Source organism: Chrysoperla carnea, chromosome 5 (assembly GCF_905475395.1).
Source record: "Chrysoperla carnea chromosome 5, inChrCarn1.1, whole genome shotgun sequence".
In the NCBI taxonomy this organism is placed as follows: Eukaryota; Metazoa; Arthropoda; class Insecta; order Neuroptera; family Chrysopidae; genus Chrysoperla; species Chrysoperla carnea.
In genome coordinates this window covers 64,643,821-64,787,999 of record NC_058341.1, presented here as the reverse complement: position 1 = coordinate 64,787,999, position 144,179 = coordinate 64,643,821, and the positions used below count along the sequence as shown (strand labels likewise).

The window sequence follows — 144,179 nt, the reverse complement described above, 5'->3', positions numbered from 1 at the left end:
ACAATCAATTATTGTTTTATGATAGTCCACCTCTATATTCTAAAGTGAATCTAATAATTTAATTAATTTGTTAGGTTTGTGAATTCATAAATCTTTCTATTTTAACCTATACCCACATCTCCCGAATCAGGTCTAAGTTCGAAGTTTGGTAAAGAGCTTTTCCATTTGTCTTGATAAGTTTAATTTACTGGTACCATTTTCTGCTATCAATAACAAAACGCCCTATTTACAACTCCGATCGATGTTATAAACCATCATCTTCTTGATGACATATTTAAAGGTTTTGGGGACGGAAAGTAGGATGAAAATTTATTGGAATTCAAGCTCCCAAGAAGCAATATTTATAAGGTCACCCTTTTTAAACAATATTAATAGCCGCATTAACGAGCGTTTTTACTCGAAAGTCTTCAATAACAGTTCCGATTTTGATGATAAAAAAAAATTATTTAAAATAAGAAAGATACTTTTATAAATATTTAATGACAGAAGTATGAAATTTCGAGAGAATATTGATTTTATGCTGTAGGTATTATTTAGGGTAGGATTTTTCGAAATTCATCTCCTAAAGAGGTGAAATAGCTGATGGAAGTTTGTATGAAAATACATACAAACCGTCATTTTTGAGTTCATTACTTAGAATACCACATTATCAGCAAATAGTATGGGCAGTATATTATTTTCAAAAAAATTATTGTTCCGCACCAAATTTTAAAGTCCATTTAATAGTGAACAAGAGAGGATTTAAGTGAAGGTAAGGGAATTAAAGTCAATATTGTGGATAACGGCTAGTTATTTAAGTTAGTTATCAGTTATTACAGAAAATTTATTACCCCAAAAACTATTTTCCCCTGAGCTTGGTTTTTAAATAAATTTATGCTTTACATGAGAATTCTTTATTTATTTGTATGTAACTATTAACAAAATTAATTAATTAATTATATAATATGTATAAACAAAATAAAAATAAATAGATTGTTTTCTTAATATCAGTCGATTGATTAGTTTTTACAAAAATTATTGTCTAAAATTATTATTAAAATAATAATAAAAATACTTTTTGATAATAATAATTATATCTACTTAAATATTATAAATGCAGCTTATTAATAAATTATTAAATTTAATACTAAAAAATTACTTTACTAATCTAATATTCTATTGTTACACATTTAGTTTTTAAGTATTCATTTAACGCTTCCATACCTGAAAATAAAATTTTAAATTGCAATAAAAGCAAAACATGTCATTCTATAAATAAAAATAAATTTTTTCTGAAATTGTTTAACAATGGCTTCAAGTAGCTTTTTGATATCAGATCACCTTTTTTTTGCTGGTATATTAAATGGTATAAACAACTTCTTTAGGTTCGCTTGACTTGGGGAGTGAACTGGAGAATGTATGATGTTACGATGTTAAATGTGTGATCAAGCTTGTTAGGAAAAGTGTGATCAAGTTGAGAGGAAGATATAAGTTAGTGAAGATAGAGGAGGAGTTACGTTTCAACAACATAGCAAGATCTATGTCATACTACTTATAAGTATATAAAATATTACACACTCAGTAGCTTAGTGGCAGAACACTGGAATCGGAGACCAGCGTTCAAAACCAGCTCATGTATATTTAAAAAAAAGACGGAGCTAAACAAGTATTACTTGAGTCGTGTGGTCTAAAGCACACTCGTTTTTTTTTTTAAATATCTATCCGAAGTTGCTCATATACACAGCTTAACCCAGGATATCAAAGGATTACAAAAATATTGATCTTTAAAGTACATCATTCATTGGCGAACTCGCTCGGCGGGAGGCCGAGCCCACACATTGGCGGCCCCGCTCGGCAAACGAGCCTGCAAACCCGCTTGTCGAACTCGGTCTGACTATTATATTTGGATGGATGAATGTTTGATACCAATAACGCCAGAACGGCTGAACAGATCTGGATGAAATTTGGTTCTCGTGGGATAGATTTGTTTTAATTTTTCATAGAGCAAAGGATGGGCATGATTTTTTTTGCATAGATAGTGGTAGTTTAGGAATCAGAAAATGATACAGGCTAATTTATTTATCCCGGAAAATGCACGGTTCCTATGGGATAGCATACAGGATTCATATTTTTTAAAGGATTTTGTAAAAGTTCGTGAAATAGATTTTTAGAGCATTTTTCTCAAGAAGGCTTGATTAATGTACACAGTAACGATAAAAACTCTCAAAATCTTTTTTTAATTGCGGGTAACACGACTCTCTTTTAATCGCGGGGCGCAGTTAGTTATACATATTAGTCAGTCCCTGCAGCTATGAGCAAAAGATAGTGTAGATATGTATATGTATGTGCACTAAAATCTACACTCTCTCTTTTTATCGGTACCACTTTGGTTTAAACGACCTATAACAACAACAATGTTGTATCTAACGAACACAGTCATTACTGTTTATTATTATGAGACAGAGAGACATTTAAAATATAATTAAAAGTTAATTTGTATATGCAACCAGCATTACGGTTCGCCAGACAAATCGCGGTTGGCTACACATTGGCGAGCAGGCTTTTTTAACTGCTAAATTCTAAGATTTTAGTGCATTACACGATTATCATAGAGGAACACCCATAAAGCATCAAAAGAAATTCATTACACATTTTAATTTAAAAAGAATTTTGGACCCGTCCTATTATCTACATAATAGTGGCGCATTTGACGTGTTTAAGATTACTTATTATTAGATATAATGTTTTATTTACCTAAATCTTTTCCAAAACCAGATTGTTTAAAACCACCAAAAGGTGCAGCAACATCTGTTTTGTTGTATGTATTAACAAATACTGTACCAGCTTCAATAGCATCTGCAAATCTTAAAGCTTTTGACATATCAGATGTGAATACTCCAGAAGCTAAACCATACTCTGTATTATTAGCACGTTTTATTACACCATCCACATCACTAGAGTAACAAATATATACATATACATTAACAAATATAAATAACAACTAACTGAATTAATTGTTTAATTAAATACACTGTATACTCAAAACTGTACTAAAAGCCTATCAGCTCTGTTGGCTCAAATTTTAAATCTTTTTGTAACATGGACAAATTTTAATGAAATTTAAAAAATTTTAGAAACTCACCCATCCTTAAATTTAGAAATAATCATAATTGGTCCAAATGATTCTTCTTTTGCAATAAACATGTCATCAGTCACGTTGGTAAATACGGTAGGTTCAAAGAAGAATCCTGGACGAGGTAATCTTCGGCCTCCATATTTTAAAGTTGCACCATCTTTCACCCCAATTTCACAATATTCAATTAACTTTTTAAGATGAGCTAAGTGATTTTGAGGTCCATGCGACGTTGCACGATTTAACGGATCTCCAATTTTAATTTTTCTAGTTTCTGAAACTACTTTTCGTACAAATTTATCATGGATACTTTCTTCGACGAAAATCCTTCCTGCTGCGATACAATTTTCACCTTTATTGAAAAATACACTTTGCATACCCTAAAAAGAAATTTTTATTATTATTAATTTTAGACCTTGTTTTCTGGAATAAATTTACATACCAAGCGAACAGCTTTATCTAAATCACAATCAGCAAAAACTACCAATGGTGATTTTCCACCAAGTTCAAGTGAAACTTTCTTCAAATTTGAATCTGCACAAGATTTCATTATCACTTTTCCAATTTCGGTACTTCCTGTAAACCCTAATTTGCGAACATCAGGATGTGAGGCTAATGCTTGACCAGCTCCCGAACCAGTACCACTTAAAACGTTTATAACACCGGGAGGTATCCCGGCTTTTGCGGATAATTCAGCGAATTTTAAAGCTGTTAATGGGCAAACTTGTGCTGGTTTTATTATGACAGTATTACCAGCCGCTAAACAAGCTGCCATTTTCCAGGACAACATCATTAAAGGATAATTCCATGGTGTTATTAATGCACAAACACCAATAGGCTCTTTTTTTGTAAAACTTAAGTTTTTATTAGGTCTAGCATTAGCAATTGGAATTGTATTTCCTTGAATTTTATCTGCCCATCCAGCAAAGTATTTCCAGGTGTTAATACTCATGCCTACGTGAGTTTTTAAGGCAAGCGTGTACACAGCGCCGGAGTCAATTGATTCTAATGTTGCTAATTCTTCACAATGTTCTTCCATAAGGTTAGCTAATTTCATTAGTAATTCCCCACGTTCTCTGGCACTTATTTTTGACCATTCGCCTTCCTTAAAGGCATGAAGAGCAGCTGCAACTGCTGCGTTGACATCTTTTTCTGATGCACACTCAACTTCACATATAATGCTTTCATCTGCAGGGTTGATTACTGGTGTTTTCTTGCCACTTTCAGAATTTACAAATTTGCCATTAATGAACAATTGTCGAGGGAATTTTAAATGTTTTTTGTTTATGTTTAATTCAACAGCATCATAAACAATTTCTTCTTCAACTTTTCCTCCACTACGTTTAAGAAGAATCACTGCATTACAAAATTCAGAAAATGTAGTTGCCAAGAAAACGACATCTTTTTCTATTTCAACTTGTACTTCATCTTTAACTTCTTCAACTAATCTAAAAATTAGATACAGTTTTTATTAAATAAATACCTTCGCCAGCAAGAATTGCCTGGTCTCCTAATACTCAAGCGGGTGTCAATAGAAAACTATAAAATTTAGGCATAAAAATTTCATTACTTACCGAACTACATCCATGGATCCAGCACCAGAGGCAAAGAAGTCTGTATCTTCATCAACTTCGATATTCAATATTGATGACCAAATATTGTTGATCGTATTAATAATCTTCTCCTCTTCAGGAGTTAGTACCAAATTATTTTGTACATCACTTTTTTGGCCTAATTTATTTGCAGTTATCATTTTTGTACCAACTTTGACTCTTTGGATATTTATCTATAAATATATCGATACTTATTATTATGAATATTAAAATATTGGATCAATAGTAACAGTGGATCCCACGTTCGAATTTACAAGAAAATTTAGAGGTCAAGTAGTTTTCGAACAAATGTTTCAAACAACAATTGTTATTATTGAAGTTATATTTTTTTAGCAAGTTATGAAAAAAGGAGTAGAGTGAATTTTTATGAGGTAGAGAAAAATACAGGCAAAACTTCAGAGCAAATATCGAGTGCTTCGAGTGAATTTTTGACGTCCGGTTCGGCAATTTGTTTTCTCTACAGTTGAACTTCGTCGACCCATTTATCACGGGAATCATCGTGCAAAATTGAAAAGTATGACTCAAAAAGTTGAGCGAAAGAGACTTCAAAACAATTTTCATTTTGTTGGTAAGGGGACAAACCAACTGTTTGTTCGCTATATTGTTAGTTCAAATTTATGAGGAAAGATGTTCAATGGAGGTGGAGTTGACCCTCCAAAGATCCCCTTGTGCACGGGTCTGCTCGTTTCAATTACGTTTTTTTCAGGTATAATGTAGGTATAATGGACAAGATACCACTAAAATCTTAAACTAGATGATAACATCAACATCATAAATACACACGTCATAAATTCGTACATAGAGGGGGGGGTTATTTTATTGGTACAACATGTGTAAAATTAAGTAAAACTTACAGCAACGCCATCACTTCCAAATACAATAAGCCCATTTTCATGGACAATACCAGTTCCACACATTTCTAAAACATGTATTTCTTTGCCTTTTATAAACTTTGTATCGACATCGTAACTTGCACCAAACAATCGGACTTCTTCTATTACTTTTTCATTATCATTTTCAATTTCAATTTGAGACCATGCACCTGGTACAGAATCCATCCCACGAATAAAATTATAGATTTCTAGACCAGACTTTGACCAATCAATCTGTAATATTAATTATAAATAAAATAAAATTCTATTTAAGTTGAGAAATAGTTTTTATAAAATACCTTTTGCAATTCTTTTTTATTTAGCATTGGATCATAAGTTGCCCCAACTTCTGTTTGGGGAATTTTTGGAGCGGATCCATCTGCCACCATATCAACAGCTCTGGCCACTCCATCAATTCCAGACGGATACAAGAATCTAAAAGAAATAAAAGTTTAAATAAAAATAATTTTTTAACATACCAAATTTAGAAAACGGACCAAATAGCGTAACCAATTTCGTTCGGGTATGTCTAAGGTAACAGGTTCGATTCTCGCCGTCACACAAAAAATTAATAGTTGTGATGGGCTGGTGTTGTGCATAGTATGAATGACGAAGGTGCACTCAGCCTCTCAAAATAAATAAGTAGCTGATAAATGTAATTATCAGCGGAAAGGTGACAAAACACATATATGGTATCACAATGGGCTCTATAGCCTAAGTGTGTCCTTCGTGGACAGCCAATATAACCTAACCTAACCTAAATAGTAAGGTGTTTACTTTTAATTCGATTCACTAAAATTCGAAAATTTCAACAGTAAGACGGATTTGAATGTGGTTTTCGATTCGTTAGAGTGTCAGGAAATTTTGTGACCTAAATTGTTTTATAAGAAATTAAAAATATGCAGTTTATATAAATAATATGCATTTTAAATTATGACCGTAAATATATTAAATTCACAATTGGGTTAATAGTGATGAAAATGATTCGAAACTTGTTACTCGTGGATTTGTGGGGTCGCTGAACACAAATATCGTGACAGAACTGGTCTACGAGGTATCTGGTGCCCAGGGTGAATAAGGAATACCATTCACTAGGTCTCTTCTTTGGGTCTAGGGCGCCATTACCATTTAATCCGTGACTGCTTGTGGGGGACTCATTGATTTTTATACAGTTCTGCAATGAAACAGGAAGATTCTAAAAGTCAAAAGTGTATTTACCGATTGTATAACGTGTCGACTGTATCTGTTGGTAAGACTTTGCATGATTCTTGTAATAAAATTGGGCCAGTATCTAAGCCATCATCAGCCCAAAATATGGTATAGCCGGCCTCTTTATCTCCACACATAAGCGTCCTATAATAACAAAAAAAAAGTATTAAAATTAAAGGAACTGCAAATTGTTGAGTTGACATATGCTTGTTTTTTAAGTTGACATATGCTTGAAACTCGAAAAATAAATTTAATCGAGGAAAATGCTTCAAAAGAAAGATGTTAGTTTCAAAGGCATATAACTTATACTGGCATCGAATCCGACCTAAGGTTTCAGGTTCAATTAAAACCACACTCTGATTCATAGACTTATCAACTAACAAACATTAGATGAAAGCTTTAAATTAGAAAGTTGTTCTTTATAAATAGTCAAGTAAATTTTGTTTGAAATATTTTTTTGTAAACTGAATAGTTTAGGCAGTAATTGATAGCAAAAATATAGCTTTTTGTGCGTTTGTTTATTCAATTTAAACAAAAATGGTCTTTATAGAAAAGTAAACCACTCTTACTGGTTTTATTGAAAAAGTTTTTCGAAGAGTGCCTAGATTTCCCAGAAACAATTATACGAAATAACAATTTTGATACGAAAAATCAATTTAGGGTAAACATTTTTTACCCGTTTTTGCCAAAACTGTACGGTTTCGAACAAAAAAATGTTACCTTTTCAATCATATCTTTCTAATTTATAGTATTCATCTGTCTGTTACCAGTTATGAAGTATAATTAGCTCTTTATTGAGCTTGAAAACTTTAATATCTGTGAAAGATGTGCGCCAACATTTTTCGCTTGAAGCATTTTTATCGATAAAACTTATTTTTCGAGTTTCCAGTATGTGTCAAATTAAAAAAGACATCCTGTAAAGTAAGGAATATAGATAATATTTACCAATTAATAGCACTGGCTCCTCGATGCCGTGGTAAAATAGACGGATGATAACAAATACTTCTTAATGGTGGATAATCAATAACTTCCATTGGAATAAATTGTGAACAATATGGTAAAACGTTTAAATCAGCATTCACCGATTGATACTGTTCTAATATTTCGGGAATTGGTTTACCAGCTTTACGCCATGCTGCCACTTTGAATACAGGTACATTGTATTCCTTTCCAGTAATAGCTAGAGGATCTTCACGATTTCCTTTATCTTTAATTGTAAATACACCAACAATTTCATGACCACCGTCTACAAGTTGTTTAAATACTTCTGCTGCGAAGACACTTTGTCCAATAATGGCAATACGTAACGATCTCTGAAAATATTCGATAATATAGAAATTTAACAAATGTTTTCCATGTTCGACAATCCTACTAAGGAAGACTCTATCTACCGATTTTAATTGGAACCTTTTTATAGCTCACTTTATAGATATAGAATGTTATACAGATGTAATGTCTCGTTGTAATTCAGAAAATGTTATTTTATATGAAATTCTTGAAGGAGGACAAAAAGTAAAAAAAGAATGAGAAATAAATATACGAATACATTAAATTTGGATGGCTGAACTGGGAATTTCGGCAACAATGTACATCAAGAATGAGAGTCTGTTCAATTCATCATTCTCATTCTCATTTATCTCATTCATCAAGAATGAGAGTCTGTTCCATTTTACAAGAAAAAAATAACACGATAAAGTACAAAATTTACAATAAAAACACCATATTAAAAAAAACCAATGACAAAAAAAAAACCGGCTTCAAAAAAATGTACTAAAAAGTAAAATATAATGTGGTTACAATTTTCTGCTATTTTTGGAGTCGGTGTCAGCCAAGGAAACAACTGTGACAGAACAGTTTGCTACATTAACTTGGCTGACACCGAGCCAAAAATAAGCATAATTGTAACTACATTATGTTATCGTTATTTTTTTACATTTTAGTTCATATTAATTTGTTTTGGAATAGTTTTATTATTTTTTATTTGTTAAAAGCTTTTTTCTTTGTGATTTTCTCATGGATGCTATTGTTAGAACTGGACCAAATTGAAATAGTAGCTCTAGCTCTCAAATAAAAAAAGAATAATCAAAATTGATTCACCCAGTCAAATTAAGTTCTGAGGTAACAAACATTAAAAAATACAGCCAAATTGATAACCTTCTCCTTTTTTGAAGTCGGTTAAAAATTACAAATATCAACAACACAGGAGAGCACTCTTTTTAAATAAATAAGGGAATCAGCTGTCAAAAGCACGCTTTAAACACAATAAAATATATCAACGCATTCTATAATCGCCAAAAATCGTAAAAAAAGTCAAAGGACCTTAACTTAATATTAGGAGAACATGTTTTAAAAATAGTAATTATATGTCTAGATGTATTAGTGGAGCATCTGTAAAAACTAACATGTTTGTCTAATAAACTTATTATTTAAATTTATAATATTTTTTCGTTAAAATTATTTATTTGGCGTATTTCATTTTTAGACCGAAGATAAGGGTAGTACAGAAAAAAAACTTGCTAGGGTAATCTCTTCTCTATTTCTATCTCTATCTCTATATACTATAAATGCGAAAGTAAGCATGTTTGTTTGTTTGTTTGTTACGCTTTCACGTTAAAACTAGCGAATGGTTTTTAATGAAACTGTACAGCAATATAGCTGATATATCAGAATAACACATGAGATATAATTTATAATTTATATAAGACATATTAATAAAAAAATTAAAAAAATTTAAAAATTAGTTTAGTTTGACATTATCATAAATTACAGCTTTCTGTAAAAGTAGTCATTTGACATTACCATAAATTACATTTCTGTAAAAATAGTCAATATAAAATATTTCACGACCATCTTCTCTGATATACTCAATGAATAATTACTATTATATATTTAAAAAAATAGAAAACCATACATATATTTTATCTGTGTAAAACAATCCTTACCATTTTTTTCGAGTGTTATAGAAAGGGGATATGCGAGAGCAATCTTCATCAATCTTCACTTTTAAACCCAGCGAAGCGGGTGGGTATCACTCTCGTAATATTGTATAAGTTTTAAAAAAATATTGTAAATTCTACTTACGTTTGACATTGTTGATGAAACCAAAAAAAAAATACACAAAAAATATTTATTATTGATGAACAGTAAGTAATAAATAAAAATAAGAAACAAAATGTTATATGAACTGATCTGATTTAATAAATATTTCTAATTAATTTGAAACATGACTTGGGTGTTGCTTTTATATGATTTATAATCAAATGTATTATTATATAAATATTATAAACAAATATTATTTTATAAAAGATTTATTATTTATTTTATCAAATAACATGAGTGACATGTAAAGATCATTTAGTTCACGTGGGGCAACAATCATACCAGTAAATTCTAGTTTATTAAAACTTTAAAACTTGATTCCATATATATTTTGACAAAATTATCGCAAATTAATTAAACTTTTTTTTTTTTTTAATGAATATGAATGCGTGTCCGCTCGCTATCTTTAAAGATTACTTGACTTATTTTTTTTTTATAATTTTATTGTTAAAACGAAAAATTAAAAATATCAGTTTTAATTCACTTGTAGCAGAGTAGCTGGTCTGGTTGGTACTCAGCAGTTGATTAGTTTTAAACAAACTGAAGTAATAATAATAAATAAAGTATTATTGATGTGTTTATCGACTCTAGTAAAAGTAAAAGATGCAATGTGGGTCATCAAATTAATTTTAATATTTAACGGTACATTCTAAAATGCATTTGATTTCTATTGTTATTAATTATTATACCATGCATATAAGTAATATGCAAGGTATAATAAGTTTAGTCCCAAGTTTGTAACGTTTAAAAATATTGATACTATGAACAAAATTTTGGTATAGGTGTTCATAGAATCACCTAATGAGTCCATTTTCGGTTGTCTGTCCGTCTGTCTGTCAACAGACGTGTCCGTAGGACCCATCTTGTAAACCGTTAGAGATAGAACAAAAGTTTAAATGTAAAAAATATTCTTTATAATAAAATAACCAACTTTTGTTTGAAACATTTTTTTCGTAAACATCACTGTTTACCCGCGAGGGCGCAAATTAGACGTAAATTATATAGTATGTATTATATGGGAATATCAGTTATGTATGTGTGACATGTATGTGTGATGTGGCAGAGTAATCAACACTGTGTATGCATGGTATTTCAACAATTAACTCAGTCAATTGTTTGTTTTCACTTGTTATTATTAAGTTTTAGTCAGTGAAAGGCTGGCGCTTGGAAGAAATTCGCTCCCAATGAGAAAATGGTTGCCGGCGATTGCCGAGCTGTTCGCACTACAGCATTCAATAAGCAATGTTTTTTACTTAGACCCGGCAAAATCCAATCCATTAAACATGAATAATTTTCAGGTTGCCGGTGGGTAGGTAACCCGATTGATTAGATATTGTTTAAAGTATTTTTTTTAAACTACAAAACAATATTAACCGAATCGCTTCCAAAAAATTTTTATCATATAATTGGGGTCAAAATTAACAAAAAATGTTCTTAGATATTTGTCTCTAAACCCTCCAGTTTTCGAATAAAAAATTTGTAAAATTTTGCGATTTTTATCCCTCAAAAAGCGTATGAAAAAATCAGATTTTTAACATGTATAAAATTTTTATTTGTGTAAAGCTTACTCAACAACTTCCCGCAAAAATTTTTGGTCTTATTGTATTTTAAGTGCTTAATTGTTAATTGTTAAGAGACCGCGTGAAAAACATCCAAAATAAAGATTTGCTGTTCTTTACGTACTAGAAAGAAGAGAGTTTCACCAACCGACTGGAAATAAAGTCAAATTAAAAAAAAAATTCGAAAAATTTCATTTTGATAGACTTTTATGAGGGATTAAAATTGTAAAAATCGCATATTTTCAAATTTAACGAATTTTTTATTCGAAAACTGGAGGGATTAAAGAAAAATATATAATGGCATTGATTATTTGAGAAGATACGGAATTTTAAATCTATATGTGTTAATTTTGCTTGGTCCAAAATGGCCTGGTCCTAAAAGCTCATATGGAAATTTTTTATAGCTCATTTTAAAGAAAAATAGACAAGCTTTTGAGTGGTTTTAGAAATTTTTCGTAAACTAATCTTTAAATTTTTTATTCACTTCTTAACTCCTATAAAATTTAGAGATCTAACATTTCTCACTCTTTTAAACCTCCGTGCAAACCGTATTCAACTCCCCGGAATGCAATTTTAGCATCCCTTGCAAAGGGGTGCTTTTTGAGCAATGATTATTTGAGAATCTACGGGATTTTAAATCTAGAAGTGTTAAGTTTGCTTGGAAAACGAATGGTTTGGTACGACACTTTTTCGTCTAGTGCGTACACGAATAAGTCAAACGGTTTCCCGACACGTAAGTAATCCACAGAGCATACAGTTGCCTATTTGGAAATTTTAATTGAATAGTTTTTGACTTTTTATTTTTCAATGAGTACGCGTGTATGATAAACTCGAATGTAGACTTTTTTTTATACAGCGCGTCTACTTAAGTTTGCTCCATATGAAAAACTTTTTTATTATAAGGTTTATGAAAAAAAGTTACCTGTATAAAATGTCTGCTTTTGAAAATATTAACATTTAGCTATTCACTTTTGTCATCAGTTTGAATGTATACAGGATATGTCCACAAAGTGAAAAAATTCGAAAGGAATTTTTATGGTCGTTTTGATATGTATACATATCAAAACGACCAGACCATTTAAAACAGATAATAAGGACAACGTTTCAAGAAATTCTCGAGATATGTAGGAGAGAATATTAAAAAAATTTTATGAAAGAACAATTACATGTATGGAACGAAAAGGTGGATACGTAGATGCAAAAACGAAGTGAAGATAACTGTTTAGCAATGAATTGCGAACGATGGGAATGTTTTGACCACTTCAATTTAAAATTAAATTTTGCAAATCCTATTTATAAAACACGTTATCTGTTATCCAAATTAACCAGTTATCGTACTTCAAATATTTATTTGCTGATTTGAAAAAAATTTATAACAAAATAATTAATACAAAACATTTATTTTTCATTTATTACGTTACAATTATTATTGCTGACGTAAGTCACAACACTTATCATCAGTTCGTTTTTGCCTTAGACCATATGTTTTTGCCTTAACATATCCACCTTCGTGTTTAATACATGAATTGTTCTTCTCTCTTGAACCGATTCCCTTATTATTTGTTCTAAATGGTCAACGTCACTCACTTTTAAATGGTTGTGGATACTCTGTTCATTCGATGTCAAAAATGAATAGCCGAATGCTAATATTTTCGAAAGCAAAGATTTTTATAAAGAATAACTTTTCTTCGTAAACCTTATAATAAAAAATTTGCTACATGGAGCCAAATTAAGTAGACACGCTGTATAGATTTTTGCCTAGAAACCCCTTTTGACGACCTGAGAACATTCTAAAGAATTTATTATCGTTGGAAATTTATTAAGTTAATTTTTCAACAAGTTAGACAACTGTGTATTCAGAGTATTTTCTGGAATTTTCGTTTTCATTGTAAACTAAAAGAAAATGTTTAAATAATTGGTGTAAAGCTTTTTGGCTTCGTGGAGCCCTTCTTATATGTATACTTAACAAGATAACGTCAAAAGAGTTAAAAAAATTTAATACTTTGTTTAAAATAATTAGGTTAACAAAAAATTCATAAAAAATTCTGAATAAACAATTGTCTAACTTGTTAAAAACAATAATTAAACAATTAACTTTAAGATTTTCCAACGATAATAAATGCTATAAAGTGTTGGAATTCACCATAATTTAGAAAAATTTTTAAATTAATATTTAATACCTAAAAAAATTATTAAGTGTGAGATACTCGTTTTCGACGCTTTTACAATAATCAAAAAATGACACAAAAAGGGCTATTTTCAGCGTTAAATTAAAATCATAAATAATGGAAATAAAGTTTCGGGAGTGAGGATTTTTTATTGGAAATTTCCTTCTCTTTAAGAACATTAAAATTGTTTGAAATAGTGGCGAAAATACCTTTTTTCCATATTTAATTGTTTATTATAACTTTTGCAATTTTTATGTGCTGAAAAATGCTTTTGGTACATTTTTCTAGACATTACATCGATTACAACAAACTGTCACACGTATTTTTTCGACCATTATTTCTATAATTTGAACTTGTTAACTAGACTAAGTGTGTAGTTTGTTCTTCATTTCAAATGGAGTATAATAATTAGATTGATCAAGAAGTTGTTGGTTTGGCTACTAAAAGCCATCTCCACACGTCTTATTTAAATTTTATATTAATACTAGCTGATTCCCACCCGCTTCGCTCGGCACATTAACCATTTAGATGTGAATGTATACTTCTTTTATTAACGAAATGTTTGATTTCGATTTGATATTTTTTGTAAATTTTTCAAATTTAAAATAAAAATATATAGTGCCAGTCAGTGAATACACAGATTTCCACATCACTCATGAGGTACTGTGTATTGGGATGCGTTCCCGTTATTTATTGTGGCGGGATCCCCAGTAGGCCTACACTACGAAAAAATTGGCACCATAAAACTAAGTACAAATTTTGAATTTTTTTTTTTTAAATATTTTTTAATTTTTTAAATCTATTAAATTAATTTTTGTAATCAATTATATTTTTACGTCCTTTATTTTATATGTATGACAATTTTTATAAATAACAACTACATTTCCATTTTTCATTAAATTAATTTATTTCTCTTAATTTTAACATGTAATAACATTTCATGTACATGAAACTCATAATAATGGATAAATATACCATGTGTGTTCGTACCATCTAGGCATATACATATCTGTAGTATGACAGTATACATCCGTTTAGTAATGCATCTAAGCGAGAGGTATTATATACATGTATTTAACATTAGTTGGGAGACGCTTGGAGAGTGGAAGTTTTTTAGCTAATTAAAAATACTTGTATGCAACAAAACTCCCACTCTCTGCATGCATACAACAAAAGTCTTGTGTATCGTATCTGTAGCCTTACAATATATGTATGCAATACCTCTCGCTTAGATGCATTACTAAACAGATGTATTCAGTCCTACTACAGACATGTTTATGCCTAGATGGTACAAAAACACTTGGTATATAAACCTGTAAAATACTTTATTCACATTTACAAAACTTCTCTGTAAACAATTACATTCTTCGTACGTTTATCTGGTTGGAGAGCGATGAGATCCTCAGGTGAACACACTCTTAAACACGCCACATAAAATTTACCATGAGAAAAACAGTCACTTCGTAAGTCTACACCGGCTAATTTTAAACTCAGACCTTGTGCCTTATTGATAGTCATCGCAAAGCAACATTTTACTGGAAACTACAAAAGCTGAAATTCAAAATGATAGTCCGATGAAATCAGAGGGATTCTCGGAATGAATACACTTTCCCCTCCTACTTTCCTGTAAAAATTGTTGCTTCGATAACGTTTCTTTGCATGGTTTTTACTCGTAGTCTGGTGTCATAACACAATTTTGGGGGATTTAAATTACGCAACAACATTATTGGTGCACCAATTTTTAGATGAAGAATATGAGGTGGTATTCCCGGTGGGTTGAGTGTGTGTAGAAACTCGACAGTAAAGTGAACAGTATCTTCTACCTTTATGACTGTATCTAAAGACTTATAAAATACAGAAAATCCCTTGGGATAGGAATTTCGTAAAATCCGATCTTAGTGAGCGTCTATGTCACGAAAGAGGTAAGTAGGCGATATTTGAAGTTAATCGGGCCGATAGTTTCGGAGATTTCGTGATGAGTCAGTCAGTGGTAAATCGCTTATTTATATATAGATATGGATGATTTACAAAACCTACATTCAATAAGTCATTGAACGAATGAATCGGATGTTATTATTTAATTTTATTATTATAAAATAATAATTTAAATTTATTATTTATTTTGATTAATAAAAACACAGTAAATGATTCTACACAAACTTCTATTTCCATTTTGCATCTCCTCTTTTTAAGAAAAAAAAATTTTTTTTTTTGGTTCTTTTCTAAATTTTTTGAAATCAAATTTTTGGTTTTTTACAGTAAAATTTTGGACTTGATTAAAAATTGCACAATTTCGGTTTTCGACCAAAATAGGTAAATGCCAAAAATCATTTTAAAGCATGCATATTGGAAAAGACACATTCACAAATAAACTATTTGTCGATTTTCCGCTCTTAAAGAATTTATTTGGGTCTGATTTCGGTTTTCGTTTAAAATGGGTAAGTATATGCCAGAATTGGTCACAAAGCACGTACATACCAAAAAATATACGCACGAATTAACCTTTTTTTCACAATAAAATTTTGGACAGCAAAAAATATTTTTGTTCGGTTTCAATTTTCTACCAAAATACGTTTATGACACATTTCGTTTCAAGGCATGTATATATTCCAAAAAACATATCCAACACTTAACCATTTTTTTGTTATTACCAGCATGCAAGCCCTTGTCGACAGATTTGGCCTATTTTTTCACAGGCTCAGGATACTGTTAATTGTGAGATCCCGAATTTGACGAATTTTCAGTCATTTAGATTGCGAAATAATCAGCTGAAAAGTTTGTGATTTCTCATTCAAAGTATGTAAAACTCAATATGCTACCAGCTATTTTTTTTTCGATATTAAAAAATTCTCTCGGTAGAATTAAAAAAAAAGTAAAAGAGTTGAAAGTTAAAAAATTTTAGATATTAACTTTCGTTTTCGAGATATTAATTTTGACGTAAATTGGACAAAATTGGGAACGTAGCCATTATTATCTCGTGATTTACACGGTTATAAGTTTTGGATTTAAGTTCTTTTAAGTAAGTAAGCACTTTTAAGTTCTTTTTAATTTGTCGTTTTTGTAAATTCTAGCGAAAAAAAATCTGTCCATAGATTTAGCAAAGGAATGAAAATACCATATTATGATCAAGAAACCTACTATTAGAAGCTCCTTACAAATTTGTAACCTTCTTTCTCTTGTAGTTTCCGAAACCTTCTTTCTTTAGTTTTCTTCTGTAGTTTTGTAGTCGAAACTTATCTTGTGAAAATCACATCCTATTGACTAAAACCTCGAAGCTACATACCCATTGATAGCCATCTAGCTTTCAGAGTGTCGGAGAAAAGAACGGGAATCGAAAATAATCCAGGTTTAAGACCGTTAACTTTTGCGGAAAACTTAAAATTTTTTTTCACTGTTTCGATTACAATAATTTCTATTTGTCCCTTTATGCAAAAACGAGAATAGAAGTTAATAAAATATAACAATTAATTTATCGGTAATAAAATATTAATGTTATTGCTCTGTAAAATAATATTGGGTTTTCCGTTTTATTTATGAAAGAAACATACTGTTTTTAAACCGTCACAGAGATACTGGAAAGCTATTAGTAGGTAATAGAGCTGCATTAGCAGAAATGGCAAAGAGTGCTTCTCGGCGGACTGGACATTTCTAGGGGAACATGGGGTGTTGACGGCCTGTGGGTAATGGGAGCGAGTTTAAAATGGACTGCCCTAACGCCCGTAATTAAGTAAATTAAGTTCGAATGTCTTGTTTATGTTTGATAGAGCTAGCCTAAAGCGCACAATGACTTAGTTGCACTCATTCTATTGTACGAGACTTTTGTATTTTTTTGCTGCAATATATGCATAATAAATACAAAAGAATAACGTTCCAGCTCAGCATTAAAATACATACTTTTGATATTGTATTTATCTTAATTATATCTCTAAACCTCTCTAATTTAAGGTATGACTTTTGAAATTTTAGTAGTTTACGAAATGTAATTTTGAAATTTTATTTTTTCGATTGAAGGTTAAGCGGGTAATGAGAGCTGTATGGCTCTCATTATCCATCGTAAGATTTTTTATTCCTCGTACCTACAATAATTTGAACTCGTGAGAAATATGACGGTAATATGTGCCATGAGTGCTCCAAGAATGTTCATTCCACTTCTTTTTATTTTTCCACGTCAATGCCACTCGCTTCAGCTTGAAAAAGATGGACCACCGGGAACAATCTACACCTGCTCCCATAATGGTTGGACAAACGAGACCATGTTGTCACCAAATGTTCCTTTTTTTATTTAATTCTTTGATATATAAGATTAGATTTATTTGAGACTGACTGAAATCAAAGATGAGACTACTCTAGATTGATTAAAATTTAATGGCTCCCATTCGACCAATGGGATATTTATTGGCTCCTATTTCCAGAATGTTCGGGTAATTGGAGCGAAAGACATAATCCAGAATTTTTTTAATTTTCGCCAAACTTTACTTAGGCTTAAGATTTTTCTATGATTTTCTGGTAACCAGATAAGTACAACTTACGTTCTTGCTAAATAAAAATTTAAATTAAAAAAATTATGAGTTTTATTAACAATATTCCATAGATTGTGCCAATTACCCCATGCTCCCCTACTAAAACAGCATTATGCACTTCTATTCTATGAAGCCCATGATAAAAGGAACTTAACAATTTATGTTAAAAATTTTTTTTTAAAGAAACGTTAGCTTTTCGGAGGAATTGCGACTTAAAAATATATCATTATTGAATTTAATCGAAAGAAAACAAGCTTAAAGTTGGTAAATAACTCTAGGTCCCTTGAAAACTTTTGGCTGAACTCTCTAATGTAAAGTGTTATTCTATCTTTTACCGTTTAGAATTTAAATTGGCTTAAAAGAAACCAGAAGAACTAGGTCCAATCTGATGTCAGAATATGTTGTCCATCAAACTTTTCTTTAAGTTATTTTTTGATTGGTTAACTACAAAACGAGATATTTAGGTGTATAGAATAAAATGGCCCATCTTGTACTTGGTATAAAAAGTGTTCCTTATGTCCTTTATTTATACTCCTGTCATTTGACAAAACTCTATTCGCACCATGCGTGAGTTTTATTGGAGGCGTTTCCATGGTAACGATACACTACTATAATTATAGAATTGTATGGATGCATATATAATTGTATGGATTGCAATTTAATATTATTGTCTCACAAATTTAAATAAATAATTACTATAAGTTACATTTGAAAAATAATATTTGTGCAATTTTATTTCTTATTTTCACAATTTTTAATACATTATGTTTAATTAATTCGTGTTTTACAATTATTTTAATTTGACATTTTTTATAACATTAACATGTAAAGACTTGAAAATTAGTTATAACAGCCTCCTTTATCCCTAAAATTTTCACTAGAAACGCTGGCATCGTTTTTATTGTCAATACCATGACTACGCACACAACGAATAGATACTAATTATTTTATTGAATAGGTAATAAGTACTAATTAATTTTGATATTCTTAAAATATTTCTTATAATTAAGTGTAAATTGTTAATTACATAATATGATAAAAATATTTCATTTATTATCTATATCGCATACTTCCTTTAAATTCATTCTTTTTAAGTTTGATAAATTGTATCAATTGTCTTAAGATAAAATTCAATAGAGGTAGATATTCATTCTAAAATATTAATTAATATTGTAAATAAGCACTGGTATTTTCTAGTATTATTAATCTTAAAATATAAAATTGATTTAATTGAAACAATATCCGGTATTTAATAAGTATTTATTAAATAGGATTAATGTAACAAATGTACTACGTAACGAAATTCTAAATACATGATTTATAAGTGGTGTTTCCTTTATACGGCTTTTTTTTCAAATTATCAGTCACAAATTTAATCAGGCCGTGCGTTCACACTATGACGCATATCAAAGAATATCCAGCTTTGTCACGCAGAAATTGAACTTGAAAAAAGTCAGGTTTTTTTTTATCTTATTGAACTACAAACTAGATAATGGATCGCCTTTACGAACCCTGCGTTGAGGAACCCTGCTTTATTTTTAGGGGAATGTTTGACACTGTCAAAAGTCTTATAATAGTCGAAAAACAAAAGATAAATTGTGCCATTGTATTCTTTGTATTTTTCAATGACTTGACTAACGGTTTGAAAATGGTGGTTAGTTGTAAAGTATTCTTTCCTAAAACCTGCCTTTTCTATTCTCTGTAAAACTATTTTGGCAAATGATGGCCTTAATCCTTTCATAGGATTAAAAAACACACATTTAGAAAAAAAAAACTGACTAATTCATTTCAACCCCACCTATACACAAATATACCGTCATTTTAACATTGGGTTTTAACAGTGACAAAGTCAGTGTATATTTTATAACTTGTGAATGTAAATTAATTAAGGTTGTTCTATACGCATTTTTTATTGGCGTGAAACCATTCTTTCATTGGCATGAAACTTTATAATTTTTGTAAGAATCCTCTTAAAATAAATAAATATTCATTAGGATGGAAAAGAAATTTATAAAGAAAGGGGTTTTCCAGATAAGAATGGTTAAAGTTACGATTGAATTTCAAGCATTGTGATTATACCCATTACTTTATCGATTTGAAATTTTCATATATTATAGGTATTCATGTTCGGACTGCCCTGGGTACGTTTATTTTTCGAAAATAATTTTCATTGTTCACTAGAATATGTATAGGTACCAATAACATATCTAAATTTCAAATCGATAGAGCAAAGGGTTTAATCGCAGTGCTTGAAATTCAATCGTACCTTTAACCATTTTTATCTGGAAAACCGCTTTTTTAGAAATATTTTTTCCCACCAATGAATATTTAAGAGGATTTTTTTAAAAATTATAAAACTTCACGCCAATCAAAGAATGATTTCACGCCAATTAAAAATGTGTATAATAAAACAGTATTAAAGAAAACAAGCTAAAATATAGTTAAAATTATTTTGTTCTAAGCATTACATTTTCATACCAAAACGTTTGGACATTGAATGGCAGCAAAGTTTCTGTTTTTAATTTAATAATTAACTTTTTACTCAGACCTTCTTAAGATTATAAATATGGTATCTGCTTGCCCTGCAAGCAATCAAATATGGCCCACAAAATACTATGACTGAAAATAAGTGACTGATTAAACTATAGTACAACAAAATAAAAAACAAATCATGGTAATAAAGAAAAGAGTATTGCATTTTTGAAATTTGCCACAGTTATTTATTAGGTTGTAAAAACTTCGTACCACTGTTGCAAAGCATTTGGGAGTTTAAAAAAATCATTTTTTTTTTTTAATTACAAAAGAAACGATGCATCAAATAAAAAAAGTTCAAATAAAAGTTGTGACCATTTTTGTTTATTTTTCGACTTTCTAGTTTGAAAATTGACCGAGATATGCAAATTTTAAAGTGCATGGTGCGTCTTTTGCTCATTCAATCAAATGAAAAAGAATCCATCGTAACCGTAACATCGTAAACCGTTAGAGATTGACAAAAAGTTTAAATGTGGAAGTAATTTCTTGAAACATTTTTTCGTAAACATCACTGTTTACCCGTGATTCAATTTTGGAACTAGAGAGCCGAAAAAAAAACAAAAATGTTCACAATTACTTCAGCTAGAGCCTTTATTTGAACTTTTTTTTTATTCGATGCACAGTTTATGATGCAAATTTCAAAGATGCAACACCTTTTTTCTTTTAGATATTTAGTTTAATTGTACTATTACTTATTGTTGTTGTTTACATTTAATCATGCACACGATATTTACATCATGGTCTATTCGACTATATTTTGATATAATATGTTACATACAGGCGTAAACTAAATATTGACAAATATCTTGTCTAGTAATCTTAATTAAAGAGAATTGAAAAAAATACACTCGAACCAGGACTCGAACCCGGACTTCTTAAAAAAAAAAATCATCATGACCGACTGAAATTCGGCTTTTACTGACTTGAAATAATGAATTAATTTTTAATCCCAACATTGAGATCCAAAAAAAATTATATTTTACAAATTTGAGTTTTTAAAATTATAGTGTAGGCACATAAGAACTCTTCACTGTATGCACATAAGAACTCTTCATAACTCTAAGGGGTAAACATACTAACTGTATACCATACAGATTGAAAACAATTTCACAAAGAATAAGTAATGTAAAATTTCAAACACTCTTTGTTCAGGTGATTTGGAAAATAGTTTTTATTATAAATGTTGATAAGAAATAAATAAAACCAAAAATAAATATCCCCGATGAATATAATAAATGATAATGATGCAATTTAATTAGGTCTCTTATTTTGTATTTTTTTATTTACATGTTAAGGGTTATCAAATAACTACTTCAATAACCGCTTTTAATAACTAGTTTTATTTAAATTTTATTATTATATTTATTTCTCTTACTAGTTCTATTAGTCGTGTCAATGAAATATTTTCCTTGCAAGTCTTCAAGAACAGCTCCGATTTGGATGATTCTATATTATTTTAACTAACAGTTACGCACCCGCTTTCAGGCCCTTGGCTTCACTTAAATTTTTGATGCGGAACCTAAATTTTTTTTAAATAAAATACACTTCCTATGTTACTTGTTGATAGTCAACTCTTGTATCTTAGATGGTTATGCGTAACCAATTCCGTACGCGCAACCGTAAGCGTAACCAAGTCGCTCGAAATAATCGAGGAGCTGATAAATGAAATTATCAACGGAAAAGGTGGTAAAACACGTGTCTAAGGCCAAAATGTGTCTCTCGGGGATAGCCAATAGAACCTAATCTACTTGCTGATAATTTAGCATTCTATAGGTGAAAGCATTTTTAAAATCGGTTGAGTAGAGTATTCAAAAATAACGGATTTTCATATAAACTTTCATGCCTCTTTTCATCATTTTATTAGATATACAAAAATCCGTTCTTATTGAGTGTCTCGCGTATCTCGAAATTATTAAGTGTGCTAAATTTCAAGTCCATCGGGTGTATAGTTTTAGAGATCTCGTGATGAGTCAGTCAGTCATATTTATACACATTTAGATTGTAAGTTGCCAAAATTTCAACTGACCAGATAGACTTATAATTTAAGCATTTTAAGGAGAAATTTTTTGTGCCTAGACCTAGGGCCAATTTTTTATTTTTTTTATTTTTAGGAAGGTTTATATATCAAAATCTACATCTTACTTGGTGCCATTTGAAAATTTGGCCATTGCTATGGGCCAAATAGGCCAATTATTAGAATCCACTTCTGAGGTGATTTTCGAAAATTTTAAAACTTACTCTTGTAGAAAATATTATACGGGGATTTTCAAGGTTTCTGATTACTATTCGAACGTCAGAACTTCGATACACTGCCCCCCTCTTCGGGTAATTTACTCCGTTGGTCCAAAGTAACAATATTCTGTAAATATTCAACAAAATAGACAAAAAAAGTATACTCGGGAGTTTTTGGTGTCGCTGATCAGAATTCCGTATTTAAAATGAGGATGTACTCCACTCTGCTGGGGTAATTCACCCCTCGCTAGCCTAACACAACAATATTCTGTAAATAGTCAATAGAATGGGCAAAAAATATGTATCCTTGGGTTTTTGGATTTTGGCAAATAACCCCAAAAGGGAGAGTATTTCCACATTTTAACTTCAGAATCGTGATCAGTGGACCACTGGGGCGAATTATCCCAGGGGGGGGGGAAGTATATCGAAATTCTGACGTCGGAATAGTAATCAAGAATCCCAAAAACTCCCGTGTATATGTTTCTGGCCCATTTTGTTAAATATTTTCCAAGTTTTAAAATTTTCAAAAATCACCTCAGAAATCGTTTTTAATAATTGTCTTGTTTGACCCAAAGCAATCAACTTTCTAGCGGCACCAAGTTTGATGCAGATTTTGATATATAGATCTTCCTGAACAATTTAAAAAAAAATTGGCCCGATAGGTAGAGGTACAAAAAAATTCTTAAATTACACTTTTTTCGTTTAAAATGATTCGTCTAAGACAATATAACAGACATTAATGAAATTCATGAAAATAGAGGGTGGTCCTTCGGTCGTGGAGCAACACCATGTGCTGTTTTCAAATGGATAAAAGGAACGTTATTTACAAAGGACATTGTAAACGGAATGGAGTAATATTGTGAACTTCCTGTAATTCATTATATTAGCATATTGATACTAGTGAATAAACAAGCCGTGAGGTGGGTCTGGTGCGACCCTTGAGGTTCACACGAATTTCTTCCCAGTATAGTAAAGAATTATAAAAAAATAAAAAATAAAAAACACGAACAACTCAAAACGACTCGTCTATCGGATTGAATATCGGCTCATACTTAGAGACAAATCAAAATCTCACAACCAGCAGCACCCATCAATATAAAAAATCATATTGTGTATCAGCATGTATCCACAGAAAAAATAGCTTTCATTGTTCACTTGCCTACATTTTAACCCCCACCACTCGAAGAAGATGAGATATTTGATACATTAATTATGGTTGAAGATAAGATTTTAATTTGATGTAAAGATTAGATTTTTTATAAATCGGAATCAAACTGAAATTTTGGTATAAATATATAAAACAATATAAATAACTAGCTTGATAACCGGCAGCTTCGCTGGGTTTAAAAGTAAAGACTGGTAAATACCTCCCTTGTTCTCAGTTATTCCCGTTCCATAATACAGGATGTACATTTTTTAATATTTTGAAATTAAATGTAAAATAGTCATAATTCATTGATTAATTATATCATATTTTTACAATTACTACATTTTTACGTTTACCAATTTTACAGAAATCTTAAAATTATGGTTCAAAATGGTATTAATATTATTTTTTTCAATATATCTTTATAAATTATAGATCATGTGTTAATTTGATGTATGAGCTATATTATTGGATGGTTTCAATCAAATCCATTCAGTAATTTTTGCAAGAAAGCGTCACAAAGATACAAAGAACCTTACTTTCACATTTATAAGATGTGGGGATGTCGTCTCCTCGTGTAGGTCGCGTAGGTTTCTGCTTTCAAATAATAGAAAAAAACAAATTTTTTTATTGCTTTGTTATGTATTCATTGACGCGACTAAATGTAATAAAATACAAAACATTCTTTGAATTAAACTAAATACTGAGAAATTTGATAAACTTTAAAAAATGTAGTAAACATTACTTGCAAATAACACAAATCATTCACAATACTAGTACCGGAGCTGTATTATGAGAAGCGATTATGACTCTTTTCCGGAAGATATACACTGAAATGTGTGATTATCCATACCCATCAAAGTTTCTTCAAAAAGCAAAAAAAAAACAAGTGAAAACAAACAATTGACTGAGTTAATTGTTGAAATACCATGTATAGGCAGTGTTGATAACTCTGCCACATTTCACATACGTACATATCTGACATATTTAACTGATATTCTCATATAATGCGCAAGTGTTGGTGCGCAGTCGTTTGTTTTTTTGACGTCACGTAAATAACAAAAGATATTCACTTTGATATTCCTATATTAATACATACTATAAAATTTGCACCTAATTAACGCCCTCGTGGGTAAACAGTGATGTTTACAAAAAAATGTTTCAAACAAAAGTTTTTTATTTTTTTATAAGCAACATTTTTTACATTTAAACTTTTGTTCTATCTCTAACAGTTTACAAGATGGGTCCTGCGGACCCGAGACCCAATTGACCTATGATGCTCATTTACGAACTTGACCTCACTTTTTACGTCCTGAGTACGCTGTAAAAATTTCAGATCGATATCTTTTTTCGTTTTTGAGTTATCGTGTCCACAGACGGACGGACGGACGGACGGACGGACAACCGGAAATGGATTAATTAGGTGATTCTATGAACACCTATACCAAAATTTTGTTCGTAGCATCAATATTTTTAAGCGTTACAAATTTGGGACGAAACTTAAAATACTATGTATATTTCATATATACATGGTATAAAAATGGTTATTAATAAGTGGTGAAACTACTAGTGTATGAAATAACGCATATTGATCCCAAGAATTTTGTTTTCCGTTTGAATCAATATAACAAAATCATATTCAACAGCGTTCATGTTTCATAAATTTACTGAAGTTATCGGAACCGGAAGATTATTTTGGGGTGTCAACAATAAATTTGATAAAAAATTTGTCGAATCTTATCGTTTGAAATAAAACTCGAACAAGTGATATTTACAAAATTTAAAAAACATTCGACTAATTTTTCGGGTACAGAATCCCAAACTGGCCGTTAAAACATATCTAAGAACACTCTGCATTAAATTACCCCTTCCCATAGAGCCTTCTCTAAACTGATCCTATTTTGAAGATCGATGCCTATTTTTTATATGTTTTAGTTTATTCGGTTGCGGGATCCTAAACTTGCATTTTGAACATAGCTAAGAACAATCTTCATTAAATTACCTTTCAAACAAACAAACAAAAATCAAAATCGGTTCAATCGTTTGAGAGCTTCGATGCCACAGATAGACAGACTGACAAATAAATAAATGTTTTATTTTTGTGCTTCTTATTTTATTAAAAATTTGAATCTATGTTCAGAGCTGCCACTTAGTATATGTGAATCACCGCTAAGTATATGTGAATCATCTTGAATATTCGAAGATTCGAACACTTTTTAAATGATGCATTATCAAAGTCAAGTACATCACACTTTTTACCACACAGAAAAAACGCCTTAATTTCTTTCAATTTAGTTCTAAGTGTTACACAGTTTTTTATTAAGTTGTAAAAACATAGTACCAAAAAGTCGACCTCTCAGGGGCGTGTCTAATCCCCTTTTTTGGGGGTTGTTGTGGGTTTTAACCAGTTTTTTTTACAAATTACAAAAATAATATGTATAAAATATAAAAAATTCCACTAAAGGTTCTAGCTGATTTAATTTTGCATATTTCTGTTTTTTTTTTTTCGATTTTCTAGCTTCAAAATTGATTGAGATATGCATTATAAAATGGAATTTTTTTGCTCATACAATCAAAGGAAAAAGTATCCATCTTTTAAACCGTTAGAACAAAAGTTTAAATGTAAAAGTTATTCCTTATAAAAAAAATTAACAACTTTTATTTGAATCATTCTTTCGTAAACATACGAAAATTTTTGGAAGTATTTTCTAGAATTAAAGGAAAAAAAAAACCATATTGTAAAAAAAGGAGACAGAACCAAACTTTAAATGTAATCTTTATAAAAAATGTGCGACTGTATTGTTTAAAACTTACTTAGGGATGTTCCCTCGCCAGTAATAGAAAAAAATAAATTAGAAGATAAGGATCCGAATTTTTAGTATGTTGTTGTTAACAATACATATTATTAAATTGAAAAAAAATTTGGGTATCTTATCGATCAATTAAGAGAGTTTTTATTAATTAAAAATACACTAAATAACATACTCTCTCTTAATTGATCGATAAGATACCCAAATTTTTTTTTGATTTAATAATATGTATCGTTAACTACAACATACTAAAAAATTGGATCATTTTCTACTAATTAATTTTTTTCTATTACTGGTGAGGGAACTTCCTTAAAGAAGTTAAAAACAAAAATTTTTGCAATCTTGTCCAGGGGGTGGGAGCCACCCCTTCTTGTTAGTGGAAAAATTTAAGTTGAAAATGACAACGGGAATCGATATAGGAATATTGTGTGCAAAAAGTGTCATTGAAACATATTTCGAAAAGTCAATACTTTCGAATTTTTGGCGATTGAAATTCGAAGTATTTAACGTCAAATAATAGAAAATCTGACGTTTTTTGATATCGTACCACTTTTTAAATTATCGTACACTTTGAATATCGTACCCTTTGATATCTTTTTAAAGTCGCTATGTAAACTGCTGGACTTATTTTTTTCTTTTCAGTTTATATTTCACTCATTCGGGTTTTTTTAATTTTTGAAGCCTAAATGGCCGAGATTGCGGGTTCGAAACCAGGCAGTGTGACGGTGTGAGCAATTAAAATAAAAAATTAATGGGGGCAGTAGAATTGATCACATTGTCGTCGCTTGGATAAGAACGAAGTAACCGAATCCACCCACATCAAAATGTAATTGTAAACATGTATGTAGTTAAATAAATAAATAAAGATTAACAAATAATGATGTGGGTGGCCTCTGTTATAGGCGCATATGTCAGAGAAACGGAAGTTAAACCCCATTATTATATATTATTATTATTTTTTAAATATTTTTTTTTAAAGGAATAGTCCTTAAGAATAACTAGGAAGTAACCTGTAAATATAAACAATTGAGTTGGAATGTGATCTATGGTTACTATCGTAAATTATTTATTATAAATATTAAATTATTGACAAAATTAGAAAATGATAGTATAATTGCTAAATTTAAAATTATAAAATAAATTAATTTTAGACGATTTAAAATCAAAATTATTGTAAGTTATATTATTATGTTTTTTTAACAAATCAATTAATTAATAAAAATGGCTTCAAATCAAGATTCTGTGGAATCAGTAGATATTGACAATACAAAACAAGTACGTAGAGCTTCAAATCAAAGTTCTGTGGAATCCGTAGACATTGCCAATAGAAAACATGTACGTAGAGGACCACGTTGTAATAATAATAATAATAATAAACGAAATAGAACTTGTGGATGCTCATCAAGAATAAGAAAACCATCCACAGATCATTATAATTATAGATCATCATCCAAGTTGAAAAGTAACCGTATTCACAATCATTTGAAATCAAAACGTTCTTCTGATCATAACTGCTACAATAATAACACGAATACTAATGAAGAAAGTACCAAAGGTAAAAAAAACCGACATCTTACAAAAGTGAAAAAACGAACTCAAAAAGCACAACAAAATAAAATGACAGCTGAAGAGGCTCGCGAAATTATTCAAGCGTTTACAGATAGTGCAGAAAGAATAGCAAATGATATGAATAGACAATTCTAAAATTTAAATTCGTGAATTTTTGGTTAATTTATTTTCATTTTATTTTTAAATGTTATGTGATTAATTTCGTTAATAAAGTTTTCCTCAAGAATTTCTTCAAATCATTTACTTTTAGGCCGCTCAAAATAACTGAAAAAAGCTATTTCATAAACTTATTCAAAGGCTAGAAAAAACTAAAATAAACGAAGGTTTCGACATCTAGTTTAATACTCGCGCAGTCTCAAAAGTGATGGAGTTGCGATAATTAACGCTATATATAGCCATGGCTAAAGATATCCAAATTGTTCACTCTACATTTTTTTGGGGAATGACAACTTTTGTGTGAAAAAAATTGTTATAAAATCAATTAGTTTCAAGATATTGTAATTAGCATATAAATATATATATTTGAAGGTTTTTCCCGATTTTCAATTTTCCCTATAGAAAAAATATTTCCGACAATATTTTGTTTGAAACTTTTTTTCATAAAGTTGATGGTTTCCGAGATATTGGCCAAAAATCCTTATTTTGTTATGTATATATAGCGTTAATTACCGTAAGCCCAGTACTTCCGAGACTGCGCGTTATTAGGGTCCTAAAACTACACTCTTCTTTTTTTGCCTTTGAACAAGTTCACGCAAAAACATTATTTTGAACGGATCATGTATATTAATAATTAAATTTTATTGGTTTTTATTCATTTTTTTTTGTTTGTAGGACTGATTTATGATTCAAAAAATGGTTTAATATTTTATTGTAAAAATGAAAAACTTGGCAAAGATAAACTAAAAGAGTGGCTCTTAGATGAGCTTGACAAGATAAAAAAATTCAAATGTTTTGAAGATTTAGTATAGATAGACAATTACCTAATTAATTAAAGTGTTATGTGTGTTCATTCATTAAGTTTTTGCTGTTTTATATAAAATGAGATTAATTATTAATTAATATTTAATTAAAATTATTATAGTTGAATAAAAATGTAAAATAAATATACAATATACATATTAGTTACAATAAAATTATTTAAAAATTTCGAAAGTTTGAGTTTAACCTTGGTAGAACTAGACAAGGTATGCTCGATGTAGGACGAGTTTTGGTTCAGTAGGTGCATGTACCCAGTCAATGCCATTTTACCATTTTAGCATTTTCCCGCTTCCTGATTCAAATGTTGTAAAAAACATGAATACGTTTGTGAACAATCCTTGAGTGAAAAATAGTTCCTGACAATGAATAAAAAATAAATCTGGCATTTTGACTGGAAAAAATTACAATAGTGGATCTGAGGTTATAGATCGTTAGGGGGGCATGTAAATAACTTAAAAAAAATTAAGAGAATTTTTCGTTCCGCTGTTTTTGAGAAAATCCAAAAAAATGGGGAAAAAAAAATTGGAATGCGTTTTTCTCGGAATCTATTGATTTAAGGGAAAAGTTTTTCAAATAAAAAATGTAGAAGACACTGTCAGCTACATTTTATGTCATTGGAGCAACGTCATACGAGTTAAATTACAAAAAGGAGGTGGCGTTAAAGTATCAAAAAAAGGGTTTTCCACGGTTTTCATTAAGAAAAAATGATTTTTTTGTAAAAGTGTAAATAAAAAAGTTGTTTGACTCAAAAATAGCTTCAACTTTTATTTAAACAGTTTTTTTGTAAAACTTACCGTTTTTGAAATACAGCTTGCTAAAAAATCTGAAAGTTAAGTTTTTTAAAATTTTGAAAAGGATGTACTTGATTTCCTTTTTATTTTCTTGGTTTATTTTAAACATACATTGTTTTATTATAGCTCGGAAACGGTAAGTTTTTCATAAAAATTGTTTAAATAAAAGTTGAAGCTAATTTTGAGTCAAACAACTTTCTCATTTACACTTTTACAAAAACATCATTTTTTCTTAATGAAAATCGTGAAAAACCCTTTTTTTGATACTTTAACGCCACCTACTTTTTGTAATTTAACTCGTATGACGTTGCTTTAATGACATAAAATGTAGCTGACAATGTCTTCTACATTTTTTATTTGAAAAACTTTCCCCTTAAACCAATAGATTCCGAGAAAAACGCATTCCAAATTTTTTTTCCCATTTTTTTGGATTTTCTCAAAAACAGCGGAACGAAAAATTCTCTTAATTTTTTTTAAAGTTATTTACATGCCCCCCTAACGATCTATAACCTCAGAGTCACTATTGTAATTTTTTCCAGGTCCGGCCTTTTTTTCGTCTATATTGACTGAATCATATGTAATAAAAATCATTGATCAATTTGACAGCTTATATGGAATAGTGAAGGCGCTGAGTGCCTACAAAAAGATTCTTAAACTAGAACAAATTTGCAATTTTCTCTTATATAATTATGTGGGATTTTCTTTCGCTAAAGGCTCGAAAAAATGATGACTTATTTTCTATCGACTTATAAACTAATAATGGGCCGGAAAAATGATGAAACTTAATACTTACAACCGTGCTAGTTTCGTTGCTATTTCATAAAACGTATTATTATGTGCATAACATTAAAATATAGACTCATTCATACCTTCAAAATGAGTACCCTAATAAAAATATTTTTAATTGGTCAATCTACGCCTGTTTCAAACCAAGCGCTTCGCGCTGATCTTATGCATTATCATTTTTGTTTACAATTTTAATCATTTCAACAATTAACTCAGTCAATTGTTTGCTTTCACTTGTTTACATTTGTTCTATCTCATATGGTTTACAAGAGAGATCCTACAAGACCCAATTGACCTATATTGCTCATTTACGAACTCGACCTCACTTTTTACGTCCTGAGTACGCTCTAAAAATTTCAGCTTGATATCTTTTTTCGTTTTTGAGTTATCGTGTTCACAGACGGACGGAAGGACAACCGAAAATGAACTAAATTGGGTGATTTTATGAACACCTATACCAAAATTTTGTGCGTAGCATCAATATTTTTAGCGTTACAAACTTGGGACTAAACTTAGTATACCTTGTATATTATATATATACATGGTATAAAAAAGTGCATTGAAAACTTTTTTATTAAGGTTCACAGATAAAAATATATTATAAAGGTAATATAGCATTTTAACAGATTTAAAAAAATCGAAATTCAAAATTCAATATGCAATAGATTTCTTGATATTTTTCCATAATATATTATTAAAAGATGATAGAAAAAGATATCGTGATGAATTATACTAATAGCGGATAAAGGAATACATAAAATGTAGCCACTCTTAGGGAGTCCTCAATGACAGCTCCGATTTTGCTGATTTTTTTTCAAAATGATTCTTTCTGTATATTATTTAAAATCAGAAACATTTCAGAAGGGAGAAATAATCTGGAGAGGAGATAGGCAATGTCGCGACTGATATATCGACGCTCAGCCTGAATCGCTCATGGTGGAAGTTTGAAATTTCGAGAAGATATTGATTTTATACTGTAGATGTGTGCAAATAATTTCTATTGGAATAGTTGGTTTTTTTTTTATGTCAGTTTTTTTTTATTGCAAAAAAACTTTTCAAAAATTGTTTCATAGGTATGAAAAAAATAGTAGTCATTGAAATGAATGTTTTTTTGTTTTTATCTAGTAAATAAAATTATTTGACAAATTATACATTCTATTTGTTTCTACATTCTGTTAAAATTTCTAAAATTTAATCATTATTCAAAATTAAAGTATTTATGGCTTCGCATACTTCATTAGATGCCCAAGTCTGTTCCTGTGGCTGTTGTAAGCCACGACGGAGAAGAATGCAGAGGAGTCGACGAAGACGTTCAAGATCTCCATATCGAAGGCGTAGAAGTTGTTCAAGACCACGCCGAAGAAGCCCATGCCCAACCAGAAGAAGGTCAATACGTAGAAGATCACGACGTCGAGTTAAATACTGTAAACCAGGAGTATGTGTGGTATGTGGCCAGAGTCCATGTGCAAAAAGCTGTAGTTGTGGTTGTAACAAATGTCGATGTGTAGAGTGTAATAAAGCAGCAATAACTCCCTCTGATTGTAATACATCTTCAAATGCATTCATGAACTTTTTAAGTGCGTATAAACGTAAATGTGGATGTAATAGGAATATTGTTAATATTGCTGCAGAAGCAGGACGTATCTGGAATGATATGAGTGACGAAGAACGTGAAGAATACAATTATAAGAGTCCTAGGTAAAGTGAAATATTTTTAATGATGTAATTATAGCCAACGGCCAGTCAGCCAGTAATTTTTGTGAAATTTGAGATATTGACTTTCACATTATAATCTATAATCCAATTAATCTACGGAGGGCCCAATGTTAAATTTGATAAAATTGCTATCAGAAAATAAAAAATAAATGTGTTATAGAAGAAAACAAGCCAAGAAACATAGTGTTTTTTATTTACGGTTAATCAATGCCTAAGTTAACAGAAAATTTGCTAAAGTCAAAAAAACATTTCTTGCGATTAAAAAAAATATGACTTCCAATGCACAAAAATTAAATGGGAAAGTTCTAGATCTCAAAAAAACCAATCGATTGACGTCTGGTAATTCCGATTTGGATACGTAGATGTCGAGAAAACGTGAAAAAATGAGCAATAGTTTTTACATTTGCTTATAGCTTTTTTCTTTTTTGATTTTAAAGTTGCTATTTAGTGAAGTTATGAGTAATAGTTACTGAGTAATTTTGAAATATTCTTCGAGCATAATGCTACTGAAATAGCAAGTAAAAATTTTCCATTTCTGGTGCCGAAATCGGGCCTCGAAAAAAGTGCATTTTTTGCGATGCAGAAACTCTCGATTTTAACGGGATCATGGCTGCCGTTACACGAACGATAACAATTGCAAATTTTTTTAAAAATATTTAGTAAGTTTTTATTAGTTAAGTGTGCAAGTTTCAGAGCTCTAGCAATTTTACTTTTTACCGAAAAACCCATCCCAAGAAATGCACTTTTTCGTTACTCGATTTCGGAATCAAAAATTAAAAACTTTCACTTGCTGCTAAAATATCATGCTCAAAAAAGTCCCTCTACCAACGGGAAATTGAAGATTTGTCAACCGTCGATTACTCATAGCTTCATTAAATAGCACTTTTAAAATCGAAAAAGAAAAAAAGATATAAGCAAATGTAAAAACGACTATTTTCGCTCATTTTTTTCTAGTTTTCTCGCATCTACTCATCCAAATCGGACTTACCAGACGTCAATCGATAAGTTTTTTTGAGATCTAGAACTTTCCCATTTAATTTTTGTGCATTGGACTTTAACTTGTTTTTAATCGCATGAAAACCGTTTTTTTTTTACTTTTGTGAATTTTCTCTGGTAACTTAGCCATTGATTAGCTGTGAACATAAAACGCTATATTTCTTGGCTTTTTTTCTTCTATAAAAACGTATTTTTTGTTTTCTGATAACAATTTTGTCATTCGTTTCGTAAATTAATTTTATCCATGATACGCCAATACTCGTTGAAATATACTGATCAAATCATTCCAATCCAAGATATTTCTATTCCATTTTCTAAGTTTTTTTAATTTATAATATTTCATTCATTGATAAATCATTTGATAAAAAGATTTCGAAAAACATATCTATAGTCATATTTATTTTCCGTGAACCAATGGTAAAATTAATTTTTATGTTAAATTTTCGGCAAGCTCCTGCAGAGGAATCATCCAGAAGGGGGGGAAGGGGGATGTTTCAAACTTTTGTTCGTCGTGTTTAAGTCATAAAGTCAATAAAGACTTTTTTTGAGCAAGAGAACATTTTATCATTATAATGTAGGCGCTGAGTGGATTTCGTGTGCTTTTTCAGGCCCTACTGAACAAGAAATGTATTTCAACGTATATTGACCCACCGAATCCACTGAAATAAAGAATTAATTTATGCGGCTATAACTCGTAAACTATTGAAAATTTACCAAAACAATTTTTTACGAAAAAAATTTTTTACATTGAAACTTTTTTCTATCCCTAACGGTTTACAAGATGAAATTTTGCGAAAAATCGTATAACTCCTATAAAAACCGGCTTGAATTTTAACAGTTTTGGTTACTTCCAGGTCAAAATCGGCAAAACCTGAAATAAAAGGTCTAAATTTTCGAGGTTTTTCTCATTTTTCGGCAAGATCCGGTCGTTTGCCGGGTTGAAAACTTCGATTTAACATTGCAAACAACATATCAAAAAAACAAACATACCTAATTTGATGCAACGTGAACCCCCTTTTCATGTATAATTTGATTGAACCAGAATTTATTAATTTGAAAATTGAGATATTTGAAAAAATAAAAAAGATTCTTAAACTATATAATTATGTGAGGTCTTCTTTCGCTAAGGGCTTGATTACTAATAGCGGGCCGGAAAAATGATAAAAATTAATAATTAGTATTTTTATGTGTATAACATTAAAATTTAGACCCACACGTTTAAAATGAGGACCTTAAAGTACAAAAATATTATTTATCATGGCCAATCTACGGGTACGTTTCAGTTCAAGCGTTGCGTGCCGCCTTGTGCAATATCGTTTTTGTTTACAGAAGAATAAAATGGTACCCATTTATTTTGATAAATTTTTAATAGTTTAGGAGCTACGGCCGTATAAACAATTAATTCCTGTTGACACCCAAATTCACTTCATTAAGGGCTTATTGTAAAAATAGATGGGAAAGTTTCATCCGCCTTTAATTTTTTACGTTATTTTTTTTAAGTTTCACATAAAATGTATTCTGCATTGATTTTTTATAATCAATTAGTTAAAAAAATTATTTAAATTTAATTTTTTGTTATTAGACAAAAAATACCGAAGAACATTTTTTGTTAATTTGAGCCTCAATTATATGATAAAATATATATTTCGAAGCAATTCAGTCAATATTTTTAATATGTTTAAAAAAAATTAGTTTAAGCAATATCCTACCGAGTTACCCCCGGCAACCTTCACTTTTACGTTCAGGAGCATGTTTTAAACGGGATTCTGCAAAAATTTTCCATGCGAAAATTATATTCATGCTCAATGACAAATTTTACCGGGTCTAATTTAATTTGATGAGTTGATTTACTTTAAATTTACGCTGTTTTTTTAATATGTTTGTATGGTTTTTAAGGAAAGGGAAACTTCAGATAAAGCATTACGATACATCAAACAAAGAAGGGCAACAGATAGGAAAAAACGTAGTGTTAAAATACATATATAATCCGAAAGAAAATAATTTAAAAAATGGAGAAATTATGAAATATTCTAATTATTTAAATAAATCAATTCATAAAATATCCAGATTGTTACTAGCAACACCATTTAATATCGGTGCAGATGAAGAAGCATCATTTACTTATTATTAGAATGTTAGTACCTAAACTAAAAAACTTTATTTATAATTTTTTGGAACTATGGCTTTACTTAAATTAATGAAAATTGTTGAAAAAAATGTATAATACAGTAGAGATTATCCAAAACTATTTTGAAAAACTATATTCAAAAAATGTCAATCATAATGTTTTATTTCGCATGTGTATTGTAATTTAAGCTATGCATAATAAATTCGCGCTCGCGTATTCATATTGACTTTTTTTTAATCAATTCTTTATACATATAATAGTCTATACAGTACAGAAGGGGGGGGGGGTGATTTCGTCATTTCGTGAATAATACTCTTACGAAACGTTGTGAGTAGCTTCATTTCAGTGTAACCTACAACGTTTACATTTATGAAAAATATTGGGCAAAAAATAAAAATTTTTTTAAGAAACTTCAAAATTTGAATTTTTATTATAAAAATCCTTTCTTGGAATCTGAAAAGACTCTGAAGTGACTCCCTCAATCAAGAGAGAGTTTGCAAGGAAAGACTAAGTCTTCAGAAACTTGAATGTTACTTGAAATTTATGTGTATTTAAATACATCGATAAAAAATATCTGAAAATCTGATATCAGTTTTGAGAAAATTATTTTAATTAAACTGTGCCCTCTTTGATGGACCTGGTTGGTCCAAGACGTCGCCTTTTGAGATGTCAGCCCAGTAAGTAATATGACGTCTTAGTGAGTGCTTAAAGAGCTCTTATTTACGATTTGAACGCCTCTAATTATCAAGGTACCCAAGGGGAAGGGGAAGATACACGCTAGGGACGTCATACTTGGGTATCGCCATAAAGATTACATATAAAGCTTTGTTTTGCTAAAAGGAGATGTGCAACCTTTGAATACAATCTTTGATTGCTTATTAAAACTTCTTTAAAAAACGTTTTTTAATCAATTTTAATATCATTTTCCAATTTTGTCATGGTATCAAGTCTAATTTTACATTTTTATGGGTAATCCTTATGGCCAATTCGACATAAGGATTATCCCCCATTATGTCCATTCATAAAATCATTACAAACAATAACAAATCTTTCCAACTTTTTGAATCGTTATATCTCAGAATCTCAGATATCAGGTTGCTGTTGGGAAAAAAGTAATGTGACATTTTTTATATTTATTTGATCTACAATTTTCGCCTGAACTAATTTTATGATAAAACATGTTTCGCTGAAAATCGTTAAAAACCGGTTTTTGTGGCCTTTGACCCCGCGTAAATTTTTTTCCATATCTCGGATCGATGAGCACTTTTTAGATTACATTTATGATGGTGTTTTGATCAATTTTTGTTTAAATTGACCGGATTTAATATTGAAGGTGATCGGTTAAAGATCATTTTTTTAGAAATAATAAACGGGGCAACAATTAGAGATAAAATAACTTTTATTCATCTTCTCCCTTCTGGTACATTTTTTCGACTAAAAACATGGGAATCTCTGTTCTAATATTAACACAAATAAGTCCTAAAAAATCGACTTGAACATTTGAACATTATCACACATTCGTGCCATTCTTAAAAAAATAGTCCCACATTGATCTTATTGGCTTAAGGAACATACAAATTATTCCAGTAGTAGAGGCTGTTGGAACATGCAATCTGAAATTTATTTCCCATTAATTAAATAGGTATTTCAGTAATGATTTGTGTTTTTATTAAAGTGATGACATTCAAATAACGGTAGGAGTTTCCCCAGAATTCAACGATGGCATAGTCGGGCTGGCGGGGGAGGATAATGTAGTGGAGTTGGGCTACCGTCCAGGGAATCGAGATGAAATTGATCCATCTATTCATGACGAATCAAGCAACGAACCAGATAATGTACAACGCGCATAAAATAAAATGTTTTAGTAAACAAATATTAGTAAAATATTTTGTATAAGAATTTTATATAAGGATTTCTGTAAAATTGTGGTGTTAAATTGTGTGATCTGTAAATTTTATTATTTTTTAACAATAAATTTTTTATTTTTGTAATAATATTTGTAATTTTAATTACGCAAGACAACATTTAAAGTAGTACGAGCACCAAATCAATTTTAGATTGAAATTATTTGTACCTTATTTTCAACTTTGATGATAAATTTTGTTATAACTTCATGGAATGTAGACGGAAAAATAAGAATAACATTTTTCGATACCTGCCTTGGTTTTCCGAAAATCGACAGCTAAATAATTTTAAAAAATTTTAATTTTCGGTATTTTGAAAATTACGCCAGCTATTGAAAATTTTTTTTCTTACTTTTCGTTGTATTGTGCGTACATCCTTAAAGTAATAAAAACTTTTTAATTTTTTTATAAACAGGCAACTATTATATTCAAACTTTTGTTCTATCTATTACGGTTTACAAGACGAATCCTACGAGCCCAAGACCCCATAGACCTATGTTGCTCATTTACGTACTCGAGTTCACTTTTTACGGCCTGATTACGTTATAAAAATCTCAACTCGATATCTCTTTTCGTTTTTGACTTACAAAAGGAAGTGGACTAATAAGCTGATTTTTATGAAAATATATACCAAAATTTTGTTTGTATCATAAATATTTCTAAACGGTACAAACTTGGGACTCGTTCAAGTTCAGTTTAGACACTTATATTTCTATAGACAAAAAATTAGTAATAAATATATTTCAGTCTAGGCAAAAAATTAGTAAATAGTGGAGAACCGTGGAATAATTTTCTAAAGAGTGGAGGAGAACCGTAAGATTTATACCTCGGAATTCAAGTACAGAGAATGAATCTTTATAAAAACTGTGCGACTGCAAGCTTATTTAAAGAAGTTAAAAACAAAAATTTGTGTGATCTAGCCTAGGGGCTCCCACCACCACTCCTCGGGGGTGGAAAAATGTATGCTGTAAATGACAACGGGAATCGATATAGGGATGAATTCTAAGCAAAAAGTGCCATTGAAACATATTTCGAAAAGTCAATACTCCGAGTTATTGACGATGGAAATTCGGAGATTTAACGTCAAATAATAGAAAAATTTGACGTTTTTGAAAAAAGTATATCGTACACTTTTTAAAGTACTATAAATAACCTTGAAAATGAAAAAAGTTTGAAGTCATTTGCATAAAAATTGACGATTAAGTTATGATGAAAACAAAGGTTATCGGAACTTTCCTTGTATTTTATATTAAGTACAAAAACTAATGAATTTACCACGGGAGCAAAAATTAATGCATGCCGTATTCTAATTAACTTTATTTAGGTACTGGCAACAAACTAAAACAGTTTTAACAGTTTCGGATAAATGCTTTTTGTAATATTGCAATTTAAATGCAAAAAACTTTTTCGAAAATACAAAAAATGTCTTTATCGTTAAATAACTCGAAAAATAATAAAGTTACAGAAAAAAGTTTCGGGGGAAAAAATTTAACTATTTCTCAGAAAAATATTTTACCTTCTAAAGTACTTTAAAAAGTGTATGATATACTTTTTTCAAAGTATATCGTAAAATTTTTCTATTATTTGACGTTAAATACATCGAATTTCGGAAAGTATTGACTTTTCGAAATATGTTTCAATGACACTTTTTGCTTAGAATTCATTCCTATATCGATTCCCGTTGCCCTTTAAGTAAGCTTTTAACAATGCAGTCGCACAGTTTTTATAAAGATTCATTCACTTTCCTGGATTCTGAATTTTTAAGATATTTATACCTTATGGCTCTCTGTTAAAAATAATGCAAACACTTACATCCAACACTTTTTATACAGGGTATTTCAACAATTAACTCAGTCAAGTAATTGTTTTCATTTATTAATAATCGATTTTAATTTTTGACTACCTGTCTGTTGATAGATAGTCAACGATATCAAGTAAACGACATTTTAAAGAAAAATTACATTCTTGTTTATTACTAAAAAATGTTTTATTTGTGCATTCAAATAAAAAGATTTCTATGCGTATGTACGTTTAATTCATTTTTGTGCGTAAAAACCAGAATAAAATAGGGAATAATAATATATTTTTTTTATATTTTTAATTCATTGTTTACACTGTTATAACAAAGTAAAAAATATAAATACTGTTTAAAAATGCTGTAATTAAGTGTAAAAAATATTTACATTATAAAGAGATATTTAAACGCAATTTTTTGGAGCTTTCTGTTGATGACGTATAAGTACGTGATCTGTCAATTGGTGACAGTTCAATGTACAATTTACACTTTAAAAAAATGAATTTACAACACAGAATTTACGCTCGTTATTATTAAGTTTTCTAATAAAAAGCCGTAGAATAATATAATTTAATGAAATACCATACAAAATGTAAGTAATTAATATCATACAGTATGTCAACAAATTTGACAAGTCCGTACTTTGATGCCACGACCGTATAAAAATTTGAATTTCCGTTTTAGAAATTTTTAAATGCCCTCACTGAATTTGTACTGCTATTAATTAATTTCAAGTAATTAAAAAGATATTAATTACTAAAATAATGGTTTAGTTGAAATGTCCAGTCATTAAAGTTACGGAAGAAAAATATTTGAACCAAATTTAAATTTCATGAATATTCCCTATTCTCGCATGCATACGGTGGTCCGTTATGTGTTATTATATGTTTCACTAAATTAATTCTTTTGCTAAATATTTTATTACAAATATCACAAAATATGGCACGCCATTTTACTATTTAATAGGCAAATTTTTATCGAGAAAAAAATTAATTAATTATTTTTTTTCAATCAGAAATTTTATATTTTATATTATATATTTTGTAAAATAAATCTTAGTAAAAGAGAGATTGATATAAGATAGGATGAGAAAAGAGAGATGAGAATTAAAATTATGATGATAACATAATAAAAATGTATTTTTATTATGTATCATCATAATAATAATGTATTATTATTATGATGATACATAATAATAATACATTTTTATTATGTTATCATCATAATAAAAATGTATTATTATTATGATGATACATAATAATAAATCAGTTAATTTTATTTGAATTAGATTTAAAAAAAATTATTGAATTAAAATTATGTACATAATGGAAATAGAGAATTAAAATTATGTACATAATAAAAATGATTGAATTAAAATTATGTACATAATGGAAATATATCGCACGCCGTTTTACTATTTAATATGAATTAAAATTATGTACATAATAAAAATGATTGAATTAAAATTATGTACATAATAAAAATGATTGAATTAAAATTATGTACATAATGAAAATGATTATTATTATGATGATAACATAATAATAATGTATTATTATTGCGATCATTTTTTTTCGGACATTAAATAGTAAAATGGCGTGCCATAACAAAAATAAAAGTTTTCCTCCAGTATGTGTCCGTTTGTGAAGAAATAAATAGATTTTTTGTGTAAATTTTTTATCACAGATATCGCAGGGAAAAGGTTTTTCAACAGTATGAAGTCGTTTATGTTGAACTAAATTAATCCGTTGGCTAAATGCTTTATCACACTCATCACATACATAAGGTTTTTCCCCAGCATGAAGTCGTTTGTGTCTAGTTTCAGTTTCTTCGAACATTTCATCATAATCCTCATCTTTAATTATGAGTTCTGAATGCAATTCTTTTTCAATTTTCATTTTATTAGTCTCGACATTGTTACATATTTCACTCACATTGTTAGATGAATAAAATTCCTCAAACATTTCATCATTTTCTACATATTTAATTTTTATTTCTAAGACATAATTTTTCAATTTTCACATTTTCATCTAAATCTTATTTACCATAAAAATAAATATTGTAAATAAATTATATATAAACCAATTGCAATTCAAAATTTAAAACTTCCTTACCATTCATTTTTTATAGACTGTGCTCCTTTTATTTCGTTTTATGATATCGAAAAAAAAAAAAAATAATATTTTTAACTTGACAAAACTAACCTCAACGTCCTCAACACAGCTATGTAAAAAAAAAAACCGACTTCAAAAGAAACAATTCAAAAACAAATTAATATTCACTAAAAAGTAAAAAATAACGAAAATATAATGCATTTACAATTATTTTTATTTTGGGAGTCGGTGTCAACCAAGGAAACAACTGTGACAGAACACTTTGCTACATTAACTTGGCTGACACCGACTCCAAATATAACAATTTGTAACTGCATTATATTTTTGTTATCTTTTACTTTTTAGTGCATATTAATTTGTTTTTGAATTTTTTTTTTTTTTTAAGTCGGTTTTTTTGACCTATATGATTTATTTTATGATTTTTAGTGAAGTAAACTAACTAATTTATCACTAAAAAAAGAATCATCGAAATCGGTTGTGGTGATACTGAGTTATTCGTCCATTTGTCGCCCACATACTTAATGCAAATTTAAGACTTATATGGTTTTCACATGGATAACATTGTCAGAAATGAACCAAATTGAAATACGATCACATGAGAAGCACGAGCTTTCAAATAGATAAAAAAATAATCAAAATCGGTTCACTCAGTCAAAAATTCTGAGGTAACAAACATAAAAAAAAAAATACAGACGAATTGAGAACCTCTTCCATTTTGTTTGAAGTCAGTTAACAAGAAAAAACTTTAATCAAGAACATATATATATATAAAAGGACGTGAAACTCGAGTGGAGAGAGTAGCAGGTTAAAAGGCGCCGGATAATTATTTTCGTTTGACAACGATGTCATAAAACGAGGTATCCGAGAACGAGAACAGTATACTGGGCTGCGTTTCGTTTTAACCAGCTGACTAAAAAGGATCGGCTTCTCAGTATACTGAATAAATGTCATATCTTACAGAAGTCTCAGTGTATATCGGAACATACCCACTTAGGCTGCGTTCCGATATACACTGCGAGCACAGCTCAGTGCTCTTACTGCAAAGAAAATCGTTCCGATATGGATTACCAGTTCACTGCAGCTCCGTATACTTAGCAGATAAAATTGTTATTGTTCACTCAAACTATTTCCATTCATTTGGGAATCGTTTCGGAGGATTTGGGACTGCGAAATTTTGATAACATGCAGGGCCGGATTTAAAATTTTGCCGCCCTTGGGCAGTCGAATAAATGCCGCCCCATCACTGAAATTTCACTCAAAGTTATATAGATTTGATATCTTATTTAAAAAAAATTAAAATATTTAATGAATTGCAAATAATTTATTATGCTTATTATATACTCAATATAATGTAAGAAAATATGTTTTTGTTCTTAGAACTACAAATTTTGCACTAAGCTTGACTCATAATTATATAACAATAATTTTTTTCACAGACAAACACGTCTGACTTTTTGATTTGCAAATTGGTCGATTAAATCATCACAATTCAAACGTTGAAGTACGTCCGATTCGATGCATAGAATAGCTAAGCTATTGAGTCTATTTGCACTCATTGTAGAACGCAAGTAGTTTTTAACTCTTTTTAAACAAGAAAAAGATCGTTCTGCGCTACAGTTTGTTACAGCTAAAGTAATGAAAATTCGATATGCAATTTCTACGTTCGGAAACTCAGTGTAAAGGTCGTTTGCTCGTAAATGTTTCAGAATATCAGAAGGTGAATTTCGTTCCACCTGTTTTTCAGTGCAATAAGCATGGAAGTGCACAAACTCATCATCTAATGAGGACTCAAGATCTGAAGAATAAATATTTTTTAAATGTTTAGCTCGTTTTCGAATCTCTCTATTATCCAGATTGCCAAATTCAATTAAAACTGAGAACGTTTTCTGAATCTTCTGAATGACATTAAAAGTATTGATTCTAAAGTGGTCTCGACCTGACAATTGTACATCTCCATCCCGCGATTCATCAGCATGTAATTTTCTCTTTCTTTTTCTAGACACTGTTGTTTTATACTCTTTCATCTCTTTTTTCCACTTTCCAAATTTTACCGCCCTAGAAAATTTGCCGCCCTGGGCACTAGCCCCGAAAGCCCCTAGTGTAAATCCACCACTGATTACATGCAATAATGATATATTTTTAAGTCGCATTACCTCCTAAAGCTAACCATTTTCGAAAAAATAATTAAATAAAAAAATGTTGGTTTTTTTATGAGGATCAACTTTCTAATTTAAACTGTTATTCTATCTCTTACCGTTTAGGATCTAAATTGATTGTTAAAGCTACTCGGAAATCTAGGTTCAATTAGATGACAGAACATAATGTCCCCATTAAACCATACAGGCAAAACTCTCAACCGGATAAAATACTTTTAACAGGCAAAATCAGTTAAAACTACTTTTGGCCGGAGGCTTTCGGTAATAGTATACTTTTGACTGAAATGACAAAACAGTCAAAAGTATTTTTGACCAATGAAGGTGTCCAAAAGTGGTTTTGACTAGCTGATTTTTGCTTAATTTTATTTCAATTATTATATCATGTATGTATGAAATAAATCAAAGCATATTAAGTTTAGTCCCAAGTTTGAACTGCTTAAAAATAAATTGATGCTACTAACAAAATTTTGGTATAGGTTTTATAAAATCGCCTTGGTAGAACATTTTCGGTTGTCAGTCTGTCTATCTGCCCGTCTGCATCTGCTTATGGACACGATAACTCAAAAACCAAAAGAGATATCAAGTTGAAATTTTTATAGCGTGCTCAGGACGTAAAAAGTGAGATTAAATCCTTATGAGCAATATAGGTCAATTGGGTCATGGGTTCGTAGGTCCCATCTTGTAAATCGTTAGAAGAAACAATAATTTAAATGTAGAAAATGTTCCTTATAAAACAAAATCTTTTGTTTGAACAACTGGCGAACGGAAATTATCTACCGTATATGCTATTTAGTGCATATAAACAAAGGAATGCTAAGTTTACGTTTTTCTGGCAAACATTGAGTTAAAATAAATACACAAGTTAATAATTTTTATAGAAAAATTTATTAAGACGTATTTTTAAGTAAATTCGATGTTGATTTATAAAAACAATTTAAGTATTTAGTTACAATAATAATTTAACGACATCCACAATCTAAAACAACCATTTCTTGATAAGCATATCTGTAGGTGAAAATTCCATTTGAATCCACATAAAGAACACTAATTGGACCCAATTTTGTAGGCACACAACATGTTCTTGGAGTTTTACGTGGATGTACACTATGCAATAATGCTTGTATTATCGCATGCTTTGTTGGAGATAAATGGTCAGCAACTGGATAAAAACATTTGCCAGAACATTGATATGCCTACAAAAGTAAATTATTCAATATTCAATTATTTCTCTCATAATGAAATCGGCAAAACCAATATATTTGATTTAGGTTTAATTCATGTACAGGGCTCTCGGAGCATTTCATCTCCGACATTTCATCCAAGAAAATCGTCCCATACATATGTTATTCGCCCCAGCTCATTATTCAATTATATTCCAACAAAATTTCCATTATTAATTGTTCTCATAATCAGTTTTTTGTTTGTTTGACCTCTCACGCCAAAACGGAACATCGGATCGATGTAGTTTTTGTGCAGAGAGATAGCTAGACGTTTGGAGAGTAACTTAATTTCTGGCTAATGTCTAAGGGTTAGCATCCATACGTATCAAAATTAAACATTAATAACATCAAAATTGTGATAAAAATTAGAATGGTAATTAGTTAGAGCGGCCTTATTGTCATCTGAATATTAGATAACATAAATCCCATGAGCAGGGTATTTTATAGACTACACAAGACTACACTTTACTTTCATCCCTACAAAACAGTTATTTATTTATCGTATGCGATATTTCCCGGATATACGGAAAATGACAGTTGATTTTAAATGCCTGATGAAATTCTAAGATAAATACTGAAATAATAATTGTGGTACAATAAGGAATATTCATGTATTTTTTTTATATTTCAATTCATTGCGTTTACACCGTTATACCATAGTAAAAATATAAAAACTGTTTAAAAATGCTGTAATTAAGTGTAAAAAAATGTTTAAAATACATAATAATTTTGAGATGTTTAAACGCATTTTTTTGGCACTCTCTTTTGATGACGCATTAATATGTGACCTGTCAATTGGTGACAGTTCAATGTATAATTTACACTTTAAAAAATGAATTTACAACACAGAATTTACACTTGTTATTATTAAGTTTTCTAATAAAACGTCGTAGAATAATATAACTCAATGTAATACCATATAAAATATAAGTAATTAATAATACCATACAGTATGTCAACGAATTTGACAAGCCAATACTATGACGTTATGTCCGTTTTAAAATTTGAATTTCCGTTTTAGAAATTTTGAATTTATCTCACTGAATTTGCACTTTTATTAATAAATTTTAGGTAATTAAAAAAATATTAATTACTAAAATAATGGTTTAGTTGAAATGTCCAGCCAATAAAGTTACGAAAAAAAAAAAATTTGAACCAAATTTAAATTTCATGAATATTCCCTATTTTTAAGCTCGGCCTTGAACTCTTTCCTGCGAATAAATTTATATTATTATAATAGTATGGACGCCAATAATGGCAGTGATCTTAATTGATATTTTTTGCATCCTCAATTTATATAAAAAATTCGTAGCGCAGGAGCTACGTTAGCTAAGCGAATTCGCTCAGAGATTTAAAAATAACAGCTTTTTCTTAAAATCGAATGTTATTGCATTTTTTGTTTTTCAAGAATTTTCATTTCGGAAGGCATTTTCGTGAGTACTTTTAAAACTGATCAATAATAAAAAGTACATATTTTTGGATTTTTTGATCAGTTTTAAGTAAAAAAGTACTTTTGTGATTTTTTCTCTAGACGCTTAGATTTCGAAATAAACATTCTTGAAAAACTAAAAATGCAATAATATTCGATTTTTATAAAATAAATTTCCAACGATAATAAATTCTTTAGAGTCTTCAGAATACCTACGCCATTATTTTTGTCAAATTTTTAAATTAATATTTACCTAATATTACTTTTTGTTGTTGTTTACTTATAATTATGCATACGATATTTACATCATGGTCTATTCGATTATATTTGATATAATATGCTTCATATGGGCGTAAACTAAATATTGACAAATATCTTGTCTAGTAATCTTAATTAAAGAGAATTTAAAAAAATACACTCGCGAATAGCCTAATTGGTATGACACTTGACATGAATCCAAGAAGTCCGGATTCGAGTCCTGATTCGAGTGTATTTTTTTCAATTCTCTTTAATATTTAATATCTTTAAAAAAATTATTTACTGTGAGATACTGGTTTTGACGATATAACAACACAATCTAAAAATGACGCAAAAAGACTTATTTTCAGCGGTAAATTATAAGTAATAGAGATAGAGACATCCGGGAGTGGAAGTTTTATCTTGGAAATTGCCTCCTCTTTAAGAATCATTTTTATAAATTTCTTAAATATTTATATTTAATAAAAAATTGGCGAAATACCTTTTTTTTCATCTTAAATTGTTGTATTTAATAAATATTTCTGGTTGCTAAATCGTAACTCTAAATTATCGCTCGAAAATAAGTTGTTAGTGTATAAGAGCATTTTGAAACCTATATGGACATACGGTATTCAATTGTGGGGCACTGCAAGTGTTAGTAACATTGAGACTTTCCAGGGTTTTCAGTCCAAAGTGCTGCGTACGATAAGTGATTCACCATGGTACGTACGAAACGATGACTTACATCGTAGTTTAAATGTGTCTACAGTGCGATTTAGTTAAAACTATGTGTATCGTTTAGAAATGCATTCAAATGTTTATGTGCTTAACCTTCTTGAAAATAGTGAAACCTTAACAGACTAAATAAACTTAATATTTTAGAGCTAAAATATACCTTGATTTATTTTACATTCTAGTGATAATTGTACTTAAATAATTTTAATATATAATTCTTTATTTTTGTGTCTTCCATTGGGCAGACAGAAATCACGATTTTTATCTAGTGATCATGATGTGCACTTTATTCATAGTTCTTATTAGAACTGATAATAGTTAAAATTAGCACGGTAAAAAAAAATTATTGATAACTTTTGCATTTTTTTATGTGTTGAAAAGTGCTTCTGGCACTTTTTTTCAAGACATCATTCCGAACCCAACAAGCTATCACACGTATTTTTGCGATTATGATTTCTATATTTTACCAATTTGAACTTGTTAACTAGACTAATAGGGAATATTCATAATATTTAAATTTTTTTTCCGTAACTTAATTGGCTGGACATTTTAACTAAACCATTATTTAAGTAATTAATATCTTTTTAATTACTTAAAATTAATTAATAAAAGTACAAATTCAGTGAGAGAAACTCGAAATTTCTAAAACGGATTGGCTTGTCAAATTCGTTGACATACTGTATGGTATTATTAATTACTTATATTTTGTATGATATTACATTGAGTTATATTATTCTACGACTTTTTATTAGAAAACTTAATAATAACAAGTGTAAATTCTGTGTTGTAAATTCATTTTTTTAAAGTGTAAATTCTATATTGAACTGTCACCAATTGACAGGTCGCATATTAATACGCCGTCAACAGATAGCGCCAAAAGACTGCGTTTAAACATCTCAAAATTATTCTGTATTTTAAATTTTTTTTTACACTTAATTACAGCATTTTTAAACAGTATTTATATTTTTTTACTATGTTATAACGGTGTAAACAATGAATTAAAAATATAAAAAAAATACATGATTATTCCCTATTCGCTCCGAGCGTGAATTTCGTTTCCATGACAACGATACACTACTTTAATTATAGAATTAATGGATGCATATATAATTGTGTGGATTGCATTGAAAACTTACATTTAAAATTTAATATTCTTGTTTCACAAATTTAAATAAATAATTACGATAATTAACATTTGAAAAATAATATTTGTACAATTTAATTTCTTATTTTCACAATTTTTAATGCATTAAGTTTAATTAATTAGTGTTTTTCAATCATTTTAATTTGACAGTTTCTATATCATTAACATGTAAATAATTGCAAATTAGTCATAACAGCCCACTTTATCTCCAAAATTTTTCACTTAAAGCGCTGGCATCGATTTTATTATCCCCACCATGACTACGCACACAACGAATTGGTAGGGTTTAAGCACCCAATATGATAACTTAAAACAAGCTCTTACTTCGTATCCTGTAGGTTGAATGATCCAACTATCATAATTGATATCAGCAAAGTTAATATACAATGATTGTCGTTTACATGTGTTACGTAAACGACGCATACGTTTGAATTGTGCTGGTTTCATACCACCACCACCACCACCACCATTATTTGATTGTTGATCATTCCATAAATGATTTGTTTCCTCTTCATATTCGTCTTCTATAAAATCAGTTTCACGTTTATCACGTTGTCGTTGATATTGATAACCACGTTTTTGTTGATCAGCATTAGTACTCGTATCAGTATGATGATGTGCTTTACTTGCATATGATAATACTAATAATGGATAATCATGTTCATCATAGTGATATTTATCAGCAGATGGTAATAATGATAAATTAAATGCTTCATTATTATTAATGTTTGCAGCTATTGATTCAATTGTTATAACAATACGTAATTGTTGGGTAGCAGTTGTATTATTGTAGTTTGTTATTAAAATATGACGAATAGCTTCAGTTAAATTAAATGATATCCATGTATTATTTGTGTGATAGATATGTTTCTTATCTAAATGAATGATATTTTCTTCAATAGAATCATAAAATGATACGTGAATCAAACGTTCAATACCTGAAATTTAATTCATTACTTTTTGAGAAAATTGGAAATTAAAAATGGTTTTTAAACAAGAAATGCATACGATATAAAAAAAATCACAATTTAAAAAAATAATTAAAATTTTTGAGACCGGACCCAAACAGCTCGTACGAGAATGTGTAAAAACACATTCCACAGGGAAATATGTAAGCTTTCGAATGTTTGTATTGGATTTCTTTCTACAAAGCAGCAAAAAGAAATTTCGCTTCATATTAAGAAACTATAAACTACAAGCAATAAAATAAGTTGTAGATGATCCCGGGAAGATCATTTTTCTTGGAGATAAAAATACATATTTGCAATTTGGTCCCCGCACGATTAGATAAGAAAATGGCTTTCTGTGCAATTTTATCAAATCGGCCCCAAAATGTTCGCCAGATCGTCCTGATCAAAAGCTCTCACAGCTACAAAATTTTTTAACGAGTAGTTTTCGAGCTAGCGGCGATCAAAGCTACTTATATATTATAGTTATAGTATATGACTAGGAAAATGGTGATGACGTTTTCACGATCACAAAATTTTTTTACAGATATTTTTTGAGTTAAGGGCGATCAAAGCTACACATAGTATATTAAAGTTATAGTATATGACTACCGTATGTGATATGTATATGTAGGTTTCTTTATGTTGTATTGTCTTATTATTAAGACGATAGTCTTATATACTATAAATATAATATACTAGCTAGACCCGTAACTCAGCTCCCGTAGTTACCGTAACCCGTGGCTACCCTGTACCAGTGGCTAAAAACAACAAACAACAAATTTCGTAGAAAAGTGATGAAAAAAATCAAAAGTTCTTAGATTAATATTAGGGGAACAGATATTAAAAATAGTAATTATGTCTAGAGTATTAGGAGAGAGCTTTGCGATCTTAGCACTTCATGTGTGAAACTTCGATTAACCAATTATACCATCCGAAAGATTACAAATAGGGTATTATCGTTAGTCATAAAATAAATTATGAAATTTGAAAAAAGTTAAAATTTATGTTAAATTTACTTAAATATTCTGATTTCGAGCCTTAAAAGCACATTTTCTTTTAAAATATTAAAATTAAAAATCGTAATTTTTATAAACTGTTTATCACGTGATCTAAAACGCGGGCAAGCCTTGCTGTGATGTCATATCGGTATGGGCCATAGACCTTCAATGAGTTCAGTGTAGACAGCTGGGTATAATATATCCATAGATAATAAGTATTTATATTTATTATAATCAGATGTCTATGAATATATCTGTCAAACTTATTTGTGTTATTTCGTGTAATGATACCGATATTACGTCATCAAATTGGATACCCGCGTTTTTGACAGTTTAAAAAAGGTTTATAATTTAAGTTTTTGGCAAGAAAGCGTGTGTATTTTTCCGAAATAAATTTTTGGTGGTTTTTTATTAGCAAAATCAACATTTTGAAGTACTTTTTCAAAAATAGTAGAAAAATAGTATTGATCATAAAAGATCAGTTGGTGTTATTAATTAGTCAGCGTTAGAAAATTTTTTGAACTGACCTTTTATGATCAATTTGTGACCTTTCAGATGGTATAATTGGTTAATTGAAATTTCGCACATGAGGTGCTAAGATCGCGGAGCTTTAGGAGAGTATCTGTAAAAACTAACATGTTTGCCTAGTAATGTTTTGATATTATATGTCTAGAGTATTAGGAGAGCATCTGTAAAAATTAACAAGTTTGCCTAATAATGTTTTGATTTAAAGCTTAGTAATCTATGAAATGAAGCCGGATCAAGACCAAAAGACCTGCTTCAAAATGTTCGTATGATTGTATAGAACAAAGTCATATTGATTAGAAAGTGTGCTTTTACCATACACGCGAGTGTGCTTAGATGTTCGTCCATGCTCATTCTGCTAGAAAACCACGAAGTTTAAGAAAATAACCATTGGATCTTATATAATGAGCTATTCTAACCATATTTTTGTCGCGTGGCATTTTTTCATAAAAGTCATTGTTTTTAAGATACGCCACTCAAATCCTACATTAAAATCGCAAAGTGCGATATAAAGCTGCTTTTTTGGTGTGTTATTTGGACCCCTTAGAGTAGTTTGCAACTACCAGGTGTCGAAAACACCAAAGTTTTGCCCTAATTTGCCCCAGCAAGAGAAAACAAAGATGTTTACGAAAAATGTTTAAAACAAAAGTTGTTTATTTTGGTATAAGAAATATTTTTTCCTTTAAACTTTTGTTCTATCACTAACGGTTTAGCATAAGCAAAACTCAAAATATTAGCATTTCTGAAATTTCCCAAGCATCATACCTCAAAAACTATTAGAAACTGTAGATCGGCTTAAATTGTTTCCAATTTTGTATACTTTCAAAATGATAATGGCAACTAATCTCAAAAAGCTCATAGTTTTTGAATTGAACTGCAAAAACTGAAAAAAGTCCGAAAATTTTTCAGTTTTTCGCGTATTATGCAGGAAGCACAACCTTTTTTTGCTTGCAAAATATGGTTTCACACTTCCCTAAAGGGTCCAAATAACATATCAAAAATGTAGCTTTACATCACGTTTTGTCATTTTAGCTGTTTTTATTGTAAAATTTTACTGGCGTAAGATACAAGTATTGAAAATAAACAAAATCTAATTTTGATGAAAATTTGATATTGTGGAAATTAACAATTATTGTGTGGTTTCTATTAAATATTTGATTTGTCTCTCATATTTTGGACGATTTTTAACAATTTTTGTCTCGTGACATTTTTCACCTCGTCTCACAGTTTTTGAAATATCAGCGTTATAAAAACAAATTCGTATTTTTAAGCTAAAGTTTTGTCATCAACAAAATTGACAATTGTCGTATAATTGCGGTCATATAAAAGCACTTTTTGTGTCTGGTCACCCAAATAATTTTTAACTTTGTAGTATTGTAAAAACTTTTACTTATATAATTAAGTTCTTTTATATATAACAGATAAAAAAAAAGTTTAATGGTACAAATTTTTTTCAATATATGAATAGGCTACGGTTCATCTAAAGATTAATAAATTTAAATCCTAATCCTACTTACCTAAAAACGAATTTGGATGATGTTGAATAATTGATAAGATTCTTAATTCAGCTGCTAAAAATATTTCATCAACATTGGTTACAGGAACATCAAATATTAATAAATGACTCTTTTCATTATTGAAATTTGGAAAGCTGATATTAGTAAAAGATACTAAAAAACAAAAAAAAAAAAAACAAGTGAAAATAAACAGTTGACTGAGTTAATTGTTGAAATTCCATGTATACATGGTTTGGATGACGCAATCGTTTGTTTTTTGACGTCGCGTAAGTAAAGAAAGATGTCCACTCTTAGACAGCCACACATTCATAACTGATATTCCCATATAATACATACTATAAAACTTGCGCCCTAGTGGGTAAACAGGAACATTTTTTACATTTAAAATTTTGTTCTATCTCTAACGGTTTACAGGATGCGTCATACGGACCTAAGACCCAATTGACCTTTGCTGCTCATTTACGAACTCGACCTCACTTTTTTCGTCTAGGTACGCTATAAAAATTTCAGCTTGATATCTCTTTTCGTTTTATTGTGCTTACGAACAGACAGGCAGAGAGACAGACGGACAGGCAACCGGAAATGGACTAATTAGGAGATTTTATGAATACCCATACCAAAATTTTGTTGGTAGCATCAATATTTTTAAGCGTTACAAACTTGGGACTAAACTTAATATACTATGATATATTTCATATATTTACATGGTATAATAAACACTCTTCACTTTTTCAAAAATAGTATTATTCAAATTTTGAAACATAATAGTATACCTAGTTTCTGTTATAGAATCACTCGGGGTAGCCGTACGCACTTTTCCCTTTCAAAAGTCAAAAGATGTCATGTTTTAAATATTAAAGCTAAATAAATCAAAACATATTCTTTAGATAGAACATTTATTTGTCTACTAGCTTGATACCCGCCCGCTTCGTTGTTTGTTTCTGTGGAGGAATGATGTACAAAAAATGGATTAATAGCGTTTCTGGCAACTTCCGAAATATTAATCTATAAGCTTTTGTGAACAAAAATCAATTATCAAAATGGAATTCCCGTTCATCAATTTTTTTTTTATTTGAAAGACTATTTTATGGAAATTTGTTTGATATATTATACTAGCCAACATCCTGGACACGAATTTTTCGGGTCGAAAAACCTTTTCTTTGTTATCAAGGAAAATTTGAAACATTGACAACAACTAAACGATAATCCAGAAAAAAATTACACCAAAAAAATCATGTGCAGGATGTTATACATGTGAAAAAATTTGTCTTAAGTTTTCGAAAGTATTTTCTAAAAATTATTTCGTTTTTTGAGAATCTTTTACAAAACTACTAGTGGAAGCTACCTGCAAATTTTCAACTGCCTATTTTTATCGTTTTGGAGAAAATTGACATCAAAATTTTGTCCTAATTTGCGATCCCACGGGTAAACAGTGATGCTTTAAAATTTCAACTTGATATATCTTTTCGTTTTTAAGCTTTAGTACCTACGGACGGGCAGAAGAACAGACAGACAATCGGAAATGGATTACTTAGGTGAGTAAATCTACTATGAATACCTGTACCAAAATTTTGTTCGCACCATCAATATTTTTAATCGTTACAAATTAGGGTCTAAACTAATTATACCTTGATATATCAAAGTATAAAATTTTTTTTCATGTAGGTATACAGGGTATAAAAAAATTTTAATAAAAAATATTTTTCAAGGTACAAGTTTTTATTGCACCAAAAAGTAGAAAATAATTTTATCTATGAGTCACTCATACCCGACTGTTTGTAAAAGCTTGAGGCGCTCAATTTAAAATATCAAAAATGAATCGGAACACCTCATCTACTCCACACACTTTATTATTTTCCGATTCATTCTTGATATTAAGCGCCTCAAGCTTTTACAAATAGTCGGGTATGAGTGACTCATAGATAAAATTATTTTCTACTTTTTAGTACAATAAAAGCTAGCCCCTTAAAAAGTAGTTTTTATTAAAATTTTTAATTTAAGACTTAAAAAAATGTATATATTTCAAATATGGTGAAAGCGATGGGAAAATCAGGACGGCACAACCTTACCATGTTTTGTCATCTAAACTAAATTTGCATGCAAAATTTCAGCTCAATCGGAAATCGGGAAGTAGATCAAATTTGACTTGCAAGATTTGATTACAGGCAGAACGGGATAGGTGAAACTAAATAAAAGCTTGGAAAGATTAGGTTAGTCTATCAAAATTGTTTAAAAGTGTTAACAGTTTGCCCGATTTTTATTTGAACAAAAGACAAAAAAATGGCCCAAAAATGTGAATTTTGGACTTTTATGATTTTGGAGAAAATCCACATCAAAGTTTTGTCATAATTTGCACTCTCACTGGTAAACAGTGATCTTTGATCACTGTTCATTTCTTTTCGAAGTTCATTTTAATATCTCTTTTCGTATTTGAGCCATCGTGTCCAGAAATGGACATACGGCCAGACACAACCGGAAATGAACAAACTAAGTAGTTTTATGAACACCTATACCAAAATTTTGTTCGTAGCATTACAAACTTGGGACTAAACTTAGAATAGCTTGATATTTACAGGGTATAAAAATTAGTAGTTTATCAAAATTTTATAAAAATGTAATCAAAGTTTATCCGAGTTTTATATGAACAAAACACCAAAAAAAAAATATTTTTGCTGTGAATTTTTGACGAATTTTAAATAAAAAAATATCTGCTGCGATGAACTTTTTGCCTGGCGCTTAGTTATCGTCGAGAGTCGTGATAGTGTTCAAACACTATTTGTAAATACCAATAACAATGACCTTTTTTTCCATTGTGATTTATCGTAGTTTGTGTATCTTGATTTCGACTTTTAAATTTCGCCAACAAAATTTAAAAATTTGCATATCAAAAAGCAATCAATTCATGTTTAAAAATAGTAAAATTTATTTTCCTTTTTTTAACTCCCGGATCAAAAAAAAAAAGTTTAGTTTTTAAGTAATAATAAGTTTGACCGCTATGTCTGTCTCTCTGTCTATGGCATCGTAGCGTATTTTGTTTGAAAGGTAAGTTAATGGAGAGTGTTCTTAGCTATGTGCGAGTTTAGGGTTTCGTACCCAGAACAACTAAAAAATTGACGATGATGCTCAAGATCGGTTTTGTTTGGCGAAGGCTCTAAGGAAAAAGGTAATTTAATGGAGAGTGTTCTTAGATATGTTTCAAGTGCGAGTTTAGGATTCCTTACCTGAAAAAGTTCTCGGGGGTTTGTTTAAATTTTGTAAATTGTTCTATCTCAAAGACTAAGGATTCGACAAAATGATGGAAGGGTATTTTTATACCATGCATATATAAAATATACATTAGTCCCAAGTTTGTAACGCCTAAAAATATTGATGCTACGAAAAAAATTTTGATATAGGTGTTCATAAAATCACCTAATTAGTCCATTTCCGGTTGTCTGTCCGTATGTCTGTTTGTCAACACGATAACTCAAAAACGTAAAAAGATGGTCGAGTTCGTAAATGAGCAACATGGGATGTTAAAAAGTGAGGTCGAGTTCGTAAATGAGCTACATGGGTCAATTGCGTCTTGGGTCCATAGGACCCATCTTTTAAACTGCTAGAGATAGAAGAAAAGTTTAAACGTAAAAAATGTTGCTTCTAAAAAAATAAACAACTTTTGTTTAAAACATTTTTTCGTAAACAACATTGTTTACCCGCGAGGGCTCAAATTAGATGCAAATTTTATAGTATATAGTAATATGGGAATATCAGTTATGTATGTGTGACATCTGTAGGTATATGTGTAATGTGATAGAGTCACCAACACTGTCGTCTATACATGGTATTTCAACAATAACCTCAGTTAATTGTTTGTTTTCACTTGTTTGGTTTAAAATTAATTTTGTATGAAAATAGTTCATATAAAAAAAAAAAAAAAACAAGTGTGTAGTTATTTGCGAGGTTTTTGTTAAAAATATTTTACAAAAATTAAATGTTTAAAAAGTCAAAAAGAAAAGAAACACGTGAAAACAAACAATTGACTGACTTAATTGTTGAAATACCTTGTGTAGAAAGTGCAGTTTTCTGTGCTTGCATTATTTTTTATAAATTAGAACAGTTTAAAAAAAAAACCAATTATGGCGGCCTGTCGGTATGACCTAACATGGTAAACAAAAGTTTAAACCCCTCCTAAAAATTCTTGCGCACTGTTTGCCTGTGATTGATTTTTTTTTCGCCTTTTAAAAATTATAAACAAACAAGTGAAAACAAACAATTGACTGAGTTAATTGTTGAAACAGCATGTATAGACAGTGTTGATTACTCTATCACATTACACATATACATTTACATTTCACACATACATAACTGATATACCCATATAATACATACTGTACAATTTGCGCATAATTTGCGCTCTCACGGGTAAACAGTGATGTTTACGAAAAAATGTTTCAAACAACATTTTTTACATTTGAACTTTTGTTCTATCTCTAACGGTTTATAAGATGGGTCCTACGGACCCATCTGACTGTCGCTCGTTTACGAACTTGACCTCACTTTTTATGTTCGCAGTACGCTATAAAAATTTCAGCATCTCTTTTCGTTTTTGTGTAATCGTGATGACAGACGTCAGACAGACAGACAACCGGAAATGGACTAATTAGGTGATTTTATGAACACCAAAATCAAAATTTTTTCATAGCATCAATATTTTTAAGCGTTACAAACTTGGGACTAAACTTAATATACTATGTATATTTCATATATACATGGTATAAAAAGTACATTTTTCAAGTGTATACAATTTTTCATGAAGTTTTCGTCAAAATTTTGATTTTTTAAACCATAAATTAATTGTATGTTTGCAAAAATGCGTCTCCAATATCCATGAAATTGACCCTTGAGAAGCTATTTGCGCCATTATTATACTTATTACCGATAGCGTATAGATTAAAAGGATAATTAAAAAAAATTACCTGCATTTGTTGGAATAATACTTTTTACAATATCTGGATGATTTTTCAATAGAATTTCATTTTGTGGTATAATTCTGGATTCTTCATACAAGTCCAACATATATTTTGGTATATAAAATTTTGGTTTAAGTTTTGTTGATATCATATTGATTTGATTATTATTTGGAAGAACCGTTGTTGCTGTTGATGAATTATTTTGTTCTTTATCGTTAACATTTATGTAATTTTGTATAAACTGAATATCCACTGCAGTTGATTTCCCATGGATTTTCATATCATTAGCTGCTGTTAATAACAATGAACGATTTATATACAAATAACACCAAAATACACTTATTATAGTTATTAATATTAATAATATCGATTGATTATTATTAATAATCATTTTTAACTAAGCTGTATGGTTTACTGAACTTTTTTACTTTTGAATCTAATTGAAAAAAATAGTTATTTTCAATCCAATTGAAAAAGATGCTCTGTATCAATGGTTGTGTTTCAAATCTTTTTATAACTCAACGATTTTAAACTTAACGAATTTAATTTGGATGTTATAAAATAAAAACGGTTACGATTTCATTCTTGAGTGGGGTGATTTGTTTGTTGAAACAATTTAACGGTTTTAATTTTATGTCAAAAAAATATCATTTTTTTATTTAAAAAAATTTAATGGCATTATCTGTTTTTAGAATACTCGAAACTAAATGAGAGTAGATGTTTAGCCCGTTTTAAAATTTGAACAGAATTAAATGTAGCCAAAATTAGAGTAAATTGTCAAAACTATCAAAAACAAAAAAATTCAAAACTTTTGTATGAGAGTAAAGGTTTTGAAATGTATCAACAAATGCAGGATTATGTGGTTGATGTTCAAAATCGTTTTTAATATCCAATTGGATGATTGAATCTTCGTATTTAAGGTCCGCTCATGTCAAAAGCGTTATTTTTATACCATGTATATTTGAAATATATTAAGATATACTAAGTTTAGTCCCAAGTTTGTAACGCTTTAAAAGTATTGATGCTACGAACAAAATTGTGGTATAGGTGTTCATAAAATCCATTTCCGGCTGTCCGACCGCATATTTTTCTGTCCGTATACCCGATAACTCAAAAACGAAAAGAGAAATTCCAAAAAGAAAAGCCAAAATTATGCAAAATATACAAAATTCACGCTTAGGGGAAGAATTTCGGAAAATGCTTTCTTATCGGATGCCTACATCATACAAATAACACAAACTCCAAGTTTCTGGTCTCTACGATCAGCGGTTTAGGTCGTGCGATGATACATCAGTCAGTCAGTCATTCATTTTCTTAGTGAAGCTCAATATTATTTATGAAAATTTAAATTTAAAATAACTTTTATGTACAAGCTGTTATTGTACTAAAAAATAGAAAATAATTTTTTTTAGCAGTCACTCAAAAATGAGTATTTGTTAGAGCTTGAGGCGCTCAATATGAAATATCAACAATGATTCGGAACACCTCAGTGTATGTATGTAGCTATGCTTGTTCTGGTAGAATCTTGCAACTCAATTTTTATATCGAGGGCCCCATGCTTTTATATATAGGGGAAAGTGGTCTATAATGACCCCTCGGGAGTAAAATGATATCTCGTTGTTTTAATTAAACCATTAAAGCGTTCTAGTATATTTATCGATAGATGGTTTCCGCACGATCAAATTAAGTGCTCAACAAAGACTTATGGTGATGTACAAGCTAATTAGTGTTTCGTAGCAAAAATATTAATTTTATTGCTTATGATGGTAAGACAAATTTCAAAGTAATATTTCTTTTTTTGTATTAGTTTTTGCCGGCTGGCTGTTTTTACTCTTGGCTTTTGTTGACTTTTAATAATATTATAACAATTTTCACAGGCGTAAAATAAATTTTAGGTCAGTTTTTATGACGAAATTCAATTTTATGTCGTTACGGGTAAAATGATCCCCTTTATATGGGCTAAAATGATTCCTATTTTGTGTGTAAACTTATAATAGATAAAATGAACCCTCTATCATGTAATGGGGCTTGGATTTGTTGATTTAGATGAATTTACCAGTGATTTTTGTTTTCATACTAATCGTTGATGCAATGTCAAAGAACAGTTAATATTTTATGTGAATTGTTTGGTAAAAAATGCAATGGGATCATTTTACCCACAAGGTCGGTCAAAACGATCCCTTTTAAGAAATATTGAATAGCTCTAAAAAAATGAACAGATCAAAAGAAATTTACATACCATTATTGTAACATTTGAATAAAGAATTCGAAAATATTTCGACGCGTTGTACATATGTCGAATAGTTTGGATATAAATTACATTTTTTCTTAGGGGGATCATTTTAGACCACTTTCCCCTAGTCATGTATGAGTGACTCCCAAAAAAAAAAAAATTGTTCTACTTTTTAGTACAATAAATACTTAAAAAGTATTAAAATATTTTTTATTATACCATGCATATATGAAATATATATAGTATATTAAGTTTAGTCCCAAGTTTGTAACGCTTAAAAATAATGATGCTAGGAAAAAAATTTTGTCATAGGTGTTCATAAAATCACCTAATTAGTCCATTTCCGGTTGTCCGTCCGTCCGTCTGTGGACACGATAACTCAAAAACGAAAAAAGATATCGAGCTGAAATTTTTACAACATACTCAGGACGTAAAAAGTGAAGTCAAGTTCGTAAATGAGCATCATAGGCCAATTGGGTCTTGGGTCCGTAGGACCCATCTTGTAAATCGTTAGAGATAGAACAAAAGTTTAAATATAAAAAATGTTCCTTATCAAAAATTAAACAACTTTTGTTTAAAACATTTTTTCGTAAACATAACTGTTTACCCGTGAGGGCGCCAATTAGGCGGTAATTTTGTAATATGTACTATACTTGAATATCAGTTATGTATGTGTAATGTGATAAAGAAATCAACACTGACTATGCATGGTATTTCAACAATTAACTCAGTCAATTGTTTCTTTTCACTTGTTTAAATTTTTAATTTAAGGCTAAAAATGGCATGTATATAAAATATGGTGGAAGCGATGAATTCAAGACACAACTTACCATGCATTGTCGTACAAACTAAACGTGTATACAAATTTCAGCTCAATCAAATATACATATCTGTGGTGATTTTCTATGGAGATAGTTGAAAACTAAAACAAAAGAGGAAGAAGAACCAAAACCTCCAAGTTTACTTTTCTTAAATTATGAATTTAATTAACAAGTGAAATCTACAAAATTTAAAAAACCCCGACATTTTTTTTAGTAGGGAACCCTAAACTCGGACTTGAAACATATCTAAGAACACTATCCATTCAATTATCTTTCAAACGAAACAAAAAAAATCGAAACCGGTTCATCCGTTTAGGCACTACATTGCCACAGACAGACAGACAGGCAGACACACATACATAGCGGCTAAACTTATAGCATCCATTTTTTGGATCGGGTGTTAAAAATAGCCAAGAAAACTTTTCGATAAAGAAGCTATCATAGACGTGCTTGTAAATCAATAAAATTTCATAAAAAATATGTCTCATCTTTCTCAATGCGAATCAGATTGGTGACGGTCGATTTTATACCGTTTTTAAGACCATCCATAAAATTCAATCAATGCCATAATGAAAAATATTTCCGCTAAGACTTAAAGAATTTTTTATGTTGGGAGGGGGGGGGAGAGTAAAGAGAAAATATAAATAAACAAAAAAAAGTCAAAAAAATAAAAAATTGCGTTGTGCCTATCTAAACAAATTCCAATTAATCTACGGAGGCTCAATTATAATTTGACAAAATTGCTATCAAAAAACAAGAAATACGTTGTTATAGAAGAAAACCAGTCAAGGAACATTGCGTTTTTTTGTTTATGGCTAATCAATGGCTAAGTTAACCTTAAAAAATTCGCAAAAGTAAAGAAAAGCGTAATATATAAATTTTATAAATAACGAAATCGAATTTTTTCCAAAAAAAAAAATATCTTGCTTAAAAACTAAAAGTTTGTTAACATATTACTCATAACTTCACCAAATATCAACTTTTAAATCGAAAAAATAAAAAAGTTAGAAACAAATTTAAAAACGACTATTTTTGCTCATTTTTTCAAGTTTTCTCGGAACTTATGCATCTTACTCAGACTTACCAGACGTCAATCGATAGGTTTTTTGAGATCAATAACTTTTCCATTTACTTTTTTTGAATTTGAACTTTTTTTTAAAGTAAGAAATCCGTTTTTTTTACGTTTGCGAATTTTTTAGGTTATCTTAGCCATTAATTAGCTGCAAACGCTAAAAAAACGCTATGTTTCTTGGCTTGTTTTCGTCTATAACATGATATTTTTTGTTTTCTGATAGGAATTTTGTCATCCGTTTCGCCTTGCGTAGATTAATTGGATTATACTACAGTAGAACTCCAATTATCCGAATTAATGGGGACCGGGACCCATTCGGATAATCGGAGTTTTTTAAAAAAAATTGCCATTGGAGAGAAAAAAAGCTACGTTTTGATATTGCACTATTTTTTTATTGAATTAAATGAAAGAAACATGATATTTTCACATGTTTTAAATATAAATAAAATGTACTTATGTACAAGTTTAGAAATAAAAATCATTGTTTTTTAAACATCTCCGTCAATGTAAGCTGTTTTGCGGTCTTCATCCGTTTTCGGGCAGCCAGGTCACGCATTCGCTTGACGGTGAGCAGCGAACGCGCAAACACTGGCTTCGCGGGGGGAAGAATAATAGCGCACTTAGACTTTTTTTGGACAAATTTTTTTCTTAAAGTGATTCGGATAATCGGCGATTCGGATAGTCGGAGTTCGGATAATTGGAGTTCTACTGTATTTTAATTTATTATATGTGTGTTTAATGATAAATAAGCAATAATATTCACATTTAAGTAATAGTAGTTGCATATATTTACATATTATTAAATGTTTTGGATTAGAAGGATAGGATTAGCAGATAAATTTCTGATTAAGTAGATTATTTAAATAAGTAAATCAAAAAGAAGGTTGTGTTAAAAAAAATTAAAATATAAAATCATTAAAATATACTAATTTTTAAAATACACGTGAAATTTACAAAATTTAAAGAAGCCCCAACAAATGAGATTTAATTCTTGTAAACCGATTTTTGGAAACGTAGCTATAAAATCTTCTCAATCAAATCGGTTCGACCGTTTATTGGCTACGATGCCACTCAGAAACATATAGACGCACAGATAAACACTTTAAACTCATAACACTCCTTCTTAAATCAATATCAAAGTGATGGTCAAGGACATCAGATGAGATGAAAAAGATACTTAGAGAGCTACCAATTTTTGGAAATATTTTAATTAAAATTGAAATATTGGGTCAAGTTACAACACCCCTCTATTCGAGTCGGATGTTAAAAAAATAGAATCTATTTAAAACAATTGACTGAATTAATTGTTGAAATATCAAGCATAGATGGTGTTGAATGCCAGTCCTTGCATTATTATACCATGTATATATGAAATATATCAAGGTATACCAAGTTTAGTCCCAAGTTTGTAACGCTTAAAAATTTTGATGCTACGAACAAAATTTTGGTATGGTTGTTCATAAAATCACCTACGTAGTTCATTTACGGTTGTCTGTCTGCCTGCCTGACCACCTGTTCGTTTGTCAACACGACAACTCAAAAACGAAAAGAGATATCAAGCTGAAATTTTTAAAGCGTATTCAGAACGTAAAAAGTGTGTTCTTGTCATCTTGTAAATCGTTAGAGATACACCAAATAATTAAATTAAAAAAAATCCCTTGTAAAAAATAAACCACTTTTGTAGGTCTATATAAATTTCTTAGCGTTACAAACTTGAAAAAACCCAAATGTAGTATGCTGTCAATTTAGGTCAACTCATACTCATTTTTACGTTCTGAGCGCGCTATAAACTTCAGCTTGATATCTCTTTTCGTTTTTGAGTTATCGTGTTTAGTGAACAGAAAAACAGACGATCGAATAATAACTAATGGTAACAACTTGATTTTTTGTATACGGCCTTTTGTACTCAACTATAACTAAATGAATGTACATAGTACAATTTATTGATTTGATTTATTAGTTAATTAAGTCCTTATCAATATTTAGGTGTAGGTATATTTTATATTAAATTATTTTTGTATTTAAAACTCAAGAGTATTTCAAGTGATTTATTAATTTAGAAAAAGCATTACTCATCTTATATTAAAAAAAAATAAATATTTATTATTATCAGCCCGGGTAGCTCAGTCGGTAGAGCATTGGACTTTTAATCCAAGGGTCCAGGGTTCAAGTCCCTGCTCGGGCGACAAAGTTTTTGTACCCCAAGAGATAACGTTAATGTGAAAAATAGGCTTTCTTTCACAAAAAAGATAGTAACCCATAATATGCCAGTAAAATCTTAGAAACGAAACCTGAAATCACAAAACGCGACGTCAAGTTGCTTTTTCCGTTTTTTATTTGAATCCCTTAGGAGAATGTGAAAGTACGTGTTGCAAGCAAAAAAAATTGTGCTACTTGCATAATGCGTGAAAAACTGCAAAATTTTCGGACTTTTCAGACTTTACAGTTTAATTCAAAATTCAAAAACTATGAGTTTTAACATTAGGTAATATTATTTTGAAGTATTGACGTATTATTTTGAAGTATTGACTGAGTTAATTGTTGAAATATACACAGTGTAGAATATTAGTGCTTTAGTGCAATTTCATTATTTTATTTTATAAATTAGTAAATAAAACCAACACATTTTTTTATCTTTTATATTTTTGCAGAAAATGGATAAAGTTTTGTCCTAATTTGCGCCCTCACGGATAAACAGTGACGTTTACAAAGAAATGTTTTAAACAAAAGTTGTTTATTTTTTTATAAGGAACATTTTTTACATTAAATTTTTTTCTATTTCTTACGGTTTACAAGATAGGTTCTTCGGTTAAAGATCCAATTGATCTATGTTGCTCATTTACGAACTAGGTCTAACTTTTTACGTCCTGAGTAAGCTATAAAAATTTCAGCTTGATATCCTATTTCGTTTTTGAGTTATCGTGTCCACAGACAGACGGGTAGGCGGACGGACAACCGGATATGGACTAATTAGGTAATTTTATGAAAACCTATACCAAAAGTTTGTTCGCAGCATCAATATTTTTAGGCGTTACAAACTTGGGTCTAAACTTAATATACTATGTATATTTCATATACATATACATAGAGTTAGAGAGACCATAAAGTTATGATCGAAAAAAAAATTTCGTTTTAATGATAGTTATCGATGTTTTTATACTTTAACCCCGATGATTACAGCATCACGCTCGTAATATAAGTATAAAAACAAGGGAAAACAAACAATTGACTGACTTAATTGTTGAAATACCATGCATAGACAGTGTTGATTACTACTTGTCACATTACACATATACCTATAGATGTCACACATAAATAACTGATATTCCCATATTACTATATACTATAAAATTTAATTTACTTTTACATTTTTTTTTAATTATATGATTATTTTTACCCTGCTTTCATTATAATAAAACTTTCTTAAATTGATGCCAGCAGATAAAAACTTCGGTGCATACTTAGTTCTATCAGCTATAAAAAATCACTTGAAAAAAAGACAAACAAATTTTTAATATTTATTACAATTTATTACAAAAATAATCATATTAAATTATTATAAATAAACTTATAATAGGTACAGTCAAAGATGTTACAGATTAAGGAAAATGAAATAAACCGATCACTTTTTACTAAAACCTGGTGGAATACGTTTCTTCGATGTTAAATATCATTCGTAAGCTACGAGTTGCGTAAATGTTTCTATTTGTTAATAAACAGTGAATTGTTATTTTTCATGAAACGGTTCTTGTGTATACAGTATTTTTCATGCCTGACTGTTTTTCAAATAATCGAAAAACTCCTAATACATGCATAACATAAATGTAATACAAGTTGCCTATTAATTAATTTTTTAAGTCAACTTATAATATGAACTATTTCATTTAATTAGCTATTTGTTTATTAGCAAATAGAAACATTTGCGTCACTATCTCATATATTTGACACCTAAGAAACGCATTCCTTCAGGTTTTGGCAAAAAGTGAGCGGTTTGTTTTAGTTTCCTTAACTAGCTGATTATTGTAACATATTTTACTGGACTATTAAGTTCTAAAAATAATTTAAATAATTTCATAACAAAATTAATTTTAAGAATAAATTACAAAGTGAAAAAAAATGAATAATAAGATTTGATCAATTTTATTTTGTTTTAAATTTTAAAAATAAACAAATTAAACATAATAAAATACAAATAATTTATTTATTTATTTATTTATTATTACTTTTTTTATGAATCATATGAAAGTGACAGCGATTCAGTATTTTGGTTTTTTATTTTTAAATTATTATTAAATCTAATAATTAATTATGTACTTGTCACATCAATAGTGTATTATTTAATTTTATAACTTACTAATAGTAGTATATTTTGTTTTACTATTGATGGTGTAGGTATAGTATAGGTAATATTTTGTATTGATTCTTGTAAACAGGTGCTGCAAGTGACTCACAGTGGAGTATTTATACCAAATTTCCGGAAAAATATAAGGAAGGGACTTTTATGCTCAAAATTGATTTAAAAGACTATTTAGATGTAAAAGTATCTTTTGTTTGGCAATAATAATAAACGGTCCGAAACATCGGACAAGACTTTATTATATTATAAAATTGATATATTATTCTTGTAATATTTTTATTGAAAGCTTAGGTATTTATCGGATTTAATATAATATTTAGAAGGATGTAGTTTGGTAAGGGTTAGGTTAAGCACGGATTACCAAGTAACAAAAGCTACTTAAAAAGACATTTTAAATAATTTTTGATCAATTTTAGGTAGGGTTGATTTGACCACTTTTGGCGATTTCATTCAATTCAGCTCCACGACTCCAGGGGGAGGTATCTCAGAGGGGAGTTATATCAAACCTAGGACCTTGTTGATATAAACCCTGATACGAAGTTTCACTGCTGTCCCCTCAGCCTCTCCCCCGAAAATCCCATTTCCCTGTATTTGGAAAGGTTTTCCCTAGGGTATGGGCCTTCTCAAATTTTCCCGGATATGTGGCTTATAAAAATTCTAGGAACACCTAAAGGCCTAGCCTTGTGCAAAGTTCAAAATCATCAGAGCTGTTTTTGAGAAAACCCCAAAAATCCTGTTTTGGCCTAAAGAGAAGTACTCTTGAAAAAAGCCAAGGGAAAGAATGAAAAAATCATCTGGAATTATGACCAAACTGAACCTATGTACTGACTTTGGGAAAAATCGGTTGAAAATTGAAGGCTCCAGCTTGGTAATAGACATACCGACAAACCGACGGACGCAACATTTTTTTTAAAAACCACCTTTTTGGAATCAGGGACCCTCAAAACGAGTATTTCCGTTGAAACCCCGATATCGATTTTTTTTTCGATCGCAATACTTTTATAATATAATAAAGTAAAAAATAATTTTTTTAGTCATATTCGTCTTCATCATCTTTGTTTTCAAACCCAAGTATTTCATTTTCTTCTTCAATTTTTTTAGTTTTTTTTTGCTTTGAGCCACTTTTTTTTTATATATTCTTGCTTTTGTTTCCACGTAAGGTGAATTTGGACCTGTAAGCTACAAATTTTCACTGGAAAACGGCTTGCTCCATTTTTGGAATTTTTTTTAAAGCTATCATAATCTGTTCTTATCTTAGTCTTAAAAGAAAAGGCGCAAGTTTGCGCAAGATTTTTTTTCATTAACACATTACAGAATAAATAAACTTTGCCCTGTTACAAAATTTTACCAGACAAAAAGGGGCACATAAGCAAAAAGCTTTGAGTTTGATCAGTTTAATAAAAAAGGTATGTTTCTTTTTTAACAGCAAATATGAATCACAAATATTTAATTATGTTAATAGAAACATTTACATTAAATACTAATAAATAAAGCACAAATGTTCGTTTTCAATATTAAAAAAAATTCTTATTTAATTGCAATAACAAACACAGTAAACATAAATTGAATGACACGGTAAATCAAGAGCAACAACTGTTTGCGATGGAGTGGTTATTTAACAACACTAAAAAAAGAATTTTTAATGCAAAACAAAAGAGTTGAGTTTTCTAACTTTTGTCCGGAAATTTGGTATTACTCCACTGTGTGACTGTTCATATGAAATTTGTTTCTCAATCCGTGACCATCACATCACAATTTTTTGAACGATAATTATATAAAAATTCTAGTCAAAATTAACTAATAAAAACTATTTATGACATTGTAGTCAATTGATATCTGTCAATTGGGTATACAATAGTAAAGTAGAAAGACATCCTCGTGTTTTATTTTGTGGATTTAGTTTCTCTCTAATTCATATGAATACCCAGGAATACGGTAAAATTGCAATTCTGGATTAGTTCTCGGTGAAAATTCGTCAGATCAGATTATCAAACATATAAAATACTTTGTTGCAAAAAATATATTTGAGGCAACTGATATTTTTTTTTTTAAGTAATGTTAAATATTGAAAAATGAAGAAAATAAAGAAACCAAACCATTTGCAAGATGCTTGCAAAACTACTTTTCTTGTAATTTTCTTGATCACCTGCCTGGTAGAAAATCCCACCAAGGTTATGTTAGGTTACGTTACATTGGCTGTCCACGAAGGACACACTTAGGCTATAGAGCCCATTGTGATGCCATATATGTGTTTTACCACCTTTCCGCTGATAATTTCATTTATCAGCTCCTCAATTTCAAAGGCTGAGTGCACCTCCTTCATGCATATATCATGCACTACATCAGCCCATCACAACCACTAATTAAATTAATTTTGTTGTGACGGTGGGAATCGAACACGCTACCCTAAGCAATAGGGCGACAAAATCCCATCAAAAAGATCTGTCTTTTTTAGAATATTTATTTTTAATACTAAACAATACCCTATAAAAATTTCAACTTGCCTCAAACATATTTTTGGTATTTATTTGCAAAATACTTTTTCAAGCATCTTGCAGAAATAAAATCGCAAATGGCCTGACTTGTTTATTTTCTTCATTTTTATACCATGTATATATGAAATATACATAGTATTATAAGTTTAGTCCCAAGTTTGTAACGCCTAAAAATATTGATGCTACAAAAAAAAAATTGGTATAGGTGTTCATAAAATCACCTAATTAATCCATTTCCGGTTGTCCGTCCGTCCGTCCGTCCGTCTGTGGTCACGATTACTCAAAAACTAAAAGAGATATCAAGCTGAAATTTTTACAGCGTGCTTAGGACGTAAAAAGTGAGGTCAAGTTCGTAAATGAGCAACATGGGTCAATTGGGTCATGGGTCCGTAGTACCCATCTTGTAAACCGTTAGAGATAGAATAAAAGTTTAAATGTAAAAAATGTTCCTTATCAAAAATTAAACAACTTTAGTTTGAAACATTTTTTCGTAAACATCACTGTTTACCCGTGAGGGCGACAATTAGGGCGGAAATTTTATAATATGTACTATACTTGATTATCAGTTATGTATGTGTCACATGTTGGTATATGTAATGTGATAAAGAAATCAACACTGACTATACATGGTATTTAAACAATTAACTCAGTCAATTGTTTGTTTTCACTTGTTCGTTATTTAAGTTTAATAATTTGTAACTGTAAAAATTACAAATTCCGTCAAAGATATTTTTTGCAACAATCAATTTTATATGTTTAATAATATAGGGGCTATAATAATACCGTTATCCTCCAACCAGGTCTGCATTTTTGTCTATTCATCAAAAAAAAAAAAAAAAAATTCAATCAAAAGTTCTGGCTGAAGTATTTCTGCACATTTTTGTCTTTTTCGATTTTCTAGCTTCAAACTTGACCGAGACATGCCAATTTTAAAATCAAATGAAGTTTTGGAGAAAATAGACACCAAAGTTTTTTTCTTAAGTTGCGCCCTCACGGGTAAACAATGATGTTTACGAAAAAATGATTCAAATAAAAGTTGTTAATTTTTTTTATAAGGAATAACTTTTACTTTTAAACTTTGACTCTATCTCTAGCGGTTTACAAGATGGATACTTTTTCATTTGATTGAATGAGCAAAAAATTCCATTTTAAAATTGGCATATCTCGGTAAACTTTGAAGCTAGAAAGTCGAAAAAAAACGAAAATGTGCAGAAATACTTCAGCTAGAACTTTTAGTTGGACTTTTTTTATTTGATGCTTATTTTGTTTGTTAATTGTAAAAAACTGACTAAAACCCCTCAATAAGGGGGTTAGGTACTATTCGGGAAATTTCAAAGATGCATTAATTTTTTCCTTTTAGATATTTACTTTAATTGTACTGTTTAGGAAGTGCGTAATTCTGCAATTATAGAGCACCTTGCATAAAAATTAAATCGTATTTTAAAGAAACGTATTTTGATCAAAATAACATAAAAATATCGACATATACCATACTTATAGCCAGATCATTGGACTGCCTTGTGAACCAAAATCCATATAAACCGTGCGTGCAGACTTCTTTCAGAATAATTATTATCTTGAGTTTAAAGTTCAAGGTAAGTTAAAGTTTTTTTTCTTTTTTATTTACAGATTTGGGAATAATTCAATATTATTCTCCAGTTTAAGTCTTCATTCTTATAAAATAAGATATTTAAAGTTTGAAAATTATCATATTATTACATGAGATAATGATCTTTTTTGGCATATTTTGTTATTTAAATGCCCGTCCACAAATATTATTCTATTTCTATTATTTTGGCTTGAAAAATATTCTACAATATTGTGTTAATAATTAAGAGTGTGGTCCATTTTGTCGCAAACATATTGGGATGGGATTTTAAATATTTAGTAAAAAAATATACCTACCCTTAAGAAAATATAAAGACAGGTATTACAATCATTCATGCGGTTGCGCCGAGACGAGTGTGTCCAGCATACCGGACTGTCAACTTAAATACTTCCATACTAACTCCCATAATAATAAATATATTTTTTTATAATTAATTAACGACAAAAAAAATCAGTATTAGATTGATAAACGTATATTCTAATATTCGAATATTTATAATAATAATAATAATAATATATTCGAATTTCTGCGTCAATAATTAAAGAGCTTCATTGTTTACTTGATGAAACACAATATATCATCGAAATACCTGATAATTATGAATTAACAGAAATTAAAAACTACGGAATGTATTATCTTAGTGATTGGGCAGTATTTGTTTCGTCCTCTGATTGCGAAGTATGTGAAAGAGCAATTAATTCTCCAGTACCTTTATCAAATTCAAGCTCTGAATACAATAAATCGAGGTCAATTAAAAGATTCTAGTGAGGCAGTATATATCAATTGCTGAAAAAAGTCGAAGAAGTTTTCACTAGCCATGGAAAATCATTATGTATCTGCAGAACGATCATGAGTTTTTAACAATCACTATTCAGGAAGCTGTTAAACACTTACTTATCTTGCCACAAAATACGCGATAAAGTTTTGGGTTAAAAGGTTAAAAGATTGCAAACGGTGCAACTAGGGAACCAAAATCTTGTGCTTTTTAGTTCTCGAAGTGTATATATGCGTACGTACTTCTACAAAGACTGTTCGCAAATAAATTGTTTAGATTTTTGCAATAATATTATAATATTATAACAACCTTTTTTTAAAATTACAATACTTATTTATTTCTTTTCAGTATTAAAAATACTTTAGCTATCCATAAAATAAAATAAAAATATATATTAGGGAGCGTTCAATTATAACGTATCGTTTTTTTGGCAATTTTTGCCCCCTGCCTCATCGTAACTCATCGTAACAATTTGGGACTGACCCCCCTCTGTCCAAAACTTGTTACATAACATTATTAACGTGTTTAATGTAAGAAAATTGTATATATAAATGATGATAACTTTACCTTAAAATTGACATAGACTCGGTCCGAAAAAAATGTGTTTCTGCGCCGGTGCCAGTTACTTTTGTATTAATTAATATAAATTTTAGTTTTATTGGAAAAAAATAATAAATACAAACCAAAACAATATATTGTGGGCCCTCTCAGTAAACATAACGCAGAGTAACGTTTGATTGAACCCCCCCCTCCCCCGGGTTCATATGTTACGTAATACTTGAACGTTCCCGTATTATTATGGGAGTTATGGGAGTTAGAATGAAAGTACTTTAGTTGACAGTTAATATGTCAAAGGACACATTTCCCATCATAAATTGCAAGATTAGACAACCAGTCCTTTATATTATCTTACCTAACCCCAGTGTTTTGCTACATTCGAATGCTTCTCGCAATATCGTTCTAGTTTTGTTTTTTGAGGAGCAAATTTTTTGCAAGATAATCTCAATATGGAATCTTAGAAAGAATACAAACGAAGCACTACAATCTTTAGATGCTTTTTTATAAAGTGCTACATTAAATTATTTGTATTTGTAGTTTTTCTGTCTTTCTAGTACAGCAACCTCCGAAGTTATTGAGGTGTTGTTACAGGACCTATTGTTAAACATCCATCTTGGGCAGTAATGCGAAGCAAGAGTGGCTTTCAGGCTGATTATCCTTATATTATGCTTTATCATAATCCAACTTTAGAGTCAAGTCATCAATGAAGTACCTTCTAGAAAGGTATAAGAACAGAATACGACCAGGGTCAAAAACGTACCCGTTAATTTATTATTCCGACTGCTGGATTGTTACGGTATAACATGAAAGATCTGCGTAAAATAACATTGCTATATTTATCGTCAGCAAATTATTCAGCAGCGAAAATTTTGTAAAAAAATAACAAGTTTTGATTTACGTCAAATTGTTAGTTTTAGTGTAACTGATCCTTTTCTAATATTTTATTATTCTGAAAAACGAGATAGAATCTTACGTAAGAAGAGGGGGGGGTACTAGAAATTTTATGTATCTTTTCATGGGGTTAGGGGAGGGGGACAAAAATCGTCTAAATAATTCTTACGTAATTCATGAATGTCCCCTTATCGCGTCTCGGTTTTTCATCTGTATAGTTCCTGAAACGTAACTAAGAATAATTTCATTTTTTTACAATAGTTTTGAAAATTATTCGGGCGTGGACGGACTTTATACAGTGTGTCGTATTTAAGATGAAGACACCCTCATTTTTTTTTATAAATTTGCTTTAAAAAAATGTGACCCATCAGCTTGTAGGTCTGTGCAAAATTTCAAATCGACATTCCTATAAATAACGAATATATGACGATGTCTCATCTTAAATGTGACACACTGTATGTCCAAGTTGTAATAAATTTTTCATTAATTTTGTTGTATATATAATAAAATAATTTCTTATTGAAAATTTCACTTAATTTACGAAAAATATAATATATATTAAATTCGTATTTATATGATATACGCTTAAGACAATTTATGAATTTCATATTTTTATTTTAAATATTTACAATTAATTATAAATCCTTAATTATGATTCTTATAACAATTATTATAATTATTATTTATTGGTCGAAAAAAAGTCAGACCAAAAAAGTTTTTTTTATACAAACTGTTAACTTTTTGCATACAATATTTTTTAATGGAGCAAAATAGTTTCAAACTAAAAAAATTATTTAGTATTATTCAAAAATGTCGTTTGTCATTAACTTTTTCTTATTATATAAAACTAAAATTATTCTTTTTTTTTTATATAAATTTAATGTGCAACATAAACATATTTACAAGTGCTTTAATTTGATAATTTTTAATTGTGCTAATTATTGTATATTAATTATTAATTATTGTATTTATTTATTTTACAATCAATTATGTATATGTTACAGTCAGAGCTCTTAGCCGGTCATAAGTACTTTTTACTGAGAAAAACAGGCAAAAGTACTTTTGACTGCATAGCTTGGTCTATAGTAGTTCTGCCTGAAAATCATTGGTTAATAATACTTTTGAATGTAAATTTGCGGTCAAAAGTGGTTTTGGCTGACCTTTCGGGTTAAAAGTAGTTTGACTAACTTTTCTAACCAAAAGAAGTTTTGACTGACCTTTCTGGTCAAAACAAGTTTTAATCACCAGGGTAGAGGGGAATCGTCATGAATAACTCTGATTAAAACAACCTGATGACAGAACAACTCGCGTTAACCCTGAAACTGCGTTCATTCATTGATTCACTTGCTGGCCATGTTCTAAATGGGATCGAGTTAGGGCGTGTTTGTGGGTTGTTTAGTGGGTCACAGGTTGGCCATATCTTTAATAGTGATGGGCGTGGATCTGCTGGTTTTCGGCTAACCCTGTGATTGCGTTCATTCACTGATCCTCAGGTTGGCCATGCCTTTAATGGGGATAAGTTAGCACGGATCTTCGGATTTTTTAACTTTTTGGGTTAATTCTGTGAATTTGTTGATTCACTGATCTATGTGGGATTCAATTTTGTTATGGTTCGTTTTTATAATGTTATCTTCGTACATAGTTGTTTTGGGTTCGGGTTGTTTCTGTGCCGAGTTGGTTTTACCGGAGTTGTATTGGCCAGTTGTTTTGGTTTGGTACCTTGCTAAAGAGTTAGTAAAATTGACTTAATTATTCTGAATGGAAATAAAAATATTTATATATTTAATATTAATTAATATATTTAATTTATTTAAAATTTATTATATATTTTTAAATTGTTTATTACAAAGGTTTGGTATTGTAACTGATACAAAGAAAAAGTAACAAGTACTTAAAAATTTGACTGTAAAATAACGTAAAAAGACAATTACGTTGTAGTTTTTTATTGATTATTAACTTTAATTGAAGTAAAATAATCGAAGTAAAAATAAGCAAAATCAGTTAGGCAAAACTACTTTTGACCAGCTTCATTGGGTGGTTTTGAATGTTATTTCAGTCAAATGACTTATTGTCGAATGCCTGTGGTCAAAAGTACGTTTGACCGGACAGGTATTACAAAAATTATTAAATTCTGAAAATGTAAGCATTAGCAAGGCTCCATCAACTTTGGAAAAAACAGTCATATAAAAACGGAACATTTATTTATTCATTTGAAAGATCAATTATTAAATCATAAAATATCATGTTTTACTTGTGAAAATCACGATTTAATTTCTTCTTTTGAATGCATTTAATTTGTAATTAGTACTAATTGGGTCATGCTATTCGTTGCGTGCAGAACTAAAATTCTTTCAGTATATATTATACCATTATAAAACAGAGAAAAGGAGTTTTCTGGTTCTGGTACGTTCCGCACAACTTTCTGCTCGTGGTTTTGGAGCAATTTATCTCTACATTGTTGAGTAGAATATCTCTGCTTCTATTGATCGGATTGCAGAAAAAAAAATTGTTTATTATCAACTTCTGCATCGACTGCTATCGAACATAGCAAAATAACCTCAAAATCTGAAGAAAACTCTCTGATAAGTTTTCAAAAAGGAAGGAACTTGAAATTCTGGCTAACTCTGTAACTTATGACAAATTTTTTTTCAGGTTTTGATTACGGTTTTTTTCAAAACCAGAAAAAAATTTTCTTGAATAAATTTTATAAAAAATGATTTGCGCCACTACTAGAAAAATAATTATGCATTTATCATATAAGCTTACAATAATAAAAGAAGGCGATACAATAATAAATATCATAAGCTGTTGGATTTATCCAAATATAGTCAATTTATATCGATCTTATAGTTTGAACGCCAATTCTAATTAAATAATAGCATTGTATAGTCAGTCTAGTTTAACTTAGGTCTTGGCAATTTACTTTCTTAAATGGTTAATTCATATAAATTTCGTGAGTGGCTTCTTTTGGCGAGTATATTAAACTTTCTCTCTACGACTATTTCGAAAGCAGGTAGCAGATGAATTGTTTAATAATTTTTAATGCTATCAAGTGGCCATAGTGTCCAACAAATTCTATTCTGCGTTTTTTCAGACCGATAGGTTAAATATGACGTTATCATGCTCAGCCCTTTCGAAAACGCAGCCCTTTCGAAAAAAGTCTCAAAGAGAAAGTTTGGTAGACTCGATAATAGGCAGCTACTCACGAAGTTTCAAGTATATATTAATAATTTAACAAAGCACCCTTTCTGTCCCACATGTGCTAGAAATGTGGAGAAAGAATGTATATACGGTAATGGAGCCAATGATGGCACGGTTTTTATGATAACCCACATTTAAAAAAAATAAGTATTCAATGACAATGATTCATTTCATATTTCGTGGGCATGCGTGAAAACTATCACCGACAAAAAGGCAACCCCATCTGTACATAAATACGCCACCATTTTAATGTTGAGTTTTAGTTTTTATTAACATAACTAAGTGAAGGCGTATTCTGTAACTTGTGAATGTGAAATAATTAAACAAAAACAATTAAAATTATTTTATTATAAGCAGTACACTTACATACCGAAACGTTTGGGCATTGAATGAAAGGAAAGTTTCTGTTTTTTATTTAATAGTTATACCTTTTTACCATGAATTTGTTACAATTGAGTGAGGTTTCATGTGATGATGCCTCATACGTGGTTTGCTAAGAAGGCCCAAGCCTTTCTAAGATTACAAATATAGTATTTGATTGTCCTCCAAATAATCAAACATGACCCCAAAAATATTATGACTGAAAATAAATGACTGATTAAACTACTTTTTTCTTAAAGTTTGTCATAAATGAATTATAGGCCAACAGAGTTTCGAATTGTGCGTGCTGTTTTTGGTTACAGATCAGAAGTTGTTTTAATCTCTCACACAATTTACCTGCCAAGTCCATTCTTCCGGAACCTGGATATATTAAACTAATTCGGCTTTGTTCCTTTGAAGTTTTTCAATTACGTTAAAGAAAAAATTTGTTGTAAATTTTTGTAAAAAAATGCGAAAAAATTCCTAACAAACGTTATTTTTCAATTGGCTTTATTTATTTTCTAGCTGAAACCTCAACCAACATAATAAGCTTTGAAACGTTTCATTCGGCCAAATAGTTTTTGCATAATGCCATTTTGCACTAAATGTCTGAAAAAAGTTGTTAACTTTGGGTATTCCGCAAGGTCTGGACCCATACCCATACCTAACCTATAACCCATATTCAATATTAAAAACCGTTCTTACAAATTCATTAATTGCAAAATTAAATTGGTTGACAAATTTAATTTTGCAATTAAAGAATTTGTAAGAACTGTTGTTAATATTGAATATGGGTATAGGCAACAAAATCCTAATCCTAATTAAGTTTGACACCTTCGATTCCCGTTAAGCAGATTGCGATCGAATAAATCTCAGACCTTGCGGAATGGCTAAAGTTATACTGATCAACCTCAATTAGGATTAGTGTTGCCTATACCCATATTCAATATTAACAACAGTTCTTACCAATTATTTAATTGCAAAATTAAATTTTTCAACCAATTTTCAACTTCACGAGATGCGGTTTTAAAATTTTAAGTGCTCTGAAAACCTAACTAATTCTAAAATTCGTTATTCTAAAACAGATGGCATAATTGTTATTTCAAAATTTTACTAGTGAAATTCAACAAAAGTTTGATGTTTAACTAGAAATTTGCTATTTTTTTGTTTTTTGTAACAAAAAAAATTGAAAGTCACAATCGCGAAATGGCCCATGAATCGGGTCTATTTTTCCTAAATCTTCGGTTTTCAATGCATTTGTAAATTTTAAAACCGAATCTCGTTAAGTTGAAAATTCGTTGAGAAATTGAATTTAAATTTAGGAATTTTCTCCAAATTTAACAACTTTTTTTCAGACATTTAGTGCAAAATGGAATTGTGCAAAAACTATTATGCCAAATGAAACGTTTCAAAGCTTATGTTTGTTGAGGTTTCAGGTAGAAGATGTAGGGGTCAATTTTAATATAAACAATTACTTGAAAATAAATAAAGTCAATTGAAAATTAGCGTTTTTAGGAATTTTTCCTTAATTTTTTGGAAAAATTTGCAACAAATAATTTATTTTTCGTTTTGTTTTTCGTTTTTAAGTTATTGAAAATCATTTAAGGAACAAAAAGTTCCATAGCAACAGTATCCTAAAGTTCACTATTTACGAGTTATGTCGATTACAAGGAAACAAAAAAAAAAAAATTATAACTCCAGTGCACAGGTTCCGAGCGAGTGGACTCGACAACATTGTGTGATTACTCCCCTCCCGAGATTAAGAATATTTCTGACCTGTAACCGAAAACAACACGTACGCCATATTTTTTTCCGTTATTCTATTGGCCTAATATGGTAGTTCTTATTATATGGGATATTTTTGATGAAAATAATTAAATTTTATAACAATTTTGAGTTTTGATAGACTTAAGATGGCCCACAAACAATTCTTTGACACAATTTTAAAAAATATTTTTATTTTCAATGTTTAAATTCTTAATAAAAATGTAAATGGACATATGTGTTCATAAAAAAATGCAATCAACTGATACATTTGCATAGTTTTTGTGTGTGTATGGAACGGGCCTCCTTGGGCTACTCTATTCCTAAGGTAGCCTATCATCTCTTTTATTTTAATTTTTTTTTTTCAGTTCTAGAACCATAAAAAATTTATATAATTTGTATTACCAGTGAGTAAGTAATTATTTGACTCATGGCAATTTTTGAAGTCGACCCCTTTTTTCACAATTAAAGGATATAGTTAAATTTTCCAGGCTGAAATAACATTGACAATTCACTATTAAATTTCAAAACATTGATTTAAAATAGAAAAAATGCCAATTGTTTGCTTTATCACCTATTTTAATACTAGAAGAAAGATTTAAAATTCTAAACTTTTGTTAAAAAATTTTTTAAATCTACCTTGACGGAACCAGGGTTGTTTTCCTCAGTAATCAAGTCGGAATTTCTGTATAAAAAACTTTTTTAAACAACCAATTGATACATTCAGTTCAAGAACACAAGCAGGACCCAAAAAATTGTTTTTTTTCCGACCAAATTTAGAAAGGTGGCAGGCTTATCGGAAAAATATTTTAAAAACAAGCTTTTGTTTAAGTAAAAAATGTACTGTATAGTAAGAGAATACTAAGATTTTATAGATTGAAAAATAGGCTTAGATTTCTTATAGAGATAAAATACTCCATTGCAATTTACGGACTGATCCAAAAGTTTGTGACACTAGATTTTTCTATTCATTCATTCGATAGTTTGTAAGCCCTAAATTTGATTTTGCGTTTTCGCGAAAAACTTTCGCCCAAACACGCCCTCTTATATATCTTATATTTAATAAAATTTCATGAATTTGGTGTTGGTGGACTTGTCTACGTTTTATCTTGAAACCTATTTTGTCAAAGTACTTGCTACGAGCGATAGAAAAAAAGTTATTCCAAGTCTAAAATTTTTTCGTGAGTTTCTTTTTGTAACAGTTTGTGTTTCTTACCTAATTGGCACTCTCACGGGTAAACAATGGTGTTTAAAAAATGCTCAAACAAAAGTTGTTAATTTTTTTATAAGGAATATTTTTTACTCTTAAACTTTTGTTCTACCTCTAACGGTTTATAAGATGGGTCCGTAAGATCCAAAACTCAATCCTATGTTGCGAACTTACAAAAATCGACCTCACTTTTTACGTCCTAAATACGCTTTAGAAATATTAGCTTGATATCTCTTGAAGAAGAAGGTGCACTATTAAAAAACTATTTGCAAAAAACCGTTGCAAATTTTTTCACTTTGGCCACGAATAACATTTTTTTCTATGAATTGTAGCGTGTACTTTGAAGATAAAACGCAGACAAGTCCAACGCATTAAAGTCATTTTCCAAGATGTTGACGAAAGTGTTAATTTCGTGAATACACAAAATTATATATTTAAGATTTCTAAGATCCAATAATGAATGAATTATTAAAAAAATCTAGTGTCAAAAACTTTTGGGTCACCCCTTCTCGATTTTCGTAAGTTCACTGGACTAAAAATAATCATACTTAGATAAATAAAAGCCTGTTTTTAAAATTATTTGTTTATTTAAAAGGGGCACTGTATTACAATAAATAAATAGTTGTTATAATGTACTTTATTTAAGTAATTTATTTATGAATATTGGATATATTTTGCTTATTGATTAGTTTTAAAATTCACATTTTGTTTTTGTGTTGGTATAAGAGAGGTACGTCCTATTTATTATTTTTAGTTCTAATTACTTATTCATTTAAATAAAATATCTTCTTTGTTATTACAAGAAAATTTTAAAATATAATTCATTTAATTTTATTTTTATTATTTAATGTTTTTTGTTTAAATAATTATGAAATAATTGTTCGTTTTCTTTAATAACTTGTAATTTTTGTTACTTTTATTATTACTTTATAATTATTTTATATTAAATTATGTTATATGCATTATTATATTATAAATTGAACTAGAAATAAAATAAAAAAATTAAAATGATTTAAAATACAATCTTAAATATATAAAATCGTTCCTATCTTGTTAAATAAAACACATTAAATATTATTAACAATATTAAGAACATTTCAAATGAATATGTACTTCCATTTGATGATTTTCTTCTTAATATTGCTGCCATTTTATCACCTGTAAAAGAAAAACCATAGCAATTATTATTTTTAAATAATTAAGTGATATAAACTTTATTAAATCGTCAGCACTCGTTATTAAAACGTTAATACATAAAAAAATTTTATTTTTCAAACGGTTGATGTGCTGGAACTTAGCAGGGTCATTTTCGAATTTAATAAAAAGTTGTGCTAGAATGTACTAGAGTTGCGCTACAATGTGCCGTCGAGAAAATTAAAAAATTAAGAAAAATAGAGAAATGGCGGCCAAAAATTAAATTTTTCGTCAGCAGGGTGCTTTTGTTTTTTTGAAAAAAAAAAAAAAAAAATTGGAAAAAATTGTGCTAGAGTTGTGCTGCAATGTGCCGTCGAGAAAATTGGAAAATTCGGAAAAATACAGGAATGGCAGCCAAAAATAGTTTTTTCGTCAGGCGGGTGATTTCGTTTTTTCGAAAAAAAATATATTGGATAAAATTGTGCTAGGGTTGTGCTACAATGTGCCGTCGAGAAAATTGAAAAATTCGGAAAAATACAGAAATGGAAGCCAAAAATAAAATTTGTTTTGGCGGAACTTTTCGGCAGGGTGATTTTTGAATTAAAAAATTCAAAAGTTGTGCTACAATGTGCCGTTCAGAAAATTGGAAAATTCGGAAAAATATAAAAATGGCAGCCAAAAACAAATTTTGCGTTAGCAAGATTTCGTTTTTCCGAAAAAATAAAAGTTTGGTAATATTGTGCTAATTACTTGCTAAAAGTAATAATAAGGAAAATTGCTAAAGTTATAATCGAAAATGTATTTTGCTTAAATGCAATGTATTTTCGTAGAATTGTACGTGTGTTTGTTTTTATATTGGTACACAAACATTATACATATTTTAAACTGGTTCATGCATGAAAAAAATTTGTCCTTGTTAAATTTTTGTTATAAATTTGGTTATTTTAAATGTAGACAAGGTTTAAGTGATAGAATTTCGAAGAAATCATATTTTACAAAATCATTTATTACTATGACTAATTTTACAGATCATTATTATAAAAATTTCTCTCCACCAGAATAGAATAGTTAAAGATAAATCTGATGATATTGTGATTTTTAATATTGATTTCCATATGTTTTTTTGAAAAATACTGTTAACAAAAAAAATTTATTCTCTATAAAAAACTCTGCTATTCAATATATTAACATTCAATCATTCACTTTTGACATCGAATATATCAGGTGCCCACAAATTGAGAATGTTCGATAGGAATGTTAAAGGTCGTGAAGGAATACAATTAAACAATTTTGTAAAAGAACAATTGCATATATGGAACACGAAGGTGGATACGTGGAACTGCTTTGAAATGAAGATAACTGCTTAGAAATAAATTAATTATTAACGAAGGGAATGTTTTGACCACTTCAATTTTAAATTTTGAAAATCCTACTTATAAAACACGTGATCTGTAGTCCCCTGTATATTCGATGTCAAAAGTGAATGGTTGAATGTTAATATTTTTGAAAGCAAATATATTTGTATCGACGTTGTCGCATGCCTGCAATAGGCAACGCTTGGCAACATATAGAGCCACATATTGTTCAGTGTCGTCTCAGTGGAATTGGGCCTTAACTCATGCTTTACTATAGATATGCAGTGGCGTGCACAGAGTTTTTAGACAGGGTAGGCAGAAATTTTTAAAAGCTACTATATAATGAAATCTGAATTATGAAGGTAGACATTGACTTTCTGCCTGTATGTAATGTATGCCACCGATGATATGTGATACTTAAAAAACACATTCCCCCAGGTTTTAGTAAAAGAAAAGTGGTTTATTTTATTTTCCTTAATTTGTAACATCTTTTATTGTACTAATGTGTCATATGGTGTAAACATATATAAACACATACCTTCTGATACAAATACATGTATTGATGCTGGTTCTGTGTTTGATGCACTACATGTATAATTCCCAGAATCTGAATCTCTTGCATCCCTAATGGTTAAACGTGATTGTGTTTGTAGACCAGGATCTGTTTCTACACTGATACCACCACGTGCTACATCATAATTAATCATATGATCATTATGATACCAAAATACATATTGAGGTGGTGTTGGACTCTGTTGATTGTAAAACAAAAAATTAGGTACTATTAAGCCAAATAATAACATTTATCTTTATAAGAACGTATATGTGCAAATATTCTTTTTAAATTCACTAAATTCATTTATTATTCAAACTTCCATTAGTAATAGACACTTCCAAAAAAATTTTCCAAGTCCAAAAAATGTCATCTAAGCTATCGAAACCGATTTTTAATCGTTTATTTTAATTAAAAATTTAATGTTAAAGTTCAAATTTTTTCAAGGTAATATAAACATCTTTTATGAATAGTTTTGAATCCAAAGAGTTTATATTCGTAGAGATCAATAGAGATTTGCTACCTTGTAAGTGGATGCGATATCATTAAGAGAAAAGACTGCCAGTGAGTTCTCCTGTGTCCTTGTCATAGTCATATGTCATAATCATATGATGCATAGAGAGTTAGTGTTTGTATATATTTGTTTTGTACAAAGAGGTTATATACAGTTTTGTATTATTTTTTCTGAAAAATGAAAAAGTCTTTAATATGCTAATTTGGATATTCTCCAATATGTGGTCGCAGTTTATACTAAGTACACAATTTGTTTTTTTCAGAAATATTGTAATTGAAATATTGGTAGATGAAAGTGCACTTAAATTTAAATAATAATTAAACTCAATAAAACTTGTACCTAGTTAAATTTATTAAAAATGTTTATATTGTGTTTGTTAAGGAAAAAAATTAAAGTTTCTTTTGACTTTTCTACTTTTAATGTATAAAATAATATTTCATAAATCGTATTTTAACTATTTACTTAATAGCAATAATAGTATCACATTGGGCTCTATAGCCTAAGTGTGTCCTTCGTGGACCAGAGTTGCCAACTTTCAACTCAAAGACCCACTAAACAGGCGATAGAAAACCACTAAAAAACAACTAGTGAGCAATAATATTGCCAGAAATGATATTAAAATATTAAATTATTTTCCCACTAAAGGTAGAAAAATAGTAGAAAAAAAACACTAGTTTTAGTGGTAAAACTACTAAGTTGACAACACTGTCGTGGACAGTCAATATAACCTAACCTTACCTAATAGCAATAATGTAAACAATATGTAGCCAATGGCATATTAATGTTTAATATTCTATGTAACATAAAGATTAGACAAGGACACAGGGAAACTGAATGGCAGTCTTTTTTAAGCCAGTATATTTATTGCAAAACACTTTTAAATGTAAATATTTTACTATAGGAACAATTTTTTTGGTTTCTACAATCGATTCGATGTGTTTTTGGTACATCGAAAAATTTACTGGAAGTGTCTATTCGGTGAATAAGCTGGGAAAAGGTGTCGATTGTGGAAATGTTGGCAAACAGCACCGATTTAAATGAAACTTTTTGTAACGTGTTTATAGGACCCCAATGAACATTCAGCCAACTTAATTCTCTGAATGCCTATTTTGTCTTCGACTACACGGATTCTGTCCCACATTACGAAAATCGTGCCATTTTTGACCGCAAATTCCACTTTTTGGCATAGTCTTTAGAAACTATTGATTCCTTGATATAATTGTGTAAATGTAAAATTTAGTATTTAGAAACAAATTTTGTGCCGTTTTTGTGGCTTAAAAGTGAAATTCTTAAATAAAAAGAGCACAATTTATGGAAGACGTGGCAGAATCCGTATTATCCAACATGGGATTCGTTATCAACGAACAAAAATATCTCCTAAAGATTTCCAAGGCACGATTTTTGGAATATTTGAAAGAATCCGTGTAATCAAAAGTACCCACCGGCTAGATGACAAATTTAATCTGCTAGATGACAAAATACGTATTGAAAAAACAAGTGCCCCCCACTGGATCCTTATGCCCCCTATGGCTAGGTAAATTTTTCAGAATGTTCCTCAGGGTCCTATAAACACGATACGAAAGGTTTCATGAAAATCGGTGCTGTTTCCCAACTTTAGTGCCCTCACGAGTAAATTAAGATGTTGACAAGAAAATGTTCCAAAACAAAAGTTGTTTATATTTTCACAAGGAATATTACAGACCCAAGACCCAAGATCGCACAAATTTTTGTTCTTAGCATCATTATGCCAGCTTTAAACAATGCAGTCGAACATTTTTTATAAAGATTCCTTGACTGGCCTTGAATTCCGAGGTATAAATCTTACAGTGCTCCACTAAACATAAAACCTTGTAGAACAAGACCTGCTGAATCCATAAGCTGACATTTTTGGTGGCTAAATTGGAATTAATTCCATTCTTAACATTAATAAAAGTAGATGTTGTAAAACAGTAAAATATGTACTTACATTTTCAATGATACACACCAGTCGTATAACGCTCCCAACATCCACATGATGTTCACCAGAACCCAAAATATATGCTTCTGGTATTACAATGTTTAAGTTTACAAAATGCGATAAGATGCCGGATCCAGTTGCAATCTGTTAAATATTAAGTAGAAATTATTATTTATTAAACATTTTTTGATAAGTAAACGAAAAGATAATTAGAAATTCAGGATATTAATATAAACGTCCGTAAAAACTGATGTTTAAACATTCAAAGATTATTGTCTGTCTCTTTTGAAAAACGAAGTACAGGGTATACAGGGTGAGTCATTATCATCTATAAGAGCTGATAACTCGTTTTATAGTTAACTTATCAAAAAATAACTTAAAAGTTGTAGAGTTTGATGGGAGACATCATGTTATGACATCAGATTGGACCTAGTTCTTCGGGTTGCTCTAATAGCCAATTTTGAATCTAGACGGTAAGAGATAGAATAAAACTTTAAGTTAGAAAGTTGATCCTCATAAAAAAGCTAACAATTTCTGTTCAAAGAATTTTTTCGAAAAACGTTAGCTTTCGGAGGAAATGCGACCTAAAAATACGTCATCATTGCATTTAATAGAAAGAAAATACGCTTTAAGTTTATCGATATTGTAAGTCAAAGACATAAACACAGACGAATATCTTTTATTGTCCTTGACAACTTTTGCCTAAAGCATTTTTCCGTAGTTAGCGTGTTTTCTTTCGATTCAATGCAATGATGACATATTTTTGAAGTCGCATTTCCTCCGAAAGCTGACAACTTTCGAAAAAATGGTTTGGATGAAAAATGTTTTTTATGAGGATCAACTTTCTAATTTAAGGTGTTATTCATTAAGGTGCATTCTATTTCTTATCGTTTAGAATCTAAATTGGTTATGTAAAGAAACCTGAAGAACTAGCTCCAATCTAATGTCAGAACATGAAGCCTCCCAACAAAATCAACAATTTTTGTTTTTGAATGGTTGAAGTTTCTTTTTTGAATGGTTAACTACATAACGAGCTATTAGCCGTTAAAGATTAAAATGACCCACCCTGTATGTAATGTCTATGGTGATACCGTTCAATGACGCCACTGGTCGATATTTTTCTCTTTGTTTAATTAGGAGTTTTAAACGTTAATATTTTGAGCATTGCATAAAGATTTTCAAAAACTAACTTTGCTTTTCTATTCGCGAAGTGGGAATTCTTCATCTAAAGTGATAAAAAATTAAGTCAATATTCCCATTATTTAAATAATTATAGTAATAATTTCGATAGCAGTTTAAGTATTAACTGAAGAACACCCTACTTAATTAATTTAAATCGTTTTGTAGCACTTTGATGTGCCTTCCGGCATAGGCGTCCCTAGGATCAAAATATTCGAGGGTACCAATAGTAGAAAAAATGGATAGTTAATTGAAAAAAAAGTTGTAGTTAAATAAACACGTAATAAATTTTAAGTATTTCCTTATGGATATCAAACAAAAAAAAGTATAACAACAATAATAAATAAGAAAGGGTATTTTTTAAAATTATAACGAAAACAAGTGAAAACAAACAATTGACTGAGTTAATGGTTGAAATACTATGTATAGACAGTGCTGATAACTCTGTTTATATTGCACATACATACATGTCACACACATATGACTGATATACTCATATAATACAAACTATACAAACTACACATAACTTGCGCTCTCACGTTCGTTCACGCTCAACAGTGGTGTTTACGAAAAAATGTTTCAAACATTTTTTACATTTAAACTTTTGTTCCATCTATAACGGTTTACAAGACCTACGGACCCAAGACCCAGTGGACCTATGTTGCTCATTTACGAAGTCGAACTCAGTTTTTACGTCCTGAGCACGCTATAAAAATTTCAACTTGATATCTCTTTTCGTTTTTGAGTTATCGTGTTGACAGCCGGACGGACGGACGGACAACTGGAAATTAATTAATAAAGTGATATTATGAACACTTATACTAAAATTTTCTAGGTAGCATCAATATTTTTAAGCGTTACAAACTTGGGACTAAACTTAGTTTACCTTGATATATTTCATATACACGGTATAATAACAATAATAAACAAGTGAAGACAAACAATTGACTGAGTTAATTGTTGAATGTATGTTTTATAGTATAGTATATCAGTTATGTAAGTGTCTCATGTATGTATGTGTAATGTGATAGAGTAATTAACACTGTCTATACATGGTATTTCAACCATTAACTTAGTTAACTGTTTTTTTTTTTTCACTTTTTAAAATTATATTATTAATCAGACGAAAAAAAATGCAGATTTTTTTAAATAGAAAATAAAAAATCTGCCCATCTTAATGTAAAGCAATTCTTTTAATATGCATGGCAAATTTTTCGACAAACATATCGAGTCCTACATCACATCAGTTCAGCTGTTTTTTGTCTTTCAATGGTAATCTAAACAGCCCCTTCCGACTATCTGTGATAAAATCATTCTTAAAATGATCAGTGAATCATTACAAAGAAAATGAACGATCTCTTGTTAAAGAAATAGGTTTTGGTTGTGTCAACTAGTTAGAGAGCTTCCGTCGTTATTTTTACAAATTCCAAAAAATGAAAGGACGAAAATCCAATTTCAGTAAATTGAATCCAGTAAAGAGAAACTTCTTCTTACAAGTTTTTTTAATTTTATTTAATGGAATAGATATTTTTTATTATGTATATTATTTCACAGGCTTAGATAAATATTCCAGCTTACGAAATTTTATATTTGGATAGTAAACTTTTTGTTCACTTTTACCTAACATCAATTTGTCTTTCTTATTTTTTTATTAAGTACATGAAGTATGTATATCTAGAGAAGGCGCTAGATAGAATTGAGTGTGCAAAAGTAGAGGACCGCATTTTGTCAATTGATTCTTGTTCAGGAAAGCTTATAGATTTATATCCCGAATGCTGCCAGAAAATCTACGGGTCCAATTTTTGTGTATACCTTCCCCTCCACACAAACAGTAAAATGTCAATTTTTTTAACCAAATAGCAGAGGTATTTTGGGTAATTTTACGTCAAAAAGGCTCGTTGTGATTTTTTCCTATAGTTTACCGCTTTTTAGTATTTAACCAAATTTAATGCTTGGAAAAGGTTATTTTCAAAGCTAAAAATTAAATAAGTTATTTTGTTTGATTCTAAAGCCTAAACTTTAACTGCCCGAAATTGTTTAATTATTAAAAAGTTATTACTTGTGGCGACATTGTCCACGTTTTTGTTTAATCAATTACCTGAATACAAAAAATAAACTATTCCATATTATATAATTCTTTCAAAAAAAATTATTTGATCACTTCAGATTAGTGATGGGACGAATGTTGAATTTTGTACATTGCGAATGCGAATGCCTATTTCCAATATTCGGGAATGCGAATGCGAATATTAACTTCTAAATGACGCGCTCACAAATTATAAGGTATTAACTTAATTAATCCCTATATATATTATTTCTTCAGCATGTTTTTTTCTGCCCTGATCTTATCTTCCTTATTCCTTTATCAAATTCTATGATTCATTCCTCATTTTTAAGCTTACCACGTTGTCTTCTGGTGAAAAATATATTCACGGACTAAAATTGTACCGCTTAGGAAAAAACAGGCTAGACAAATAATAAATAATTTTATCAAAAAAATATATCTATCTATATTTTAAATGAGCTAAATAATAAGTGTATCAGATTAATATGATTCGAAGTTAACAGTTTATATTGATGTTTTCCTAATACGGAAAACGGCATCATTAAGAATTGAACCAACAACTGTAAAGATAAATCAAATGAAACTATTTTTAAAACATGTTCTCCTAATATTTAATAACTTTTGATTTTTTCACCACTTTTCTACGAAATTTGTTGTTTTTTAGTCACGATTGCAGAAGAGCCATGGGTTACGGTAACCACGGAAGCGGAATTCTGTACGGGTTCATTAGAAGTTCATTAAAAACAAACCATATGGACTCCTTTCAGTTTTTTTTATTTGAGGTTAGTTTTATATAATTACATTTGTCCAATGTTCAAATTTAACAGTGATTAAAAAGTGAATTAAAAATATGAGTAAAGTACATATTAGTGAAGTTTGAGGCTATTTTGCAATTTACATTCGCAAAACATTCACATTGTTTTTTGCGAATGCAAATGCGAATGTTAAAAATACGCGAATATTCGCGAATGCGAGTATACGTCCCATCACTACTTGAAGAAGAATCCTCACTTCACGTATAAAAAAGTGAAGTTGGTTTAAAAAATCTTTACTAGAATGCCTTATAGATATATTCGCTTCGAGTGTGACTGCAGCGCCACACAAAATATGAACTACGGGAGGCTGTCAGAGTATGTTTTTATATGTATGCCTATAGCAAGAGACAAAAATAGAAATAAATATTATATGTAATAATAAAAAAAATTTACATAAAAATATGCAATTTTACAGTGATTGTGTCATTTTTTTCACTAGTTAAATGAACCAAAAACAAGTAAGTGTAATGCTAGAAAATAAAGAATGTAGTAAACAGTAGGTTAAGTTGCTTGAAATTTATGTCAAAGTCTAAAAATAATACTAAAATCTAAAAATAATAATAATACTAAGGAAATAATGAAAACAAAAAATAATTAAAAAGTCGTCTCAATGGAATTAATAAATATTTGTTTAGTTTATATAATTTTTTATTATTTTTAGATCATGGATATAATCATACGAACAGGATTTCAGGCTATCAGTCAGTCAAATTCAATAATATTTGTTCAATTTGATTTCTTATTTTCATTTCTTATTTTGAAAAATAATATTTGTTCAATTTGATTTCTTATTTTCACAATTTTTAATGCATTAAGTTTAATTAATTCGTGTTTTTCAATAATTTTAATTTGACATTTCTATTACATTAACATGTAAAGAATTGCAAATTAGTCATAACAGCCTTCTTTAACTCACTTAAAGCGCTGGCATCGATTTTATTGTCCCTTCCATGACTACGCACACAACGAATAGATATAAACCTTTATAGATATAAACCTTTAAAATTCCTGATTAAACAGTGATAGATACTAGTGACGTCAGATACAGAAGAAGATACTAGTCACGTCATATGTGAAACGATAAAACTTTCTTTTGCTAAAAGCAGATGGGGAATCTTTGATATAATTATTTGTAAAACATGTTGTAAAACACGGTTTTAAGATTTTGAAAAACTCAACAATTTAATTTATTTGCATTATTTTTCAGCTTTGGAAATAACCTTTTTGTAGTTTTTCCAAACATTTATCTATTAATAACTCAAAAACGGTGAACTTTAGGAAAAAAACCACAAGGACGTTTTTGACGTAAAATTACTTAAAAAACCTTGGGTAGCTTTATTTGGTTCAAAATATTGACATTTGGCTGTTTCTGTGGATGGGAAGGGATTAACAAAAATTAGACCAATAGGTATTTTGGTAACATCCGGAATATTAATCTATACGCCTTTCTGGACAATAATCAATTGAATCAATTAGAAATTGCGGTCCTCTGCTTTTGCACACTCAACTCCATCTAGCGCTTGCTCTAATCTGTACTTATCTGCCTATCTATAAGTTTTTCTCACTGATATATTAAGATTGTTAAAGAATACAACACATTTGCTAAAAAGAATATTGATGTAATAAATATTTAATGAAAAAAGACAGTAAACAAGGATAAAAAGATAATAGGTTGGCTGATAAGTCCCCGGTCTGACACATATATGGCGTCGCTAGTATTAAATGCATATTATTTTTAAATAGTACCAACCTTCAAATGATTCGTGTCAAAATTTGACGTCTGTAAGTCAATTAGTTTGTGAGATAGAGCGTCTTTTGTGAAGCAACTTGTGTTATTGTGAAAAAAATGGAAAAAAAGGAATTTCGTGTTTTGATAAAATACTGTTTTCTGAAGGGAAAAAATACAGTGGAAGCAAAAACTTGGCTTGATAATGAGTTTCCGGACTCTGTATTTTTTCCCTTCAGAAAACAGTATTTTATCAAAACACGAAATTCCATTTTTTCCATTTTTTTCACAATAACACAAGTTGCTTCACAAAAGACGCTCTATCTCACAAACTAATTGACTTACAGACGTCAAATTTTGACACGAATCATTTGAAGGTTGGTACTATATAAAAATAATATGCATTTAATACTAGCGACGCCATATATGTGTCAGACCGGGGACTTATCAGCCAACCTTATGTTGTATGTATATATAGAATGTTATGTGTGGATTAGGTTGCCTATTATTTATTTATAAAAACAATCTATGGAACATTTTATATTAACTTTATAAAAATTTAAAATAATGATTGATTGATTATTACTATTATTTATACATACAAAATACAGTAGTCGAACAGATAATACAGTAGTGTTGTACCTTGATGACAATGTACCTTGAATCATCACTTTTTAATGTCATTCAACATTTTATATGTGTAAGAGATAGTAGTTATGAAGTTTAATACTGCGTTTTTAATCACATTCTATTCCGGGGATTTCCGTTCTGAGCATATAATTATTTGTAGTGAATTTTCATCACATAGGGTAAGTCTCCATGAACCATTTGGAGCTTTTTAAGAATAGCAGGAGCGCTTTGACGTCAACGGACTTCAGGTCGGAGAGGTCGCCAAAGAGAAGCTGGCTCAAATAAGTCCATCTACTCATGGCAAGAGCTGGACAGTGTAAGAGAAGCTAAGATATAATTTTCTCCACCGCTCCGCTGTGGCAGCTCCTGTAATAGTCGTGATACATTGTCAGGCCCAGGCGGTCAGCGTGTCCTGTAATAGCCGCAACAACTTTGCTAATAGAGACCCTTGGAAGTGATATAAGATCTTCGGAGCCCCTAAAATTGTACTCAGATCATATCTGTCTTGTAGTATCACAAATACGTTCCTCCCTCCATCAAAGATTGGCCTTTTTAAAGACATCCTCCTTAAGAAGCAGCTTGCACTTCGAAAATGAAACTCCTGGAAGTCTATTGATGCTTGTGTCCGGCAGCATTGTGCCAGCAAGCTGGTCGGCTTCACAATTTCCCGGAATGTCTCTGTGTCCAGGTAACCATACCAGGTTTAAATTAATATGTTCCGCCAGCCCGTTTAAGGACGTTCGGCAGTGCAATACTACCTTTGAAGTTAGATAGACTGAGTCGAAAGTTTTAAGCGCTGTTTGGCTGTCGGTGAAGATTGTTGCATCGCTGAACATGAGAGTGTTCAGTCTTATACATTCACATACCTAGTAAATAGACATCACTTCGACTTGGTAGGTAGCACATAAAAAAATTTTTTTATTGGTTTTCGCCAATATATCATAAAATATTAATATTTAAGAAATTTAAAAAAAAGATTCTTAAAGAGGTGGAAATTTCCAATAAAAAAATCTCTACTTCTCAAACTCTATTTTAGTATTATTTTAATTTAACGGTTAAAATTGGTTTTCTTTCCTCTATAAGTCTATACTATACGAATCTTTTTTTTTTTTTTTTTTTAATTTCTTAATTATGATATGTTCTTAGAATAACTCATTATTGTTGATAACTTTTGCAATTTTTGGTGTCATTAATCCGAATCCAACGAGCTATCACACGTATACAGGGTGTCCCACGGTGACCACCCATTATAAGTTTCTGGAGAAATAAAAATCTGAAAATTGGAATTCCACCCTAACTGCTTGAGATAAATCTGCCTAAAATATTTTCAGATTTGTAACACTTCCGGTTATACCGAAAGTTGACCCTAAAATCATTATTTCAAATGGAATGCCCGATTTATTTTTACATAACTCGTTTGAGTCAATAATTCTAAGTATCTTTTGTAATAAAGTTAATGGTTATGGTTTTCGTTAAAGATATTTATTGGAATTCTTACAACAAATAGACGTGTTGTAAAAAGCCTGTAACTTCCATACTAAATTAGGTAGAAGGTTCCAACCAGGCTTATTTAAGTGCTAAAAAATTCAACCACACGTTAAAACTTAAAAAACAATCAATTTCCCTGTTTGAAGTATTAAAAATTGCCCCTGCATTCAACAATTGTTAAATTGTATCAAAAACTCAAGGATTCACTTTTTTAATGCTTTCTTCAAATGAATTAAAATAAAGTTCGAAAACTAAAACCCCGACAATTACAAAATCGCGTTCTTCGAAATCGAAAATATTTGCATCTGAAATTGTTATGCTTAGTAAAATCGTCATTACAGTCGCGGGGCCTCTAAAATTAAACAGCTTTCCACAGGGCCGAAAAGAGGTCCCCCGACTGTAATGCCGATTTTACTTATAATAACAATTTCAGATGAAAATATTTAATTGTTTTCATACTTTTAAGAGCGCGATTCTGTAATTGTCGGTGTTTTAGTTTTCGAACTTTATTTTATTTCATTTGAAGAAAGCATTCAAAAAGAGAATCCTTGAGTTATTTTAAGGAAGAATAAGTATATTTATTTTGAATTTAAAATTTACGATTCATGAATCCTACTTTTTATCAGGTAATTGGGAAAATAATATATTTAATGATTCTATCGGTTGTAGATTAAGCAGATGCCCAGAGTTACTAATGAAAAAGATTATGCGAGATTAGAGTGTGATTTATGGTGCATTATGCCCGTGTACCATAGATCACATATGAATAAAATGTTTCGATAAACGCATGTTTACATAAAAAGAATAATGGTGATTTTAATTATTATTATATTTAAAAAAATTATAAATGTTGTGATCCAAGGTACAAAAGTATACCATAAGGAAGGTGATACTGGAATATTGATTTTTAATATGGAAAAAAGAAAAGTAAAACAAGCCTAGACTATTACCTTTACAGATCAGGCTAATATCTTTCAGATTAATTAATTAATTTTTGTAAATATTTTCAATGGGAAACGGGAGTTAAATGAATTTTCTACTCTTGGCTAATAACAAATATTGCCATTTTAGTTAAAATTAACCTAGAAGAAATTGCATATTTTGTTTTTACTTCTTTCTTTTACTTTTCTTTTACATCCGTTTTCTACAAAATTTTACATCAAAAGTAAGATGTTGAACCAAACCTTTTATTTTATTATATACTTGCATTTTATAACTTTAACAAGTTTCTCTACCTTTTACCAACCCCACCCCCCATTTTACGCCAGTGAATTGATATTACTTATAAAGCTGATATGAGCTTTATTGTATGAAAAACATTCTCAACACACAAAAATTTATCAAAATTTTATCCGTTTTAAAGTTATAGAAGAAAAACGATTTCAAAATTGCACCTTCTTCAAGATTGCGTACAGTGCCAAAACGGATCAACTTTTGAAAGATAATTTGAAAGATTTCAATCAGCTATCAATAAAAAAAAAAAAAAAAAAAAAAAAAATATATATATATATATATATATATATATATATATATATATATATATATATATATATATATTTTTTTTTTTTTTTTATTGATAGCTGATTGAAATCTTTCAACTGTCAATAGTTTCAATTTTACATTCGATTTGAATTCAACAACCCAAAAAACGTATAGATTGAAAATCATATACACATAATATGCGTTGTAAATATAATCCTTTTGTCCCTACATCATGATGGGAAGTTATAAAAGGAGTTCTTTTAATTATCGAGGCGAATACAATAAATTTATTTCAGAAAGAAAATATACCACAATAAATATTTAGGCCCTAATTGTTTGTAAAGAATTTTTTGTAAGCAATTTTAAATAAGTTTTGGGCCTGGCAAAGCTGTAGAGAAGAGAATATTTATATCTTATTTATTTTAATATTATTTAAAAAAAACTTTTAACAAAATAAAACCGACTTAAAAAAAAAAAACTATTCCAAAACAAATTAATATATTATAAAATAAAAAAATAACGATTATGATTGCAGTTTAATTATTGGTAATTTTTTAGCCGGTGTCAGCCAAGGAAGCAACTGTGACAGAACACTACTACTAAGCTACCCTAACTTGGCTGACAATGCTTCCAAAAACAACTACATTATATTATCGTTATTGTTTTACTTTTTAGTGCATATAAATTTGTTTTGGAATAGTTTCTTTTAATATCGTTTTTTAGAGAATCTGAAGTACACTAATTTGTCACTAAAAAAAGGATCACCGAAATCGGTTTGCGTGATACTGAGTTATTCGTCCATTTGTCCTCAACATTCTTAATCTAAATTTAAGACTAATATGATTTTCTCATGGATGTCATTGTCAGAACTAGACATAGTTGAAAAGGGACCACACGGGAAGCACCAGCTTTCAAAAAAAAAATCATCAAAATCGATTCACCTAGTCGAAAGTTTGAGATAACAAACATAACCAAACAAAAATCGAATTGAGAACCTCCTCCTTTTTTGAAATCGGTTAAAATATTATACAATTACTTATAACTTTTGCAATTTGGAAAAATGCTCCTGGCACGCACACTCTTCTAGATATTTTTCCGAATCCAACGCTATCTCACGTATTTTTACTACTATTATTTCTATATTTGACCAATTTGAACTTGCTAATTAGACTAACATTGTAGAAATAAAATTGTTTTTATAATCCAATATAATGAAATGGTGAATTTTCCACGAATAGAACACAAATGGGAATAAATTTTTCTCAGTGTTTCCATATATTTTGTGCATCAGTGTATCCAAATTTCAGAGATATAAGCGTAAAACCTAAAAAAGTGCGAAAAATTTGAGGTTTTTTGCTTTATTATTGTTATAGAAAACTATAAATTTGGATTCAACAAGCTCAAAAAGGTAAGAAACCAATGAGAAATATTCCACTCCAAGTTTGTTACGAAAACGACACATGTGGACGCCAATAGACTACACTTGGCTCTATCACTCTTGTTCTATCGTACCGTTATTTCCCTGTGTATAATGTACATTTATGTGTATCATTTTAAAATAAAAAGTTTGGAATATTTAAAATTGGAAAGGACAATTAAAAAAATATTTCATATTAAAAATTTTTTAATATTGTTTTTATTCTCAGTTATTGTCAATGAAGATACAAAAAATGTATGCGTCAGTCCAAAACTAACAGCGTCAAAAGTGAAACTTTTTATGTAATTCAAAAACTGTCAATGAGTGTACAAAAAAATACATTGCAGCAAAGAAAAATTGACTGGAAATTATAATAAAAATGATTTATAATAAAAATCAAGAAAAATCTACAGACTATCCCGAATTAATTACTACGGAAGTTTCACTCGTACGTACTATTATTTACATATACATAAAACTATATACATATACGTACAAGTGAAACTTCCGTAGTAATTAATTCGGGATAGTCTGTAGATTTTTCTTGATTTTTATTATAAATCATTTTTATTATAATTTCCAGTCAATTTTTCTTTGCTGCAATGTATTTTTTTGTACACTCATTGACAGTTTTTGAATTACATAAAAAGTTTCACTTTTGACGCTGTTAGTTTTGGACTGACGCATACATTTTTTGTATCTTCATTGACAATAACTGAGAATAAAAACAATATTAAAAAATTTTTAATATGAAATAATTTAATAGACATATACATATATATATATATATATATATATATATATATATTACATATACATAAACATTCTACATTAAGAACAATTACAAAAAAAAATATTTCCATAAATAAAGCAACACTAGTTACAACGACTTTCTCTGATGAACTGAGACTTACTTGCTCTTCTACGTACGTAAGATTGTACAAGTCTAAACTAGTCCTAAATTTTATATAAATAAATAACATCAATACTGCTTGACTCATATACAGAACATATATTGATAAACTGAATAACATGATCGCCATCAACCGCCTCTCTCACTCTGCTAGAGTAAATGGTAATAAGAAAGAGACAAGGAGTTTAACAGTTTTGTTAGCTCTACGAGTTAACTCTCATGACAAAACGCTAGTGTCCCATAAAAAGTTTCACTTTAAAATAATAATAATAATAATAATAAAATACAATTAATTTGAATAAAATAATACCTGACATTCGTATGTTCCATTATCTCGTTTTTGTACATATTTAATTTGTAAAGTCCAATCGTCACTGCCTTCAGCGTGTAATACTTGAAAACGTTCATCATTTGTATAGACAAACATTCCAGACGATAAAATATGCCAATCTCTTCGTCTCACCCATGACACTTGCTGTAAAATATATTTTAAAGTCATTCATTATACTATACGTAATTTTTAGTGATTAAATTAAATTATAGACACATATAGTAAGTACAGTTAAAGATTTTACAAATAAAGGAAAATGAAATAAACCGCTCGCATTTTATTAAAACCTCATGGAATGTATTTCTTAGGCACGAGTTAGTGGCGCAAATGTTTCTATTTGTTAATAAACAATAAATTTTTAATTAATGAAATACGTCGTATGCAGTTACCTTAAACAATTTAACAAATAGGCAACTTGTATTACTTATCTATGTTATACGCAGCACATATTAACAATATTAAAACTTTTATATGACCCGGTCAATTTAAACAACCGAAGGTACAAAATTAGCATCCGACTGAATTTTGGTGGGATTGTTCAAAACACGATCATAAATGAAATCTTGAAGTCCTCATTGATCCGATGTGTGGGAAAAAATTTAGGCGGGTCAAATGTCACAAAAACGGTTTCTTAGTTCAGACAAAAATTGTAGATCAGATAATCAAATATTAAAAATGTTCCAAAATTTTTTTTTCCTAAGAGCCACCGTTTCTGAGATATTACGATTCAAACAATTGAAAGAGTTCTTTAAGATATTCTGAAAATTCACCAGCTCTTTCAGTACTTGCATTGATTAGTGAGTGTCTTCACACCACGTTCAATAGTAACAAGTTCACCTTCAGTTAAAAGCTTAGCACAAATAAAATAGTATTCTGACAAAAACGCTCTAAGTACCCTTTAGGTAGTTTTTTGAAACTAATCGCTTTTTTTTTACTTATGTACAGTACCTCAAGTGTACTTAGCGCGTTCTTTAACGTGGTTTCCCCCAACAAAGATGCCAGAATATTATTTGTGTTAAACTTTTAACTGATGGTGAAATTGTTACCGTTGAACGTGCTATGAAGACATTAATCAATGCAAGTACTGAAAGAACTCATGAATTTTCAGAATATCTTAAAGGGCATGTGTGACCATACATGTGGAGTGTCGTTAAATTACACTCGAAAGTGTTCTATTTCTACAGCTATTAAACGACAACATGCAGAACAAGAAGCCAAGAAACATGAACAGTAAGCCCTCCTCGTACTAGAGTACGTGTAAGTGAATCAGCTTTTTGATGAGAAAAGAAGGTTTTTTGATTTTCAGCGTAATCCCTAGCATTATTCAATCATTGCGTAAATCCTTAAGGTAACTTCATTAATTAACATTTAATTGTTTATTAATAAATAGAAATATTTGCGCCACTAACTCATGCGTTACTAATGATATTTGACGTCTAAGAAACACATTCCATGAGGTTTTAGCAAAATGCGAGCGATATCTTTCATTTTCCTTTATTAGCCAGCTTTTGTAACAGCTTTTACTGTACTAATAAGTAAGGGTATCTAATAATACATTCTAAATAATATCAACTAAATATACTTAGTCAAATCTTATATTAAAATCGTAAAGCAATGTTTGTTATGTTATTTCGACTCTTAGGGGAGTGTGAAACTACGATTTGCAAGCAGAAAAAAGTTGTGCTACGTACGTAAATCGTGAATACGCTCCGTATGTCTAGTTGTTTTTGAAATATGTGCAACTTTCGTGTCCGTTTTCTCCAAAAATATTAAAGAAAGAGAATTGCACATTTGTGGGTAGCTTCAACTAGTGAGACTTTTGGAAAAAATGAAAAAAAAAGTTTACTAGAATACAAGTGGAAAAATTTTCGAACAGCAGCTTTACATTGCGTTTAATTATTATTAATTATTAATATATTATGTATACCGGTTCAGGATATGACAATGCTAGATGACTCCATCGAGCTTTTAATAAAAATGAAAGTTATCGTAACCCCTTTCGTACCATGATTTGATTTCGAGGCGTCAATCAGCAGAGATGATAAAATTCAGGGTTGTTTTTCAATTGTATACGATAAGTTATTTATTTATTAAAGAAAAGTTATTTGTTAAAAAGAATGGATACACATATTATGTACACTAAGGGTTTCAAGGATCAAAGTCCTTATTACTTTTAATACTAAAATATGTTTTACATATTATTGGATAAAACAACTAATAAATTTATAATGAAATGGAAAAATAAAATACAATTCTAATAAAATATTGGCATGCATATACAGTGCCGTAAATAGATTTTTCTGCGCCCTGTGCGACCTTCTATAACTGCGCCCTTGTTTTTTTTAGATACTATTGGTACCCTAGAGCAATTTTATGTATAAGCTTACTTTATTTCATTCAGGGTGATAAAATAAAGATGAAGGAAGGTGTTGGTGGACCAATTATCTAATATTTTGGAATAAAAGTCTATGTTTTATATTAAAGAACTGATGTGGGCAAACAAGCAGACGAGTCATCTGATGTTAAGTGGACCTTTTGCGTGTTATACCACCTACTGTGTCTTACTCACTAAAACTCAGACGCAAGTTCATTAGCGCAAATGCGTTGCCCACCCCGATGCTTAAGATTTTATTTTTGGCCCACTATGATCTTCATACTTCTATAATAAAATAACATCCTGTAAAGTTTCAGTAAACTGTTAATTAATTTAATTTTAAATACTTAGTATGGTCTAGTTTTGAATAAGGAAGGTAGCATAATATAAATTGCGTTTGAGTATGAATTGAAAAAACGTTTCTTCGAAAATATTTGCAAGATTATTCACAACTACACAATACACAAATGAATGAGTCCAGAGAGTAAAGATTTATTAAAGCAACCCATAAAATTTTTTAAAGATTTACTTTTCGCGGTTTCTTAATTGAAAAATCGTTGATAACCTTTTCATACGACAGGCACCGTCCTGTGTCGCGTCCAATCGACAAAATCGCTGGGCTGGTCAACCTTCCTTGGCCAATCTTCGAGCGCAAGTTTTTATTAATTTGAGCTTTGAGCAACTATTACATTGGGAAACAACTCTTTTAAATCTAGTTCGATTATAGCATGAAGAAGATCCAGACTTGAATAACGGTCACATTTATCAAAAAATAGAGTCGTTTCAACTTGACTCTTTAAAGTGTCTAATTCATCCCAAAATTCAGTAGCATTAATATCTGCTCAATATTTGATACTCAAATCAGCGACATGTTTTTTTAGTTCTCCAGCTGGATAATTAGCAATTTGTTCTATTGTCAAAAAATTAAAAGATGGATGTTGTGAAGTTTCTCGAATCGCCATGTGAATTCAGAAATCATTTTATCAATTGCTTCCTAATATTTATTTTAAAACTATGCGAACTCCGATAAACACTAAACACAAATACGCTCGTGTTTAATTTAATAGACGTTCTTGACAATACTGGCTTGTGGGTACGTATGTGTTGTAAACCGAAAAAGTGAAAGTCCTGCCTGGAGGACCATTCATGCGCCCTCCAGAGTTTGCGTCCCGTGCCTGGGCACCGGTGGCACCACCTTATTTACGGCACTGTGCATATAATTAAAAGTTTGGTTACATAAATAGGACTGATTAAACTTTTTCTATGGTCGTTAAATCGCTATACCAATCACTACTATTTGATTATTTTATACATACTATATTCAATATTTTAGAGTAGACAGATATCAAAACATAAAATGTTAATATTATTAGTAAAAGATTATTGCTCTTGCCTTGGTAAATACCAGGCCACCTCGTACCTCAGCGCCACTCAATATAGCACGATCCGCTTGGCGCATTACATGACAATGTAAAAATGCTGAAGCACCTAATTGTACAGTGATATTTGTTACTGTATTATTATTATCACTACCACTTCCTCCTATTGTTCCTGAACCCGGTTGATAATCCGATGTTATTGAATTTGGTTGCCACTCAGTTTCACGTTTTTCTGTAAATAAAAAAAATTAAATTTTTCAATCGAAAAATATTCCCTTCTTAAATTAGAAGTTATTTTTGAATTTAATTATACAATTTTGGCCATTTACTAGTACTATTTTATATATTTAAACGAGCAATTCTTGTATATACAGGGTGGGTCAATTTAATATATAATGGCTAATAGCTCTTTTTGTAGCTAACAAATCATGTTCGGACATCAAATTGGACTAAGTTCTTTAGGTTTCTTCACATAGCCAATTTAGATTCTAAACGGTAAGGGATAGAATAGCAGCTTAAATTAGAAAGTTGATCCTCATAAAAAACTAACACTTTGTATAAAACATTTTTTCGAAAAACGTTAGCTTTCGGAGGAAATGCAAGTTAAAAATATGCCATTATTGCGTTGAATCGAAAGGAAATACGCATAAAGTTTATCAATAACTGTAGGTGAAAGTAATGGACACAAGCGACTGTCCTATATTGCCCTTGACAACTTTTGGCAGAAGCATTTTTCCGTAGTATGCGTGTTTTCTTTCGATTAATGACATATTTTTAAGTCGCTATTCCTCCGAAAGCTAACGATTTTCAAAAAAATGGTTTGGATGAAAAATATTAGTTTTTTTATGAGGATAAACTTTTTTATTTAAAGTATTATTCTACCCTTTATCGTTCAGAATCAGAATTGGCTATTAAAGAAACTCGAAGCACCAAGTCAAATCTGATATCAGTACATGCCCCCTATCAAACTCTGCAACTTTTTTTAAAGTTATTTTTTGATTGATTAACTACAAAACGAGCTATTAGCTATTATATATTTAAATGACACACCCTATATATATCTGGAATCTCGGAAACGGGTTTTAGCTGAAAAAAAAACAGAACACACAAAAATTTTTACGCTGCTATTATAAGTGATAGCAAATTACATATTTTTTTTTATTATGAAACCAAATTTTTAAATTATAGATAGGTTCCAATTCCGGCTTCCGTGTAATTTTTTCGTTTCCTTCTATTTGTTCAAATGAAAAGACGTAATGTGCATTTTTCATTGAAGTGTATGGTCTCACCCTCATATTTTAAGCGGTATAATGTGTTGAGATATCAAAAGCTATTCAAAGTATCATGTATGAAGGACTTTGACATATGTAAAGTACTCAAAAACATGAAACCAATATAAACATTTGATTTCATAATAAATATATGATATTTTTATTTTCAAAACTAACACAATATTAAAGCATTGCTGCTTTAATGGTCTCGTTCTGATGTTATGCCAGTGGGTAAATTTTATTCTTCTTTAAGGTCTCTGACACTAGAAAACTATATTATATTTAGCTTCTTTAATCATCCTATCTTTTAAAAATGATTTATATATGAATTTGAATTTACAGAAAGATAAATAAAAGATGAATATGTAGAACTTACTTGTCATTACTGGGATAATCAGTAGAAATGATGGAAACCATAATAATGATGAACTAAAACGCATCTTTGACGTGCTGGTCGAACAATTTTAATGTGTAAAATAATTGTTCTGCGTAGCTTAATCTGCAACAACGAAAAAAAGGGTATATGAGTTAAAAGTACTTCTTAGTCTGTGAAATAAAATTTTATTAAATTCTGACTGCAAGTTGAACGACGCTGTTTAGTAAAAAGACTAGGCTGTTAATTTAATTGCTAATTAAGCTAGTTGACAGCGGCATATACATACATACATACAAGAAATTTCTTGGCTAGATCTTTAATTATTAGAACATCCTTTGTATTATAAACCCCGGAGATTCATAACATTCCGGACTGGCTTTCTCGTTTTGAAAATATACGCCAAACAAGTTTTTCAATAACAAAAAAAATTTTAAAAGATAACACCGCTGTTGAGATAATAGCATCATTACATATTTTTAGGAATAAAAATTTACTATTTTTATGGTGACTTCAGTCGGATTTGAATATGCGCACCATGTTGGTGTGTGTATTTAATACTAATTCTTTCGGTTTGTTATTGTTTTTTTTTTTTTTTAATTTCTTAAATAATTGTTGTTAATTTATTTGATTGTGCCTGCTAATTAATACCTACATACACATAATGAAACATACATATGATGAAAAAACTAGTTATAATTTTGTAATTTTTTTTAGTTTTGAGTGTGTATGAACCCGAAATTTGACTAATTTTGAGTATAAAGATGGGGGAGGGGTGAGATTTGGATAAGACGGGAAGCGTAAGTCTCAATTAACTTTCATAAAAATCCTTGCGGTGAAGTACAATTTCCGGCAATAGAAAATGTTAAAAATTGGTTTGTAGAAAATAGGGTGATATCGAAAATATCAAAAATTTTGAAAACCAATTTTAAGCATTTTCTAATTACAAAGAAGAAATACTAAATTGTAAATTCTTTACTGTTGTACTTCATTGATGACGGTATAGTGTTTATCAAGACGACTTGGTGATGTTGAACAACTCTATAAAGTGACTCGAAGTATTCAGGAACTAGAAGATACACCAAATCGAAATGATGACGTATGATGGTTGTGAAACCAGTTGAGATGAAATGAACTACAGGATGATGGAATGTTATGGACTATAATGAACCAACAACATCAAACCAATAAATCTAGACATAAAGATAGTAGACGAAGAAACAAAGGAATTAAATTCGATAAATTTGAGCAGTAAGTTGGATTTGACTGATGTTTACGGCACTCGATTCGTTAGAGCGCCAGTAAATTTTGTGACCTAATTTGATTTATAAGAAATTACAAATATGCAATTAGCATAATTAATATGCATTTTATACTTGTTACATGCATGTTTTGGGGTCACTGAACAAAATATCGCGACAAAATTGGTCTCAGAGATACCTATCTTAAAAATATTTTCATCAATTGTTCAAAATTATTTGTAAAAAAATATAGTTTCTACATTTCTAATCTTCCTGGTACTACAGGTCATATAGAAGCTAGTGACTCTTGTCCATAATGCACTAAATTACAGGAGTTATTTTATTATTTAAATAGGTTCAGTATCACGTACTGAATGGAGGAGTAACCATTTTAGGGAAAACCGTTTTAGGCTATATCTCCATAACCGTGCACTTTAGACCAAAAATAATCATTACCTATATTGTAGATAATTAAATTACCTACCTCTTTTGTAAAACAATTTTTCTTTGTATCACTAACCGTTTATGACTTATACAACTATGACGATTAATTATTTGACCGAAATGTCTTCTAATATTTGTTTGAACAACAAAATGATAATAACTTAACTTTTAAATCTATTTCCTAAAACATTTATTTTAAACATTTTTTTTTCTAAAATTAATTTTTATGAAGTTGTAACGCGTTTAATATTCTAACCACCAGGTACAAGATTAATAAAAAAGAGGTATTCATAGCGTACTGATAAAAAATCAATAAATATATGAAAAATGTTAACGTTAGTGAAATAATTAACAATAAATTATTTGCTTTTTTACCTGCAATAGCAGCGACCAAAACTCAAAATATTTTTAGATTAAAAAAAAAAAATTGACTAAAAAGATAGGAAATTTATTATCTACAAATAATGTTATTACCATTTTTGGCTTAAAGTGCATGGTTGCTGGGTTATAGGCCGTAACAGTTTTTCTTAAAATGGCGGCAATTCGCCCATCTAAATTTATAAGAATTTTGTGTATTTACAGTCAATACGTTATAATAAACCTATTTTTAGAAACAAATAACTCCTGTTAATTAGTACAAGAAAAAATTCTTAATTATCTGTAGCTTCAATGCAACGTTAAACACGTTATAACGTCGTAAATATTAATTTTCGAAAAAAAAGTTTTCAGTTAATGTTTTAGTAAATTTGTAGATTAAGTTAAGTTATTATCATTTTCTTGTTTAAACAAATATTAGAAAACATATCGGTCAAATAGTCAATAAGTAAATCTTCATAGTCGTATAAGTCATAAACGTTTAGTGATAAAAAAAAATTAGTTTACAAATAAGGTAGGTAATTTAATTATCTACAATAAAGGTTGCTACCACTTTTGGTATAAAGTGCACGGTTATGGAGTATATCTCCAGGAGTATATCCCCTTTTAGGCTATAGCCTAAAACAGTTTTCCTTAAAATGGAGGCACTTAACCCGCTTATTTTTGTAAGGATTTTGTGTGTTTACATGCAGTACGTGATACTACTGAACCTTTTTAAATAAACTCCTGCAATTTAATGGAGAAATAAATTCTCTGTAGTCTGAAGTATGGGAATTTTGGGATTAGTAGCTGAGATTAACTTTAAAAAAAAATACAGAACGATTAGAAGCCAAACCTTTATGCTAGAAATTACTTTAATATCAGCTAACATTAGTTTTGCTTCTACAAAGGTGACATTTCTTAAGAGCCATTCAATAAAAATAATGATGCACAAATTTTGCATATACTTAAAATCTAGACATCTAGAATAATAAATTGAAAACACTTTCAATATTCTAAAAATCCTTTGTATATGATTTCTAAGTATATAGAATTCATTTATATTCATATAAGAATTTAATATTAAAATGTTACAACATACCTATATTCTTGTTTAACTAAATTAGCATTTTCATTTCAATATTATTATTATTCTATACTTAGGTACTATATACAGAAAACTTGTACAAGTTTTACAACTATGGAAACAAGTTTTAAAGCTTTTATTTGACTATTTTTTATTTTGCTTTTCAAAGTATATACTTACGAGTATATTTATATATAAATAATGTATAAAAAGATATTTCTTAATAATTATTAACTATTATAAAATATTCAAAAACTTTTAGATTATATAAAGGTAAATCTTTCTAATTAGAGCGGGCGCTGGATGAGGTTGAGTGTGCAAAATATGAGTACTGCATTTTGTTTAAAATAATGATTGAATATCCTTTAATAAGTTCTGAAGAGTAATATAGGTTACTTCATTCTAGCGGCTCAATTTTCAATTCTTAAAAAGATGTCTAATTCCCATTATTAACAATAAGTAAGACAGAGGTACTAAATATTTCAGTCTTACACATTGTTGTTCATAAGAATTATAACATCTTTAAAGAATTAAAGGTTGAGGCTTTGGAATTGCAGAACCTTTAATTACTCTTCAGAACTTCATAAAGGATTTTCAAACATTATTTTAGAATTTTGATAAGCTCAAAAATGTAATTGTGAGCCCCGTTTTTAAGCTTATAAAATGGCCTTTTGGAGTTTTTCTAAATATTAAACTGTTCATATCTCGAAAACGAAGAAGTTTACGAAAAAAATTACAAAGAGCCTTTTTGACGTTAAATGGCCCATAGAACCTAGAGTAACTTTTACTTGATTCAAAAAAATGTCATTTAACTGTTTCTGTGGAGGGGAGGGGGCGTATGCAAAAATTGAACCAATAGGGTTTCTGGCAACATCCAGAATATTCATCTATAAGCTTTTCTGATCAAGAATCAATTTACAAAATGCGCTACTCATATTTTGCACACTCAACCCCATCCAGCGCCTGTACTAAATAATGTATTACGTTATTTGTAATCACCGAAAATATTCATTCCATAAAATAAACAGCCACTGTATACTATGACATTTAAAATCATTAAACAATTGATTTATTCACCTGGCTGAACTATTTATAACTTCTCCGTCTATTTATTATTATTTTTTAATAATATAGACACAGTAAATTTTTCGATGTACCAAAAACACGTCGAATCGATTGTAGGGACCAAAAAAATGGTTCCTATAATAAAATATTTAAATTTAAAAGTGTTGCAATAAATATACTCGCTCAAAAAATTTGTGACATTAAAACACAATCGTGTGCAATGAATCATGACGTCATCTGTTATGACAATTCATAGTATACCAAAGAGATTATACAACTAGAGAACGCCAGTGAAGTCGCCTGAGTCCTTGTCTAATCTATATGCCATTGGCTACATATTGTTTACATTATTGCTATTAAGTTGAAAAACGATTTATGGAATACTAGCTGTGAACTACCCGCTTTGCTGGGCAACATTCCCACTTTCACCCCTCCCTCATATTCCATATTCTTTTCTAGGTTACTATCTATCACCTAACTAAATTTCATCAAAATCCGTTCAGCCGTTTAGGCATGATAGAGCAAAACTCCCAGCAAAAACCATAAAAAAATCACTAACTCAATTCAGTTTTCTGCCTACTTCCTACCCTCTTAGTACGATGACGTGATCATTTTGATCTTATATCCGTTTTTAGGTAACCATCTATTACCATTCAGTTATAATTCAGTTTCGCATTCAGTTATAAGTGGATGTCGGAATAAAGTTCGCCGGGTCAGCTAGTAAAATAAAAGTATCCTATGTCCTTTTCCTGGCTCTAAACTACCTCCCTGCCAATTTTCAGCTAAATCGGTTCAGCCGTTCTTCAGTTATAAGTGGATGTCGGAACAAAGTTCGCCGGGTCAGCTAGTAAAATAAAAAGTATCCTATGTCCTTCTCCTGGCTCTAAACTACCTCCCTGCCAATTTTCCGCTAAATCGGTTCAGCCGTTTAGGCGTGAAAGAGTAACAGACAGACAGACAGAGTTACTTTCGCATTTATAATATTAGTAAGGATTATTTAATACATTAAAAGTTATTCAAAAAGTAAAAATAAAAAAAAAGCTTTATTTGCATAACAAACACAAAATAAACAGTTTAATTTTTGATAATATTAACTAAAAGTTTTATTGAGTTTAATTATTATTTAAATTTAAGTGAAGTTTCATCTATCAATATTTCAATTACAATATTAGTGGAAAAACAAATTGTGAACTTATAGTATATTGTGTACTTAGTATATTGTGTATTTAGTATAAACTGCGGTCACATATTGAAGAATATGCAAATCTCCATAATAAACACCTTTTCATTTTTCAGAAAAAATAATACAAAACTTTATATAACCAGATCCCTCGCATTTATAAACTCTTTGGATTCCATTCATAAAAAAAAAAAAACCATTCATAGAAGATGTTTAAAAAGTTATTACTTTGCAAAAGTTTGAACTTTAACATTAATTAATTTTAATTAATTTGACGATTAAAAAAATTGGGTTCGATGGATAGATGACCTTTTTTGGACTTGTAACTAACTTTTAAGATAAAATAAACGGGAAAAAAATGTTTTTTGAAAGTGTCTATTATCAAAATAAGTAAATTTTTAATATTCTTTATTTTAATAATATTGGAGTGCCTGGGAGTTTTGACCTCGGGATACCGTATAACGGTGAATAAATTTATTAGGTCGAGGTGGGATTGTGTTTTTTTATAGTATATTTAGAGGTTCTTGGTAGCTAAAACCTCCCAAATTTGTACGCTCTTTGAGGTAAAGGATTTTAAGTATGTAATTTAGATGAAGTAACTGAACTTTAAAGCTAACTTTGACGCTAAGTAAGTATTTAGTTACTACGATAAGGGAGCGAAGTGGAGGCATCTCGCGAAAGTATGCATTACGCTGACACATACTATGACATATTTTTAAGCATTATGTATATTATATAATAGTCATTACCAGGAAGTACATATAGCTAAATCGGCAGAGGCGTGCCTATATAATTTGTTGTTTTGTGATTACTGAGTTTGAATCCAGAAGCATTCTAAAATTTTTTTTTGCAGTAAAATTAAATAATATTAAATTTAAATTCAGTAACATTTGATTATGCCACAGTTGGTATCAGCAGCCATATGCATACTGTCGCAAGACAGACGTGGATCAAGTTTGGGTAAAAATATAAATAAGAACTAACAACGAAGCGATATTTCAGATTTGTTTGTGTCTTGGGAAAAAACTATAATTCCACAACTGGATTGTCCAATTATTGCTAAATCTTGATTCTTACAGTTTAAGTATATATTGTATGTTGGACGGATAGTTATGCTATCTGCCATGTAACCAAAATTCGATCGTTTCAAGAATTTCCAGCGTCTTGAAATAGCATTTTTTATCAACAGCCGTTTATGATATTCCAGAAGTTTCCCTGTCGGTTATAATTTTATGAATCAGGAACAATAAAAAAAATTTTTTTTGTAAATCTTGACAAAATTTCGTTTTATAAATCTCTTTGGTGGCTTTAGTAGTTGTTTGTCATTAAAATAAGTGATTTATAGAGCTCTGTTACGCTTGCGACGCAAAGTACGTAAATCGTATTTAAAAATGCCAAAATTAGTTACTTTTTAGGTGCTAATTAAGAACCAAAGTCAGAAATTAGATGCACTGTAATTTACATCGCCACTCAATACTCAAAGTTGCGTTGCTAGTATTTTGTGTTGCTAGCGGAACAATGAACATAATAATGAATGTTAAGGAAACACAATTAGGTGCTTATTAAGTGCTTAATGGTCAGGATTGTGAAATTGTCTAATTAATAAACGAAAGCCATGAATTTCGCAAAACAACGGATCTAAAAATCAGGTCTTTCTAAAACTAGGACGAATGTATAATCAGGTATAAACTAAGCGTGATAATTAAGTGCTAATTAGATGTATGCAAGAAAGTAAGATGAAAACGATCATTAACTTGTATAATTTTGGCCTTTTTATAAATGCGATTTCCGTATTTTGCTTCGCCGGCGTAACAGACCTGATTTATAGACTAAAAGCATGCAAAAATAAGGATTATGCTATAAAATTAAAATAAAATTGATAACTAGTCTTTATCCGTGGCTTCGCCAGCGTTTTTGTCCCTAAATAGCTGGCAAAGATCATTAAGAAGTTAATAAGATTATATTATAATTTTTTATGGCTTAATATTAAATTAATTCCTCTTTAGAATAGTCCAAAACAGAATATGTTCTTCCATTCGGTGCAAATAGGTGAATATTTTGCGCATTGGACACAAGCGAACAGGCTAAATATAGTTGGCCATAGGTTGACCAAATCATGGTTGTTCAAAATGCACGCCAATGCTACTTGGAAAGTTTCTCCTTGCGCTTTGTTGATCGTAACTGCAAAATTGATCTTCATTGGAAATCGAACGATTTAATTGAAACGATGATAGTCCAGTTGGATATTCGGAATTCGAGGTATGATAACATTTTCTCCTTTCCTAACACCTGTTAAAATAATGGCACCAAGCATATTCTGCCCCACTCGTGTGTTCGAAACCTGCTTCGTTTGTTTTACCCTGAGAAAAGTGTATGGATCAAATGATGGATATGCGCGAGTCATTTGATATAAAACTTCTTCTTGTAGCTACCGGTCTAATTATTGTAATTTCTTTTGACATAATATAGCTGTTTGTTATTGAAAGAATTTGAGTTTTGTACGATCAATTATTCTATAGGTTCATTATTAATAATGTCAATGGCATAGGTGAAGTAAGAATCGGCGACGGTGTAATAATATTTTTATTTTAGATAAGCAGGAATTATTCTTATACTCTATATATATATATGAAATATATCAGAGTATATTAATTTTAATCCCAAGTCTGTAACTCTTAGAAATATTGATGATACGAACAAAGTTTTGGTAAATTCATCCCTCAGTATACGATAACTCAAAAACGAAAAGTGACACCGAGCTGAAATTTTAAAGCGTACTCAGGACGTAAAAAGTGAGTTTCAGTTGGTACATGTTTAACATAGGTCAATTGGGTCAATTGTGTCTTGGATCCGAAGAGCCATTTTGCAAAACCATAATATATAAAACAAAATATAAATATAAAAAATTTCTTTCTATAAAAATAAACAACTTTTTGTTAATCCGTGTTTTTGTTAATATCCTTGTTTTCCCATGAGGGTGTTTTTCCAATAGTCAGTCTAATTTCATATTAAAACAATCCGATAATGTTAAGGGGTTAATTTTCGGGAAAGTTTAAAAATTCTTTTCAAAGCATGTAAGCATAAATAATATTACAGTTACAGGGCTATCCACTTGACGCCTTTTCTGCATTGACTCGTCCGCCATATCTATTGTGCTTTCATGGTAACGATACACTAATGTTTTTATTCCCTCAATACACTAAACAGTATGGCGTTCACACCGATACTGACACATAGTGATATCCAGAAAAAGCGTCCTAGAAAATTTTTCGGGAAAAATGACCATTATTTTACTCTTGATGAATATTTTGTTTTCTTTCAGCTTATCTTATCAATACACTGATATTTAACACGGTCTATATAGGGTATTTCAACCATTTACCCACTCAATTGTTTATTTACCCATGTTTTTGAGTATATTGTTGTTATTGTTGTCAGGCTAATAAAATATCAGTAAAACCTAGCCACGTTGAAGTTAACAAGTACACAAGTGCACACGTACTAACTTCTGTTCTGGTACAATATTGACTTTTTATTATACCTGTTGGGAATAAATATAAAATTTTTGTATCATAAATTTGTAACGATTTATCTCATTTTTGTGTTTACATTTGATGTCTCTTCTGTCGTTTGTGTGTTATACAGAGTATTTAGAATCGAACATTTTTTTATGGGATTTACACGCTAAGATGAGTAAAAAAATTTTGTAAATGATAAGAATGAAGTCAAAAGATTTGAAGTCAAATATGATGTATTTGATGTTAATTGATGTTAAATATCTTTCACAAAATCACTTTTTATACCATGTATATGAAATATACCAAGGTATTCTAAGGTTAGTCCCAAGTTTGTAACGCTTAAAAATATTCATGTTATGAACAAAATTTTGGTATATGTGTTCATAAAATAACCTAATTAGTCCATTTCCGTTTGTCTGTATGTCGTCTGTCATCACGATAACTCAAAAACGTAAAGAGATATGAAACTCAAATTTTTATATCGTGCTTAGAACGTAAAAAAACAGGTCGAGTTAGTAAATGAACAACATAGGTCAATTGGATCTTGGGTCCGTAGGACCCATCTTGCTAACCGTTAGATATAGAACAAAAGCTTAAATTTAAAAATTTTCCTTATAAAAAGAAAACAACTTTTGTTTGAAACATTTTTTCGTAAACATCATTGTTTACCCATGAGAGCGCAAATTATGCGCAAATTGTGTAGTATGTATTAATTGGGAATATTAAATTATATGTGTGTGACATGTATGTATGTGTAAAGTGACAGAGTAATCAACACTGTCTATACATGGTATTTCAACAATTAACTCAGTCAATTGTTTGTTTTCAATTGTTATAATTATTTACAGTAGGTTCCAGAAATTTTATTCTACTGTTACACAGTGCCGTCCGTATATAATTTTACAGTAGGTTCAGGAAATTTTATTATACTGTTACACAGAACCGTAAATAGCCTTTTCTTCGCCCTGTGCGAGCTTCTATAACTGCGCGGTTGTTGTAGTTTTTTAAAAAAATTGTAGGTATCCTAGAGCAATACAATGTATAGGCTGCTTTATTTCATTCAGGGTGATAAAATAAAGCACAAGAAACTTGGTTGGTGTTGGTGGACCAATTATCTACTATTTTGGAAGAAAAATATATTTTTTTTAAAGAACTGATGTGGGCAAACAAGCAGACGAGCCATTTGATGTCAAGTGGACCTTTTGTCTATCATACCACCCACTGTGCTTCACTCACTAAAACTCAAACGCAAGTTCACTAAAGCAAATGCTTTGCCCACCCTGATGCTTAAGATTTAATTTTCTGGCCACTGTGGCCTTCATACTTCTATAACACCCCGTAAAGTTTCAGTAAACTGTAAATCAATTTAATCTTAACTAATTGGTATGGTAGAGTTTTGAATAAGGAACGTAGCATAATATAAAATGCGTTTAAGTATGAATTGGTGAAAAAAAGTTTATTTAAAAATATTTGCAAGATTATTCACAATTACAAAATACACAAAGGAATGAGTTCAGAGAGTAAAGATTTATTAAAGCAACACATAAACTTTTTTAGACATTTACTTTTCAAGCTTTCTTCATTGCGAAACCGTTGATGATCTTTTTATTCGACAGGTGCCATCCTATGTCGCGTCCAATCGACAAAATCGCTAGGCCGGTCAACCTTTCTTACCCAATTTTCGAGCGCAAGTAAGTTTTTACTAAGCCCGCCCGTAAATTTTTATTACCCGCCGGCTGTTTAGTCTCGGACCGACAGTGTAGCCGGCCGGCCGCTTGACTTCGATAAACACTAAACACAAATACGCTCGTGCTGTGCCAAAAAAATGAACTCGATGTTTTATCTAATTTAACAGATTATTTTTAAATGATACTGGCGTGTATGTACGTATGTGTTGGAATCGAACACTAGGGGCGCAGCGGGAACTTATCAGGAGCAAACCGAAAAAATAATAGTCCTGCCTGGTCTGGCCATTCTTGCGCCCTCCCAGAGTCTCCGTCCTAAGCCTGGGTACCGCCCTATTTACGGCATTGCTGTTACATTTTTATGCATACATTTCTCATATACAGTGACTAAATATAATGCTGAAAAAGTTCAACAACTTTGAAATTATTTACTCCAGTGTATTGACAAAAATCGAAGAGGATAAACGCAATAATTTGTGACATTAGATGTTTTTGTTAATTCATTCAATAGAGGGTTTTTGGAGAACTTAAATCTGATTTTGGGTAATCGTGAAATTGACCCTTTTTCCGCCATCTTGGAAAATGTTTTTCTTTTGCGTTTTAGTTAAAATTTTTTCGTGAGTTTGTTTTTGTAAAGATTTTTTTCAAATAGTTTTTTAATTGTCATTAAATTGGCATGTTTAAGGCGTAGGTCTGAGAAAACGGCTAATAAAATTTGTAGGCCAGTATGAGCATTCAATTTTACTAATATTTATAAAAAAATTTCTGTAAAAATTAGCCGGTTGTGGATAAAATTTCATACCCTCGTTTTTCCAACATTTTGGAAGTGGAGGTCACGCCAAACGACTCAATATTTTTGTATACCACTACTTTTATCTCTTATTATATTCATCTATCTTGCATTCAAGGAAAAAGCAAATGGCTGTTCACATTTTCAATAGGCCGTTTAATTGACATTTTTTCCGTCTTCGGCATTGAAAACGGCTCAATTTAAACGTTTCCGTAAATGTTAACGTTGTAGGTTATACTGAAAAGAAACTACTCATGAAATTTCGTAAAAGTGTTGATCACAAAACTATACCCTCTCTCTGTATTGTAGACTATTAAATAAATTGTAATTTAAGACACATTTTACATTGTTTGAAAATAATTATCCTCATCAACATTTACTTGCATAACACAGCTATTAAAAGAGTAACCAATTATAAGTAAACAAAATAAATAAAATAAAAGCTAAGATATATTACAAGGTGGTTTAAAACGGAAATTAAAATTTCTTAACGACAATGAAAGAGTCTGGAAAATAATCTGGTTGAGGAGCTCCTATTTTTACGTTGTTACCGTATGTGTGGTCCTGATCTTGGTCTCGAAAGAACTGCAATATCAGGACTTAGACTCAGACATGTTAATGTTCGAATGAAAACATCAGCCGTTGTTTTTATCCGATCAACCCTTCCACTTACAGTTGGAAAATCGCAAATGTTCCTGGATTTCTGGATGATGTTTTGACTGTTTTTAATACTACTATTACCAAAATATCAGCCGCGTATCTGGCCGTTGCAACAAAAAACTTTTTTTGTAGTTTGTCTCTCCACTCAGACATACTGTCCATGATTGCTTTTGCTGATGTTCTAGCATTTGTCTCATTGGAAATTTATTTTCCGCAATAAAAAATTCCTATTCGCTAGTAAAAATCTTAAATTTTTTAAGTTTTCTCATTAAAAACAACTCGTTATCTTAAATGAACCACTTTGTATAATACACGGGATGTATTTTTTAAGTTGACATATTATGCCTAAATTTCTAATAGTAAGCTTTAACGATAAAAATGCTTCAAGCAAAAAATGAATGTGGTGGCGCACTGGATATGCAGGGATTAAACTTAACCTAGGTTTTAAAACTCAATGATAAGCTTACTCTACTCCACAACTGCTAATCGCTAGATGAACACTTAATTTTCGAAAGTATTAATTGATTAAAAAAAGCAATATTTTTTTCCCGCCAACCATACAGTAACAAGCTGAAAAGTTTCAAACAAAATTGTTTTTTCGTTTTAAAATTGTTATTTCGTATAGTTGTTTCTCCGAAATCTAGGCATTCTTTGAAAAAAATTTTCCAATAAATCCAATGAAAGTGATTCGGTTTTTTATAAAGACCATTTTTGTTCAAGTTGAATAAACAAACGTACAAAAAGCTAGATTTTTGCCATCAATTACTGTCTAAACTATTCGGTTTACAAAAAAATGTTTCAAAACCAAAAATGTTTGCGTATTTATAAAGAGCAACTTTGTAATTTAAAATGTTCGTCTAATGTTTGTCAATTATCAATCAGAGTTAAGTTTTAATTGAACCCGAAAAGTTGGATAAAATTCGATGCCGGTAAAGATGTGTGCCTTTAAAACTATTATTTTTCGTTGGAAGCATTTTCCTCGATTATATTTATTTATCGAGTTTCAAGCATATGTCTATTTAAAAAACACACCCTCTATATGTGAAATACATACCTATATTGTAGGAATAATTACCAAAATAAATTTAAAGATATCTGTCTACTATGTGTCTACAAAGCTATGTTTTAACAATCTATTTGAAACCTGAACCATTGTAAAAAAACAATAGAATACAATACAACATGTTTGTGACAATTTTAATTAAACAATTTACAAACAAACAATTATTGTATATGTATGTCTACATTCTACACAATACTTATTTGGTTAAAACAATATATTGCATACAAAGCACAAGTAATTTTATTTTGGTTTTGTATTCCTACATTTCAAATATTTTTATAATGTGAAACTGTTTTATATTTTCTCTGATAATATTATACATGATTTTCATTTCTATAGGCTTTCATCTAAGACTAAGGTAGACTTAATTAGTATGCGTGGGAAAAATAGTTCAATACTGCCCTAGTGTGATAATGAATTCATCTCCACACTAGGGCGGAAATGAATTCAGTTATTACAGTCACTTTTTTAATTTTCTATTTTTCTCAATAAGCCATGACAAATTTTAAATAATTTTATTACAGATTATATAGAAGCTCGTTACTCTTGTCCATAATGCAATAAATTACAGGAGTTATTTTTTTATCTGCATAGGTTCAGTATCACGTATAGGTTTGTGTAAATGCACAAAATTCTTACAAAAGAGGCGGGGGAAGTGCCTCCATTTTAAGGATAACCGTTTCGGGTTATATCTCCATAACCATGCGTTTTAGACCAAAAATGGTAATAATCTTAATTGTAGATAATTAAATTTCCTATCTTTTTTGTACAATATTTTTGGTGTGTGTCACTAACCGTTTTTGACTGATACGACTATGAAGATTTACTTATTGATTATTTGACCGATATCTTTTCTAATATTTGTTTATACAATAAAATGCTAATTACTTAACTTTTAAATCTGAAAATTTTCTAAAACTTTTACTTTAAACTTTTTTTTCTAAAACAATATTTATTAATAAAAAAGACGTAGACATAGTGTAATGATAACAATTCAATAAATATATGAAAAATGTTAATATTAGTGACATAATTTGCCTTCTGATCTGCAAAGGGAGCAATCGAAATAAAAATAAAAATTGACAAAAAAGGTAGGAAATTTAATTATCTACAAATTACCATTTTTGGTTTAAAGAGCACGGTTACGGAGTTATAGGCCGTAACGGTTTTTTCAAAATGGCGGCACTTTCGCCCTCCAAATTTGTAAGGATTTTGTGCAATTACATTCAGTACTTGATAATAAACCCACTTTAGAAAAAAATAACTGCTGCAAATTAGTGCAAGACAAAATTCTCAATTATTTGTAGCTGTAGTGCGTCATTGAACGCGTTATAACTTCATAAATATTGAATTTTGAAGTGATACTGAAACTATGCAAATAAAAAATAACTCCTGTAATTTAGTGCAAAAAAAAATTGTCTCTAGTCTGAAGTATAATGACAAATATTAAATAATAACAAGTGAAAACAAACAATTGACTGAGTTAATTGTTGAAATACCATGTAAAGACTGTGTTGATTACACTGCCACATTACACATACATACATGTCACATATACCTAACTGATATGCCCGTATTATATGGGATACTATATAATTTGCGCCTAATTTGCGCTCTCACGGGTAAATAGTGATACCTACGAAAAAAAAGTTGTTTAATTTTTTATACGGAATATTTTTTACATTTAAACTTTTGTTCTATCTCTAACGGTTTACAAGATGGGTCCTACGGACCCAAGACCCATTTGACCTATGATTCCCATTTAAGAACTCGACCTCACTTTTTATGTATTGAACACGCTGTAAAAATTTCAACTTAACAACATTTTCCGTTTTTGAGTTATCGTGTTGACAGACAGACGGATAGACGGACAGACAACCGGAAATAGTCTAATTAGGTGACTCTATGAAGACCTATACCAAAATTTTGTTAGTAGCATCAATATTTTTAAGCGTTACAAATTTGGGACTAAACTTAATATACAATGTATATTTCATATATACATGGTATAATAAACTTAATATACTATGTATATTTCATAAATACATGGTAAAATTAACGTTTATTTTCACATTTTAGAGGCGTAGATAAAGTTTTAAACGACATACGTGTGATAACGCATTATTAACGTACTTCTGCGATTGTCTAACTCGTACTACGCATTCGTTGAACATATTTCGCAGGCGTACCTTAATCCTCTTACCACACTTGTATCGTACCTCTTACCACACTTGTATCGTAAATAACTATTTTATCAAAAAGATACTTAATACTATATTTATATTAGTATAACATTTTAATCCATCATATTTTATACATATACTGGATTAATTGCACAACTGAGAAAGAAATGCCTTGAGTATGAAAGTCATAAATGGCAAAAACACTAACATCGCACCTATATATGATGGCTGATTACTTTTCGAAAAATAATACTTTTGTCTATGCGTACACTTTTTTAGAAAACTTAAAACCCCTGTTGGCAGAAATAATTTTTTAGAAAATAAACTATAATCATTATCTCTTTTCGGTAAGTGCATTATCTGGAAAAGCGTAACATAAGGTAAATGTACCATATTACGGGATGTGTAGGCTTAATGCACTTTGAAGCTGTTAGTTGAAATAAATACAAGTGTTTCCACTATAAAAATTGGTTTGTCGTAAAAAATGATTTATTAAGAATTAGTTTTGATCATTTTTTTCACCTATAAGTCTTTAATTTATAGTTTCTAAATCCGTGATAAAATTTGGCTATGAACCTCATTCCGGAAATGGAAGTACATAATACTTGGATACACACTTTACACACACATATATATATATATATATATATATATATATATATATATATATATATATATATGTGTGTGTGTAAAGTGTGTATCCAAGTATTATGTACTTCCATTTCCGGAATGAGGTTCATAGCCAAATTTTATTATATATATATATATATATATATATATATATATATATATATATATATATATATATATATATATATATATATATATATATATATGTGTGTGTGTGTAAAGTGTGTATCCAAGTATTATGTACTTCCATTTCCGGAATGAGGTTCATAGCCAAATTTTATTATATATATATATATATATATATATATATATATATATATGTGTGTGTGTGTAAAGTGTGTATCCAAGTATTATGTACTTCCATTTCCGGAATGAGGTTTATATTCCGGGAGTCTACCGTAATACGGGGAAAATAAGACCGTAATTAGGGAGAATAATATTTTATATCAATAGAAGCAGTAGATACCTTATCTACTGTCTTATTTTCCCCATATTACGGTAGACTCCCGCAATATGTTTCACTATCACTGATTTAAGAACATAGTAGCGGGAATCATATTTGGTAGCGGGATAATAATTAATTAAAATAATTTTAAAAAGCTTTAAAACGATAAATTTATTCATTCCAATCAATATTTTTTACATATTAAAAAATGATAAAAAAATCTTAACAATCCAACACTGTCACCTTACGTATACAGACAACATATATTTGTAATAGAATCAGATGGTCCTTCACTTTTTCGGTTGATATAAGTATTTAGTTGTGATGAGGTTTGTCAAAAAGTCGACTTTTTTGTTCATATTTTAGTTTAAAAGGCTCTGTTAATTTTAAAAATTAAAAATTTATTTTGTGTTTCTGATTTTTTTTATTAAAATAAAAAACTCCCGGAATAACGTACTACCCCGTAAAAATGTACATTTACCTTAATATTGGAAGCTTTGAATATTTTTAACTTTTATAAGAACAATAACTTTTCACTGCTTCTTTTGAGAAAAATTAAACTAAAAAATGTAGAACAAATAAAACTTACGGAAACTGTTTATTGACAAGAGCACAAGGCACTAACTTATAATGCACTGAAATTTGTAAATTTAACACTAGTAAGCATTACAAAAAAAATTATAATAATAATAATAACTCATTATATATTATAATGAAACTTTTGTTTGTCTGTCTGTTTGTTAGTGTGTTTATTCACCTATCACGAAAGAAATTGATCGGAGCGATTTTGATAAAATTTAATTTGCTTGTGGCTACACCTAAAAACTTGGAGTGTAGAATTAATTATTTCACTAAACGAACCTTTTTCTTACGAAAAAAATTAAATCAAAAAAACTATTGTGTGGTATAAGTTATTTAGAGGATCTACTTATGTAAGTAAAAATAATGGGGGGGAGGGGTGTAAATTGAATCAATTTGAACGTAAATTCAAGATCAGAAACTTTAAAACCAACTTAGATGCCTTAAAAAGGCTAAATTTTCAAAAAAATGGTATTATTTATTTAGGGGATTTACTAAGGTGGGCTTAAGAAAGGAATAGAAAGAATAACGAACCAAATATCATGACGGACAATTCGACAACAGCGACCTCAAAACCCCCTTATACGTCATTTAAAGTTTTAATTTGCAAAAAATGGTTTTTCATTTTTAGACCCCCGCAAGGGAGACGGAGGTTAATAAAAATATCTTAAAATTCGGGTTACTTTAGCATTTTGAATTTTGTTAAATCTTGTAAAACTTATCTGATTAACTTTACTATATAAACCCTCTTCACCGCCAATTAGGAGGTCAAAACTAAAAAGTTCCGCTTTAAACCATATAGACTTTTTTTAGGATAATTTTCTGCAACCAATGCAATTAAACTGTACCTAAGTCAATACACACAGAAATCAATCGTAAGAATAAAAAAATTATAGGTTCATTTATCGCACTATAACGCTAACAAAGGATTAACCATTATACTTCTAAACCAATTGCGAGTGATGATTATTGCGAGTGTTATTGAGGGGAAAATAAGTGGACACTGAGAACGCTATAACGCAATATTTTTTTAAATTTAAGTTGAAGTTGTTCAGCGAAGCGAGCGATCGGATATTTGCTATTTCATTAATAAAAATTAATAATCTTTAATTTTTTTCTTATAATAGATGAGATAATGAATCAAAGGTCAAATTATCACATCGTTACTGATTTAAACAAGTCAATAATAACCCGTCAGCACTCCCGTTTTGGGCATTTTGCTCACAATCGATTTAAAACATAAATATTTTTTATTTTTCAAATGTTACCATGTATTTGATTGAAACTTTTCTACCTTCATATAGTTTTATCTATTTTCAAATGATGAATTTTTAAAATTTTTTCAACCTGCAGTTTTAAAAAATATATTTGTTTTCAATAAAATCTACAGTTTTTTAACATATACTTATTTCTAGCCCTACAGAAATTGTGAGAAATTCTCTCATCACCAGACTAAAAATGTAAGAAAAAAATATTACCTTCGGAAATTTTCGCGTCTATTCGTGTAAATTTGTTATTTAACGGATATTCGATTCTTTCCGCTATAAATCGCTAAATTGTATTTGTCAAAAATATTGCAATGGCATAATATTTATTTGTGTAATAATTTTAGTGATAATAATTGTGATAATACTTAACAATTAATTATTAAACTTATAATTAATTTAAATTACAAGTTTAATAAAAGCAGATGGGTTGAATAAATGTAGTTGTAAGTAATTTTTTTATTATTATTACTTTTATCGAAGGATTCTTGGTACATAACCTGTAAGTATATTTATTTTCTATATAAAATGGTTATTTTTAACATGCAAAGAATTAATCCAAGAAGAGATCCAGGTTCGAGTGTATTTTTTTTCAAATCACTTCAATTTAGATTATACGGCAAAGTTATTTGTCTTTATAGTTTATGCCATTGTGTCATAAATAAACATCAATTATAATCTTAAAGTGTTTGTTTCCTTGCAGTATTGTAAAAAAGTTTGGTTTATTGCACGGTACATACATATAAACCGAATACATGCTTTGTAGTCAAGTAATGAGTTATTTTTGGTTTTACATTACCACGCAACTACAAAAGTATATAATATATTGTGTGCAAGTAATGCTTATAAGTTTGATAATATAGATACCGCTCTTCGATCATCAATACTCTAACTTTAGTCGTCTCTGTTCATCAAATGATGGATCTTCGATGAACTCATAATTAATTTAAAATATCTGTTTTTATATCATCGAAAACCTTATATTTTTATGGTATTATTATAAACTACAAGATTGTTTAAATATTTAAGATAGTTTTTTATCACACTCTCTAAATTTTTTGAACTAGAAATAGTCAATTGAAAAGGATAACCTATATGAATCATAATTTTTTCAGCCAACTTTGACTGACTCGAACGGCACGACCGAATGTTATGAAATTCTTTTCGGAGCATGGTGCCGTTAATACGCTTCGATCGACACCAGAACGAAGTTGATATACGAACACACACATATCAGGCCGACCTACTGTCCCAGACGATACGTTAAAGTATTTTCCTACCTCTACAAAAAAACACAGACCATGTAAAAATTTTTTTTTAATTTTTATTTTATTTTATTTTTTTTTTAAATTAATACGTAGACAATTTGTATTACATGTTAGTGTGAAATAAAACTATTATACATGTATAACATATACTTGATACAAGTGGCCTATTTCATATTTTCAATTAACTCTTACATGGACTGATTCATTTAATTAACAAATGGATTATTTATTGTTTATTAACAAATGGAAACATTTGCACAACTAGCTAAGAAGTATAATGGTTTTAACAAAAATTGACCGGTTTATTTCATTTTCATGAATCTGTTACTACATCATTGATCGTGCTAAAATGCAAGCAGTACCTACGGAACATAACAACAGAGAGGCTATATAGTTTAAATATTTTATTATAATTAACAGTGTAGGCACATGAAGTATACTGTGAAAGGGCTCTAATTATATTTTCGAATTTTTTCTTCAATGAAAGTAAACTATTAGCCTTGTACCGATCTTACCTAGTAGATGTCAAATATTAGGTATATGAAAATTTATATGATAGAGGAGCTAGTGACAGAAATTTTCGCACTTTAGGTCCAACCACGGGACCCCAAATGCCGTAAAAAAAATTTATTTATAATTTTCCCATAGACGAAACTTATTTTTAACGATTAATAAAAGTCAAAGAAATGAGAAAATGTAAATCTTCCATTTGAAAAATATTGTAAAATGCATCTTCCCAGGTGCTCGACATTGCAAAAGTAATTTTAAAATGTACAAATTGACCAGGGTTGAGCTTTTTTTAGTAGATACCTGACGTAGTAGGTATACAGAAAACTGTCTCTTTTCCATTAAATTAAAGTTGCAAACATCTTCTTCCTAGGTGCTAAATTTCGAAAAATAATTTTAAAATGTACAAATTGACCAAGGTGTTCCCATTGTAGCTCAGAAAATTTATATTCTAAAACTGTATTGAACTGTTTAGAGGATAGAGAGTCATCTTGTCACCTTGCTTTATGCCGTTGTTGATGGGAAATTGAAGACCCAAACTCTCTAACTTAATTCGGCATGAGTTTTTATTGTAAAGTTGCCTGGTACCAGCAACTACCTGGGGCCCAATGAGGTCCAGATACATACAGTGGGCGTTCCCACAGCAATTTCTAGTCGGGGTATTGTTAATATATTTAGAATATGCCGAAGAATTCAAGAGATCGCAGGATAAAACTTTGTTCTAGCTATTGAAGGCTTTAGTAAAATCTACAAGAAATAAGGTTTTTGATATTGATGACATTTCTCGAATGTTTGAGAAATAGCTTGTAGGTGGTGTTGCGTTGAGAACGTTTTCCGGAAACCAGCTTGTTCAATTGGCTGTATACAGTCTAAAATAGTCTATATTCGTTTATGAATTAGTTTTGAAAACATTTAATGCATAGACGTTAAAATTATGGCTCCAAAATAGTGCAACATGATGATTTTGGTGAAAGATCAATCCAATTTCGCTTCTATAATCAGCCTTGTGACCATCATTTTCATATTAAGGGTCGCTAAACTTTTAAGAAACGGCTCAAAATTATGTGATAGTATCTCTCCCAGCCATACGTTATTTTTTAGAATTTTTGAACTCAGCAAATACTCTAATCATTTTATTCCGAAAAAGGGGTTACCTAGAAAGTTTTCCAGGAGTTTTGAAAATGAGTGATTTTTTGATTTTGATGCGCTTTTTTCGGATTTCCACTTTGCTACTTCGTATTCCTGCCGCTTGAGCCACCATATTGAAAAAATGGCGTCGAAAAGCAGTTTTCTGACAATATTTACTTTCCGAGTCATTTTACGCTCGTATGGCGAAACTATTTAATTTATAAAAAACATGGTATGGACATAAATTGTAGCAAATTTTCTGAGGTTTAATTTTGTAACAGTATATTTCCTTTTAAAATGACTCGAAAAGGAGATATTGTCAAAAAAGTGCTTTTTGATGCTATTTTTCCAATATAGCGGTAAAGATACAAGGTAGCAAAGTGCAAATTCGAAATAAGCAGGTAAAAGTACCAGATGGCTATACTAAAATACAGCCTATTCTATTTTAATATATGCACAGATGAAATTCGCTTATTTTACACAGATCCTGAATGACGATAGAGTACATACAACCTTTGCCATAAAATATAATTATACAGAAATGCGTGACATATTCATTGTTTTTACAAATTAAACATAGGGTAACCAGTTACTAGTTACCTTCACTAACAAACTAAAAAAATCTAGACAATTTCAGCATATAATTTATGTCTTATGACGGTAATTCACTTTTTAATTTTTTGTTATTACGTTTTATTTCATTTTTTCTTTTTAGATAAATCCCAAATGGTTTATTTACGTATTTTAATAATCAACGCATATGTAGTGGAAAAATATAATGCGATTAAATTAACATTGGGTTTTTTTTTGTGTGATTTGGTGGTGGTTTTCATATTTACTTTTAATTGAATTACATTAAAATTCACCATTCTGGTAATAAACATACGCTCAATTTAGTTCCATGGCTTAAATGTTATTTCTATAAAAATGAAGGAAAAACAATACAAACGATGTTTTGAAAGTACATATCGTTTTAAGAAGATATGCAAGGAATTGAATAAATTAGGGATTTCAATAAAACTTTATAAAAATGTATTTTGATTAACAAAGTTTCCAAAAATCACAAAAATTCCTAGGTCATCGGGCTTTTTTTTTTTATTATTTTATCGTTCAAAGTTGGCTGAAAAAATGATGAATTATTTTGGTTATTTGGATATTTCTATATCAAAAAATCTAGAGAGTGTGATAAAAAACTATCTAAAATATTTAGACAATCTTTAAGTTTAAAATAAAATCATAAAAATATAAGGTTGTCGATGATATAAAAACAAAATTTTAATTTAATTATGAGTTCATCAATGACCCATCATTTGATGATCAGAGACGATTATAGTTAGAGTATTTATGATTGAAGAGAGATATCTATATTATCAAATTTATATACAGCACTTGCACACAATATATTATATATTTTTGTAGTTGCTTGGTATTGTAAAGATAAAATAACACATTATTTGACTACAAAGCATGTATTTGGTATATATGTATGTACCGTGCAATAAACCAAAGGGGTTACAAATGTTGTGTAAGAAATCCAACAGCGGAATGTTTGCCGGTGATGAGGGGTGGGGTTTTTTTTTGCGATTTGTGGCGAAAATACTCGTCCTATCAAAAAAAGCTTAATGCAATAGTTCTTGGCAGTAAAAAAATCTAGAAATTTTATTCTTATCATTTTTTAACATAACCTCAAAACATTCGAGTAATACGCAAAAAAACATTTTTTGGTTTTTTAATTTTTTTTGTTAAAAAAAATAAAATTCAATCGTTATGTCATATGATACAATTGAATTTATTTGAATTCCTAATAGCCTGGAATTCCTTTGTTATTTTCTAAGTTAAGTAGTTTCTGAGAAATTCACGAATTTTGGTATTGAAGACCTCATTTTAAAGTTGCTCAAAAAGGATTTTCTTTAACGATAGGCAATTTCTGAGATGGGCATTTTCTTCGTAAAGACATCAAAATTCATATAAACAAATAAAAATAAATTACTATAGGCAAAAAACATTCTTTAAATTACAAAAAACTGAGTAATTATATAATTTTGTAATTTTTTAAGCAATACAAATTACATATTTGCAATATTTTGCGGAAGTTGTCTCATATGCATATGAATTCCCTGTAACGTTTCCTGTAACGAATTATTTTGTAAATTGACTGTTTGGTATGCTTAATCTATGTAGGGAAGCAAACACCTTAATTAAAAAAAGTTGAATAGCGTTAAAAGAAGTTTCTTCCCTCTCAACTTAGAATTAAAATCTACAAAGAATTATGTAAAAATATAAATGTGAACAGTGCATTGCCATCGAAACGTCTTGTGAGTGAATAACAACAAAAACTGTTCCCTTCACTATTTAAATATTTGCAACCTTTTTTAATATAAATAAATTTTATAGGTACACTTCATAAAAAAAGAACGTTTAAATACGTTTTATAAAATAATTACTTTTGTCTGTAATTATTGCATTCCTTTATCAGACAGAATAAACCCTTTTCAATGAATAGGCAGGGCAACCAACAAACACATATTGATAAAAACATTCATTATATAGAGTGTGTCCGATAAAAGTATACCCACCATTTAATGAAAAAGATCTTGTTAGTGGGATAAAATTAAGGAAAAAAAACCTGTTATATGGATTAAAAGTTTGGGCAGCGAAACTTTGGGGTTTTTCTTTTTACATCAAAATTAATTTTTTTTTTGAAATTTTTTACTTTCCCGGCGTGGTGCAACATGTCTAAGAAACAAAATGCCGTCCAAAATGGCATTTTTTTCAGAAATTTATTTTTTAATTTCGAAAGAGAGGAAACTTTCGAAAGAAAGTTTTATTTTCGAAAGAGAGGACATGGATACATATCCACATTTGATAGGCCTCCCCCCGAGTTATATACTGGGTGTTCCAAACCACCCGTCCAGGCTGATTATTCTGAATAGTTTTTAAAAAAAATTGAAACGAAAAAACACGTATCAAATATTTTTTGAAACTCTATCTAACCATACCAAAAACACCCTCCACCCTCAACCCCTGTTAGGGGTAGGGGGTGTAACTTGAAAAAATCAAATGGAAACCCCTATTTTTTTCTGCAGTTTTGGATTCTTCAGAAGAAAAGACAAACATTTTGTCTAAGAAATTTTTCCCGATTTTCGGTAGATCGCGCTACAATCGACAAAAATCGTTCTTTTAGATTTGGCATAAGAATTGCGCCGTTCAATGACAAAAATCAAAACGAAAAAGTAAAAAAAAATAAAAACACAAACACACAGAACCAAAACAAAAACAAAACAAAAGCAACACAAAAGTTAGAAATTCAACGAAAATAAAAGAGAAGCGAAAATGTCGAATTGCGGTAATTGAGGTAAACCACTAGACAATTGGGAGGATACTAAATAAAGCTCTTAGAAAGAATTAGATATGAATCATTTTAGATTTAATTTTTTTTCAGACTTTCCAAAATAAAAAAAAAACATTTTTACAAAAATAATTTTTCTAAATCATAATAAAATATGAAAAACAAAACAGAATAGTCTTTTCTTCAAAAAAACAAAAACAAAATTGAAAATAACTATTCTCGACTCAAAAAACTTTTCTCGCCTTCACTTGAACTGCAATTCTAATGCCAAATCTAAAAGAACGATTTTTGTCGATTGTAGCGTGATCTACCGAAAATCGGGAAAAATTTCTTAGACAAAATGTTTGTCTTTTCTTCTGAAGAATTCAAATCTGCAGAAAAAAATAGGGGTTACCATTTGATTTTTTCAAGTTACACCCCCTACCCCTAACAGGGGTTGAGGGTGGAGGGTGTTTTTGGTATGGTTAGATAGAGTTTCAAAAAATATTTGATACGTGTTTTTTCGTTTCAATTTTTTTTGAAAACTATTCAGAATAATCAGCCTGGCAGGTGGTTTGGAACACCCAGTATATATGTATACATATAAATGGTAAAACAATTCATTTGACTGTATATTGAAAAATATTTTACTGATTTTAATGAAACTTATACCAAAAGTAGGTATTACATACAACTTTCAGGTAAAATTTTAGCCAAATCCGCGAAATAGTTCGGCCACAATTTTAAATTTAGTGAATTTTTTAAAATGACTGTTTTATGCCATTTTGTCCTACGCAGTTAAGTTTTTTTTTAATGAAATTTGGTAGGATTGATCCAAACACCCTCTGAAATAAAATTGAAAAAGTTTCCATTGATACGAGTTGTGAGCAAAAATTTCATAAAATTAGTTCGGACGAAAATTGGATATCAGGTATAATTAAATTAAAAAAATGTCTCAATACTTTTTTACCTATAAGCCATTGTTTCTGAGATATAACGATTTAAAAAGTTGGAAGAGTTGTAATCGTCATATGATTTTATGGATGGACATTGGCTTACATTAAATTGAAAATTTTATAATATTTTCTAACAAATTTAAATCAGTAATTATGTGTATTTAAATATAGAAAATATTATTATTCAATTTCGTCTATTATTTTCACAATTTCTAAGGCAACAAGTTTAATTAATTGTTATATTTCAATAATTTTAATTTGACATTTACTATACCAATTACGTACAAGGAAATGAAAATTAGTCATAACTGCTACCTTTATGCCAAAATTATCAGTAATAGTTCAGTTTAAGAACTTTTTCTTAAAAATCATCATAGAACATCAGGAAAAAAACATGTTTTACGTAGATTACGAATCCGTATGCGGAGATACCGAAAAACTTACAGTTTTTTTTAATTCAGCAAAATATGCTTTTTGCAAATATGAATTTTCTTGGTTAATACAAGTTATATTTCAAGCCTACAATGAATATATGGGCTAAGTTAATTAAACATATGTTTTTATTTACCTTATTTATTATTAAATATGTTAAAATATACAAAAATTATAAAAATATATTCAATAAAATAATATTTTTAAATATTTAAGTATTAAGTAGGCATCAAAACAAATATGGCGTCAACAAGTGACATATGCCTTGTTTGTGTATATTTGTATAGAATAGGGTTGACGACACATTAGATGGATAGTATGAAACGCTAAAAAAAATTATCCACAATACTCATGCTAACTCGATCTCTTTCTAAACATAATTAAAGTAAAATCATAGAGTGAACGCAAGGGCCAAAAAACCCGCAGACCTGTACTAACTCGACCCCATTAAAGGCATGGCCAATCCGTAAATCACAGGGTGAATTCAATCACAGAATGAACACAAGGGCCAAAAAATCCGCAGACCTCTACTAACTCGACCCCATTAAAGGCATATATGGAGCCAGCTTAATTGGACACTCTGTACAACGCATAATATGGAGTACCAAGGTTATAAGGTCATTTTTCTTTAGCATTAAATATTTATCTTTTGTTCTGGATTCCATCTTTATCAATTTTTTATTAATTTTATTATTTTTACTGAAATTTTACAACTCTAATGCAAAATTTTAAGTGTCTTATACAACAAAATGCAAAAACGGTTTGAAAAAACTCGAATAAAAAAACAACTGTTATCATGTAAAAAGTTCAATTAATTAAAATCTACCAAAGAAAACGAATCTGCAATAAAAATTGAGGGATTCACTTAAAAAATGAAGGATGACCTTTATTTTATTTTGTAAAGGTCAAATTCTGGACATTCTTCTCCCAGGTAAAATTCTGGAACTCACATCTTTATATAACTCGCTGATGTTAGTGTGTCTTACCATACTTAACAAGTCTGTAGAACATTTTTCGAAATCTTAATCCCTAACGAGTTGTTCAACTGTATCGATACTGTTGGGACACCCTGCTGTATCGTCAGTATTTGATAATAGTTGAAGAATGCTAGGATATTAATTTTACTCGCTATAAGCTACGCTACGCTTTATTACACTAGATTTTAATACGTGCCTGATTAACTGTATTTCCAGTTTTACGGGTATTTAATTATTAAGAATGCGTACTACTATTTCCTTTGAAATAAATGAAATATTTATTATTTAAAATAATTCATTTCTTTTAGAAAGATTTATATTTTATTTCCTTCTATTTATTTCTATATATTCTAGGTAACACTGGATTCCTTTTGAGACAAATTCTTGCAGTTTGTCAATAATCTATACAAAATACTATAGTGGAGTTTTGAACTCGGATTTCCGTAATAGTGAATGAAATTATACGGTCGAAGTGGAATTGTGTTTTTTAAAGCATAAAATGCAAAGTTTACCTTTTTAAATTATTATATTATAAATATAATAAAATATTACGATCGAAAAAAATATCGGAGTTTCAACGGAAATACACGTTTTGAGGGTCCCTGATTCCAAAAGATTGGAAGGGTACTTCCCTCTAGGCTAAAACAGGATTTTTGGGGTTTTCTCAAAAACGGCTCTAACGATTTCGATTAAACTTGGCACAAGGCTAGACCTTAAGGTGTTTCTAGGATTGGTATAAGTTACATATCCGGAAAAATTCGAGAAGGCTCACACTCTAGGGAAAACCTTTCCAAATATAGGAAAATGAGGTGACAGCAGTGACGCATCAGGGTTTATATCAACAAGGTCCTAGGTTTGATATAACTCGCCCTCTGGAACCCGTTCCCCTGAAGGCGTGGAGCTGGAGGGGATGAAATCGTCAAAAGTGGTCAAATCAACCCCATCCAATATTGATCAATTATTATTTAAAATGTCTTTTTAAGTAACTTTTGTAACTTGGTAATCTTTGCTTAACCTCACCCTTACCAAACTACATCCTTCTAAATATTACATTAAATCCTGCAATAAATAACTAAGCCTGTTTTTTATTACTTGTTTTTAAATAATTCTTACAATTGGCAGCTTTCAATAAAAATATTACATGATAATATATCAATTTTATAATATAATAAAGTCTTGTCCGATGTTTCGGACCGTTTATTTTTGTTTGTTCTCTTGATTTTCGATTTAAAAAAAATTTTATTACTCTGGACGTACAAAGTTAGTTTGCGTTCGTAACTTTAGTCTCACACCATGAGGTGATATATAGAGTTATACTTTTAAAACTTCAAAAAAGCACAGTTTCATATAATCTTTCACCCCCTATTTTACCCCCTTGAAGAATCAATTTTTTGCAAAAAAGTTATACAGAGAACTTTTGTTTTGAATCATGCTCATATATCATTTTTACATTTCTAACTAGAAAATTGACCAAGTTTCATACAAACTAATGAGGCTCGTTTTAGCCCTTTAAGGGATAAATTTCCGAAAATCCTTTCTTAGTGCATCCTACTAACGTAGCTTAAGGAATGTTTCTACAAAATTGTATGCTTCTATATTCAGCGGTTTCAGCTGTTCGTTGATCGAGTCTCGAGTCAGTCAGTCAGCCAGTTTCACCTTTTATATACCACTAGTTGGATTGACATCTAGGCATATAAATATCACTAGTATGACTGAATATATGCGTTAAGCAATGCTTCTCAGTGAGAGGTATTATATACATGTGTTCCCCGACTACCCACTCCCTGCAGGCATACAACAGAAGAACTGTTCTATGGCTTAAAAGACATCGAAGCCACGCTACAAGTCACTTTTGCAATTTCATATAACATCTATAATAACTCTTACTAATCGTGATAGTTATATCTCTCGAACTAGTGATATATAGAAAGCAGTTACCCACCCGATTGGCTGGGCAATAGCAATTTTAAATACAAAGGCTATTTCGTTATAAACTTCATTGGCTTTGCTTCCCAATTTCGTTGGTTTTAATTTTTGGTGCGGTATCCTAATTTTAAAAAAAACATACACGCGCCTTCGCTATTCGTAGATAATGTAGCTTTCTTTCAATAGGTAAAATAATTTTTAAAATCGGCTAAGTAGTTTTTCAATTGATGTATTTCTTTTAATATATCCAAAAAATTTCAAAAATCTTTTCTTCTCATCTATAGTGGCAAAAAAACTCACATGGAAATTTACGCAGTCCTAGCCCTGAGAGTTTTGGCTGTGCGTTTATATCAGTCAGTTTGTTATTATTTTATTATAGTAAAATTTTCACACCCGCTACTACACTGGCCGACGTGCCGTGCAGATATGAATTGAAGCGATTGATTATTTCCTTTCTTGATTAGTATAATATTTTACAGTAATCAAGAAAGATTTATGAAGAGAAATTGGATGGCAATTTTAATACTTAAAATATGAATTAGGAACATAGTGTTGTTCATGAAAGGAAAGAAAAATTTATTAGATATTCTATAAGTCCGTAACTATTAGTAATTCTATATCAAATATTCTTTATAAGATAATTGACTTTGTAAGAAAATCTATTACTGGTTTTACTTTAGAAATCATTAAAAATAATTCAAATTTCTATAACAGTGGTTTTCCCTCGACTTTTTCTACCGGCTTGAACTTTTATAGCTTCATAACCAGTATATAGATAGCTTCATAATCATTGTTTCAAATATTTCATGCAACGATCAAATAGTTTCAGATTTTCGATTTATAAAGAAGCATTCATATTATACCGCTTGAGAGAAGAATAATTAATTATTTTCTAAATATTGTATATTAAAAAACCTTAGTTACATTGTAACATACGTTGAGTCATATTTGTCTATAATACATGGAGTTCCCATATACAAAATTTACATCTCCGTTTTAACCCCTTAGTGCTCACTTACGTCATTTTAGAAACGTGTGTATAAAATTTCAGGCTACTAGACCCAACGGTTTTAGCTGTGCGTTGATCGATCATGCAGCTTCCATTCTTATAAATATATATATATATATATATATATATATATATATATATATATATATATATATATATATATATATATATATATATATATATATATATATATATATCAAAGTGTGATTTATAAGAAGGCGGCTTACAACTTTAATATGAGATAAAATTTAAAAACGCACTTTTTCCCTTTTTTATTAACCTATGTATAAGAGAATTCCAAAGTCGAATTCGAATTCAGCACCTCAAAAACTATAAGAAATGTTGTTTTGTATCAATGTGGCAAAAATACAAAAATTAAATTTTGTCGATCAGTTTTATTTAGCTGGTTCGCTGACGGTAGTACTATCGGTAATAGACTTTGCATTCAGATTTTAATGAAACTTGGCATAGTTGTCCATTATTATATCATAATTAACCAGTTAAATTTTTAGGAGCCTTCAGAGAACTGAAAAAAAAAGATATTTTAAAGATATTTTAACATTGATCATAATGCGAAATCACAGATTTTATTTTATTTCACAAAACCGGACGATCAGATTTTCAGTTCTCTGAAGACCCCTAAAAATTTAACTGGTTATTTATGATATTATAATTCACAACTATGCCAAGTTTCATTTGATTCTGAATGCAAAGTGTACTACCTTAAAACGAAACACACTATGTATACTTTTGTAATCAAATAGATTACGTTATGGAGCATAAACGACTTACACTGTGGGTATACCTACATTTATTTCATTTTAAGAAATAATAAGGTTTTTAATTAACAAAAATGAAAATTATCTTTATGAAAACTTGTTTCGAATATTAAATATTGAGAATGTTTTTATAATTGAAACTTATAAGTATATACCATTTGGAACAAAATTTTAATTAAATATTTGAAAAAAAAAAAGTTTAATAATATTATAAACTTACAAAAAAAAATCACCATGTGCGCAGAAGCTGCGTAGTCTTAGCGAACATTCTGAAAAGAAGCAAAAAAACAAATGAATTTATAAATATAAACTGCTTTCAAAATGACGACTATAAAAACAAGATGGATGAATTCTGAAATTTAAAATGAAACGCGTAATTTATATTTACAACAATACTGGTTGGAAAATTAGTGCAACTTTTCTTAATAGAAACAGATTAAGTACTCTAACATTTTTATACACAAATTTCAAACATCCCTTAATAAAGTTTCATAGCGTTTTACCCTATTATTTTATTGTAAGCCCTTATGTTTAAATAAATAATTAAGTGCATGAATATATAGTGTGTAGCATTTAAGATGAAGATACCCTCATATTTTCGTTATTTATAAGAATATCGATCTGAAATTTCGTACAGTCATATAGAGTGATGAGTCACATTTTTTAAGATACTTACCGAAATCGGAACTTTAAACTCAGCCTACTACAAATTGACAAATATGGCCGATTCTTATTATTTGGTCTAGTGTCCGAGATGGTTAAAGATATCGAAAAAAAAAACTATGAGAAAAAGTGACTAAAAATATTTTTTTATACCCATATACCGATTTTCATGACAAAAGTCGCATTCTTAATTTTTTTGTGATTTAGTCTTTTATAAAATTTATTACAAGTTTGTTAAAATATTTGAATATATAACACTATTAATTTATCAAATTGTCCAGTTTTTACATTCCATACCACACTAGATATAAAAGCTTAGAACTAGTGTGCTATGGAATATAAAAACTGGAAAAATTGACGGTTAAATAGTGTTATGTATTCTAATATTTATTTCAATAAACTTGAAACTTTGAACAAAGACTAAAATAATGAAAAAATTAAAAATGCAAGTTTTATCATGAAATTCAAAGCAACTTTTTCCTAGAGTTTTTTTTTTTCGATATCTCTAACCATCACTAACGCTAGACAAAATATTAAGAATCGGCCCTATTTGTCAATTTGTAGTAAGCTGAGTTTAAAATTCAAATTTCGGTTAAGTATCTTAAAAAATGTGAACTATCACCCTGTAAGACTGTGCAAAATTTCAAATCGATATTCCTATAAATAACGAAAATAATAGAGTGTCTTCATCTTAAATGCGACACAGTATATATACTCTGCGTAAGTGGGAAAGAGATTGAACTTATGAGAATGAGTATAATTAAGCAAGTCTATCTTTTACTCACGCAGAGTATATACTTATACACAAGCACTTAGTTTTTTGTTAAAGTTAAAGGACTTACGATAAAATAATAGGCTAAAACTCAATGGAACTTTCTTAAATGATTTTTGACGAATATTTAAGGGCTTTGGTAACATTAAAATTTTTGGTTTTTCATATTGTTTTTCAGGATTGAAAGTGGCCATTTTTGCTTTTTTCGAATTTTAAATAATAATTAATATCCCTGAAACTATTAGTTTTAGAGAAAATTTGCAATTTATCTTTTTATACCATGTATATATATAATATATATCAAGGTATACTAAGTTTAGTCCCAAGTTTATAATGCTTAAAAATATTATTGCTACAAACAAAATTTTTATATAGATTTTCATAAAATTACGTAATTGCCCGTCTGCCCCCCTGCCCGTTGGACCATATGTCCGCCTGACCGTCTGTGTACACGATAACTCAAAAACGAAAAAAGATATCAAGCTGAAATATAGCGTGCTCAGGACGTAAAAAGTGAGATCGAGTTCGTAAATGAGCAACATAGGTCAATTGGGTCTTGGGTCCGTAGGACCCATCTTGTAAACCGTTAGAGATAGAACAAAAGTTTAAATGTTCCTTATAAACAAATCAACAACTTTTGTTTGAAATATTTTTTCGTAAACATCAATATTTACCTGTGAGGTCACAAATTAGGCTGAAATTGAACAGTATGTATTATAAGGGAATATCAGTTATGTATGTGTGACATGTATGTATGTGAAATGTGACAGTGTAATAAACTTTGTCTATCTATGGTTTTTCAACAACTAATTCAGCCAATTGTTTGTTTTCACTTGTTTATTTTAAATAGTCCAAATAACTTGCAAATCTCTTTCTCGAGACATTCACAATAGTATTAAAGAAAATTGTTAAAAAATTTTCCGTCCACTTTACAGCCTGGCAACATGCATTTACATCACCTTTTAAATAATTTGAAGAGAATCGTAACAAAAATTGAGTTGGTACACTTGTTTGTACCTACTCATGCGCCAATTCGTACTGTAATAACTAAACTTGCGACTTTTAACATATTCTAAAAGTTAGATGTTTGGCATACATTTTATGTAAATAGTATTTTTATAAATCAAGTCATATATTTATACCATGTATATATGAAATATACATAGTATTATAAGTTTAGTCCCAAGTTTGTAACGCCTAAAAATATTGATGCTACAAAAAAAAAATTGGTATAGGTGTTCATAAAATCACCTAATTAATCCATTTCCGGTTGTCCGTCCGTCCGTCCGGCCGTCCGTCTGTGGTCACGATTACTCAAAAACGAAAAGAGATATCAAGCTGAAATTTTTACAGCGTACTTAGGACGTAAAAAGTGAGGTCAAGTTCGTAAATGAGCAACATGGGTCAATTGGGTCATGGGTCCGTAGTACCCATCTTGTAAACCGTTAGAGATAGAATAAAAGTTCAAATGTAAAAAATGTTCCTTACAAAAAAATAAACAACTTTTGTTTGAAACATTTTTTTGTAAACATCACTGTTTACCCACGAGGGCGTTAATTAGGTACAAATTTTATAGTATGTATTAATATAGGAATATCAAAGTGAATATCTTTTGTTATTTACATGACGTCAAAAAAAACAAACGATTGCGCATCAACACTTGCGCATTATATGAGAATATCAGTTAAATATGTCAGATATGTATGTATGTGAAATGTGACAGAGTTATCAACACTGCCTATACATGGTATTTCAACAATTAACTCAGTCAATTGTTTGTTTTCACTTGTTTAATACAATATTATTTTTTATGAAGACATTTTCATTAATTGACTCATTAAAAAAAATACTACTAATGATGAGCTATTCACTGTACGAAACCAAATCCAACAAAGAGGTTTATTACTTGTGATAAAAATTTTCTAGCAAAGTTCCATCATAACGAACATTAGTCGGGAATCAATAGATATTGTAAAGATTTATTTTTATTAAGACAAACGCTCAATTCTAAAATTGAAGTAAATATAAATGGGCTACTGTATGAACGGCGTGCGAAAGAGTATGGTTATTAATCACTTCTCATTACATGAAGGACAAAATGTAAATAAAAACTTATTGTTTTAGAGGCCAACAATTTTGAGCAGAGTGAACGGTAAGAAATTTTTTGGGGATATCAGTATGTCAGTAAAGGCGTGAATGCCATACTGTATCGATGTGAACGCTATACTGTATACTATAATGAAGGAAGAATAACATTAGCAATGGTTATGGCGGATGGGTCAATGCAATATGTCAGGCTCATACTGCTTGGCGATATCAATATACTTCTGGTGGATAGCCCTATTCAATACAGTAATATTACTCATGCTAACATAGTATTATATGTATCTGTCTCTAAACCATACCAGCATTGTAGTAAACTCCATGCATTTCTTACCATATGGGGGTCATATGGGGGTTTCTTACCGTATTTCATGGTTTTTTCTGTTTAGTGACCATTCAACATAATTGGTATTACAGCCGACGTGAAAATTTTTTGTACTTTATAATTAGTAAAGCAATTAAACGGAAGAAATTTCAGTTTTTGAGATCACCTTTTTAAATGTTACCTCCGCTTTAAAATATCTTTGGGGTGTGTTTAAGCTAGGAAAATAGTATTAAACGATTATGTTTAAACGAAGTTTTACACAAATTAGTTGGGCAGAGAATAGCTAAGTATGCTTTGCGCAGTTTGCGCAAAGCAAACATTGTCTCTAGAACATAGTCTACATTTTAAGCTAGTAAAAACGATGGTTTCCCATACATCAGTTGTTTCGAGAAACTTATCGTTAATGACAATTCGTTGTGTAGTGAAGCTTTTACAAACTAACTCAGTTATATTTTTATATTCATAGCTTTGAGACTAGACTGTGTTTACTTTTAGACTTCTACTTCACTTATTACTTATGCAAAAGCAACTTTATTCTATGTATTATTATAAGTTTGCTTTAATTAATTGTTAATACTATAAAAACCGTAGATGAAATCATTTTGAAAATGAATAATTAGAGTTTATTCCTACCCCTTGGGTAAAATAATTTTATAAATATAGAAGTTTTTGTCAATTTTTATTTTTATATTTGTATTGCTTTTTGATATGCAAATTTTTTACAAATGATATGCAAATTTTAAAATCAAGATACAGACTATGATCAATAGGGAATTCCACCATTTTTGAAAAAGTACTTCAAAATGTTGATTTTGCTAATAAAAAGCAACCAAAAATTTATTTCGGAAAAATACACACGCTTTCTTGCCAAAAACTTAAATTAAATTTTAAACTTTTTTTAAACTGTCAAAAACGCGGGCATCCAATTTGATGACGTAATATGGGTATGACTATACGAAATAACACAAATAATTTTAACAGATATATTCATAGACATCTGATTATAATATAAATATAAATACTTATCTATGTATATATTATACTCAACTGTCTACACTGAACTAACTGATGGTCTATAACTCATACCGCTATGACATCACAGCAGGGATTACCCGCGTTTTAATTTTGGGGAGTGTTTTATCAATTTTCCGAGGGGCTACGATGTGTTTCATGAAATTTTTCAAAGTATTATGTTATTTTAACTTTATTAGAATTCGGCTGGTGAAAGTCCATCTTTCTAGCATGTATAGAACAGAAAAAATTAATATTTGGGGATATTTTTCCAATTTTTCGGGAAGTTGCAATGAAAAAGTTGAAGTTTTTCGTTTTCTCCCGTAAGTTTCCCAAAACATCCCATCATTCAAACATATCTATGACTGCCTTAGAATTTGTATACATCAGTGAGTGAGTCAGTGAGATAAAATACCGATATTTTTTTAAATTTTAAAAGCACCTATATAAATGATTGCAATCAAATTTCTTGGAAAATATTCTTATGGAAAGTGATACGAAAAAAATATTTCAAGCGTAACAGTTTAATAAATTTATTTGAAAATGGAAAAGATATACATGATTGAAATAAATATTATTGAAATGTTGAAAAAAAATATTTAAATAAAATTTTATTTACATGTTCCATAAATGTATGTCATGATATCTAAGGTAAAGTGTTGTACCCATGGATGATTTTCGAGTTTCTTGAGAAATATCGCTATGTATGTGCAAAGCATACAGATACATAATAGAACAACAATTCTATACACATATATGAACGCACTATTTGGTAGTTTGAACTACTCCTCCAGAGGGTTTAAGGATGTATGAGCATGACAACAATGTTTGATTTAAAGGCTCAAAATTTGTATGTAGGTTGTCTTTTACTCAAAGAATATGTGGTTAAAATTTCAGCTTAGGTAACCGTGCAAATTTTTAAGAAAAAAGTCATTAAAAATCGATATAAAATACATTGGCTCTTATGGAGGAATCTCAAAAAACGACATATTTTGGAAGTTTTTGATAATTTTCATTTGGAATGAATGAAAACAAATTTAGAAAAAACTTTTTAATAGAAAGTAAACATATTAGCAATGAATTAGAAAAGAAAAAAACTAAGTGTCACCGTCCATATAAGGGATGTAAGAGCAGGGTAGATTAAGGGTTGAAATTATTTTTATCTTATTTTCAACTTTGATGATGAATTTTGTTATAACTTCATGAATGTAGACGAAAAATAAGAATAAAATTTTTCGATATGTGTCTTGGTTTTCGAAATATCGAAAGCTAAATAATTAAAAAAAATTTTCAATTTTCGATATTTTGAAAATTAAGCCAGATATCGAAAAATTTTATTCTTACTTTTCGTCTTATATCGTCAAGTAATAATATAAATTTATCATCAAAATTGAAAATATCTATTTTTAAATTTGTGCCCCCACTACCATCCTTAAGCGTTCCTTTGTTACAACAACAAAAAATACATTGGTTTGTTATATTCATCGATAGATGACTCTATGCGCATAATATTTTTATTTTTATTTTATCTCATCATAGACAATGGCATTTAATTATTTATTTATTTCTATAATATTTCATTGTGAAATAACGTCCCTGAAAATTCTAGCAATAAACTTGCTTATATTTTTTCTTTTTTCTTTAAATCATTTAAATACTATCACCTCTGTAAAAACTAAACTTAAACTTTATAATATAATTTAAGTTAAGAAATAATGAATGCAAAATGTGAATGATCTGAAAAATTCTTTTCAGGTGTAGGTAATAATAAACAATTTTATTTTTAATCAAAATTAAGAATAAAATAAAATAAAATTTTATATAGTATTAAATTGATTTAAAGAAAAAATATAATCAAGGTTATTGCTTGAATTTTAAAGGACTTTATTTCACAATGAAATATTATAAAAATAAATAAATAATTGAATGCACGTCTATGATGAGACAAAATAAAAATAAAAATATTATGCGCACAGAGTCATGTATATCGGTGAATATAACAAGCCAATGTATTTGTTGGTTGTAACATAAGTAACGCTTAAACCCTCTGGAAGAGTAGTTTAAACTATCAAATGGTGAGTTCGTATATGTGTACAGAATTGTTATTCTATTATTTATCTGTATTCTTTGGTATGTGGCAACTACTGACATAACGACAAAGTTCACTTACCAGAAGGCATGCGGCCCAGAAATCATTTTCCATATACTTTTGTTTTCAAGCAAAATAGAAATAATATTTTTGTACTATTTATGTGGTACAACTGTTATCAAAATTCCTCAAGTTTTATGCTTTATATGGTATTTTCATACCTATGGCACGCCATTTTACTATTTAATAGGCAAATTTTTATCGAGAAAAAAATTAATTAATTATTTTTTTTCAAGCAGAAATTTTATATTTTATATTTTGTAAAATAAATCTTAGTAAAAGAGAGATTGATATAAGATAAGATGAGAAAAGAGAGATGAGAATTAAAATTATGATGATAACATAATAAAAATATATTATTATTATGTATCATCATAATAATAATGTATTATTATTATGATGATACATAATAATAATACATTTTTATTATATTATCATCATAATAAAAATGTATTATTATTATGATGATACATAATAATAAATCAGTTAATTTTATTTGAATTAAATTAAAAAAAAAATGATTTAATTAAAATTATGTACATAATGATAATAGAGAATTAAAATTATGTACATAATGGAAATAGAGAATTAAAATTATGTACATAATAAAAATGATTGAATTAAAATTATGTACATAATGGAAATATATAGCACGCCATTTTACTATTTAATATGAATTAAAATTATGTACATAATAAAAATGATTGAATTAAAATTATGTACATAATGAAAATGATTATTATTATGATGATAAATATGTGCATAAAGATGAAAAACTTTTTTTGGTCAAAAAACTGCCTTTGAGAGTTAATTTCTCGTCGTACAGAAATATACATAATGAATAAAATTTCAAATTTTTTCAATCGGTTTCATTTTTACAGTATCCTAATACCTTAAAGTTGAAATGAAAATGATAGCAAAAATCACAGATTATAATTTATTACAATTTATTACATAAAAATGTAAAAATAAATAAAATGTAAATAAAAAAAATTTTATTTATCAATCAATCTTTCTCCTTATAAACCGTACAGAGAATTGATAAGTAAAATTTCAAATTTTTTTCTTTTTTTGCAGTAACGAAATAATCACTCGAAAGCGAAATGTTTATTTTTCTTGAAAATGAGATATAAATAAATCCCGTACGATCTTTTAGGACCAAGATATTTGCTTTCTAAGTAAAATTGGCACTTCTAGATTTAAAATCCTGTATCGTCTGAAATATTCATAGCACAAAAATTTTTTTTCATATCATTTGAAAACTTTTCATATCATTTGAAAACTGCTTTCTTTTAAGATAGCAAAATGCTTTTAATTGCCAATAGTGATTTCCCCAAAATAATTTCTCCATAATGTCTTACATATAATTGTAAATTTTGATACAAGGTACGACACTTTCCTCTATTTACTACTTGGAGATGATCTAAGTGAACATTTTGATAGAATTTGTTGAAAGACAAATTGAGAGGCTTTTAACTATTTTAAACATTTTCATTTTCCTGTTTAACAAGTGAAAACAAACAATTGACTGAGTTAATTGATGAAATACCATGTATAGACAGTTTTGATAACTCTGTAACATTACACATACATACATGTCACACATACATAACTGATATTCCCATATAATATATACTATAAAATTTGCGCTGAATTTGCGCCCTGACGGGAAACAGTGATGTTTACGAAAAAATGTTTGAAACTAAAGTTGTTAATAAAGAACATTTTTTACATATATACTTTTGTTCTGTCTCTAACGGTTTACAAGATGGGTCCTAAGGACCCATGACCCAATTGACCCATGTTACTTATTTACGAACTCGACCTCACTCGATATCTTTTTTCGTTTTTGAGTTATCGTGTGCACAGACGGACAGACGGGCAGACAGACAACCGGAAATGGACTAATTAGATGACTTTTTTAAACACATACATGAAAATTTCGTTCGTAGCTTCAATATTTTTAAGCGTTACAAACTTGGGACTACACTTAGTATACCTTGATGGTATAAAAATTTTCAAGAAACTTCACCAATAAACTTAGGATTGAAAATGAACGGCTATCGAGTTCGAGTAACTTTTGAATTTTTCATACATTTCACTAGCCACTTTGTATATATAGCTGCAGAGTTTGATCGTGTAGTGTCCTAAACTTTCCATAACTCTTTGGTATGCTCGGCCCTTATATTACAAATATGATGGCATATTTGAAATGATATTTTCCATAAAAAAGTTTTTTTCAAATGCTTATATCTCGGAAACGGTGAGGTTAGATAAAAAAAGATAGGGATCAAAAAATGCATAGAATCCTCCAAAATATAAAATCCAATAGTTTGGATCAGCGTAAATCGAAAGTGCACAAGCTCTCATGAATTTGATTTTGTTGCGCACACTTAGACAAACATTTTCCACCAGCGCCTATAATAATCAGCTGGCGCGGAGTTTTTCCTGAGTCAAATGCTTTGTTTCCTACATTTACTGGTAGTCAACCAACCGTAGCTATTGTATGTAAATAATAATTAAAACTATTTACGTAAATCTAAATCTTAAATCTAGTTATCTAGTACACTTTGTCTATTTAGTCTTTTTACACTTTCACTGTTGTCTAAAAGACTTCTTCAATGTTTGGGTGCCTTTCAAGAAGAGTCAAGTAACTTTCACTGAACCGCAGAATTTCTTCACGCTATGTGAGCACTTCAAAAATACGTTGAATGTCGTCATTACGTACAAACCAGGGAGATTCACTAATTGCTTGTAACATTTTTGATGAAAACCGTTGAAGAATTTCAATATTACTGTTGCTAGTAGTTCCACATAGCTGGATCCAATAAGTCAACCTGTGTGTTGAATTGTTTAATACACTAGCACTTTATTGTCTAATGATAACTTTGATTTATGGCTTAACAGCTAATAAAGTTTTGAAAATTAAATTTTCTTCTATTAGACCAGATTTGTTGTGCCAAGTTAGCCTTCTATTTAAGTTAATTCCTAGGTATTTCACTTCGTTTACCTGTGAAAAACTGACATTGTTCATTTTTACATCTGGACCAGTTTCCGTTCTTAAAGTGAATGTTATTTAAACAGTATATGTTATACTGTACTGCTTTTGTATACTAGTTTTGTATTTTGTTTATACTATTTCGTAGACTTTGGAGAAGCTTCATTTAGGCCCATATCTATGGATAATATAGCAGCAACCGTGTGCAGCGGATTATCTCGCGATCTATACGACCAAAACTTCTGCAAAACTTCTGAGTCTGAAAATAAGATAGGCCGAAACTGTGGACAAGGGCTTTCTGCTAGAAATAATTTAAGACTGTTTTTCATATAATCGGCAAAAATAGATTTTTTAAATTTTCGGCGATTTTTGCTTGAGAATTTTGGTTCTCTGCATGCATTTTACATATCTGTAATTCTATAACAACACCTCTGTTTAATACCAATAGGGTTTTATCGTTAGTCAAAAATAAATCATGAAATTTGGAAAAAGTTAAAATTTATGTAATAATATATGTAAAAATATACTTAAATATTCTGATTTCGAGTCATAAAAGCACTTTTTTCTTTTAAAATATTAAAATTAAAAATCGTAATTTTTAAACTGCATATCACGTGACCTAAAACGCGGGTAAGCCCTGCTGTGATGTCATAGCGGTATGAGTCATAGACCATCAGTTACTTCAAAATAGACAGCTGGGTATAATATCTACATAGATAATAAGTATTTATATTTATTATAATCAGATGTCTATGAATATATCTGTCAAATTTATTTGTGTTATTTCGTATAGTGATACTTGGTGATACCCATATTACGTCATCAAATTGGATGCCCGCGTTTTTGACAGTTTAAAAAAAGTTTAAAATTTAATTTAAGTTTTTGGCAAGAAAGCGTGTGTATTTTTCCGAAATAAATTTTTGGTGGCTTTTTATTAGCAAAATAAACATTTTGAAGTACTTTTTCAAAAATACCCTATTGTAAAAAATCTGAATAGAGTTAAATTTCCAACAATATATGCATGCAAGTCATATAATTCATAATTTATGAGATTGTATTAATTCTATGAATAGTATAAAAGGGTGTATTGCCTATGAAATAATAATATACAGTGTGATCATTACAAAAGTATCCACCCTTATTCACTCTTGACCTGATGTGAGTATTGTTTTGAGTGAAAAGTTGTAACTCAAACAACAATTTTTCATAGTAGAATGATATAGGAAATTTATTTACAAGGTTTGAATAAGAGGAAGAATGTATAAGGATGGATTTTTGTGGACTTTCAGTTAAGGCATAGTTACTGAAATAAATACCACGATTCTTGAAATAAAATTGAACTTCGTATCGTGGTATTTATTTCAATAACTACGAAGAATGTATTTTTATGTACAGTGTGCTTATTTTAAAAGTATCTACTCTTATTAACTCTTGACCTGATGTGTTTATTGTTTTGAGTGAAAACACGTCGATTTTAATCGATGGGGAAGTTCAAAAATGTTACTTAGAGTATATTAGGTTTCATCCCTTCACACTTAGCCGTCCTAACTTTGAAATTTCGAATTGCACATCCTACTTTGTGATACCTTAATTGCAAGGACATAAAAATTCTCTTTTTAACCATGATATAAAAAAAAAAATGAAATCGATCAATCGATTCTAAAAATAGACTACCCAGAAGATTGAATTCATACCCTTCATCTTCTGTGTAGTCTGTCTATCTTAAAAACCAATCAGGAATTATGTAGGGTGGATACATTCCATCTTCTGTGTTGTCTAGCCTAAGAACCAATCGATCGATTTCATTTTTTTATCATGGAAAGAAAATAGAGAATTTTATACCCTTT

At 29.7% G+C, this 144,179-nt stretch overlaps 4 protein-coding genes and 1 non-coding gene across 5 annotated transcripts; 3 read left to right on the top strand and 2 right to left on the bottom strand.

Annotated features, from left to right (window-relative positions):
* Positions 1-1,081: 1,081 nt before the first annotated feature.
* LOC123300685 (cytosolic 10-formyltetrahydrofolate dehydrogenase) lies at positions 1,082-9,936 on the bottom strand. Its single transcript, XM_044883298.1, has 10 exons — positions 9,888-9,936; positions 7,752-8,119; positions 6,816-6,950; positions 5,897-6,032; positions 5,580-5,831; positions 4,687-4,898; positions 3,555-4,560; positions 3,122-3,492; positions 2,734-2,933; positions 1,082-1,203 (listed from the first exon to the last, which is right to left on the bottom strand). The coding sequence occupies exons 1-10, from the start codon at positions 9,894-9,896 to the stop codon at positions 1,148-1,150; spliced, it is 2,745 nt and encodes a 914-aa protein (XP_044739233.1). The 5' UTR covers positions 9,897-9,936; the 3' UTR covers positions 1,082-1,147.
* An 18,114-nt stretch (positions 9,937-28,050) lies between these two features.
* Positions 28,051-29,474, top strand: LOC123300879 (uncharacterized protein DDB_G0286379-like). Its single transcript, XM_044883542.1, has 2 exons — positions 28,051-28,428; positions 29,274-29,474. The coding sequence occupies exons 1-2, from the start codon at positions 28,095-28,097 to the stop codon at positions 29,408-29,410; spliced, it is 471 nt and encodes a 156-aa protein (XP_044739477.1). The 5' UTR covers positions 28,051-28,094; the 3' UTR covers positions 29,411-29,474.
* A 2,661-nt stretch (positions 29,475-32,135) lies between these two features.
* On the top strand, positions 32,136-37,831 carry LOC123300763. The gene is made up of 2 exons (XM_044883410.1): positions 32,136-32,695; positions 37,513-37,831. The coding sequence occupies exons 1-2, from the start codon at positions 32,217-32,219 to the stop codon at positions 37,685-37,687; spliced, it is 654 nt and encodes a 217-aa protein (XP_044739345.1). The 5' UTR covers positions 32,136-32,216; the 3' UTR covers positions 37,688-37,831.
* Positions 37,832-44,765: 6,934 nt separating this feature from the next.
* Positions 44,766-118,781, bottom strand: LOC123301300 (bone morphogenetic protein 10-like). Its single transcript, XM_044884036.1, has 11 exons — positions 118,747-118,781; positions 101,816-101,938; positions 100,210-100,400; positions 96,395-96,559; positions 84,379-84,513; positions 81,884-82,097; positions 79,970-80,014; positions 57,517-57,717; positions 52,562-52,714; positions 48,896-49,509; positions 44,766-44,999 (listed from the first exon to the last, which is right to left on the bottom strand). The coding sequence occupies exons 2-11, from the start codon at positions 101,877-101,879 to the stop codon at positions 44,766-44,768; spliced, it is 2,016 nt and encodes a 671-aa protein (XP_044739971.1). The 5' UTR covers positions 101,880-101,938; positions 118,747-118,781.
* On the top strand, positions 63,749-63,821 carry Trnak-uuu. Its single transcript has one exon. It is a non-coding gene; the product is annotated as a tRNA-Lys (tRNA).
* Positions 118,782-144,179: the final 25,398 nt, after the last annotated feature.

What these genes read in the sequence shown, in the direction of transcription:
- LOC123300685 (XM_044883298.1), bottom strand. An exon ending in GTCGACACGTTATACAATCG is followed by an intron (nt 6,033 to 6,815) that starts GTAAATACACTT and finishes TATTTCTTTTAG; the next exon opens with ATTCTTGTATCCGTCTGGAA. An exon ending in ATAAAAAAGAATTGCAAAAG is followed by an intron (nt 5,832 to 5,896) that starts GTATTTTATAAA and finishes TTAATATTACAG; the next exon opens with ATTGATTGGTCAAAGTCTGG.
- LOC123300879 (XM_044883542.1), top strand. Translation starts at nt 28,095, where the DNA reads ATGGCTTCAAATCAAGATTCTGTGGAATCAGTAGATATTGACAATACA. An exon ending in TAATGAAGAAAGTACCAAAG is followed by an intron (nt 28,429 to 29,273) that starts GTAAAAAAAACC and finishes TTTTGTTTGTAG; the next exon opens with GACTGATTTATGATTCAAAA.
- LOC123300763 (XM_044883410.1), top strand. Translation starts at nt 32,217, where the DNA reads ATGGCTTCGCATACTTCATTAGATGCCCAAGTCTGTTCCTGTGGCTGT. An exon ending in TACAATTATAAGAGTCCTAG is followed by an intron (nt 32,696 to 37,512) that starts GTAAAGTGAAAT and finishes TTTTTATTAAAG; the next exon opens with TGATGACATTCAAATAACGG.
- LOC123301300 (XM_044884036.1), bottom strand. Translation starts at nt 101,879, where the DNA reads ATGCGTTTTAGTTCATCATTATTATGGTTTCCATCATTTCTACTGATT. An exon ending in ATGGAACATACGAATGTCAG is followed by an intron (nt 84,514 to 96,394) that starts GTATTATTTTAT and finishes AATATTTAACAG; the next exon opens with ATTGCAACTGGATCCGGCAT. An exon ending in TTCAACCTACAGGATACGAA is followed by an intron (nt 45,000 to 48,895) that starts GTAAGAGCTTGT and finishes TTACTTTTGTAG; the next exon opens with GCATATCAATGTTCTGGCAA.